General features: G+C 45.7%; 3 protein-coding genes and 1 long non-coding RNA gene across 7 annotated transcripts; 3 read left to right on the forward strand and 1 right to left on the reverse strand.

Annotated features, from left to right (window-relative positions):
* The first annotated feature begins 14345 nt into the window (after positions 1-14345).
* LOC142925582 (uncharacterized) lies at positions 14346-22165 on the forward strand. The gene is made up of 2 exons (XR_012942551.1): positions 14346-14516; positions 19839-22165. It is a non-coding gene; the product is annotated as an uncharacterized LOC142925582 (long non-coding RNA).
* Positions 22166-27019: 4854 nt separating this feature from the next.
* RBM33 (RNA binding motif protein 33) lies at positions 27020-83138 on the forward strand. 3 transcript variants are annotated; one of them, XM_076071091.1, is made up of 19 exons: positions 27020-27166; positions 29994-30075; positions 30320-30359; positions 30994-31079; positions 42062-42329; positions 43068-43277; positions 47421-47583; positions 48696-48922; positions 52889-53858; positions 55104-55168; positions 57186-57354; positions 58919-59505; positions 60068-60580; positions 61109-61489; positions 66423-67193; positions 69841-69984; positions 72069-72272; positions 73190-73278; positions 74059-83138. In XM_076071091.1, the coding sequence occupies exons 1-19, from the start codon at positions 27052-27054 to the stop codon at positions 74108-74110; spliced, it is 5136 nt and encodes a 1711-aa protein (XP_075927206.1). In that variant the 5' UTR covers positions 27020-27051; the 3' UTR covers positions 74111-83138. The 3 variants fall into 3 exon arrangements, with proteins under 3 accessions (XP_075927206.1, XP_075927207.1, XP_032816007.2); XM_076071092.1 differs by having other exon boundaries at positions 47424-47583; XM_032960116.2 differs by having other exon boundaries at positions 27073-27455.
* A 5318-nt stretch (positions 83139-88456) lies between these two features.
* SLC23A3 (solute carrier family 23 member 3) lies at positions 88457-106607 on the forward strand. 2 transcript variants are annotated; one of them, XM_032960103.2, is made up of 12 exons: positions 88460-89505; positions 91303-91505; positions 93632-93744; positions 94459-94526; positions 95864-96045; positions 96399-96516; positions 97329-97452; positions 100466-100719; positions 101762-101867; positions 102328-102495; positions 103161-103253; positions 104091-106607. In XM_032960103.2, the coding sequence occupies exons 1-12, from the start codon at positions 89359-89361 to the stop codon at positions 104342-104344; spliced, it is 1830 nt and encodes a 609-aa protein (XP_032815994.2). In that variant the 5' UTR covers positions 88460-89358; the 3' UTR covers positions 104345-106607. The 2 variants fall into 2 exon arrangements, with proteins under 2 accessions (XP_032815984.2, XP_032815994.2); XM_032960093.2 differs by lacking the exon at positions 104091-106607 and having other exon boundaries at positions 88457-89505; positions 103161-104084.
* Positions 106608-110739: 4132 nt separating this feature from the next.
* Positions 110740-127712, reverse strand: LOC116945605 (sonic hedgehog protein-like). Its single transcript, XM_032960080.2, has 3 exons — positions 127123-127712; positions 115451-115712; positions 110740-111492 (listed from the first exon to the last, which is right to left on the reverse strand). Exons 1-3 carry the CDS (start codon positions 127465-127467, stop codon positions 110747-110749), a joined length of 1353 nt encoding a protein of 450 aa, XP_032815971.2. The 5' UTR covers positions 127468-127712; the 3' UTR covers positions 110740-110746.
* Positions 127713-144179: the final 16467 nt, after the last annotated feature.

The raw sequence follows: 144179 nt of genomic DNA on the forward strand, positions 1-144179 counted from the left end.
GCTCTGTGTGAGCGCTGCTGTGTGCAAGCTCTGTGTGAGCGCTGTTGTGTGCAAGCTCTGTGTGAGCGCTGCTGTGTGCGAGTTCTGTGCGAGCGCTGCTGTGTGCAAGCTCTGTGTGAGTGCTGCTGTGTGCAAGCTCTGTGTGAGTGCTGCTGTGTGCAAGCTCTGTGTGAGCGCTGCTGTGTGCAAGCTCTGTGTGAGCTGCTGTCTGTGTTCAGAGCTGTGAGTGCGGAGCTGCTGAGAGGAAGAGCTGCCGCAGGCAGGTCAGCGAGGTGTAAAGTAGATAGGGGAAGTTGGTTGACAAAGTGACTATATAGACAGAGATAGGAGTGCCGACAACTGGGCAGGAGAGAGTAATAAAGTGTAAGCAGGTGACTTGGAACAACGTGCCCGACTGAGTAATTCTACACGACACTACACAAATATATATAAACACCCAGGTCTGTCATTCTGTCATTCTGTGACTGTCAGTGTGTGATTAACGCGGCACGGATTGGTTGAAATGTGTCACGTGACCGCGAGCAAGCAGCCAACCAGAGGTACGCCCCTCACAAACATGTACGCCCCCCAGGTGATGTTGCACCGTAATAAGGCGCTGTGGGCAGCTGATCTGCCACCTTGCTCACGGGCCGACGGGGGTGGGGGGCTGAGGGGGAGGGGGACCCCCCCCTCCATAAGATAAGAGCCTTCCACCCCCCCCCCTCGTGACCGGAGGTTGACACCCCAGAGCCCCCCCAGGAGTGGGGGGCTCAGGGGGAGGGGGACCCCCCCACCACTTCCTAAGACCCCTTAAGATAAGACCTTGCAAATAATCCTAACAGTTCTTTCAGTGATTAATAAGTCATAGCTCTTAGAAGTGAATGTAAATATCACAACTAAAGTTTAAATACATTTTCATTCATTCACATTAAAGTTACATCGCGGGATCTTCAAAAAAGGTATGTAAGAGTGAAAGTTTTAAGTGAAAGCCACGTAAAGCCGTTCTTATTCGACTTATTGAAAGTCCTCAAATACAGCAAAGCCGTTCGTGTTCTTTTTACAGTATTCTACAATAATACTGTTCAATAATACTTTTGACGGTAAAACACACGTGCACTAAACACACATCTATTACGTACGGACATATACACACGGTTCTCATTACATTAGTACTGTAGTTTTTTTGGTGCTTAAATCCACTGCTGGATGAAGGCCCAGCGCACGCTGTGCGAGTGGATCGTAAGGATTTACTTGACCAGTCTGTTGGGGGCCGCCGCAGGCTGTGGTTGTTGGGGTGCGCCGCAATATTTAGCTTAGGAGACGGGGTTATGCCTGTGCACGTGGCTATGTGCTTGTGATGTCATGGGCTTATCGGGAGCGGTAGGGGTAGAGTAACGATTAGCGCGCTGCCCTACGAACCGGGCGACCCGAATTTGATTGCTGCTCACGGTCAACACCAGTGACGATTGTCTGAACAGGTCCTGGCCACCCCCTAGGTCGACTCGGCCCCAAATGAGTACCCGGTGCGGTGTGTAAACATCGCCACTTGGGTGGTGCTGGCCACCAACCCCCCCCCCCCCCCCTCGTGTGCTGTGCCGACCTTCATGAGTGTTCGTTAACTGCACTTACCCCAGCAGTATATTAAGGCTATCTGGGGGATCTTTGTCTATGTGATGTCATCTGCGCTCCACGAAGAACCGCGAGTGGTCGCGAGCGAGGTCATTGCTGCAGTGGGAACCAGTGTAACTGTCTGAAATGGCTGTAGCGAGGCTATTGCTGGAATTGGAACCAGCGTAACTGTCTGAAATGGCTGTAGCGAGGTTATTGCTGCAATGAGAACCAGTGTAACTGTCTGAAATGGGTGTAGCGAGGTCATTGCTGGAATTGGAACCAGTGTAACTGTCTGAAATGGCTGTAGCGAGGTCATTGCTGCAATGGGAACCAGCGTAACTATCTGAAATGGATGTAGCGAGGCTATTGCTGCAGTGGGAACCAGCGTTAACTGTTTATTTTAGGTGCTACTGTTGTGATGGAGTTTAATTTTTTTTAAATAATTTTACTGTTATACGTTGGGTTTAAAATATTTCATTGTTCTGTATCCTCCTTTTACCCCCCCCCCCCCTACTCGGGGTCACCATTGTAAAATAAGTTTTTAGCTTAACCGACCCTACCCCGGGTGAATTGAACTAGCCAAGACATACTCGACGCAGATCCATTAACGGGGCGATCCATTTATAGATACCACAGTGAATTCTAACAGCCAATTGAAAATTGTCCAAGCGATGGCTTGTATCTCGACAGAGAGAGAGGGGGGGGGGAGTGAATCATTCAATACCTGTATTGAGATTTGCTCCGGAGGCGTGCAGTTGAGGCTTTGAAATGCAAAAGTAATTTTGCCGATAATGTAAAAAAAAATATACATGGTGGGGAATCATAAACGGATCACGCCGTTACAAATGTCAATTGTCCATTCGAAATACCAAATATATATCGCATGTTCGGGTATAAAGCGTGCGAAATTGCGTCAATAAAGTCGACGCGATATCGCAGCCGATCGTAATCGCCGCAGCATAAGAGACAGCAGGCCGCCAGGAACAGCTGTTTTCACCTTTTCAGAACACGTGGGCCGTTGTTGCTTGTGCACCGTTCTACGCAACGTCGGTGAGTGAGAGGCGTTCATCCAGCAGTGGATTGACCATGGCTGATGAGGATGATGATGATAGAGGCAAGCCCATATGTTTAACATTTTGGCAAACACAGGCGTCAGTCACCCAGATTTGCAAAGCACATCAGATGAACTCCACGCCCGTACGTTAACCTGAGTGCGGTATAACGATCGCTATTACCAATAATGAACAATACCTGTCACTCTATTTCTATTTAAAGTGTCTATGTGAGGCTATAATTTTAAATTCCACATAAAAAAAAACTCATTAATTTAGGACTTTTTGTGTGTGTTTGGTTTGTTGTCATCTCCCCGCACCTCCAATTAGTACAGTTATCTACGTACAGTGCAAAAGAAGTACAACACACATACAATCTCGCCACTTGCGCTTCAGCTCTGCGCTGCTTGCTAAACGAGACATCCCCGCTTTCACTGGCGCGTGTCTTCGGCGCACACTTTGTATTGATCTCGCCGCCACTGCGCATGCCCGTTCACACCTGCATGTAAGAGATAATGGCTTCCCGGCCAGCACGGCAGTAGAATTTACTCAGTCCATGCACTGGATGCTAGGGATTGTGCGTTGTGAATTGTTCATCGCGATACTGGAAACGATTCTTCATCTTTTTCTTCTTCTTCGAGATATTGAGCATTGACTCGACTTTCTCAAAAACTCCATTAATCCAACCACCGTTGACTTCCCACAAAATGCGACCCATTTTATCGCCCCAGGAATGGTGATCGGCTGAGATGGCACCTGACCAATATAACCCTAACCCTCTAACCACCACGGTTTCAGTACCACCATTGATAATGAGTACCATTCCATGTATTATAATTAATATTAATAACAATGATTCACTTAACCACGAAAGTTACACTTGGTCATAAGACCCTGGTGAGTCCTGCATTAAGTTTCTTTTATTTTAAGATGTCTTCAGCCAATGAACGATGAGGGGTTATTATATACGTTGGAGGAGGAAACTGGAACACCCAGAGGCAACGCTCTCAGTACAGATGGAAACGGATGGCGATTAGTCCACGTGTTGTACTGCTTACTCCCGACGAGTCTCGTTTGTTAGTTGTGCAAAATTCCTCTCGGATCCTGGACTCGTTCTTTGCTATATTGATGTAATTTTTTTGTTGCTGTTGTGTTTGATTTTCAGCCATGGCTAAGACCAGTGGTAAGAGGTCACTGAGCTAATCATGGCCCCCCTCACTGACCAGCGTGGTGAAGTATGTGCAGAGGAACCGTCATCACCAACGTGGCATGTGAAGGCCTTAATTCAGCAGTGGCTTTAAGAAAAGGGCAATATAATAACAATTCATCTTCTTGGTTCTTTCGGTAAAGTCACGTAGAATGAGAATAAAACAATAAAACAAAATAAGACAATACAATTCTCACGACGTTTCGGCCACAACACAAGTAGCCTTCTTCAGGTGAAGGAACAGAACTGTCGGGACGACAGCGCTTCAATGAACGCTGCTAAGATTTGCAGCGTCTTTTAAGCTAGGTGGGAGAAGTAAAGCGCCTTGACAAAGGAGTTTACATATCAAACAGGAGAATTTAGCATTAGAACCAAGAAGATGAATCCTTGCAGTCACGAAAGCTTTAAATCGAAATAATAACAATTGTTATTATAATTATGAAAAATTGGGTGAGTACGTGCTGTATGCACCAGAACGAATGAGAGACACAACGCACGGTCAATGCTGTTCATAAGCTGTGCACTTCACACTGCGTGTCATACAATTCTCGACGTGAATAAAACTTAACGGGCCAAAACGGCGTTGGCAGTCGTTAACATTTCCAGCGCGTTTTTCATTGGGAAGTTATTCTCGCGCTGTGGCTGGTGTAGTATGACGAATGACAAAAACAATGCCTTGCAGGGAACCTTTGACTCAATAACGCACTGCAGCTGTTGGTGTTATATACAGAGGGCAGCCTGTCACTCGCGCGCTGGTAGGGCAGCATCCGTGCACGAACGCCTTTTGGCTGAATGGGCTGAAGGGAGCGCGGGACTAGGAGAGAGTCGCTGGCTGCGCTGGGGCGGGGTGGGGTGGGACGGGAGTGCAGGGCTGAGGCTGTGTGAGCGAGCTGCGATGAGGTGACGCCGGCGTCTGGAGAGGGAGGGAGGGAGGAAGGGAGGGAGGGGGAGAGGTGTCTGTGTGCTACCCTCGACGAGAGCTGCACCAGCACCTTGTGATTGACAGCGCGCCCCGTCTGGCGGCGTGGCCTACGGAGACCCCAGCGTCGTCCCCCTGAACTCGTTCACGCGCCGTGCGCGCACGGGACCGGATGTGAACTGGGGCTGAACGATTTGGGGGAAATATCTAATTGTGATTTTTTTTTTCTGACAGATATTGCGATTGCGATTTGATTTACGATTAAATATTTTTTTTTTTAAAGTCAAGCTTTTCAGTTCAATATTCATTGTGTAATAGATTTAAAACATGTGATGCAGCATTACCACATGATACCATCAAAATATGAACTGCTCTATATATTCTAATGCAAGGATGTTAACTTAAAATATATTAATTGCTTCCAACATGTATTTATTAAAAATGTTAAAATTGAAATATAACAATCAAACATAGAACAATTGTCGATTTAAATAAATACAGTTATAATAAAACAAAATAAAACAATTCCAATGAGAAAGTAATAGAACTTTTAAATCACAAAAAATCGCAGCCATTGCGATTTGCTAATCGCATTGTTTCAAATTGCGATTTCGATTTGAAATCGATTAATCGTTCAGCCCGAATACAAACACGGTGCCATTCAATGGCAGCATTATGCAAAATGTTTACACTGTTTGAGATTTGCGTGTATTTTGTGTCTCGATTAGACCAAAACACAAAGCATATTTTGCAATGTACCTAACGTTTTCTCTGGCACCCGTTGTTCCCGCATTATATTTGCAATATTTATTTCATTCACGTGTGTTTTGTTTAAGCCTGTAAAAAAATACCTAGCTTTTAAGTTGTGCAATATCCCTTCTCCGCAATATTTATGTTTGTGTTTTTTTGTCGTTGTTGCTCCTGCTGTGTTCACGTACCACGGCTTTTCCATGTAAATTAGCCGGAAACTGGCTTTCAAATCAAATCAACTCGATCCTCATGGAGCATACGGTAGCACCACTACCCACTTCGATCCTTCGTTGCTTATGAATCAGAATCAGACAAGGTCTCATGACCTCTTCATCACAACCCCTTGAATTATTCACATCACTGCCATTCTCACCGCCTACCTCCGACTGGCACGGATGGCTATGTACGGTGTGAAAAAAGAGTTAAACATACATAGAGGTATGCAGAACCCGTCTCTAACAACTGCCATCAACTGCTTTGTAAGGGAGCGCACGTTTGGAACCCCCGTGCCCAGCTTCAGTGCCTATAAATGCCAAGAGGTGCTATGCCCTGGACAAGGTCCTGTTTGGAAACCCTGCTCGTGGCCCCTGTCTCTACCCTACAATAATTATAACTACACGGGATGCCGCAACGGGAAACACGAGTGCCAGAGCCGTCCTCAACGCACACACTAGACAATCGTATGCTTGCCAAAAGTCTCGACATCAAAATGCAACGATCCTCAACATATACCCAGGCTCTTTGGTTAATTCAGTAAAGTCACGTAGGTGGAAAAATAATAGATCACGACGTTTCGATCGCAACACAAGCAATCGTCATCAGGTGGGACAACCACGGCAAGAAAATACTTCTGAAGTAGGCGAGAGATCTGCCCCCTACTAGAGACCCGCCTACTTCAGAATTTTCTTCTTTCTGTGGTTGTCCCACCTGATGACGGTTGCTTGTGTTGCGATCGAAACGTTGTGATTTATTATTCTTCTACCTACGTGACTTTACCGAAAGAACCAAAGAGTATGGATTCCTGCAGTCACGAAAGCTTAAAATCAAGATATACCCAGGCATTTTCCGCTGCATTCCCACATGTGATTGCTGCACGCTGTCCCTCCTGTGAGCGACACAATGCCTTCTTGATCGTCAGTGCACAACCCATGTGTTTGTTCAGAAAAAGTCACAGTCCCCGAAATACCAAATCAATGTATTCGTTTTTAGTTAGCAAACGACAATGCTCCTGTTGGCCTCTCTATTATGAAACTGTGATAACAGCTTTTATTCAACCCTCTGAATAACGTTTACGAATGCGGGTCACTTTGTCTAACTGGCTATCAACAAAGATTCGTTCATGAAGCCATCCATATATACAGACACAGACACAATTTTAACCGGGAAGATGGGTACAAACTGAGCAATCATTGTAAGGATGTTATCGACCAGTTTAAGTCATAACTGGCTGTGATGTCCCCATCCTACCACCTTCCAATATTAGTTGTTCATTAACATGTTCACACTTACACAGCCACTTTGCGTGCCGGCCTAGAGATTGCTGCTTTGCAATCTGCCATTAACATGCTAATCTCTCACATTAACATAGCCACCTCAGCATGCTCGCTGTGGAGGCCGCTCACCGATCTTACATTAACATGCTAATTTTCACCTGGCAGCCCTTTGATTGGTGGTAAACCAACCACCGTCGTGGTTGCTGCCCACCACCAACATTAACATAAGCTGCCCCGCCCATCCTGCTGACATTTGGGCTACGCCCATTTCAAACCTTTATAAACAGTTTGCCTTTAGAAGCTAACCCCCTTTTCCTGATGACGACCGCTTGTGTTGTGATCAAAACATCGTAGTTTTTTGTTATTTTCTTTGAAACTATCTAGGTGACTTTACCGAAAGACCCAAAGAATATGAATGTTGGTACTCCATGTAATCTGAGGGTGGCTGTTAGGTTTTTGCAAGTGGATTTCATTATTTCTAAATATATTTTATTTAGGCTTCGATTTGTGGGAGCTCGGATTACTCCAACAGTTTCCACTGTGTGAAACGCCTTTTCAAAGTCTACTGCACTTGAAATTAATTGTCCTTTTCCCGAAGCTGATTTATAGTTTGTATGTGATTGATTGTAGAGAAACCTTTCTTAAACTCTGCTTACTCCTGGGGTTGATTGGCCTCTAAATCGTTACATATTCAGTTTACAGTGGTCTTTGTGAACAATTTTAAAACGTGTGATAACAGGTTCATTTATCCGTAATTCCTAATGTTTGGGTTTATTTGATTTGTTACACCGGCGACCCCGTTCAGAAAGTTTCCAGGCTATTTCACGAACGAGGTCCGTTGTGCTGCGTGAGCACACCAATAGCAAGAAAAAAAAAACAAAGAAAAACACATCGACATTGCAGAAAACTAGGACTTGGTCCTTAAGGAATACTGCACCACTAACAAACGAGATAACTAACGGCTACAAGCGAAATACACGAGAATATGAAAACAGTGCAAACATAATGTGAGAAAGAAAATGTTGGCCATCACTCTATTTAAATAGAAGAAGGATTGAGACACAATTGTGCACATTTCGTGAACAGGTCCACTAATTGTGTTACAGCCGTTGGTCCAACTTCTTTGACGATGTCCACAGTGATACCATCTGATCCAGGAGCTATCCCTGCACGGTTCAGACTGCGATGGGCAGAGTTGGTTGCTTCAGGTGTAACACCTGGAACTTCCTCCCCTTCATTGTGCAGTCGGTAGAGTCGGTCTCTCTTCATGGACTGTGTATTTCTTTGCAATAGAGATCTGCACAAACCTCTTCCACTGATTTTAAGATTCTATCTCTACCATGCATGCGTTGTGCATCCATCTTTCCCCCTAAAAGTTGCGATTTGTGAATTGCCAAATCATCAGCCTCCTCTTCTGCTGTTTCTCTGCTCCCCCCCCCCCTATTGCTTGCTTTGACGTTTGCAATCACTCTTGTGTTCTGTTTCGGATGTTTTTTTATCATTTATTTTCCTAACCATTGCAGAGGTTGGGGTGATTCGAGCTTCAAGTTGCGCATCTCTGTGTTCATTATATGAATCGCCATCGCGAACGTGTCTTTCGTGCTTTCAGGCAATTTGCTCTCTGTTTGATTTGTAACCTCGCCTCTCTTCCTGTCTGTTGTAAGCATTCTCCCATTTCCTCTGTCTGCTTACGGCGATAATCGGCGCTCCTTCGAAACCAATCTCGAATGCATTGCCCACTGATGGCCTTTCAAGTGAGCCTACACCCCCCCACCACCCTGCACGTCCTTAGAAGCCATTGTTTACTGAAGATCCTTTACCCTATCCATAGCTTCTTTGGGAACAAATCCCTTAATAGGACAACCACTGTGGACTTCCCGCAAAGTGGTAGAGCCTCAGCAGGTGGTGATCATTTAACTAGATCCAGAGGGATGCTGCTGATGCTACTGATGTTGCTATTGATACTAATTCTGCTGTTGATAATGCTACTGCTGTTGCTATTGATACTAATTCTGCTGCTGATGATGCTACTGCTGTTGCTATTGATACTAATTCTGCTGCTGATGATGCTACTGCTGTTGCTATTGATACTAATTCTGCTGCTGATGATGCTACTGCTGTTGCTATTGATACTAATTCTGCTGCTGATGATGCTACTGCTGCTGATACTGCTGCTACTACTACTGATGCTGCTGCTATACTGCTGTTGATACTACTACTAATGACGAAGTTGCCGTTATTGCTGCTGCTGATAATAGCGTTGCTGCTACTTCTGATGATTATGTTGATACTATTGCTGCTGCTCCGACTGATTGTGCTGCTTCTGATGATTATAATGGTACTGATGCTGCTGGTTATGATGATGCAACCTCACAATGGACCGAACATGCAGCCCGATCAGCTGAGTCGCAGTGCATCCACGGTGGGGCGACGTGCAGAGCCAAAGCGACGCAAATTTCTCTCTGTAATCTGAGCCCAGAGGTCAGCAACCAGAATAACAAGAAGAGACATTTTTTTTCGAATCGGGTTACAAAATTCAATATTTCGAGAGCCGCAACGCGATATGAATACACACACATACAGCACGCGTAACGTCACGAAGGGGCCCGTGAAAGAGCCACATTCGGCTCTTGAGCTGCAGGATTGCCCAACCGCTGCCCTTGCCGAACCAGTCGGTTGCTACCTGTACACCCATTATTGAATCCACTTCTGGTAGAAGGCCGATCGTTATTGGCGGGTGTTTGGCCTTAACATCACCACGCTGGGTTAATCTGCCGAGTTGGTATACGGAGGACCGATTTGAGGCGTCACTCACCGCTGATGTTCGCCGTGCCCGGGAATCGAACCTGGATTGCCGGGTTCGTTGCGCAGCGCGAACCGCCGTGCGAACCGCTCCATGAGCTCCGGTTTTAAAACGCGTTCGAGATCCGGTGGCCGGATTCGCAGCGCGGTGCTGTAACCACGGGCGCCACCGCTCCGCGCCGACTTTTAACTTTCATTTATTTTCTTTCTTGAAACTCGCGCTGCGGATTGGCGTCTCGAGATGCGGACTGCAATGCAGCGGGGGGGGGGGGGGGCATTGAGCTCAACTGTAGCCAGAGATGAGACATTGTGGGAATCATGACCCCCAAATCACGGCGCACATTGTGCGCGAAACAACGACCTGGGGTCTCGTTCCCCTGTGCCGTCCTCGGCGGGCCCATTGTGAGTTAGCGGCTCTCTCGGAGTGTCATTAATGGCATTACCACTCCACTTTAATTTAGGCGTCATTAAGCGCTCTATAGATTCATTAGCGCCACTTTCATATTGGCTGGCGCAGGGTGGTGGTGGTGGTGGGGTGCTGATGTGCGTGCGGTGTTGGTAGTGGTGGGGGGGGGGGGAGCAGTAAGGATCTTCAAAGCGCGTTAATTAGACCGCGGGCGCTGCGCGGGGGGAGACTGGGTATCACAATGGGGGCCGGGGAGGGCCCCCCGCTCACTCAATGGGGGCAGCCGAGAGAGAGAGAGGAAAGCGTGCGAGGGTCCTGGCTGATTAGTTTGCTCGGAGCTCTGCGTGCTCCGAGTGGAGGGGAAGCGGCGAGGCTTGAAAGCTTTAGCCTGGAAATGTAAATCTCCCCCTCATGCGCGGCCCGCACAATGGCACGTTTGACCCGATCTGTGCGGGTGCCTTGGCTACCGTGCCTCCTTTACCCTCCAATAGCCAGCCCCCACCCCTTAACACACCCTCCTACCCCTCCCCCCCCCCTCGAGTCAGAGACCCCCCCCCTACCACGACTTCCACATCCCCATTCACTTTGACTTCTTCTGTCAGTCTCCACAGCGTCCACGTTCCTCCTCCTCCTTCATTTGCCACTCCACGGGCCACCCGTCTCTCGCCTCCCCCCACCCACACAGCCCATCACAGACTACCCCCTCATCTCGGGTTCGAATTCCACCAATCGTAATTTCTGTATTGTGACTGTGCGTCTGTCTGTGTTTCGCAGTATTCCACTCTGGCGAAGTTACGCGTGAGATTCGCTTCCGCGGCCGCCTGGAACGCGCTTGCTTCCGATATGAGGAAGCCAGCGGAGCTACGCACTTTCGAATCAAGATTGCAAACTCGTTTCTTTAGACATTGTTTCTGTGTTTAGTTTGTTGTCCTTCCCCCGCACCTCCGATTAGCACGGTTGGATACGTGCGGTGCGAAAGAAGTTCAACGTACACACATTCAAAAAGATACTGTGCGGTGCACTGAGCACAGTCAGAATGCTTAGCAAGTCCAACAGATGAAAGTTACAACCTAGAAAAACAAGGCCATGATTTATGGGTTCTGACATTTTACTAACAGGGCACATTCTATTATATGCACATACTCTGTCGTTGAGATGTAATAGTAAAGCAATGCTGGTGAACTGACTGATGTCTACATGCCAGATATGGTTAGTTTAAGCGAGCTGATGTGAGACACTGATCGTATAAACTAGCTACAGAGTTTGGTTTGTACTTAACCAATGGTGCACACAATATATCTATATATATATCCGCTCACAGGAGGCCATGTGGCTGTTTGAATGCGTAAATACTTGATTTGTCTGCGTGTTGATTTTGGACGAAGAAATGCGCGCCAGTCAACGGTCAGACAGAGACGCACGCACGGACACGCACGCACAGACACGCACGCAGAGACACGCACGCACAGACACGCACGCACGGACACGCACGCAGAGACACGCACGCACGGACACGCACGCACGGACACGCACGCACGGACACGCACGCACGGACACGCACGCACGGACACGCACGCACGGACACGCACGCAGAGACACGCAAGCACAGACACGCACGCACGGACACGCACGCACGGACGAACGTCCCAAGCGAAGTCGTTTCAATGGATAACCGTGCTGGCATTGGTGCTGGTGAGCTTCATGGTGAGGTTAGCATTCGTGCTGGTGAGCTACGTGGTGAGTTTGTACTGGTGGTGTTGAGGAGATGTGTGCGGAGTTTAGCTGAAGTTTGTATTGGTGTTGCAAATCTGTGTGATGAGTTTAGTATCGTGTCGGTGAGCTGTGTGGTGAGTTTAGTATCGTGTCGGTGAGGTTGCTGGTGAGTTCAGTATCGTGTCGGTGAGCTGTGTGGTGAGTTTAGTATCGTGTCGGTGAGCTGTGTGGTGAGTTTAGTATCGTGTCGGTGAGCAGTGTGGTGAGTTCAGTATCGTGTCGGTGAGCTGTGTGCTGAGTTTAGTATCGTGTCGGTGAGCTGTGTGGTGAGTTTAGTATCGTGTCGGTGAGCAGTGTGGTGAGTTCAGTATCGTGTCGGTGAGCTGTGTGGTGAGTTCAGTATCGTGTCGGTGAGCTGTGTGGTGAGTTTAGTATTGTGTTGGTGAGCAGTGTGGTGAGTTCAGTATCGTGTCGGTGAGCTGTGTGGTGAGTTTAGTATCGTGTGAGTGAGCTGTGCTGTGAGTTCAGTATCGTGTCGGTGAGCAGTGTGGTGAGTTCAGTATCGTGTCAGTGAGCTGTGTGGTGAGTTCAGTATCGTGTCGATGAGCTGTGTGGTGAGTTTAGTATCGTGTCGGTGAGCTGTGTGGTAAGTTCAGTATCGTGTCGGTGAGCTGTGTGGTGAGTTTAGTATCGTGTCGGTGAGCTGTGTGGTGAGTTCAGTATCGTGTCGGTGAGCTGTGTGGTGAGTTTCATAGCGGTTGCTTTTGGGATTTTTGTCGTTTTCGTGAAAACGTGGGAAGTGTACTTGAGAACTGCAGCTTCACCTCGCTTAAAGCGGGGTTTGAGGGGGTGCATATAAAACTTCTAGGGGGGTGGTGGGTGACATGGAAAATAGTCATAAAACATGAATGAAGCACACGCATAATAGAGGTTTTTTGGGTTAGATCGCCTAAATATATAAATGTGTCGTTAAAACCCGCCACCGCCCGACACAGCCAATTAGCAAGGGTGGTCACATATATAGAACATGCCAATTCGTCACCAGTACAGCACACCGGTGTATTGGAGAGCCAAGCCACAACATTTACAATCTGAGTACGACGTTTCGCCAGTAATCACAAATAGTTGTCGCCTGATGAAGCTGGTTGCCTGAAACATTTGAAGTGCAACGTCCCCTTCGTTTTGTCCATGTAAGCCAATTCGCTTCAAGCAATGCGAGTCCATGGATACAATCACTTAGGGTGCTTTGTGCAGCCAACCGCTGGGCCCCGCATCGGACAGATGGGACGGGACGGAAATACGATTTCCCCGGTCACAATAAAGAGGATCCAATGGGTTCGCTTACAAACTCCTCCCGCCTTTCAACTCCACGCATGCAGGGTTTCCGAGCCGGGTAAGAGAAGGGTGGAATGTGAATTAACACCCTCTGGAGTAAAACCTACCAACATTCCCCCCCCCCCCCAATCGTACCATTCCTCCCAACACATCCCCTCGTGATCACCTCCCATCATCACCCCCCATCACCTCCCATCATCACTCCCCATCACCTCCCATCATCACCCCCATCACCTCCCATCATCACCCCCCATCACCTCCCATCATCACCCCCATCACCTCCCGTCATCACCCCCCATCACCTCCCATCATCACCCCCCATCACCTCCCATCATCACCCCCCATCACCTCCCATCATCACCCCCCATCACCTCCCATCATCACCCCCCATCACCTCCCATCATCACCCCCCATCACCTCCCATCATCACCCCCCATCACCTCCCATCATCACCCCCCATCACCTCCCATCATCACCCCCCATCACCTCCCATCATCACCCGCCATCACCTCCCATCATCACGCCCCATCACCTCCCATCATCACCCTCCATCACCTCCCATCATCACCCCCCATCACCCCTCTGGTCGCGTGAACGGCCTCCGCAGAGGCCGCACGGGAGCGCCGCCTTCACTACAATTTCACAGGCGGTCAGCTGACGGACAGCCTCAAACAAGAGCGCTCGCCATAGCTGGCCGATCACAGAGATCACGCAAAAGGGGGCCACCCCGCACCCATCTCCCATCCCACCGCCGCCAGCCCCCCAATCCCCAACCCCCCCCCTCCCCACCATCTCCTCCCCCTGGACTCCCCCGATGCCCGCCCTTTGCTCCTCTGTTCCACACCCATCTGCCCACTAAAGTGAAATATTCCGGGTTTTCATTCCGAGTGTCACTTAATCCTATTAACATCATACAAGTTAAGGCGAGAGTGGCTGAGTTAATTGCGAGGCGCCTGATACGCGGTCTTCGTCGATGATAATCAGCGCTAGATACAGAGAGTATGGCGAAATGAGTCTATTCATTCGAACTCAAATTTGCCGTCGATTATCTTTGTTCCGTGGTGATTTGTGCGTGCGATAGGAGGAGCAGCGGCGGCTACGAACCCGTCGATCCGAGTTCGATTCGCTGCCGCAAGCTGACATCAGGTGCCAATCGCCAGCGTGGCGAGGTATGGTCAAACGGGCCCCATGAACAACACGGCTTGGGGAAGCGTTCGTCCAGCAGTGGATTTCGTCAAAGCCACTTCTGGTGGGTTTTAGTCCTGGGCAGGTTGTTTCATCATCCTACAGCACGGTGATCAGTGCAGCAAGTGAGGGGGGTTTGTGCAACGGTCGCACCTCCGATTAGCACGGTTGGCCACTACGTATGGTGCGAAAGAAGTTCAACATAAGCCGTTGTCAGGAATCTATACGAGGTCACGGAGTTCATCGCTAACCACTGCCCCAACGCTCCTCTCAGGGTGCTTCGTACGCAAAGACATGTACATTTGCATAACTGGACTGATATCTGAACTTGATAGCTATTATATTCTTGGTTCTTTCGGTAAAGTCACGTAGAAGGGAAACAATAAATAATACAAATATAAAACGATAAAATTATCACGACGTTTCGACTGCAACACAGGCAATCATCATCAGAGAAAATGTTCTTGCTGTGGTTTTCACACCTGATGATGATTGCTTGTGTTGCAGTCGAAACGTCGTGAGAATTTTATTGTTTTATAATGTTTATTATTTTATTGTTTCCCTTCTACGTGGTGACTTTACCGAAAGAACCAAGAATATGAATCCCTGCATTCACGAAAGCTTTAAATCAAAATTTGATAGCTATTGTATAGTAACATGCCAACACAAAGCAACGTGCCAACAACAACATGCCGCAGATGATTTTTTTCTTTCTTTCTCATGAAAAACACGGGACACTGGTCACAGTACGGGGTTGGTGAAGGAGGGGCGGAGGGGGGCTCGCCGCTGATGTTAAACCTTGGTCGGGAGTCGAACTCAGACGAAGAGGCTCGGTGGCACAGTGCTCTATCACCTTTTCTGAATTGTTAAAGTGTACCTATTTGGAGGGCTGTATTAAGGGTGTAACGATGCAGCATCGATTTAATATAGATTGACATTTCTCACGATGTATGCGTATAACCGCATGTGTAGTGCGTATGAATAGACTTATTTCTATTCGTATACGTTGCGTTGGGATTCGTGTTTCTAGGTGGAACGGTGGCGCAGTGGTTAGTACACTGCGCGAGCCCACAATAACGGTTTCTACAAATGCAACATTGCTTTCTAAAGAACATCCCAGCTGCATTTGCATAGCGCCCCCATATACAAAGCGGCGCAATTGACTCTCCAGTTGCCTTCTCTTTGGCTGGACAAAACGCACCCGCTCCCGATATGGGATTGCATTTCGCCCCGTAATTTCAATGGAGGACTCTGGCCAATAACAGCTGGTAATCTAACAGCATTTGGTTAACAAGCCTGACTCTGCTGATGATACCCCGACGGTCGAAACCGGTCCAGAGTTTGCTTTGCGTAAACATATGCTGATTGAAATATATTGGTCTGGGAAGGCAATAATAATAATAACCTCAACACATTCGTTTATATCACTTTGGCCTCAAAAGGAAAATATATAATAGGCGACGTTTCGGGCAATGGCCCTTCTTCATTGCACGTACATCGAGAGCCCAGAGAGGTGGACTGGATTCAATTTGGAGACTGCACTTTGCACCACGGGGCCTGCTAGGAATGGAATAAAACAGCTTTCTCACGAAGTTTTGACATTTCCATATGAATATTTGCGCATTTGTAGCTAATGCGTAACAGACAATCCCTTCGATCAATAATAATGCAATGTATTTCTAAATAAACTCCTCTGTATAAAAAAATAAAATGATAAAATATTGCTGGCACGTTCCTTAATAGGCCAATGGACTAAAACCAATATTTTAACTGAAATGAGCAGACCTTCACGTCCTATGCATTTAACAGGTCCGTCGGTCTCTCTGGACGTGACGACCTGCCAGTCAGCCAGCCAGCAAAACTTGTTTTTCTCATATAGTAGTACGATATGATGATGGAGAGACAGAATAGAATGAATTCTGCGTAAACACTACTGTATTTGATTTATATACACACATAATATGCGCGCGCGCGTGTGTAAATGTGTGTTGTGTGTGTGTATATATAGGCGCACTCAAATCTCCATGTGCCTCCTTCACCGCCTCCCTCCCCCTCGGGCCGGACAAAGCGGCTCGTTTCCCACAGCTCTTGCCGGGAAGCGTCGCTGTCACCCGTAATGAGATGGGGGCGGCGCGCCGCGCGGCTTCCCCTTATCTCGCGGACGCGCGGACCCCGCTCGGCGCCGATTAAACGCACCCCGGCCCCGACCGACCGACCGACACAGTCGTTTCCTGACCGCGTTGTTGTTATTATTATCATCACCCAGGGCTCCCAATCCCCTCCATTCACCCCGAGAGCTCTAATCTCTTGACCCGGGAGGGGTGGTTGGTGGTGGTGGGGTGGGGGAAGGAGGAGGTTGGGTCTCGCCCCACAGAAGAGTCAGGTCAGCCGCTAGACCCACCCCACTTTTCCACATTGATTAGCCCGCCGCTGCCAAGTCTAACTTGGCAGCGGCGAGCTATCCGCGTCTACCTTTCCTGCGCGGCCCTCCGAAGGGGACGGCTGATGACAATCGATAATTGCCTTTCGGAGATTACCGACGCGGCGCGAGCTCTACCTATGGCTCTTTAAGCAAGTGCGTTGTGCGTGGTGATACAGCCCCAGTGGCTACTTATGCGCCAGGAATTGCAAATTAGGTGTGTATGCACGCGCGCGCGCGTGTGTGTTTATTGCACGTTGTCCATGTGCGGGGGAGTGGTGGTGCAGTGGTTAGGGCATTGAGTTACGAACCAGGCGACCCCCGCCAAGCTCGATCGGCGAATGTTATCTGAGCCGGTCGTGTGCTTCCCCTAGGTCGACTCGGGCTTTAATGAACAGTGCTTTTTGTAGACATCGGCACTGGGGAGACAAAGACGGCCGGGCATGGGTTTTGACTAAATCCCTCCCTCGGGCTCCGTAGCCAGCCTTCATAGTTGCTTGCTAACAGCCCCTGCCTCAATAGCCAATGTGAGCTACGCAGGCGATCTTTATCTCTACATGTGTACGTGTGTTTGTTTTTTGTAGACTGAGTGTCTTTGTGGTCGATGTCTGTATCAGTATGATTGTGTTTCTTCTGTGCGTCTGTGTATGTGTGCTGTAGTGTGTGTGGGGAGCGGTGGTGGAGCGGTTAGCGCGCCACGCTACGAACCTGGCGACGCGAGTTCGATTCCCATTGACGGCCAACACCAAGTGACGATTATCTGCACCGGTCCTGAGCCTCCCCTAGGCCGACTAAGCCTCAAATGGTGGTGCTGGCCACTCACCCCCTCGTGTGCCGTGTCGGCCTTCATAGATACTCGCTAACAGCACTTTCCTCAGCAGTCTGTTAAGGCTATACGGGGGATCTTTATATTCGTTTCAGTATGTGTCTGGAAGTAAGCAATGGTCATCCTATTGAGAGACTGGTCACCACAATGGGCATTTGGATTTTCTTCCGCTGGCTCAGGATCATCGTCAATGGACTTGATCTCCGCCTCTGCATTTCTCATTTGCACAGGGAGATATTTTTCCACGAGGATTCGACCAGAAGCAGAATTGAGCCTGGATAATTTATTGGACAGATGACCTCCCAAGTACAAAGAGGCTTGTTCTAGGACTACAGAGCTAGATGATTGGCAGCAGGTGACAGATGCAGCAAAATGCATTACTCTACTGTGCGTTTATGCCTCCACATCCATGTTACAAACCTTTCCCAACCCACATTTACGGGCGTGGTGAAGTATGGTCAACCCCCCCCCCACCCCACTATCCGCACAGCGTGGGGAGGCCCTCATCCAGCAATGAGTTGACAAAAGGGCCGTTCACGTACATGACTACTTTATAATACGTATGTAAGTTCGCGCGTGAGGATACGTGGGCCTTGTCATCTCTTACAAGTGACAGGCGTTTGTCGGGCGCACAAGGAGAACACAATACACGCACGGTGATCGCAGGCTTCAATAGTCTGGCCCGTCTGTATGCGCGCGGGCGAGACCCATTTTTATTATAATGACCTCATGATAAGCCGACATCTACGTATGTCTAATGACTCAAAGGTTTTCGACAGCTGTGATGCCGCATTATAATCTTGCCGCTATTTTGTGTACAGATATGCGGGTGTATGTTTATAGGTACAACTGCAGATAGTTCATGTCATGTGCATGAAGTAAAAGTACAGAAATGCGGTTAACGCTGTGTGAGTTCGTTTTAAATGTCAAACCCTTTTTGGTAATTTTGCCTTTTGCCAAATAAATTCCTGCCACGTTTTAATAGAATCAAAAGGAAAACTCACCACGTTCATCATATATATTGGCTTTCAACAGAAAACATATCCAGCAGGCCAACGTTTAGCGAAATGGTCCTCCCTCAGAGTAGAAACATTATGTAGTCTGTTTCTGTTATTATGCGATAGTGGTAATGATGAATGTGGTGAATTGTTATTAAAAAAATGATGTGCTTGTGCACGACTGCCAATGCAGTCCCTGAGTTAATTTACAGTATGCAGTGTGGGAAAATAAAACCACATAGCAATGTTTAACCATGGCTTACTGATGAGTGGTAACAGCACAAATACTGCCCGAGTCTGCTGTAGCTCAATTCTCAGCCAGCTGATACAATTTTGTAAAATGCCCCAGTGACGATAGCAAATGCAGTGATGACGACATGTGATGTCATATGACCCAGACTGGCCGGAGCAAGGTTATAGGACAATTCATTTTTATTGGTTAATTAACCCTTAGAGGAATAAACATGTTTGGATGGGAACGCAACAGTGTTAACAAACTTCAAAGCTCACAACAAAGCCCTTTATGGCTCCTTGCGTCACAGTTCTAAGTCAATCGGCAGATTAACGTTGCCCTCCTCGTTTCCTACTTGGTTCCCATTATAGCTGAATTACTGTTAAGGAATGCGAATTTTTTACAAGATAATATACTTCATCGCTGATAACAGTTTTAAAAAATATATCCTGAAAAGTTTTGCATTTCCGTATTGATGTACGGTATGTGGAACGTTACACAACAATGACTGAACTCTGCACATTTTTACACGACCACGTTTTTTTCTTGAAGATTTAGATGAACGAAAAATGGATCTTGTGTAGATGGTTACTGCTCGTAAACTTTACTTAGCAAAGTTTATTGAGATAATATTTTCATTTGCAGGGGAGATCTAAAAGAAAATTATTCCATTGTTAAACCACAAAGGATACATTTTAATTTTCGATTGAAAGCTTTCGTGACTGCAAGGATTCATCTTCTTGGTTCTTTCCGTAAAGTCACGTAGAATGAGAATAAAACAAGAAAACAAAATAAGACAATAAAATTCTCTCATGGTAGTTTGTGCGGTCGGGGTCTGGCGTGTTGGACGGGCCGGGCCGGTTGGCCAAAGTAATCGGACAACCGAGGAGATGGTGTTGTTCTGCCCGCAGTTTTCGAGCCCTTGACGGCGGGGAAATCCCGAGGACCCTCCACACGCAAGGGACCACCGCCGAGGGACCTGTCGGCCTCGCCCGCGCCATCCGCCGAGAACATCGACCCCTCCGTTCCCGGAGCCGAGCGATCGTTGGCCGTCGACGGCCATATTCCCACCCAGGGTGCCGGCCCGGCATCGAGGACTAGGTCAAGGGGGTTGGCATTCCGTTGACGGGTCGCCCTAACTTGTTGCGTTGTGGGTCGTGGAAGCTATGTTGTCTCAGAAGAAGAGAGTTGTATCAATACCCAAGTGTACATAGTCACTCGCAGTTACGTGTTGATTTGTTCTTGGACTTTATTCATAATAAATATATAGAAGACAAGACGGCGTCGCTGAGAGCTACATTACATATGTATCAAAAGGGATGATAGGGGAATTGTAATTGTAACCTTCTAATTGTGAGCCGAGTGCCTCTAACCTCAGTGCCAAATAAGTAGATGACATCTAACAATAGTCCAATGAGTTACATCTTGGTTAAAGCAGTGTTAAAACGATAAATCAAATTTCCATATGTATATGCGTCTAACACAAAATGGCCGATGTGATTTAGCAAACATATTTTTTGTTTCATTTCGAGAAACATGTTACATTATTTACTTTTACACTTCTTTTTTTATCATGTGCTGCCACATCAATGTGCATTGCTCATTAGATCCACAGGCAACGGGTTGTTTGCAGTATCTTGGCCTAAGAAGGACGTGACAATTGTATTGGACATGGGGTCTGTTCACTGCAAGTTACTGGAAAGTTGTTCCATTGCAATCTATGCGATTCTCGCAATACGGTCACAGACACCAACACATCCTGCGTGTTGAAGCATATGGACGATATGTACGCATGTATGTTGAATTTCTTTCATACTGTACATCGCCAACCGAGCTAATCGGAGGTTCGATATTCATGCTGCATTTGTCTTTCACCGAGCAAGTTATATCAACGATCCTACACGAAGCTTACATAAAGAGTCAAATCAAGGCTCCATAAATTCCAGTATTTTAAAACGTTTCCTGATCGACGAACACATTGTGGGTTCGGATCCCAGTTTATGGCCAACTTGGCCCATCATTCCTCCAAGGTCGATACAATAAGTACCTATTGGTAGGAATGGTTTTCCTACAGGGAGATTGATCATCGCTATGAGATTGTTAATAAATAAAACGTTGTTTGGGCAGGACACATTACTCGTGGTCAAGACTGCTGTCAGAGTGGAAGCCAAGGGGAGGAATGCACCTGAGGGGACGCTCTCCGCAGAGATTTCGTGATGAAAGGCAGTGCGTGTACATGCAGCTCCCATCGATGGATTTAAACTTTGCAGGACTGTGAGAGATTGTCACAGTTTGGGAATATCTTCATTCAGCAGTGGAGTGATCATGGATGATGATAGGAACGTGACAATTTCATGACTGGCTTTGTGGCTGCAAGTGGAGATGCTTGCTACGAGATTGCTTGTTTGAGCAGGGGGACACTTTGGGCCATGGGCCACCACCGCCTCCACCACCACCATCATCGCCACCACCACTACCACCGCCACCACCACCCAACAAGTACAACATGTTGCGCACATGTTTGTGTGATGGACATTGGTTGGGTCCCACGAGAACAATCTACATACGTCCATAATTCAATTAGGTGGCTAAACCTTCTACGATTTCATGCAAAAATTCCACGAGCTAAAATGTACTCAATAGAATTCATCTGTCTGCAGCACCCGGCGTTTTTCTATTGCCGTTTTATTCCCCAGACCGATCCTTTCGGGGCTCAGGTCGCCAATCTAAATAGGGACATAATGCCCTGGGCCCCCGCTGTTCACACCACCATTATGGACGGCTGTCGCGAGGCCATTCTGCCCAAGCTCAGGGTCAGTGCGGCCGCCCAGGGCTCGTTCCGCTCTGATGCCGCCCCATTCTCCTCCGCCTGGGATGACGCTGGGAAGGCTGAATGCTCATGAAACTGGCTGTCTGTGCCTCACCATTATGGGGCTGTATCCTGTGCTAAGGGTTTTTTTTTTCTGGCCGCTGATGCTGCATCGGCATATTTTTGAGTTAACGTACACAAAATAATGGACTCCAAGTGAAAAAGGTATACAGCTCCCAGGAATATAAAATATACTTTGCCACGTATACCATGTTCTGCTTATTATAGATCAGCCAATCATCATCGGTGCTTGATAAAATCAGTATTTGTAAGACATTATGGACAGATTGGTCTCTGAAATGTAAATGTGGAAATTCTGCTTTTTCTATAAATGTGTGCATCATTGTGCCAACTAAATTAGTAACGATCGTCTGGCTTGTACTATATCAGAACATCACACGGTAGATGTGGCCGTCTCCTATGTCGGGTCAAAGTTCATTTCTCAATGTGACTCCGGTCTCCGATCTCAAGCCACGGACAACCTATAGTCAGTCCATTGCTGGCTTCAATCATTCGCCGGCAGGATTTCAGGCATTTACCAGGCTACTGTTTCACTCACCAAGCTCGACTTGAATCGAGAAACGTTGCTGATCAGCTTCTCACCAAGCGACAATGAAGAAGATAATCGAATTGTGTTGCAGTTCAGAAGCAGTGGTGTTCAACACACTGCCCCCCGCCAGTCCCCGACAATCCGGTTTGATTCCTGACCATGCACAACACCATGAGCACGTGGTATCTGAACCTGTACTCAACCTGCTCTCGGTCAATTCAACCTAAACATTTATAACAGGAGTGGGGAGACAAAGCAGAATAGTGTACATTGTAAAGTGGCTTCCATGTGTGCTGTGCTGGCCATAATAGATGTTCACGAACAGCACTTTGCCCCAAGCCTCTAGTAGTCTATGGGCCAAAGCATAAATCGTTACATATGTATGTATGTTGAACTTGTTTCGCACGGTACGTAGCCAACCGTGGTAACTTTAATCATACCGATTTATTTATGTGGCTGATAAGAGTTAATTATTGAATAACCCACTCATGTGAAACGGCTATCACGTTATTCACCGTTCTTTGTCATATAAATAAATGTGAGTATCTAACGTTATGCCAACTAGGTGGTACCAACACATAAAATATCTGGTCCTGGTTCATGTACTATCGGGTTAAAATGGGGTTTTACTATTACTGGATGAACGAATTAAGACAAAATATTTTGACATAAACCCATATTTCGATTTAAAGCTTTCATGACTGCAATGATTCATCTTCTTTGGTTCTTTCGGTAAAGTCACGTAGAATGAGAATAAAATAATAAATTGATAAAATAAAATAACACAATAATATTCTCACCAGAATATTATTGTGTTATTTTATTCTCACCAGAATATTATTGTGTTATTTTATTTTATCAATTTATTATTTTATTCTCATTCTACGTGACTTTACCGAAAGAACCAAAGAAGATAAACCCATATTGTTAAAATGCTTAGAATACTTGCTGTCCAAAATATGCGTTTAAAAAAAATATTTGCCTAAAATGTTAAACCCATGTCTTTTTTTTACTATCAGCATAAATGCAAAATGTATGAGCCGCCGAATGATGATCATTCATAATACAGTTATCACTTTATAATTGCAATTAATTTTCATTGCAAAGGAATATTACCATACTAATATGAATTCGTGTTTAAATAACATAATTTGTAAATATCTCCTTCATGTCACCACACCTGCTAACGCAACAAATTACTGGCAATGACCCAAAGCAAACAATGGAACCAATTCAGTGTGCGTTGTCCAAAAACCGAACGCATTTTGCAAAACAAATTTACGCAATTTATATGAAAATTTCCGACCTCGTCCAAATAATGCCAATTTTGGTGGCCAATTCTCATTTAAAATTCTGGTATGAATGAGATTATATGGGTTGTTTTTATAAACGTAAATACGCTCTGGTGTTTTAATATATTTTATTGCACGTGTTGTGATGGTTTATCCACTGCTGGATAAAGGCCTCCCCAAGAAACCGTCACTACCTCCCATGATACTCTTTGGGTCTTTACCGAAAGACCCAAAGAGTATGAATTCCTGCAGTCACACAAACTTTAAGTCAACACCTCCCATGATCTAACAATGTAATAATCCATTTAAAAACAATGCAATAATCCACCTTGCACCGCTCAATGAACTGATGTAATTGTTCAGTCTCCTCGGAGGACATCAGCTGGGATGCATTCTATTTTCTTGGCTCAAAAAAGTCAAAGTGATCTCATCAAAATTAACATTTAGGCAGTGCTCATCTCCTGTTTAAATGCATGAACCAGGAGTGGAAATGCCACATTACTATGGCAAGGGGAAAGTGTCTCCATAGGCCAACCACTTTTGATTCCCTGCAAAGTGGTGCTGATTTTGACCCCAGAGAGATGATGGGCTGAGCCAACCACCAACCAAGATTTGAATTCACAACCTTCGGTCATGATCCCTCCTAGCGACGTGTGATGCCCAAACCCACTTTGCTTCAAACATTGGATGATGAATTCACTTGCGCGTGTTCTCTAATCCGTGAGCTCTTTATGCCTCTCAGTGTAATTCTAAGCTGGCATCTCTCTATGCACCTTTGTGCACTATTCAGCTTTTGTCGTAGATTTTCGTTCGTCACCGACAATAGCAAATAGTACATGTTGAGTAAAGTGTTTTAGGTGCGTCGGTATGTTCATTTTAAAGCCATTTAACCTGCTCCCTTAGCGTAAAGAAACAAGTTATATCCATCCATATTTGCCTTTGGGTTAGGCCAAGCAGTGTTGTGCCAACTTTCTTGTCAATAACCCTCCACCATCCGACTAGATTTGTCAAGTTTACAAATATATCGCTGCATAAAAAATAAACACAATTTATAACGCGCGCATATTTCGCGCATCAGGTGCAACGTTCAAACGAAAAAACGGACGCGCGGAGTCAAGAGCTCAAAGTCCCTCGCGTGCCAACACGAACGAGCGAGACAGCCTTGAGTTGCTGTTTGACGGTGGATGACAATTGGGATTCTGCCGCCTGTGTGCAAGTACATGGGAGAGAGTGCAACGATGGAGCAACGCCGCTCAGCCAGGATAGTCGGTCCGGGTTCTGGTTTTTTAGACGTTCTCCGCAGGGGTTTTGCGGCAGTTTGCTGCGGTCAGTCGAGTGAACATGATTGAGGAGGTATAGCGCAGGGCCTTGTGATTACGGCTCGATGACACAGGATGGCGATTTTACACTGGATCATGAAATTGATGGAGAGGCAGTGCAAATATTTTTTTTTAGCTCAGCCTTGGAAGCTAGAAGGTCACATTTAATGTATCAATGTTGAACTTCTTTCGCACTGTACGTAGCCAACCGTGCTAATCGGAGGTGCGGGGGGAAGGACAACAAACGAAGCACAAATATAATTTAATGGCAAAGCGGGTTGTTTTGGAACCGCTTAAATTTGTTGAGGTGTTTTTTTTCTGATGTCTCAGCAAGCATGATGCCGCAAGCCAGAGTACACTTGCTGTGGCTGCAGTCAACGTTGGGCGGGATGTGCTACAAGGAAAAGCTTTGAGATGGTGTTGAGGACGAGATGATGCCAAGGATTGTCAGATGATCTCGGAGACCGATGATGGAGCCAGCGCTCAGTATTTTGTGAGCGAGTGACACCCTGGTGATCCGCTGCGTGCTGCCTAAGCACCTCCGATTTCCCCGCACCGCCGAATACCACGGTTGGCTACGGTGCGAAAGAAGTTCAACATACATAGTTTAACATGTAGGCTTTCGCGACCAATGCATACATAGGACATGGGCTACGGGTGTATCTGGGTTGAACAGGAGGTGATTTTACCAATAATTTGAGGTGCAATTTACGAGGTTGGATGGGCCGTGAGTGGAGGTTATAGTGGAATATGCGTTGGAAGGGGAGGGTAAATTACAAGGCATGACTACTATGGGGCCGTCCATAAATGACGTCACGCGATTTTGGCCGATTTTTGATCCCCCCCTCCCCCCCTCGTCACACGGCGTCACAAAAAGTCAGAACCCCTCAAATATGACGTCACAAAGCTCTGCCCCCCCAAAAAATATTTCCATTTTGAAAATAAAACATGCTTCAAGTCACTTGAAACTATTGTCATTGTAGTGCATAGTCTTGGTTCTTTCGGTAAAGTCACGTAGAAGGGAAACAATAAAATAATAAAAATATAAAACAATTATTGTAGTGCGTATTTAATGTGGCGCTGCACTCTGATGTTGTAGAAGAAAACACGTATTAAAAAGGAGGCGTTGGAAAGCTGAAATTTAGCATAAAATTCACTTGAAAATATTCAACGTCTAACTAAAACTGCAGATGTTCAGAATATTAGATGGAAATTCTCCTATAACTATAAAATATTTAAAGTAATTATAACTATGAAAGAAAAGACTTGAAACTTTGTAGTAGAACGAAGCAAATTGGAGAGTACAATTATAACAATCACATATTCATTCCACAGAATGAAAAGCCCTGGTAGAATTATTAAAATCTAAATGTTTAACAACAATAATTACATTTTTTTTACAAAATGTATCCTCCTCCATTCTCCCATGGAGAAGCAAAATGCTCCTTCATGGAGTAAATAAAAGGTGACCTTAGTAAATTTAAACAATCAAATAGTTAATAATGAAAATTAATCAAAATTAGTGTTGTTATAACAATTGTATTGTTTTTATATATTTAAAGTTGCGCATTTTAATGTGACGTCACATTTCTCACCCCATCCCCCTTTCCCCCTCGTCACACATCGTCACAAATGTCTGACCCCCCTCCCCCCACCAAAACCCACGGGGACCTGGTTACACCAAAATAAACCTACACCCTCCACCCAAAAAACAAAAGACCTTCCGTATTAATTGAACCGACTTGTAATCTGCTGGCGTTGATTCCCACATGGTCGATTCGATGCACGCATGGTGAGCATAATGAATCGATTTGTTTACATGTTGAATCGAATCGATTGGGATAGAGGCGGAGCATTGTGGGGCCGGGGTAAGGGGAGGGGGGTTTGGAGATAAAGGGCGTGGTCTAGACTAAGGGGCGGGGTGATGGTGCGGAGGTGGAGGTAGAGGGTGGGAACAACCCTTTGATGGGCGTGGGGCGACAATTGCCCCGTACCAAGCGGCGGGGTGGGGCGATGAAAGGAGTAGGAGGGACTAATGCAAGAGGCAGGGCTTGAGAATAGTTGGGGCGGGGTTAGATGATGGGGCGGGGTTAGATGAAGGGGCGGGGCTCCTGCTCCGGCTACCGCCGGCTCTACCCACAATGCTCTGCACACCCCCCCCCTTCGCTCGTAGCTTCGCCGCCATCTTCTCCACAACCGTCGTGTACAAGTAAATTTTACTTACCAGAGATACCTAAGCGACAGTATTCGCTTCGGCTGCACGTGTTTTTCTTTTTTTTACTTAGAATGCCATGCGACACAATTTGTCGTCGAACACAGCCCGCGGCCCATTAGGTTGGGCCTACCCCATTGGGCCGCACCCCTTCACTCCTGGCCGTTCCTGCCGGCTCGGGCTCCGTAATCCCCGCGGTGCTTCTAGGCGAAAACGAGGGCTCGGCCTAGCTCTGTGGCGTGCGTGGACAGCGGCCGCGCGGCGTCTTAGAGCGAAACTGGGCGAGGTAATTGAACTTGTTTTAAAAATTAAACACTTGGCTTCGCAAAAAGGGGCTTTTACGGTATTCATTTCAGATAGCACGTTTTATATGAACAGCTGGGAGGTGCTTGGAAGAAGTGTTGCCATTGTCTCGCGAGACTGGCCCTGCCAAATGTTGCAATAATAACGTGCTATTGTTTTGGCAGGTTGCAGTGTTATATTTCGATATATTCTTAAATTATAAACCTGCACGTGTATTTTCCTTAAATTCCCTGCTGGATTTTGGTTGTGGGATTTCACGCCGACATCGGTGCGATGGATAAACGCGGAAGCATTGAAGTACAGCACAACATTGTATTTTTGTGCACTTCCCTCCGGGCCCACCACGTAACCATGCGAGCCCTTTGACATTTGTTTGCGCGTCCTAGTCTCCTTGGTTCAATTCTGCTTGGCTTACGAAAAGCGACGAGGCCGGGCACATCTCCGTTGATTTGGCCAAAGGGCCAACATTAAGGCGTTACAAAAAGGTGTTAAATGATGCAATGCATACTATTTAAAAGTGTTGAGGCGTTACTATTATCAGTGTTACATCGTTGGATTGGCGTTCCATTGTTAAAATTGACACCAGACGTGATCATGTGCTTGCTGTTTAAGCACCAAATACTGTATGCACATTTTTATGTTTCCGCCAACCACCCCTTGCCATGGGAACGTAGAATTATTCGCCAACAGCTCATGGCCTTCCAAGAGGTCAGATAGGTGACACCCCCATTTATTGCCTTTTTGAGTAGGGAGACACATTGGCAGAGTGGCTATGAAGACGCACTTGTGGTTAACCGGTAGTCCCATACCGTAGGCATTTTGAATGAAATGCCTTGCCCTCAATGCATCTGCACTGTATTCACGTGAAACGGCTTGAAATACAGTAATATCGTAAAATAACACGTCAGCATCGCTATTTTCTACACCTCGCGGTGAGGCGATGGACCCAGGCGTTATCACCCGCTATAGGACAGCTACTGGCGTCCGTCTCTTGGCCCACCCCTTCACTCATTTCTGCCATTCTGTCACGGGGCTTCTTCATTGGTTTTTCTCTCCAGCACTCTATAGTATAGAGTGGATTTTTTAAATTAATTTTCTGTTTCTAGCTCTAGCAATAGCAATTATAAAACATCACATTCTACATGTAGCCTTACTTAAATCGTGATGTTTTCACCTGCTTATTCAGCTCGCCAATTGCTGCCTAGATTATTAACGCAGCCACATCGCCTTTTGAAACTTAGTTTCAGGAGATCGGCATTATGCCTGGTGTGGGGTGCCTTGTGGTCCTGTTCCAATCAGAAACCAATATGCCAGACTCCTACAACTAAGTTTCAAGTCACTGGACCAGAAAATGTGAACATAAATGTTCCCAGTGCCTTCAGGGCTTTTGAATACATGCGCAAACGTCTATATTTTCACCGTTTTGTTTAAAAGCAGTCATGTCATGTTTCCATGGTTTTAATGCAGTGTAGATTATTTATAAACAGATTAGTGTGATTAAGCGTACGATTCTTTGGTCATTATTTCCTATTTACAGTTCTCCATTACTGTATGATTCCAAAGTAACTTGGTTGTTGTGTTGCATGCTTATAATCCACACTTTCAAGGTAGGGTAGGCTAATTATCCAAATAGCCACATATAACAACATTATTCCCCTAGGGCTATAACGTGGTTAGTGAATGGTATTAGATTTTTCTGCACGTTTTTGGTTGTATGGGTTTTTTTGTGACCTCCAGCTTTCTCCATAAATGAAAGTAACCACGAAGAATTGTGCAAACTCGCCAAGTAGAACTAGCCAGAAAATAATATTAATACTCAGTGAGGCGTTTCTCTCCCGATAAAGGACATTTTTATTTTCACCCTAAATTCATACTTGAAAGTCTACCTGCTCATGAGTAATGGGCCATTGCTCACTTACGATGGCAATCCTGAGCCAGTCATCTCAATTCTAGTTCTGGGCAGAGATCAATATATTCCTAGGACATAATCAATTTGCCAAACCAAGTACTAGTACTCATTTGCCTAGGACCAAATCAACCTGAATAAAAACCGATTTTCAGATTTCATACTTGGAATAGTACTTGAAAGCGAAGACTGCCTTGGAATACCAGGTGGTGTATGCTTGAGCTGCGAGGAGTTGAAAGTACAATGGATTTTGATTCTATCTTCCTGAACTTGGAATGTTAAATATCTCAATGCAGAACCATCATGAAAGTCTGCAGACTCACTTATGATCTCTGGTTTTTTTTTATCAGTTTGCTGCGATAAGGCCTCAACACGCTTTGTCGGTTATGGGGTTTTTTGTTATTATACTCTGCACTTGTTTGCGCATGTTGTTCAGTGGCAAAATGCAGGGCATTTGTTTTCTAATTAGATCAATTACAAAGGGGTGATGGATTAAATCGACCATATAGTTTGCAACTTTGCAATTGAGTCAAAATTTCTACCTTACAAGTTGGCATGACTGAAGTACCACACGTGTCAGTTGTTTGAAATGATTTCTTAACACCCGTGTTTCAGGGATGTCGGCTGAAGACTTTGAATTGGAGAAGCCCGGTTCGCAGCGCCTGCGTAGGAGGCGGGCAACCGATGACTGGGATAGGTGAGTGTCTTTGAGGACTGCCAATGGGTTCGAGCTCCAGCTACTGTGAGTTTATTATGCTGGGTGCATGGTGACAATTGGCAAGTGTTGGTTATTGCGCTGAACTGTAGACACAGCAGTTTGGGTTGGAAATAAAACAATGATTTTTTTCACTTTGGTTTGTTTTAGCATGTCTACGTTTGACTATTATAATATATGTGGCATGCAATGTTTTGAAGGCTAATGGTCTGCGTTTTGTTTTCAGTGATGAACTATTGAGCGATGAAGAGACATTTAATACTAATGTGAGTATCCGCTAATCGAATAAACAACCCAAAAAGAGCACACCTTCTGTCTTGCAGACATTTTCCTTGGCTATGTATTCTACTTTGTCAGACACCAGATTGCAGCTTTGTTCAAGAGAAAAAATAGCATTACAGGCAGTCCCTGCTTTTACGACAATCTGTTCCTGGAAACCCCGTCGTAAATCGGTTTGTCATAAATCAGACTCTATTTTCCCATAGACAGTAGAAATGGTTAAAACATCACTTTCCGGTGTGTTTTTCCTTTTTTCAGCCATATTTAACAGGGTTTAATTGGTAAAAATCCAAGTCGCATCGGAAAAATGTGTTTGGAATCATGTCGAAAGATGCATTGTATATCAAGTTTCTACGCTGTGAGCGGATTCACAGTGTCAATTAAATGTCGTATATGTGGATTGTTATAACCTGAAGACCTGAAATAAGACTTGATTTCTTAAAAATATACATAGAGATGCAATACTTTTTATGTTTCTCTCATAGAAACCGCATTACATGTGGTACATGGAATGTTTGCCCACATAATTTCGAGTGCATTCTGTACGAACGCAAAGTCACATCCTATCTCCGCATTGAATGAAGAATAATACATAAATGCCATCTCGTATGTTTTTTTAAGGGCCCGGCAGGATTACTGGGAAGTAATGATGAGGAGCTCAATGAAGATCTGCTCCTGGAGAGTGATGAAGATGCTGAGTTCAAGGGGTGAGTCGTTTTCACCACCTTAAAATCATTTAATGCTGTGTTGTTCATTCATGTACTCTGGGTATTTCTGTGGTGTTAATTTTTACTGCACTTTAATTATTGTGCTGGTCTTGGTCACTTTCACGTAAAGAGTAATTTTCTGATGAATTGAGCATGGAACGGTGTTCTTCTCTGTGGGTGCTGTTAAATTGGCGGACATTACACTTCACTATGGCAGTGGCATTCTCTCTTTTGAATAATGACTTAATCAGAATTAAGAGTTACATTATAATGTTAGGCCGAATGGTAATGGTTTTTGTTGGGTAGAAGATTCACGTCTTGCAGACACTCGACAGAATGTAGAGTAGCAGACATTGAGAGCACTTGTGCACCATTTGAACAGGCCGTTGATCTTTTCATGGAAATAACTAGGGCTCAATTTAAAAAAACACATTTGATTTGTCAGTTCAGATTATGAGTTACAAACAGCATTGAATGTGATCGGAAGTTAATTTAAATTACACCAAAGATATTATTTTGGTTATATCTTAACAAGTGTTAATTAACTCCTATAAAGTTCCTTTAAATAAATTGACACTGGTCAATTATGCTTCATGCCAATAGAAGGCAGCACGGAAAGCTAGGTGTTGTATATTTGTATGGACATTTAAGTGTCATTGAGGGTTTGTGTATTTACACCAGGTGCTCCAGATTACTATCACATATAAAACACATTGTTTACTCATGTTAAACATTATATTATGATTTCATTTGTTTAGGGTGTGTTAAAAAAAGTGAGTTACATTAACAGGCTAAATATCTCACTAACACAGCCACCGTGCTCGTTTTCCTCGATGTGGCGGTGGCTTTCGTTTTTCTTACATTGAGATGCTAATCTCCCGCAATACAATGGCCACCTCCACAGCTTCGTCGTCGTGGAGGTAGCTCAGCTCACCGATCTAACATTTACATAAACATTTCATCTCTAACCCTGCCCACTTCGCTTATGACCCTTGAGCTACACCCATCTCAAACCTTTTATAACATCCTGCCTCAGCAGCTCTCCTGCTATATTTGTTCACCTGATGATTGCTTGTGTTGCGATTGAAACGTCGTGATATTTTTATTCTTTTTCTATCTACGTGGTTTTACCGAAAGACCCAAAGAATATGAATATAAAAAAGTATCAATCAGATCCCAAACAATGCAGATTTATTGGTTGAGGATAATTTTTTATTTAAACCTAGCCACAATATTGTATAAATATAGCTGAACCTTGTTTTTTAGTAGATGAACCAGACACCCAGAGAAAACCTTTGCTATGAGGGGATAAAGCTAAAAAGCTCTGGATAAGTCGGCAACATACCGCTCTTGCCTTCTGTAGGCCATCTGAAATCCTCTATGCATGATTATGTAAGCATAGTCCCTCCCAACCCTGCTTCCTTAGTGGTGCATTACAGTGAAATATGACATTTAACTATCTTAAATGTATCCTTGGAGGTCATGGGTGCATTACAAAATCCTGAGATTAACATTTACAGACTTTGTTTCTCATCGGGCTGTCACTCTCAATACAATACTGTAATCCTGTATTGCTTATCACAAGATGACTTCTTTCAATGAGGATTTCCACATAATGTTCAATTTGTTCTGCATAATCTCATTATAAAGATTGCATTGGGGGATTATATCACTCAATTTTTTTATATATGTAATGTGCCTCCTTTTCATAGCGGAAAATCCTCGTACTACAGAAAACATTAAATGACATCACATGCAGTTCTGCCATGTTTGTTGTAGGAGCTGTGAATGTCCCTTTACTGGGCAATATTTCTTTAAAAAATATATTTTTTCCCGTATTTAAATTAATTAGATGCAAATGATATTGGAGATTAACTTTGTACAATGTGTGGCCTTTCACCTCGGTAAGAACGTGCCTTTTGGTGGTGCATGGCACAGGAGGTAAGGGTTTGGCAAACTTGGAGGATGCAATGGATAAGGGAGATGAGTTATGCATGGCCTGTAACCTTTTACCTCGGTCAAAACATGGTAGTGAATGATGATAACTGGTGTGCTGCCGAGCAGGTTCAGTATGGCCTTGTGCATGTCGCTCATGCAGTTGCTTAATTAGGCGCTATAGTTTAGACAAACAGTAAAAGGCATGATGGGTGTGGAGGCTGACATGAATGTTTGGATAAGGAGGTTGCTGTGTTGGGTGGGAAGGTGAATATGGTGAGTCTTTTGAGTGGTCTTTATGAAAGGGATGCTGGTGATGATCATGTAAGTGTCTCTTGCTTAACCAACTATCAATGTCTCTAAATTGAAATTGTTCTTACATCATGTGTTTTGCTTTTTATCTAATTCCAGATTTTTGATGTATATGTCAATGCAGGCAATATGCATTGATGATACTTATTTAACATTGCTGTATTGCTTTTCATTATCAAATAAACATTTACACAACCACTCTTTCCTGATCTCACTTGCCTCTTTAAGTTTGTCATTTTAATCTATCTGCTCAATAATTGCTCAGGGTTTATATACTCTGTGAGTTTTTCCAATTGTATCCCTCCAACAATATTTCCATTTGCCCACTGAACTGGCACGTAACTTAACATTTCTAATTTATATTTAGCCCAACTGGGCAACCTTAAGTGTAATTCACTTATTTAATATAACAAATTTCTATTGTTTTTTATAAGACTGTCAACAGGTGGTTAATACTTTCTCCATTCATATTTATTTGTCTGCTATACAATTTTTGATGCACTGGATGAATCTGACCACTTTCCCCATCCATCTTGTGGAGTAGATGCTTTAACACGTGCAGCAGTCTTGACAGCAATGGCCTCACTGAAGCTCAGCTTTGTGTTGAACACCCACAGAGAGAGACACTTACCTTAGAGACTTGTGTAAAATAAAAGCTATTTGTTTTTTTGTTTGTATAGAAAAGCCTCTGGAAGTTATTGATTGGGATGAGAGCCTTTGCTGTTATGGGGAATGTTCAGCAGACTGCATATAGTTCAATCTTGATGTGAAGTTTTCGTGACTGCAGGAATCCATACTCTTCGGTTCTTTCGGTAAAGTCACGTAGGTAGAAAAATAAATGATTATTCACGACATTTCGATCGCAACACAAGCAATCGTCGTCAGGTGGAAAGTTACAGCAGTAGAACTGTTGAACAGGAAAGGACTGCTGCAACAAGAGGTTATATATAGGTTTGAGGTGGGTGTCACCCAAGGGTAAGTAGGCGGGGTCAGAGATGGAAAGGAGTCCCGTCGCCGCACGCACAACAGCTGCGTTAAAGGGAGAGATTGGCATGTCAATGTAAACGAGTTTAATGGGAAGATAGCATGTCTGTGCCAGAGGACCGGGCATAGCGCCACCTCGTGGGCAACACAAGCAGCGGCTTTGGCTGCTGCACAGAGACCAAGCGTATCAACGCAAGAGAACTACCGTAACGGTGGCCGTGCCAGTGAGACATATAGCCTATTAAACAGCAAGAGCGACCGTTATATCGAGTCAAAAGGGAGCAGCCATCGCTATGTTAGTGCGACCTTAGTCTGTTAATGTAAAGACATTTAACAAGGTGATGTAATTTAGAGAGTCGGAAATAACTGCTAAACAATGGCAGGAAGAATGGAAACATCACAGCAAGTCATAACTTTACCTGGTGAATAACATCCTTCCAATGATTGCTCAGTTTGTACCCATCTTCTCGGTTAAAATTGTCTGTGTTTATATATCTGGAAGCTTCATGGACTAATATTTGATGGTAGCCCGAAGGTTTGCAGAGTACCTTGGTCTCGGAAAAAAACAATATCGCGTGAACCCACCGCTTTAAAACAGTGATCAGCCACGGCAGAGGTATTGGTTCTGCCGTGTTTCAGTATTGGTGAGGCAGTGCCTTACCAAACTTGGTACTCCGGATTCAGTCCCTGTTGGACTAAGTCTTCAATGATTGCAATGGTGTCAGGTGAACAGAGAAACTACATCGAAACTGACAAGCAAATCATCTGGAGACAGTGAGATGTCCTTGATTAGAGCAACCAAGTGAGCTGAGTTAAGTACAGCTGAGGTGGTCAGCCCAGTGAATGGAAGCAGGGTCTCAGAAATCGGGCCAGTTTGTAGGTGGGTGAGTTAATGGTGGAGCTGATAGGACGGAGTGGAGTACCTTCTTTATGGATTTTTGGAAGGCCATAAAATCTGGCTGGTCTATCAGCCGAAGGTTTTAGAGAGAGCTTTTTGGTCGGATCGATTCGGGAAGTCGAATTGGTGATGATATTGTTGTTTTTTGTGGCCAGGCGGTTGGTAGGATGTCTGTTGATTTTGGTATAACTTCCATCACTAAGAAGGTCCTGAATTTTGTTGTCATATGTGGTTTTTTCCATGATGACAGTGGCATTGCCCTTGTTGGCTGAGAGGATGACAATATCATCTCTCTTTTTTAATTGAGCGAGTTCAAACCGCTCGTCCTTGCTGATGTTACTGATGGGTTTTTTGAGCGGTTGAGGGATACGTCAACCTGGGCAATGATGATATCATCCACTGGGATATGTTTAGGTGTGACGTGTTTAGGGGTGACAGCAAAATTCAACACCTAGCCAGTGAGTTGTAGCACGTACACCAAGCCCTCAAGATGAATGGATATTCAAATCGCACAATCTGCAAAGCTGTAATAACCCCAACCATGGGGAGAGAACCATCTGAGGATCCAATCAAAAGCATCACCTTGCCATACATAGCAGGTGTTACCAAAAATATTTCCAAAATCCTGAACAAACACAAGATCCAGGTTCGATTCAACACAGTACACAAAATCCGTGATTTGATCCCATCTGTGCAGGATGTGATTTCTGACATGCAATACCCTGGTGTCTTCAGACTCAGTTGTGTCTGTGGTAGCAGTGACATCGGGGAAACAAAACGACGTCTCGGACCGTGTTCGCGAACACAAGGCAGATTTGAAATACGGCAAAACCAATAACTCTGCCGTGGCTGATCACTGTTTTATCGCGGTGGGTTCACACGATATTGTTTTTTCCGAGACCAAGGTACTATGCAATCTTTCGGGCCACCATCAAATATTAGTCCATGAAGCCATCCAGATATTTCAACATATACACAATTTCAACCGAGAAGATGGATACAAACTGAGCAATAATTGGAAGAATGTTATTAACCAGGTAACTTGCTGTGATGTTTCCATCCTTCCTGCCGTTGTTTAGCAGTAATTTCCGAACTCTGAATTACATCACCTTGTTAAATGTCTTTTATATTAACAGACTAAGGTCTCACTAACATATCCACCGCTGCTCCTTTTCGCCTCGATGTAACGGTAGCTCTCGCTGTTTAATAGGCTGTATGTCTCACTGGCACGGCCACCGTTAACGGTGGTTCTCTTGCGTTGATACGCTGGCCTCTCACTGTGCAGCAGCCAACGCCGCAGCTTGTGTTGCCCACGAGGTGGCGCTATGCTCGGTCCTCTGACGCAGACATGCTATCTTCCCATTAAACTCGTTGACATGCCAATCTCTCCCTTCAACGCTGCTGCTGTGCGTGCGGCGACGGGACTCCGTTCCATCTCTGACTCTGCCTGCTTACCCTTGGGTGACACCCACCTCAAAGCTATATATAACTTTTTGTTGCAGCAGCCCTCTCCTGTTCATCAGTTCTACTGCTGTATCTTTCCACCTGATGACGCCTGCTTGTGTTGTGATCGAAACGCCGTGATTCATTATTTATTTTTATATCTACGTGACTTTACAGAAAGAACCAAAGAGTATGCAAATAGTTACATAATTTTACCATTACACTTAAATCACAGTTACAAGCAATTAAGACGGTGCTCACATCCTCACCAGCAAACCATGTGATTCATGCATGCAGAAGGACAGCAGAATGCCATATGTGAACACGCAGAGCTTAATTAAGTGTAAAAAGTGTTCCATGCAGAATTTTTGGGTGTCTTAAAAATGTGTGTTTTCATAAAAAATTTTTTAAAATCTTATTTGTCTTTGTTTTATTCATTTTTTGTGTCACCTTTCTGGCTTAGCCTGAATTCTGGCTTACCCGAGTCCAGCTTTGTTGTTGCACACCAAACCCCTTCTTGGCCACTTTACAAACTTGATTTGCACATTAAGATAAATAGCCTTTGGTACTGAGGTTAGTCTTTCATTAAATAAGCAATACGGTTGCGACTTTCTGATGAAGTTTCCAAGTACAGGCAGCCCAAGGCGCAGGTCCGACCGCACGTTTCTGCTCATTACTATCAGCGGTTTAAAGCGTTTGTTCTGCCCATGTGTGGTGAAGTAAGTGACAAGGTTAGGAGTTAGTGTGAATAAACTTTTAGTTGCAAGCATGAACATGCATTCATACAATGATACCAATTTATCCCCTTGTATGCCTGCGACATACCATGGGTTGTCAAAGATATGAAAACATAGCTTTCTTATGGTTGTCTCTTGGTGGGTCTTTTTAACCTGGTTTGGATAACTTTTGTGTCTGAACTGCTAGCTTGTTGTAAAAAAACTACAATTAAATGTGGTAAATCTCCACTTATGGTCGATGTTGGTTGAGAAGTTATAGGTAATAGCTTTCGCAGGTAAGATAAGTTTTTAATTATCTATTGGCTTTGGCATGAATGTAAATTTAGTATTTTACATTAAAAAAAATAATTAGTGATTACTTATAGTACTATACTGCTTTTTGCCTAAATAGTTTTGCTCACAATGGGAAATTTGAAAATTCAAACCTTGAATGGGAATTGATTTGGCCTAATTTCTCTGGGGTTGATAAAGGGATTAACATATCGCTTTGCACACTTTAAAAATTGCAGTTAATTCTGATTAAAGTCCTGATCCAGAACAGGAAGCCACCAATTTATTTTGGTTCATCCAATCAATGATTTTTTCATTACAGTATGTAAGTCAGTTTTGGTCAACAGTCAGCTCTGATGCAAGAGAGATGTATAGGAATACAATACTAGAAACCCACCCAGGCTTATAAGAGTGGATCCAAATTAAAAGTGATTTTCTAAAACTTGTTTTAAACTAGAGAAGTAGGTAGGTTATACATATGGAAGGGATTTTAAGGTACAAGAGGGGGACATCCTTTTGAGGTATGGGATCATTACACATAGCCATAATTGACCAATTGTGTAATAATGGTCACAAAAATGAAGCCTAACTAAATGTGATCAACTTAAGAGTAATTGCCCATGCGTTTATGCTGAGGGCATAAAGACAACGTATCAGTGAAAAACATTTACCCCAGTGTGGACTGCATACAAATAAGCTTTCCACAAACGAAGGTATCTTGGGTGTCAAGACATATTTACAACACCCATCGTTTTGTATCTGTAGGCATTTAACACCCCGATGTCTTTGAAAGGATTGGCAGGATAAATAATACGGACGCTTTATTGTGGTACGCATTTTCATAGAAGTGTGTGCCAGAGCAGTACTGGCATGTAAATTGTGCCAGAACATGCAGAACCAGGTCCATCTTTTAGATAACGTGAAACATAAACATTTTAAGTCATGGAAGGTCAAAGTTATGTTTTGCAATGTTTTTACTTTTTACCATGTACAGTGGCATATTCCTCCAAAATGTATGTCTGGGGACTACCGTTTATTTTCGTACTGAGTGAAAACATGTTTATCTGAAATAAGAAAAATTCCAAGAGGATATAACAACTCTTTGGACCTGTTACACTAGTTGTCACCTTTGTTAAACTTATGAACCCTTTCACCAACTTGCTATTAGAATAAAAATTTGTCCAGAGTTAGGCAGGTTGTCTGGGTGGCCGCCATTTTAAACATTTGTTTGAAAGAAGGTATAAAATTTGTTTTCACTTAATTGTACATATTAAATGTCTGAGTGTTGTATAATGTTAATGTGTGGCCCAAGCATTTATGAAGAGGCCAAATGAAAGAACTTCATAAGTAGTTCATAAGTACTTGTGTGATTTTTTTTTTATCTTCATGCCATTCTCTTCGAAAGGGTGATACAATGCTCATTGCAAGAGTTTAGAAGGGGAACTTAATCTCATGTGAAGCACAAAACATTCTCTCCCAATTTTATTGGAATATTATTGTGATAAAAAAATGCCTCTGCCCAAATGGGCTCGAAATGTTATATTGTATTCCCATTATGTGGACCTGTCGCATGCAGCACTACCAATATATGTTTGGCACTGTAACATTGTTTAATTCTCAGCTGAGTTGCAATGATCCTATTGAGATCTTGCTAACAAAAGTTTAGGGAAATTAAGCACTGCCGATGACCTTCCCCTCCACCCCATGAAAAAAGTGGATATGCCTGGAAAAGATGTGCTGCAAATTTTTATAAAATGTGTATTCAATTATTAGGATCTTCAACAATTGTTGAAAGGATGATTGATTTATGTGAGTGGATAATCAAGATTTTTGGGTGCTTTCAGAAGTGTGATGCTTTGGGCAATCCTCTTGAACTCTCAACCGCGAACGTGTAAGATTTGGACATATTTCTAACTCATAAAGTTTGAATGAGATATATAGGAATGTCAGATTGAGCCACGGGGCTTTTTCTTTAGAAGTACATCAAAGGTAAATGCATGGACAGATTAACTTATTTCTTTCACATTCAATTTGATGTCCTTACTCCACTTAAATATGTTGGTCTTCCACAATTGCTGGTCGAGTAATAATGTTAATAAAAATATTGTTGAATATTTTGGGCTTTTTTGTAGCTATATAGGGATGTAAAAATAATGGAGATCATTATTATGAGTGCGTGTGGCACGGTTACTGCCTGCTGCCACTCATCTGCCAATGATTCCTGCGGTGGTGATTTATGTTCAAACCTTGATTTAAAGCTTTCGTGACTGCAGGGATTCATATTCTTGGTTCTTTCGGTAAAGTCACGTAGAAGGGAAACAATAAAATAATACAAATATAAAACGACAAGAACATTTGAAAAAAGTGGCGGTTTTTTTACGTAAAAAAAACCGCCACGTTTTTCAAATTTTCTTGTGGTTTTCACACCTGATGATGATTGCTTGTGTTGCAGTCGAATCGTCGTGAGAATTTTAGTGTTTTATATTTTATTATTTTATTGTTCCCTTCTACATGACTTTACCGAAAGAACCAAGAATATGTTCAAACCGTTTAATAATTGAGATATAAAGTAGGATTATTAATTATTTAAAGGTTTATATTGGCAGTATTCCATGATATAAAGCAGATAAAGTAAGTTTGTTGTATTTTAATGCAATGCTTTTGCAAGGCATCTTGGAGAATATTTGGATTTAATGGTATTACCCATCTTTATTGTGGCTATGGCGAAATTTACAAAATTATTAAAGAAATATCCGTTCTGTAAATTTAGCATACTTGAAGTTGGAGTATACACATGCAATGTTTTAACTTGAATGGTCAAACATGTGGTATAAAATGAGTGTCCGCAAAGCTTGCACATGAATATGGAGGGGGCTGTTTGGGGACCAACTGGGTTTACAGCCTTGGTCCCTTCTGGCTGTTGATGAATATAGCAAGTCAGCAGTGGTGATGAATGGGGTGCGCCCACCATTGTCGCATTGATGCATGCCAATGAATGGCTTTCTAATTACAATTTTATCATGTAGTCCAGGAAGCGGAGAGACCATTGTTTTGGTAATGGGCCTGAACAAGTGCATGTAAATTGAGGAAGGGATTGGCCATAATTAAAATAGGCGGGGTGTCCACGCCACTGGGAGACTCAGGGGATGGCACCACACAAAGGAAGAGGCGAGGAACTGGGAAGAAATTGTTCTCACATTCGTCTTGCGACCGCGCCAATTAGTCCTACCCATGATGGCTGCGTGGAGACAGCTGTGCTACGGGACCCTGTCTCTCGTTAAGCCGGTATTTCATGGAGACTAATAGAATACCATTTACCTAGTTTTGCTTTCCTGAACTTTGAAATGAGTAGAGTGAGCATTGAACAAGAGTGATCCCTACTCGCCACCGTGGCACCCAAATTTGCCAGTTCTTGCATTCTACACTTGTGTAGCTCGGTTGTAAACCACATTGCTTTGTAGCCCTAGAGCTTGGCACAGCCTAATTGAGCCATACGTTTTTATAAAGTTCAGTTTTAACCGATTAATCGTGTTACATGCCAGTTGTGTATTATAGTTGCCTCGTATTTTAGATGCCAATCGCAGTAAAGATTACTACCCTACTACAGAAAAAAAATCCCTTATTTACGAGGAACACCTTCCACATTATTGCTTAAAGATATATATGATTATGCATTTATACTGATGATTATTCAGCAATACTCAAAACTGCAAACGCACCATTGGAGAAATTACATGTAACTTATGTTGGTATCAGTATACATTTTGATTAGTGGCCAAACAGGGCTGTGAGTAGTATGTGGGCACATGACCAATGTTTTATAAAGGGTTGCCACAGTGCCATTAGTTTTTAGATTTGGCTTGGAAATGTTATTATTTGTTTAATTGGTTGAGTATGTGGTTTTAGTTTCGTTTTTAGCAAAAAATGTCATATGATTGGTTTGGGAATTATTGTTTCCAAAATATAATGATATAAGGTAAACGTGCAGCCTTACAAATGTTTGCTCAGCAACTGCTGGCAAAGTGTACTTGCGCATTTTGCTCGGTGAAATTCTTAATTGATTTTCTCATCGAGTAAGATTAGCATGGTTGTCTACGTACGGTGCAAAATCAGTTCAACATGCATACATCTGAAGTAAATTGTGAAAGAAAAAAAACCTAAAGATACTGTATTGGGCAATAGGGTTTTGAAATGTCCTAGCCTGTGTTGCAGTAGTAATGAATGTGTGTTACGATTGACTACAATGGCTCAATGTGCTGCTGTATTACAAAACAGGAATGAGAAAATTGAAGTGTGTGGTATGCTGTCTTGCACAATATTTTAATACCGCAACAGATTTACATGTAGAATTCATGCACTGTACCACATGGTCTAAATGAAACCCAAATCCACGTGCATTGCAGCGGAGGCTTCTCACTGGCCCCGAGCTCGTCGGCACAGCCTCCTCGGCAAAGCGGGGCTGGAGACGGAGGCGGTGCGCGGGAGGCCCATCAGAGCAATTTTCAGCAGCCGGAGGGGGGGAGCAGCTTCGGGGACTCCGGTCATGAGCAGCAGGGGAGCTGGGATGCGGGAGATTCCAAGGCTGCGCAGCACGATGACGAGCTGAACACGTACGGGGACGACGCAGTGCTCGACCTGGAGATTGACGAACCCCTCGATGACGACTTTCAGGTGCAGTTTAATCTTAAGGAAGACGCCACCTGTAACACAAGCAATTTTTTTCGTGAAATTTTGCGGCGAACGACTGTGGGCATTACAGTACTTTGTATCTCTCAGATTCACTGGGCTGCGAGGTAGTTTGATGGTGGCGGTGCAGCAAGTGGATTCACAAACGTATCCGGGTGGACCATTACTATTTCCTTGTATGCATAAGTTCTCTGGGCAGTTTAGTTTCATCCCACATGCACATCAGTCCTGAAAAGTAATTGGCTAGCCAAGCCAATGCAGAATCTGAATGATGGATTAACTGATAGCACAGCTCCACTTTTGTTCACCTCGTGTTTTTGCCGTCTGAATTTCTTGTTATCTTTGATACTTTGTCTGCCATCTTAAATTGGTGGTAAAGTTGGGATTCAGTCACTTTTCTTGAATGTAAGAGACACTTAACACGTATGATACACATGTGTTTATTTCATATGGCATTATATGCTTTAGGAGTTGGCAGTACATAAATTATGGTTGCTAATAATATGATGTGAATTTGAAGCCTCATCAGGGTCCTCCAGTAAATGATTTTTACCCCTGTAGTCCAGTTTCCTTGCATTTGCTAAAACAAAACAGTGTGCAAATATCCCAAGCAGGACCCTCCTGAAAAGAAGTCTTGACAGTTAGCAATGGTTTCCTCCATACGCTAAGGACATCATTATTATCTGCATGTTCAAGCTCCTTACAGCATGATGTGTGTTGCAGGATGATTCATTGTTGCTGTCAGATTATTCCCGGGGTGCTGCTTCCCATGGCAAACAAACCGAGCCTCAACAGCCACCCAGGGAAGAGCAAAGCTGGCAGGGGACGGCATGTGAAGCTCAAGGGGCGACCTCGCAAGGGGAACCACAAGCAGTCAAAGAGCCCGATGTTCCAGAGGCTGCTGAGGAAACAGAAGAGCAAGTTGAGGACGAGGTGGGTGTTCGTTTTTTTCCTCTTAAGTTATGATGCAATTCTAATGCAGTTGCGCTATTGATGAAGCACAGTTGTCACTGCTAGTAGTGTAGCATCCAATGACGAAGCCAGGATTTTCAGGTAGTGGGGCAACCCCTCCAGCAATGAAAAATGATAGGAGTTGTTAGTAAGTAAGGACTTGTCCCTTACTTTTTATTTGACGCGTGTGCGGCGATGGCACAGCCATCGATTGAGGGTCGAATTCGAACCGCGTGCGATCGGCCTCGCGCTCGCTGAAGGAGAATGCCTTCAGGGAAGTCGTGTACTGTATACGCAATTGCGCACAATTTTGAGAGTCAGTTATAACTGCTTTGCCATTACTTATTGCCAATTATGGACTTAGACTATTATCCTATTATTTCATAGAGTCCCTGGCACGTAATAATATGCTACACAGTGGCAGTGGGGGTCGCAAAATGCCGATTTATTACTAATAATGCAGTTGCGCTATTTAGCAATCTTTGGAAGGACGTTGATCAACCAGGTGTAGTGTTAACTGTTGTGGTGGCCGACTCTCTGAGTTGCATTACATTTCTCAGTTTGATATCTTTTTTTTCTCTCTATCACCTTCCCTCTGTAAATTTCATTAGCTGACGTTTACTAGCCTTACGTTTGCCAGCCTTACATTTACTTGCAAATTCCATCCCTAGCCCAGCCCAGCCCACTTTTTGGGTTGTACCCACCACAAACGTCTATAACCTCTGGCTGGAGTAGCTCTCTCGCTACATTTCCTCCTGCCTCAGCAGTCCGCCTGCTGTATTGTTTCACCTGAAGACGATGGCTTGTGTTGCTATCGAAACGTCGTAATCTATATCAGCTATTTTTATATCTACGTGACTTTACCGAAAGAACCAAAGAGTAGTAGTAAACCCCAATGATCCGATCGAAATTATGGATTTTGATCAGATCTTTGGGGGGGGCACGTGCCACCCCCCCCTCCCCCCACTGGCTCTCCCAGTGGCAGCATCACATTGTTTAAAAATTGTCCTGGAAAAAAAATGTCCCTTGAAGATAATGCTACTTGTGATATCATTTCAGTCAGTGTCTTTGTCCATACCTGGGAAATATAATGTATAAGCCCTGAAAAATGTGCCAATTGTATGTTTTAAAAATCAGCCCTTTGATAGATCCTACCTTGGGTGAAGGTGCCCCCCACACCAAGTCATGCATGGGGGCTGTTAAACCATATATTACGCTGGTCAGTACCGGTTGGTTAAAGGGTAGGGACTGGGACCAAGATCCGTACGGAAGTTCCTGCCCATTGATGGTAGCCGTGGTGAGGAATTGAACCGAGGTCACAGAGTCCATAGTGCAGTGGCCCAAGCATGTTGACAAGGAGACTTCATGTAATAGTGAGGTGAGTAAAATAAACTGCATTATTTGTTCTAAGCTCTTGATAATTATGCTGTGCAATGTACAGCACTAAAGTTCCATTCACTCCTGGGTTTCTTCGGGCAGCTAATATCATTCCAGTGCATTGCGCTGACAAAAGGAGGTTCTCAAGTGTAACAAGTTGATGTCAGCCCAGTCAGCAATGACAGTCCAAAACAATAATAAATTTCTGTGTTTGCACTTAATTTTCTTATTTTCAGCTCTGATGATGCAAAAACTTGTTGTGATTTGTGTCTTTATTGGAAACTTGGGAACTGCTGTATGGAAAATATACATATAGCTAAAGAAATAAGAGAACCAGGAGATAACCATATTTAGACCCAGCTTCCATTCAATTTCGCATGCTTGAGAATCACTTGCAAGAAAAATAACATTCGGGTGAAAATTAAGGAAAGTTCTGTCAATTTGTGGTTTTACGGAGCAAAGAAAAATATCTTCAAAGCAGGGATTACAGCTTTTAAATATTGATACACTAAGTGTTTTACACTTTAAGGGACCATGTAAAGAATGATTTTTTTCTGCTCACATTTATTCCCAAATAGGGGAGGCTCCTATATAAAATACGTATAGTTTTGTAGGACTTGGACAGTGATCATCCGATGCAGTGACTGACTCCACCCCATGGGAATGCCATATTTCCACCACTAGCTTAGGGGCTGCAAATCTACACGAGCTGCCACCTCATTGCACATTTTTTCACGAAGACACTAACTTCATGCATATAGTTTACAAACATGTTTTAGCATTCCAAAACTATTATAAAAATATTGGATAGAGTAAGTTTGAACTCGACTGTATAAAAATTTTGTGCCACCTAAGAGCTACACGAGCAGGCCCCTTCCTGCCTGAAATGCAATTCTCTCCTGTGTTCTGCACATGGCTAGGCAAGCATCAGCCCTTTGGGAGCTGAAAGGCTTAGGCTCATGGCTAACAGCAGTACATGCTCTTTGCCATCTAATAATAACACTTTAAAAAGCTGCGTTGGAGCATGCCTCTGGTGAAATTAATAGCATTCACAAGATAATGAAATACATTTATTTTGACAAAATCTTACAAAGCTTGGAAAAGTTGCTGAAAATACGTACAAAATATATCTTGTCTACTGGAGCACTATACTGAATTTTCCGTAATCATACCTGGATATGTATTGCTCTTTGCCTGGCCTGCTCAATGCATAAAAAGAGAGCTACGATAGTAGGCTGGCCAGGTACACCTGGGGCATTTCCCCCACTGATATTGTACTATATGGCACTTAGTTGGTCAGCTTGACTCTTAGCATCATCATGGAAAGTGCTTTTCCTCTCCATCACCATCAGCCTCACCTCTTATACAATAAAAGTTCCCACATGTGTACACTACCACCCAGATGTTGTGATGCTGGTGGAACAAAAATAATCTATCTGTTTCTGTGAATATGGTGTAGCATTATGCTAGACAAGTAGACATAACTCGCACGACCAGTCTGAACGCGGTGTGCATGATGACATGGTTGGTGTAGTTCACTGCCCTGAGAATACACCAGCATTCCGAGGAGGGTTGCACCGTTCAAAACAGAATTCCTACATCTGCTGGAACTGGATCAGTCTTGTCGAGATCTTGGTATTGTAGTGTCGTAGATCTGCTTCTGCAACTCAAGGTCATTGAAACATATCAAATAGCTGTCGACTACTCTGAAGATTGTGTTGACGCCATAGGGCGGCCCTAGCAGAGAGAGACCAATGCGAATTGTGCTTTCGACATTGGTGAGGGTGGTGGTGGTGACTTGTGGGGAATGAGTATATACAACCTTTAGTGATAGAAAAAACTACTATATCGAAATGTAGACTCGGGTAAATGTGTACTCGTGAAATATACAGCAAATTCAATATTAAAATATATAATACTCATACTTCAGTAGCACACGCTTCTCTGTGGTCTGTTTTTTTGTGTGTAAGGTACAAAGGACGATATACAAATCCTGTCATTTGACAGAGCAATACTATACCTTGGTTATTAATGTCCCAATACTAATCCTCGTCAGGAAGAACTCCTATTGTCATCTCAACAAACCACTCAATCTTATCATGCACCGCAGAGATGTGCTTACCTGGAAAGTGATTCTTAAACTATGGAAACACATAGATCTAACAAGTATGGGTTTCCCAACTTAGAAATGATTTATCTCTAGATTCTTCTGGTTTTATAAATGAGTTAAAAATTTCTCAATTTATCTTAGCTGTTACACAATTTTTTTAAACACCTTCAAAAACTGAGTTATTGCAATTAAATTTGATTATTGTTTTATGTAATAAGGTTTTTGAATTTAATTCATGCTTAGATTCCAAGTCCCCACAATGGCATGTCACACATCCCACACTGTTTCCTCCTACCACCCCACCTCTCTTGCCTTCCCATGGTTATAACTTATTTTTTTCAAATAGCTTAACTTGTGACCTTTTTTCTGCACTTGAGATATATAAATACAAACTCCTGTAATTGTCCACGACTATCTGTTTGATCTTACAAAAAATTTTGAACACTTTTTTATGAACTTTTAACTGGACTTTCCCCGTTTCCTTTGCTGCAAATCTTATTTGTCAGTGCATCAACTTTGTCACCCATCTTAATATTGTTAATTGAAATAGCTCACATGCAACAAATCTGATCATTCCTGACTACAAATGAATTCAAATGTGTTTGTCACCCTTTACTGCTGGATCACATGTGGTCTAGCAGACACCAGATTTCACGAAAGAAGATGGGCTCTTGGAGGATGATGAGGAAGATGAGGATGACTCAGGCCGTCTGCGATTCAAGACGGAGCGCAAGGAAGGCTCGGTCATTCGTTCTTTGATCAGCACCTCGCGTACCAACAGAGAGATTCCTGACACACTGGGTGAGTCAGACCCTGACCAAAAGAGCTCTCGTCAAAAGCTGGTAGATTATTGTAAAATGCTACCCACAAAACTGAGTATTATTTTACATGATTATCAGAGCAATGTTGTTCCATGGCAATGCATCCGTGTAAAAAACTTGGTTTCTGTAAATGAAAACCTGCCGATTCGCCTCAGAAAATCCAGCTTCCATCTTAAGGATTGTAGGGTTTTCAATAAAGGGAATTCAAATTCCTCCTCATGCTCACAAACATGCACATCATCTTCCTCCATGGACCAATTAGCGATGTAGCAGGGGTGATAGGGTGGCACCCACCTAATATTGCGGGTAAAATAATTCCCTCTGGCTTTGACTTCAATGGAAGACCGAAGGGTGATTGTCCTGAAAAGCATGTGGCTGACACTTTACAAATATTCCCTCCAAAACTTCACATTTGTGTGGGGACAGCCTGCGCTAGTCAACCTATGTATGTACATAAAGCAACCATTTTATTTTTGAGCTGCATCTTTAACTATTCAGTCCCAACAATTCACTGTTTATGTTCCAGTATTAAATGTCAGAATAATTTGGAGCACTATGAATGTAATGATTTAATTAAGAGCGTAGTGGGTACAGAGCTTCCCGCTGATCTGCAAGGCGTGTTCTTGAAGTCTAAACGGTCATTCAGGTGTTGGTGAATGCTGATTTTCGTCCACTGTTTGGCAAAAGCATACCAGTGTCAACGTTACCACAATTGGGAAAATTATCCATGATGTGTTTTGGCTTTATCATCAAGAATTGAATTGGCCCAAAACATTTTCTATTTGCTCAAGTGATTATTGGGTGTTGCTTGGTAGCTCTGACTGATCCAGTGATATAAAGTCCACATTCGTACAATGGAGGCAAATATAGTTGGACAACCACGGTTGACTTCTCACAAGCTCGGAAAGGCTGATGAGCTTAGTAGACTTCCAACCAGATTTTTTTACTTGGAATCTTTTGATTGTGATTTGAATTCTATAACCATAGTTTTCTGGCTGGAGATCATCAGTTCTCTGGTTGGAGATAATTTTGTAGAATGTATAAAACCAGATTGTATTGTATCATATGCACAACATCTCCCACCTTCTGCAGAACTCTCCGACGAAATGAAGCAGCAGCTGCAAGAATTTGAGGATAAGGAGATGCAGCGCAAGCAGCAGCACTGGCGAGGCAGGGGCCGGGCCCGGGGCCAGCAGGCGGTGGGCATGGGCTGGGGTCCACAGGGCAGAGGCATGGACCACCCTATGTTCCAGCACCACCAGCACAACCACATGCAGCACTTCATGATGGGATCAAGAGGTCCACAATTCAGATTCCAGGTAAATGTACACATGCCGTTTCTAATTAACTGATTGAAATATTCACAACGTGTTCATTTTATGTGTTGAGTTTTGTTAAACATAACAATCATTATGTTTTGCAATTTTTTATTTACATATATAGATGAACCTTATGGCGGGACCCCGGGGTCCCGAATAAACGGAAGTCAAAATCGTAATTAATTTATTTTTGGCGTCTCCGTCCCACCGCGCACATTAACGCAGCGACCCACCTGGCGCAGATCATTCTATTGTCATGTAGCCCAAACGCAGCGAGGACGAATGCGCAGAAGAGCTGAACAAGCGAATGCACTCCACACTCGGGTATGGGCAGGATCATAAGTCTTATCCAAATCTGCTCAAACTGCCTACATGACTTAAGTCCTTTATTTGTCATAATGGTATGCATAATACAGTGAAACTGCTCTCTTATCTTCATTATTATTTGTGACTTACCAATGTCTGCAGCCAGGATCAATCTATGACAATCCTATTAGTTGCAGATATTTAACAGATGAGATGCGTTGCACCGTTAATTCCACCTGTTTGATAATGTCTCCTGTCCGTATGCATCTGTGCAGATAGTTTTTTTTGCAGTTAAAGCCATAGTCCCCACATACCGCTCGTATCAATGTGGATAAGAGGAGCGGCGACCCACTACTCTGTAGAGTAACATTGGTATAAACGCTTGTTACAATATGAACAGCGCATTGAAAACGCGTACAATTTTACGTACTGTCTACAAAGTGTGCTCACAAATCCACACTTAGAAACACGATGATTGACAGAGGGGTGTAAATATTTTTTTCGATAGTATAATTAAATAGAGGTACTGCAGGTAAGTAGTTTTCAGTTTTTAAAGGTATAGTTTAACAAGACAACACCTGCCACCATCCTTCAAACCCATTGGTTGAAAAAGAGCAAAGTTTCTTGTTTACATACTCTTTGGTTCTTTCGGTAAAGTCACATGGGTAGAACACACAATAGATCACGACGTTTAGATCGCAACACAAGCAATCGTCATCAGGTGGGACAACCACAGCAAGAAAACACTGCTGAAGTAGGCGAGCGATCTGCCATGGCACGAGGTTATATAGTAGGCCTCGGCAGTAGGGGGGGAGAGAGAAGGGGCGGAGGAAGGAGGCGGGGCAGAAAGTGGACCCCGCAGTACCACCCAGGTCACTGGAGTAAAGTGGACCGGCCACTGCAGCAGCACTGGCAAGGTTGACTGCAGGGGGGAGAGAGAAGGGGGGGGGGAGCAGGGCAGCACAGAGAGAGACACACACACAGAGTCGGAAATAATAGCTGACATGGGCAGGTAGGATGGAGACCTCACAGTCAGTGAAGACTTTACCTGGTTAATAACGTCCTTCCAATGATTGCTCAGTTTGTACCCGTCTTCTCGGTTGAAGTTGTGCCTGTGTTTCTATATCTGGATGGCTTCATGAACAAATCTCTGATAATAGCCGGTGTTTACATTATAATATATAAGGTTCAGATGTAAACTGGGGTGCACAATTAATTAGAATCGGTTCTTTTTTGCACAAAATTAGACAGTTTCGCTTGATTCTGGCTTTTAAAATGTAAGTTTGGTCATACTTTTCAATGACACTACATTAATATATAAGCTACATCACTTGCATATGAACTTGATATGAACTTTATACCAGCGACTGTAATGGGGGAATAGGAGGTAATTCAGATGCACCCACATGTTTGGGGCAGGAGGTTCCTGCAGGGGCAGTACATTAAGTAGGCTTTTGACCTATCATTGGTGAGTATGAATGGGTTTCTTCTGCTCACCTGGTTATTCTACCAAAATTATTATATTCAAACGTAATTGACCAAACATCCTCAGCATTACTCTACTGTGTTTTGAGATCCAGCGAAGCAGTTTTCGGTAAAATATTATCTATTAATGATATTACGTTGCAAAATAACGCTGAATATATTTGTTTTTGTATTTGCAAAGTAGTTTACGTGCTTTTATGTTACCTAAATCATCCTTGTCTTCAAATTTACACAAATATTCTGTTATACTCTGTGGCACCAGTGATGATGACAAAAAGGGTCATCAGCCATTATCTTTCCACTGCTGAATGAACCCTTCCTTGCACAATATATTTCACTCCTGTGCATGAGCTGGTCTCATGGCTCTGCCTTGGTTTTTATCTTCTTGGGCGTGTTCCCTCCATTGACTTGCCATTCTGTCTCCAATTGTGTCCATTGCAAACACCCCGCTTCTCATGATGGCGACCTGCCCAAGCCCACTGACTTGAGCCACCAAAGCATCTCATGAATTAGCATTTCTTCTCTGATCCATGTGTTCCTTTTTCTGTTTCCTTAAAGTAAAGGTTAAAGGTGGACAAATGTGTTGGTGTTCCAACTGATTCCAGTGTCCATTGCTGATCATAACATATTGTGGTTATTAGCACTTTCCTGACAGGCTTTTAAGCCTTGAAGGAGGACCTTTGTCTCTTCTCTATATGAGAGCGACCTTCATAGTGTCCCACTAGATTGAGTATCCTGTAGTTCTTAACAATATGTCATGTTGCTATTACAAAGACTCATTGACGGAGAATCTGGACTTGACCTCGGCTCGCTAGAATGTTGCGGCAATGTATAGAATTATTTTTGCTTTCTAATTTGTATTAAAATATGTCCAATTTATACATTTAGGAATGAGTTTTGCAACTGAATTTTTATACATAATTGTGCACATTGCACTGAAAGACATTTTCGGTAGGTAGATCACAGTCAATTTCCTACACTGATGCTGATTACTCAACGTAGCCAATCTATATAAATAAAGACCTTAATCTGTATGTCTCAAAAACCTCTAAGGTACTTTCCACAAGGTAGAAAGCTGACATTTGGTACATGGGTAGCTTTTAGGACACAACAGGAAAAAAAACCACAGGAAAATCCGACATTTGTAATTTTGAGACCCCCCCCCAAATCTCGATTTTAAGTGCCCCATTCAGATACTGTTCAAAATATAAGATTGCGGTATTTTCCTTTGATAGAGCAAATACAATTTAAGCGAGAACCATTCTATATTTTATTGTTTTTGACATTTTGGATTAAAGTGGTTTTCAAATCTCAATTCGAAAATGGTAAAAGATAGGAGCTTCCCCTCAGAGTATTAAGTTCATACATTTTTGTTCTTTCTAATAAAACATTTACGGAATCTTTAAATTGAGCGTTTTCCTATGGGGGTACGTCTTCAAATTTAAGAAGTTGAATCAAGTAATCAACAATTTAGTTTTTTTTTTCAGAAAATTGTTTGGAGAAGTTAATTTCTGATCATAGAAAAAATTTGTCAGAAATCATCAGGTAAATTATATTTATTGAAAACTTTTGCCTGGCGAAGACAGGCTTCATGAACTGGTACATTATAATTCGAAAGAACATGGATCATTTTTGAGCATTCCATGCACCTCGTGGTATTTATAGTTGCCCTATGTTTTGTGAGACTTCAAACTCTCTTCTATAATTTTCAAGTGGACGACCTTTTCAAATTATTGGAAATCACAGGTAAAAGTTTAGTTCCATTTGTACGTTTGCAGCATCTATGCGGCCTTAAAATTACTATTTAGTGGCATACTGTAAATAATGATGCATAATGGTACAATGATACATTTCATTCAATTTAAATTAATATTTCTCACCTTGTGGAGCCTACAACACAATGTTGTAAATTATATAAACAACATGCACAATCTCGAACACATGCAAAATGGAGAAGCTGTGGTGGCTTAGTGTTGACATTAATTATTTACATATGGCTACATTGGACACAAATCAGAGCAATATGCGTGCATGCAGGTAGACAGATTACATCACTGCATAGTGATGTGTATGAGGATGTCCAGTATTGGTCATCACCAATGCACTGCTCCCAATGTTATTTTTATGCACTAAATTACCTTTCTGTGTGCTACGATATTCCCTCCTGCCCCATAGGGGGGTGGACTGATGAACCACCCAATGCCATTTTTCGGGAGAGGTGGCGGCATGGGATTCATGTTTGGAGGCGGCCGCGCAGACATGGGCATGGGCGGCCCTCACTTCCACCAGCAGCAACAGCAGGGCCTCCGCTCACAGGTCCCTCACTTTCATGAGCCCCGTGGAGGGGGCCCCATTCATCCTCGCCAAGAGGGGCCTCGCCAGGGAGGCCCACACCACGAGGGTCCCCGTGCCGAACCCTATGGGCAAGCGCCTCCCCGGCAGGAGCCTCCACGGCAAGAGGCTCCACGCCAAGCAACCCACCGGCAGGAACCGCCCAGGCAAGAGGCTCCCAGACAAGAAACCCCCAAACAAGGGACCCCCAAACAAGATTCTCTCCGGCAACCCATCCGTCCAGAGCTGCCCCGCATGGAGGTCCCACGCAAGGAGACCCCTCGGCCAGCGGCTCCACAGCCAGCAGGTCCCCGGCCAGCGGCTCCACAGCCGGTAGGGCCCCGGCCTGCCGCTCCACAGCAGGCAGGTCCCCGGCCTGCGACTCCACAGCAGGCAGGTCCCTGGCCTGCCGGTCCACGCGCTGCGGCTCCACAAGCTGTGGCGCCTCGCACTGTGGTTCCTCGTCCGGTGTCTTCCCAGCAAGCCGCTCCATGCCAAACGGCTCCACGCCAAGCGCCACCGCACCAGGAGGCTGCCTGTCAGATGGCTCCGCACTCGGTGGTCGCTTGCCAGGAATCCCCCTGCAAGGAACCACCCCGCAGCGAAGTGCCCCGTCCAGCTGTGCCCAGTGTGGTGGCGGTGCCCAGGCACGAGCCACCTCGGCACGAGCTGCCTCCCAGGCAGGAGGCTCCTCGGCTGGAGGTGCGTCAGCCTCACTCCCCAACACCCATCCAGCAACAGCAGCAGCACTCGAAGAAGATCCACATCAATCCACACTTCCGTGGCCCCACATCCACTGCGTCGCCTCCAATAGGTAACGCATCCAACTGGTGGCCTGGGCACCTCATCATTGGGCATGTAATGAGTCACCCGTTACTCTTTGATGCGATATATTGTCATGATCCTGGGTCATGGTTTGATTCAAGAAGGAATACTTTTTTGCTTTATTTGTGCTGTGTTTTTGATGCTGGCTTGCGTGCCTGTGTGCTCTGTCTTGTGTAAACAGTATCGTTCGTTCTCCTTATTTTTACCATCTTGTCTGTCCTATCTTTCTCTTACGCTGTCGTTTTTGTGCTTTCTCATGCATTTTATATAATTTGTAGTATCTCCTTTAAACTCAATGGACATTGCCGATTTACTACTATTTTGTACAAATCATACAAACGGGGATTTTCAACTCGTTCCTGTCCATTTGCTAGTCACGCGCTCCATCCACTATGATACTTGAAGAAACCTACTCAAATTGCATACGAGTAATTATCTCTTGCATGTGTATGAATATTTGCTTTGCTTATAAGTTTGTTTCTACGACTAAATCTTGGTGTTTTGTGAAGAGCAAAATATATATTTAGACCAATTACTGACTGGTCACCTTGTATAATAAATGTGACCAGTTTGTGAAATGCAGTTGGTTTAAAATTGTGACCTTTGTAAATTACATACATTTATTGGAAATGTATTGCTTAGCTCTGGATAGTAAGACGTGAGTTACTTTATTGTACTGCTTATTTGATATATAATTTTATACCTCAGAAGTAACCATTTAAAAATACAAATTACAAAGGAGATGGATGAGTGGAAGTATTGGGCACACAATTACCTTGTAAAGAACAAATGCATATTTGGTAATTGAAATCAAGTCTTGGGCAAATTAAATGTTCCCTATCCCATGAAGGTGAATCACCCATCTGTGAAGTGGGAGGTCTGGTATGCAGGGCGGCTGAGGCCCCATTCTACCGCTCATGATGGATAGGGGCACAGGGGACAGATGTTAGTGACCCAGCAAGGGGTCTGCCTTTGTGCCAGATAGTGAGAGCTGGCCCAATTGTCATCAAATTTGGGACACTGTGTGAGGTCCTAAATTTAATTTTGAGGACGCATGTGAAAATAAATGCTGCAATGACTGTTGCTCATTCAGGAAGGATGGCTAAATAGTGCCTGCTGTCCTGACGTTGGTTTCTAATCTTTGCGTATAGCTGCTCTTGTGAATTGTATATGAACAATTGATGAACATGTCTACCTGCATTGTTTTATATTTTGTCTTTGTGTTTTACCGCAGTGCCATTACCAGTGATGTCAACGCCAAACCAACCTGGAATCAGTCCGGCTCCTCAACACTTTCCAGTAAGATATCCAGTACAACACGAATTTACTACAGTCTCACTGGGTTTCCAATTAATTTGGAGAATGTTATACAATTATGCCAACACTACACTTTTATCCTCTTTATATTATTCGATGTATCCTATATGCATTTATAAAACAAAAATTAAGTATATGTGCTTATGTCCTGGTTGTGAGTGGGTTAACATTTTTAAAGGTGATGTATTTTTGCGAACTGTAATAGCTCTTATTTGACCTGAAAAGCCCTTTGTAAACAGTTGTTTGTATACATTTTGCTGTTTAGTCGTATACAATACTTATAACGTTTTATATCATAGAAAAGTGTGTAATTTTTTCTGCTGACTCATTTCAATTAACACACATTGTATGTGTGTATGTTGAACTTCTTTCGCACCGCATGCAGCCGACCGTGCTAATCATCTTAGTTGATGGTATCAATGCCACATTCTTATGGTGGGAGCCAGTCTGTAGGACAGCCACTGTGGACATGTGTATATACTCGTACAAATTTTTTCGCTGTGCATGTGCGGTCATTTTTTTTATATTCTCCTGTGAAGCACAGAGGCTAATTATTTAGAGAAAAAAATTCACTGGAAATCGACGTATGCTAAAGTGGAACGATGTACAGATTCTGCATTTGCTCAACTGTGGTTGTGGACACGATGGCTAATTTTAGCTCTGCCCCTAGCCTCATGTCACCTTTGCACAAAGGACACAACTCCGGGCTAATTAAAATTCATACGGCAAGGAGGACACAGGTTTATTTGCGTTCAGGTTAAGCTGGGATGAGCAAAAATGTACCAAGTTTACTGTAATGCCTCGAATATGGGGGTCATGGTTTTCCCTGAAAAGGTAGAGTAGGTATTCCCGTTCTTTTAGCCATTTTTAATGCATTGAAGAAAATGTATGTTCTGCTAAACCCGGACCATAAAACCCATTACACATGTCATGCTATACATCAGTTAAGATTGGCTGGCTTTGATTCACTTTTGCATAATGGTGTCCTTCGACAGCAGCGCTGAGCCTCACAATGTGGCGTGCGCAAGATGAATGGCTCTGGTGAGCGCTATCGGAGTGGTCATTATGAGCACTCATTTGTCAGTGTCTGTGTGCGGAGGGCCCAGCTAGCGCTCGCAGCCCCACCAAGTGATTTGTGTCTGGTAGTTAGGCAAGTCGCCTCTACATTATGGCGCGTGTGGACGGGAGTGGGCCCACTTCATCAATCTGTATAATCAGGGCTCCATTACCCTGGCCCCACAAGCACGGAAGCGCATCGCCTAATCAGAATTGAGCGGCGTTATTATGAGCTTGTCTGCGCCGCTGTATGTGGATAAATTGTTTGATTAGGCTGATTTGTATGGGTAAATGAACAGTCATATCATAGCAAACCGCAATTACTTTCCCCTTTTTACTTTACCCGCAAGATGACGGCACGCTCGCCAGATCTGCCTGGGTTCGGCTATTTCTCCCTAGCTGCCCAGGATTTGCATTTTAATGGAGGTGTCGAAAAGCACTCGGCTGCAGCCCTCTCCGTCATTCCACCGTTCAAGCTGGATTAATAGCGATAACATCAAAACAATTAGCCTGGCTCTGTACGTTATGAGGCAATTTGTAGTATGGTGGGTCAGCTGAATGGCAGCTACGGCTCTGTAGCCAGTGGGCTAAGAGGATTAAGGGTAATGAGAAGGATAAGACTGGGATTTTGAAAGATGGGTCCACCATTGAGTTGAAGAGGTATTGGATTTGGATTTCTAAACACCTCATTCCTTGCTGGCAGTGCTGTGTTGAGGAAAGAATTTATCTCTAGCTGCCTGAGATGTGCAAGACAATATCTTTCATCCTCACCATTTATGAGCTCAACCTTTTGACTGTTCCACTTTAAAACCCATCTTAAAACTAAGCTAGTTACAAATGAAGGACAGATAGCAGATAAAGAAGGGAGGAGGGGGTGGTGTTTGGGTGACTGGGGATTTTGGCCAACAGACTTCGCTCCGGTTTCCGCTGTTTGTAATTCCAGCCTCCGCAGCAACCACCACCACCACCCCAAGGCCAGCAGCAGCAGCAGCAGCAGCCTCCGCCACCCATGCCACAGAGACCCCCAGTATTTGATGGGAGGCCTGGACCCACTGGCCCTGAGCAGTGGGGCCCCCCCAGGACTGTGGGCCATGATGACTTCTTCAATAGAGGTACAATAAGCTGCTGTCAGTGTGCACAACTTGTGTATATTTTTTTCTTTATAAAGTCTTAAGCGAATTGTCTCACGGTTCAAATAGGTATTTGAGGGTACTGTTCCCCATGGTGAAATTGTAGCGCTATGGATGGGCTGCACTTGCAGGCAATGACAGGGCAGCCCTGAAGCAGTTGGGGGGCTGCGAGGGATTCTATGATCCCTCACAAACACTCCCAAAGGCTGGGGGGCTGCGACTGCACTGACCTGCAACGGCAGACATGCGGACCTCAGTGGGGTCACCCACGTCCCTCACTGTGGTCCGCACCTCGGCTGAGAAACGGATTTAAGGCGAACCTCTGGAGAGGTCCAGGGAGTTTAAAAACCGAAGCAGTTGGAGACGGAAACAGTTGGAAACCGGAGCAGTTGAAGATAACCAGTTGAAGAAGGAAGACCTGCTAGAGTAGGACTCTGAACCCCTAGCTTCGCTGTCCTTTTAAGGGCCGAGGCTCTGTGAGGTCAGTGTTGGACCTGTACCTTGGCTGGGTCAGGTCAGGTAGTCTCACACAGTATATTATAGCCGGAGGACCTGGAGCGTAGTCGTGTTAGGCACGCTACACAGGAGGCATATAATATACCAAGTGGAAGAGCTCCTCAAGATCAACTGTATGAAGAATTGATGTATAGTGGTTAGGGTATGTGTGGATAATAAAGACGTTGCCCCCCTTACGAAGTGTCTCCGGAGCAACACTACATTGGTGTCAGAATTGTCTACGAATTCTCAAGGATAGCTACTGTTAACCTACCGCAACATTTTGATTTAAAGCTTTCGTGACTGCAGGGATTCATATTCTTGGTTCTTTCGGTAAAGTCACGTAGAAGGGAAACAATACAATAATAAAAATATAAAACAATAAAATTCTCACGACGTTTTGACTGCAACACAAGCAATCATCATCAGTTGTGAAAACCACAGCAAGAAAAAATTGAAAAACCGCCACTTTTTTCAATTTTTTCTTGCTGTGGTTTTCACACCTGATGATGATTGCTTGTGTTGCAGTCGAAACGTCGTGAGAATTTTATTTTTTTATATTTTTATTATTTTATTGTTTCCCTTCTACGTGACTTTACCGAAAGAACCAAGAATACCACAACATTGTTGACTGAAGTCAAAGTTTACCATGCTCTTTTGAGCATTGCTATTTAGTGTTCATGACAATGGTTCATGGGTAAGCGAAAAAAATTCGTCGTTCCTGGGAAGGGTACTGCTGACTTCTCCCAAAGTGGCTATCACCAGGAGGTGTTCGTTTTACCCACTGGAGGGATTATGGCATTTGAACTTAAGACCTGATTATGAGGACATTGCTTTATGACTTGGCTATTTCAAGCATTTTAACAGTAAAACTATCAAGCTTGAAGTTTATTTGGCTTAATTTGCAAATTTAAAAAAGTATTTCACCAATGCCCTATTTGGCATTCAATAGCCTTTTGTAAATTTTTTTTAACTGAAGTGAGCATAATAATATTTCACGAATTAAAACGTTGTCGTACACATCCCATGTCACTCCCTCCCCCACTCTCAGAGCACCGTTTCCCAGGGGAAGGAGGGTTCGAGCACTATGACCCTGGTCATCATCAACAGTTCCCCGGACAGCCGCCTGCTCCTCCGGCCCCAATGGGCTTCAACCCCAACCCACAGCAGCCATTGGCTTTTAGTAATAATGGCCCACGACCAGGCCTTTCTGCTCAGTCCATGTTCATGAGGGATGGGCCAAGTGGCCTGGGTGGGCCCAGTGCACCAGGTGGTCCAGGTGCAGGGCTGGCAGGGCCCATTGGAGGTCCTGTTGGCCTCGGTGGGGGACCGGGTGGGCCTGGTGGACCTAATGTTGGGCCCAATCATCCCGGTATTGGGCCTGGTGGACCAGGTATTGGACCAGGCGGTCCTGGTATTGGGCCTGGTATTGGGCCTGGTATTGGGCCTGGTATTGGACCTGGCATTGGGCATGGTGGGCCTGGTATTGGCCCTGGTGGGCCAGGAGGTGGGCCATGTGGACCAGGTGGTCCTGGGATGTATCAACAGCAGCAACCAGACATGCATGGGCCCCGTCACTTTCCAGGACAGCAAGCCCCCTTTAACCCGCTGTCAAACCAGCCGTTCATTCCCATGCAGGTGTGTTCACTGCACTAATGTCATTATTTTAGCAATATTTTCCTTTGCCTGGGAAAGTCTTTCCAAATAACACTTTCAGGAGGGCTCTGCATTTAAATATTTAATCAGTTTCTTATCTAGTAATTCTGAGTGTGGGAGGAAACTGGAGAGTGCCTTGAAAAAACGCACACCTTGTACAAGAAAATATCAGCCAGACATTTGTACCGATGTCACTAATGTATTTGCTGTAACGTTACCCTTTGGCTACGTCTTAGTTTTGCAGCTTGTGTATCTGATGCACATTTTCTATGTGAACCACAAAGTTCACTGCCAATGCAGAGGATTACTAGCATGTACCACAACACCGAGATAGCGTGCTTTCACGAAGCATATTTTGTTTGGTTAAATTTACATTTTTTGTAAAATTTATTCCTGTGAAAATTGTTACTCTTTAAGCTAAATTTGAATGTGAAGCCTGGCATGTTTGTAAATGCATGTAGAGTTGTGATGATGGTAATGGTGGCTTGGTGTGTAGTGTATTCCACGTTTTTGAATGTATAATTCTTCACGTGCTTGTGTGCAGGCCAACCAGCAGCCAATGAGCTTGCGTTCCATGAATATCAATCTTCAAGGCTTTCAGATGCAGGTGCAGCAGCAGCTGCAACAGCAACTTCAACTGCATCAGAATCAACATCAGCATCAAAACCAACATCAGCAGGCCCCGTTTCGGCCAATCATGCAGTCAAACATGGCACAGCAGCAGCAACAGCAGCAACAACAACAACAGCAGCAACAACAACAGCAGCAGCAGCAGCAGCCTCTTTTCCAGCCAAGGAACCAGCACCCACACTCAGTGAGAAATGAAGTCATTCAACATCCTGGGCTGCAAGGCCAGCCAAGATCACAGGGCCAGTTTGGACAACAGGGCCAGTTTGGACAACACAGCCCACATCAACAGCACATGGACCAGAGGCCACCGGACCAGATTTCCATGCAGGGTTTGCACCCTTCTCAGGCAGGGGGGAGACAACAGCCAACACAGGCACCAAACAGGGCCCAGAGACTGCAAGCTCCTGGACAAGCTAAAGTCAGAGCAGTAAGATATATTCTTGTATTTTTTGTCACAAAAAACAAAAACATATGCTTTCAGTATTTGGTAATTTCATAAACGTGGAAACACATTATTTTATACCTACGTGACTTCACCGAAAGAACCAGAGAGTATGGATTCCTGCAGTCACGAAAGCTTCAAATCTAGATTGTACATATTTAGTTGATTTCGACAAACTTAGTAAAGGTATACTTCATGTTTGTGTTTTTTAAATGGTTCAAATAAAACCTGCTTTTATATTTTGTCAACACTGCTGAGAAAGTGTTTGCTCGCTTCACAGGCATTTTCCAAATTGGATCACTTGTAATACAATATGCTGATACATTGCATAATTGTCCTGTCTTTGAATGGAATCACACACCTACTCGGACAAGTACATTTTCCAGTGTGCCTTCACTAAAAATAATTCTGGTAAAAACATTACTTCAAAAGAAACCCCCTTGGTTGATATAATATATTATTTCACATTACCTGTTTTTTTTAAATTAACCTCTCTTGTTGACCCTTGCACAGAACCTGCCGAATCAGCAGCAACTGCCCAAGCCACCCCCACCAGCTCCCCGAAACCTGCGTGAGCTGCCCAAGGTCGAGCTGCCCCCAACCCCTACTGCTACCGCCAACACCACCCCCGCCGCCGCTGCCGCCGCCGCCGCTGCTGCTGCAAACGCCGCCAACAGGCAGCAGAGGCTGCTGGGGGCAAGCGGTGTTCGGCACGCAAACCAGCCCATACCAACACAGGGCTTGACTGGACGTCTGAAACCTGCTCCAGCCTCCATGCAGCGGGAGCCACAGATGGGCAGGGCGGGCATAGGTGGAACAGTGCACGCTAAAGTACAGGCGAGCGGGGCACCGATAAACCCTGAACCAGTGACAGAGAAGGGTCAAGGGGCCCAGGTGAGTGTCTTTGCTGGAGCAGTCTGAAGAGAAAGTGTCTACCCATGCAGATGAGCAGTGGGGAGGGGGGGGATTGCTCTTGTCTCCTGTGGCGAACCAGAGCTAGTGGTGGAAATTTCACATTTCTGTGGCAGGGGTAAGCCTCTTAATAGGATAGCAACTCATTGTTTTTTTTTTTTCGGTAAAGTCACGTATGTAGAAATACAATAAAATGACATTAAAACAAAACAATCACGACGTTTCGATCACAACACAAGCGATCTTCATCAGGTGTCAAGAACAAATCATGGAGGTAAATACAACAAAAAAGATGAGAGACGAGAATTTAACAAACCTAAAAAACATGTGAAGCACAACCAGTCAGGCCAACAACACAGACACTTCCTGGCAGACCACGAATTTCAGAAGAGTGTTAAATTTCGTGTTCAACCTCTGGATTGCACATACCAGTATAGACAGAAGGATATACTTAACACAAATTTGGTAGTAATTTTATCTGCCTTGGAAGGACTATGGGCTGGATTGACTACAAATATTTGGGCTTGCAACCTTATAATTGTGGGTTAAGTGCTCTGAGCACAGTGCCACATCTCTAGATATGTTCTAATCTTATAAATATTAAACTATCAAGATGTGTGTCTTTGGATGTGATGTTAGTCATCTTTAATGAGCACTGTCTAATTTGGCATGAATGGTAATCCGATCATTGAATTTGTTAAAACTAGGTTTATTTATTATTTTAATTTGCTTCGCTCCGAGCATTATTTGAAAGACATGTTTGCTTTTGTTATGTGATGTAACTGCTTTCTAAAGTAGCTTATGCAAGCACACAACCACACAAACATACACATTTAGTGTGCAAACATACGCATTTGTACTCATGTTCTAAAAAGGCGCTCATCACCGTGCTACAGAGCATACATACAAAGCATATCATTGATGTAATTAAACCCCTTGAGGTATTTTGTAAACAATTTTCCCCAAAACTATACAGATGTGGCCATTGGCATTCATAAGGTGTGGTAAGTTTTGTAGTGATTGATTTCGGGATTTTATAGTTTTACTGGAAACATGTTCCCTCCGATGGATGGACAGTCATAATGCATCCCAAGCATAGCAGTAAGTATCCTATCGGCTTCCTTAAAACGTCAAGCCACATGCCGCCATGCAGCTTGATGTTTCCGGTATTTATGAGAAAATCATTATACTTTGATGGACATTTTATCATGTCAGGAATTGGCAAGATATAAAATATTCACCTGAATACCATGGGCAGCGACCATGAGTGACTGAGGGGAGCATATTTTGTCTCACTTAGACAAATCTCGTGTAGTAGATTGCCCTTCTGTCAATGGATACTCATTTAGACACGGTCAGTTGTTGCACACTGTTTATAGATTATGCATTTTTATGCCACACATTTGTGTTCCTGATAAACAAACTGAAGCACGGCAAATATCGGTGACGGACCCTGATTTTGCACACACTGACACCCTCCTTTTAAGCTGGTTTAATTACAGATCAAAGGTGACTAATGAAATTTGATTACAAACTATTGGTTTATTCCTTACACTGGCAAAAAAGCAATAATGGGGAGCTAATGTTCCCGTAGGCTGCCCAGGGCACCGGGCTCATGGAGAACAAATGTAAACCTTAGGAGTCCCTGGGGAAAGAGCTCAGTCTATCCTCCCACTGCTCACAGAACCTGTTTGTGACGGCCGATCGATCCTTTCGTCCGGCGCTAATTGAATTCACAGTTGGTTGGCTCGGTTATAGATTTCTCGATGTTGCCACGTGTTAAGAATGAAGAACGGTGCAAGGCAGCGACATAGTTATTAATCCTGCGTGTGTGTGTGTGGTGAGAGTGTGCGAGAGAGAGTGTGAGAGGTTTTGTTTGCTGTTCTAAGTACATTTGAGTGGAGGCCGCTACACAAAATATCTAATTCAGCATTGCCGTACATAGCCATTGAGCCCCAGCATGTATGCTTGCTCGCGTGGGTGTTTTAAGTGCAGTTTGTGTTCCCGGAAATGTGCACCGTGATGCCTCGTGTGCTGGCGGCCAGTGAGCGGGAAGCGGTAGTGACAGCCCTAATGGATATTTATGGTCCTGCACTAACACACAGTGACCCCCTTGGGGGCACCTCCGCGTGCATTCTCACTATCCATTGGTCATCGTGGAACAAAGTCCCTGAGCCACTGAGCATATTTGTGGGGGAAGAGGAGGGATTGATATGAAGACGGATGATCCCGCTGATATGATATTCTGTTTAACAAGGAGGTGGCAGTGCGCCTGCCAGCTGATTAAAGGCCATTATTAAATGACTAATGGCTTTGGTCTGCATGGGAGGTCCTTGTGAAGAGAAAATCGATTGCCTCCCCTCTGGGCCTGTCTAAGGCTTTACACTGCAGTTCTAATGCACTTCAGGGGCAGAGCAGTACGTATTATGCAGGGCAAACTGCTGTTCACATTCAAACAACAAAACTCTACTTATGTACTGTGGTGTGCGTTTAATTGGCCAATAATTGATTTATGAGAAGATAAATATCATTACTTGGAGCAGGTGGTCTTTTTAAATAACTGATTTTAACACTTTTTCATTTGATACATTAAAAGAAAATGTATTGCATGGGTTTATCGTGGTAGGAAAATATACGGAGATGCGGCAATGTTTTTTAGCATCGCCATATATTTGGCTGGTGCTCTGGTCAGGGAGCTCTGTTTGTAATTAGAAGCCCACACGTAAAAAAAATTGTCGGGGTTGGTCGATTTTCACGCACGGAGTGGTTGTCCTATGGAGATACTGGCCCCTGCCATAGAAATCTCCATAATTTGCGGTGATGGGCACACCACGCCATGCTTATTTAAGCAGTGAGTCGCTTATTTGTGCAGTGAGTCGCTGATTTTTGTTGTAGATTGTAAAATAAAGACACATCTTAAAGCCCTTTATTCAGACTTCAACAAGTCGTTTAGGAGTGTCATGCATTGGGATTTATTTTCTATTTGAGGGAGAATCTTGAGTTGCCAGAGAAGTCACATCCAAGGGTCACCTGTCAGCCTTTCCTGCAAAGAGCTGGTTTACATGTGCGCAACACCATACCCAGCATTTAAGTGATTTCTCGTTGTTTTATGCACATTTTATAACTCTATTCAATATTGGTGGAGAGTGGGTAGTTCAAAAGTTAATGCATAGCTGGGTAAGGTGTTGTCTCAGCCAGGCCATGAGTCACTGCACACACACAAAAAAAATCACATTCAATTAAATTTTGTAATTTGTGTGCTAAATTCCAGCTCTGAGAATAAAAACATTGCTTTGACCATTGAGCGACAATCTGTGAGAAAGGGCACCTGGAAAAAGTGCACCCGTTACGGGAGAGTCCTGTAACAAAAATATGCTTGTGGGTTCTCTAATGTGCTGGGGCTGCTCTTGAGATTTACGAATGGATTTTTCATCGCATGAAATGACACTGACAGCACAATTGGAATGAATTGTGGGGGGTGGGGGGGGGGGAGACCAAAATGCAATATAATTTAATACCCAGTGAGATAGAATGGAACTAATTGATAAGTTTGCCATCAATGTATTGGATTGTCCTAAGTGCCCCCTGCCGCCTGTGTTTCCAAGTGCCGTAATTACGTGCTCCCTGGGGCTGTATTGTAAGTTAGCGAGTTGGCCATCCATTCCATTAAGTGAGCTTGTTGTATGCCACCAGAACACATTGCACTGCATGATGTGGTGACAGCCACCTGGAATCCACACTTTAGAGGTGGAATCGGTGGTTCATGCAGATTTGCCTACACATGTGCGCAGTACAGAACCTAAAGGGCTACAAATTGGCCAGAATATCAGTTCATTAGGTAGGTTGCTGGTTTCACTGAGAATTGTTTGAGTGTTATTTCCTTACAGCTTTGGTTTTTACCACTTATTCATTACAAATATGGAATTGGTAGGCTAATTCATTATCTCTGCACTTTTCTCCATTGGCTGCCCTGATCCAGTATTGTAAATGTCATGTTTTCATGGCAGGGATCAGTCCTCCAAGAGGGTGAAAACTGATGACTGACCACAAGTGGCAGTCATGTTATCAATCCTGGAAGGATAATAGGCCAATATATTTCTTAACCGGGATTTGAACACCAAATTCTAAACCTTCTGATCATGAGATGGATGCGTTGCTGTAGCACCACCTCGTCGAATTTCCACAGAAAATACTCGCAAATATGTTTTTGACTTGATGTTTTTGACAAGTTATTTGTACAGATCCATGAAGGCTAACCCACCTAACTGTATTTGATGTTAACACTAGTGAGGAATGCAGTTATGCACATGTCAAAATATTATCTATTGGTGTGTTCCTGCTTTCGTATGGGGGACTGTTGCCTTAAAATGATGAACACAGTGGATTCTAATTAGGTTTAATTCCTGGCCATGCCCATGGTCAGTGGCACTGGCTAATGCTGTGGTCCACCCCTAGGTTAACCCAGCCTGAAATTAGTACCTGCTGTGATATGTTAACATCAGCACTGGGGAGACATAGCTCCGAATGTGGTACTGGCCTTAATTGCCCCCTCGTGTAATGTCTCAGGTGGTGCTCACTAACAACACCGCATGTAACAATGTAGCATTTCGTCAATTAAAATGTATTTGTATGCCGACTATACTTGTTTCGAATCGTGCATGTGACAATTGATTATATTCTTATATGTTTTACGTTATTGGTTCACGTCACCCCCCCCCCCCAATCAGGCCACTGGAGGCATTACATTTACATTGTTTAAAAAAAGAATGCACTCTAATTAAATCGTGACCCAACATTACAATAATCCGTCGATTTGTGACTGCGGTAAATTGTTACATGTCAACTATCAGCACGTGCGATTGCTGTTTGTAAGACCAAATGAGGTTATTTTTATCACGTCTGCTTCTATGCCCAGGATGAGGATGAGGAGATGCGATTGTACCACCTCAAGCTGGAGCAGCAGAAGCGTCTCCGTGAGGAGTTGCTGCGTCGCAAGGAGGCTCGGCGCCACCAGCAGGCGGGCCAGCGCAAGAAAGAGCTCTTGCAGCGCATCAACCAGCAAACTCCCGCACAGCAGTTTCAGCAGCCGCCGCATAACCAGCAACAGCCACCAAATCAACAACTACAGCAGCAGAACCACCCACTAAATCAACAAATGCAACAGCAGCAACACCAACCGCCAAATCAACAACTGCCGCCGCAGCACCAGCAGAACCATCCACAAAACCAACAACTGCAGCAGCAGCAGCAGCAGCAGCTGAACAATCAGCTTCGCACACAGCCTGCAGTAGCGCAGCAGAGAAACTCGCAGCCGTTCGCACAGCAGGGGACAGCATCCACTGCCTCGGTCCATCCACAGCAGATGAGCATCAAAAACCGCCTCAACACAGTCAAGCCTAAAGTCCCCGTGGTGGGACAGCTAGGTTACAATCAGGCGGCGGCCACCGCCGAAGCCACCCGCAGGAACGTGTCCATCATGCAGCAGCGTAGTCAGGCGGTTGGTGAGGTGGTGCAGCAGTTGCCACCGGGGGGCAGCCCCGTGCCAGGAGGTGGCCTGAGCAGCACTGTGCCGGTGCTGGAGAGGGTCGGAATGAAGCGCACTGTGGTGCAGCGGCAGGACAGCGAGGCCGAGAGGCAGCACATGGGAATGGCCAAGGTGCGCGTGGTGACAGAGGACCCTACTATGGTAAGGATACCTTGAGAGTTGGCAATTGTAAGTCGGTCCTTTTATGGCACGTGTTTCAAATGCTCGTGTTTGAACGTATACGGAGCTAAATGACCTTAACCATATCATTGGCATATCCTTCCAAAATGTTTGTGGGTTGTGCGCGCCTGTTCATTCGTGGCCCAGATGATTCTTGTTGAAAGCTCATTTATATGGAGGTGACAAGTCTCCATAAAATATTACTGCCATCTTTCCACATGGTGATACTCGTCTTATACATGCTGGACGTATGGGTGAGCTGACCCACAACTTATATTTTAACTCTCAGTGTTCCAGTTGTAAGTTGTGCACTCTGCCACAGTGCCTTCTGGCAATACAGAATAGAGGGAAGCCAGAATAGATTCACTGCCCTGTAATCGTGTTAAAAAAGTAATAAAATACGGTTTCTTACAAACACTGAGAAATGTGTAGATATTTGACTTTAAAACATTACCATTAGCAGATATTGCGAGTAAATAACCCTTCGAAGAAGAGCCATTACCCATAGTGTTACTACATGTTTTCTGTTGGAAAGCACTGTTGGTGACAACGATGGTGATATATTGAATTTTATCAGACACTTGCATTTGTAAATTTTACACCAGTTCTCATTCTCATCCATTGCTATCACTCCACATTATTCTCCCTTTTAGCCATCCATCTTGAATCTCATTGTTTATCCACTGTTATATATTTTACACTGCAGTAGATATCATTACTCACATCCTTACACTCAGGCCTTCATCTCAATGGGTTTTCCCTTCCCTCATTCATTGCCCTTATCTTATTGCTGTGGTTCAAAAGATACTCACTGTGTTTGCACCTTATTTTATCCCCATCTCCTGTGTAACTTTTATCCTATATTTCATACGCTCGGTAGCTGTTTGCTATCAAACGTGTTCCTTCATTCAACCAGGTGAGGCCCTGCTGACTAAGTTTTCCTTTTGCAAGGGTAATCTTGTAGGCCTGATAAGAAATGGATGTTTTTGTTCAGTAATTCACTTGTGGCTATTTTTTCTTGTCTTAAAATACTTGCTAGACCATCACAATTGTCACTGATTTTTCACTTGACTGATCTGCAGAAAATAACTGTCCTTACTCTGGCTGTAGCAGATCATTCTTAATAATATATTAAATATACTTTGATGTAATTTGAGTACTGTACTTAGATGTGTGAGTTTTTCTTATGGTCCTTGTAGATTTTTTTCCCCCCGTTTGGAAATTTACTTTCATGTCATTGGCTTTATATCCTAAGCAGAACTCAATTGAAAAACAAAATTATACTTCGTGTGGCTTTTATGGATAAAGGTGTCTTCATATTTCCCCCCCCCCCCCCCCCATTCTTTCCCTATTTAAACTGAATCAGGCAATGTCTTGTTTTATATTTTTATTATTTTATTGTTTCCCTTCTACGTGACTTTACTGAAAGAACCAAGAATATGAATCCCTGCAGTCACGAAAGCTTTAAATCAAAATTGAATTAGGCAATGTTCGTAACATCGGCATTCATCTCCCTTTATTGCGCCAAATCATTTGTGGAAATCCACTGTTTGGGTAGAAATGAAATCATTACATAGGCTAGCCACTGTGGGTGCTCCACAAAGTCAAATTAAGGTGAACTAATTTTTCCCAACCCCCAGGGAGAATTACGGATTTGACCACCTGGAGATTTGAACTTACGGCTTTCAATTGGAAGTTGAGCACTAAAACCAATGTGCCACCTGACCAGATAGATTGACAGTAATAATACAGTTACACTCCTCTTACCCCCCTATTATTGATCATGCTACATATTCCACCCTCCCACCAAATCGATTAGTACATGTTCCTGTTATCTACACTTAACCATGGATAAGAGGACTAACCCAGACATGGTGGGACGTTCATTTGAAATTCCACATTTTTGAAGGTGCTGATCAGGTGCACATGCACAACTTCCAGATCCCAATGATTTTTCCGGTGGGGCCCAATTGTCGCTCATCGTGGTTCTGTGGTGTTCTGGTCATCTCTGTAGCTTTGGTGGTCCTGGTGTTCCCCCTCATTTTCCCATTACTATTTGTGGTCTTTTTAATCCCAGTGAAGGCCCCATTGGTCGCGATGGTGTCCCCATGGTGGTCCCCATTGTCCCGGTTTTCTAAGTGATGGTGTTGGTTGTTCTATTGCATCTGGTGGGCCCTGTAGTGGTCTCAGTATTGGTCCAGGTGATAGCCCTATGAGTGGTCCTGGGAGTTCAGATTCTTGTCTCCGATGGTCTCATTGGTGGTCCAGGTAGTTGCATTAGAGGTCCCGGTAGTCCCGACCAGCCAACGGTGGCAACAACGATGACACTCTTTCTACGGTGACATCTCCACCGAGAAGTAGGTGCTATGCAATTTGAAGTTACCTTCAAATGAATCATCTTATCCAAGCTCATGTGCTTAATTACACTAAGAGAAGGGAAATGCGCTATTCAGTGTGGACAATAGGATTGTATCAGCACAGGCATGAGCGGCTTCACTCACTTGCCTATAACATTTAATTAAGTTAATCTACGTTGTATTCAGTACAGCGATTGCGTCATTGGTTTTAGAAATGAGCCCTACATTCCTAATGTTACGTTGAAATGTTTTTCTCTTTTCATGTGCGGCAGCTCATGGAAAACATTTTGTCGGCTGGGTTGCAGCCCACAGCGCAACATCAATACAAGCAGGCACGGGGAATGGCACACGGGACACCCATGCAGCAACGGCGGAACCTCCCGGGCATTGGGCCCATGGGACAGCCCGGCAACAGGGTGAGTTTAGAGTCTCCGCTGTTTCATTGAACATCTAATGACCAACATTGTGCTCGGGGAGGGTTTGTGTACAAATCTTAGTGGTGGTGTCAAAAGTACACTCATGGCTGTCAGTTGTTGCGCAAGACTACCTTTTTCTTGTTTCGCAACATAGTCTGTTGACACATGACCATGTGTGCAACACAGAAAACAAGTATGAGGCCTGATTCACATCATCATTTAGCATTTGAAAGGTGCACTGATTTCTGGCTCTCCCAGTAGAAGGCATTAAGATTGAATGATCCCTTAATCTAATAACATACAATGACTCTAAAATTATTCACTTTCTTATTAAAACTATTTAAGCAAATCATAAAATTATTGTTGGTATTTATTTAAAAAAAAATCTAATTTCATAAAGTTGTGTTTGTTTAACCAAGGCAAATCGTGGACTGTTTTAGAGGTGAATTTTAAGATGGTTTCTCCAGTTCATCATGTAATTATTTTCATGCTGATGCTTATTGTTACCAAATCCTACATTGTCTAATTGTAATCTATACCCCAAAGACTTAGTGATTGATACACACCAAAGCCATTTTGCACAATTAATGTTATGTTGCACAAATGGCAATCTGGTTGTGGTATTGGACCTCTGATTACACGGTTGGCTACTTATGGTGTGAAAGAAGTTCACCATGCATACATATGTGTAGATGCATTTATATCAGGCTGGGTAGCAGTGTGTTTAGATCACTCGACTCACAATCTAATTGATATTCCGGTTGTGTGTCTAATCAGCCTATCATTTCTCTGGTATCTGTGGTGATTGCCACTTTGTGAAGTTATTAGTGGTAATTAAGTTATACAGACCTCTGCCATGGATGGGATTGTTGAATTTTACCTCTGGACTAAAGTGGCCAAATGAGATGAGAACTGCCCCATACTCATTTGATCGGTGAGACACTGATTATTTAGATCCCACCCTGTTAGATGCTGCTGCTTCACTGCCATACAGTGTCCCTGGCTAAATTCCTCAGTTGATTGATGGTCCATCCCACCCTGCAGGGTGTTCTGTCACGGACAGGGGGCTTAATGTGAGAACATGACTCTTCACGGTCCACAGCGTTTTGCATTTCTCAGTGTAATCTTGAAGAGCTGATGCTGATTGTGGTACCAGATACCAACAAGGTTGCTTTGTTGTCATGCCTGCTATCGTGGCAAGCTTTGTGGCATTTTATCTCCGAATTATTACACAATTTATTTCCAAAATCATTTTAAATTTGATGCTCTTTTTTGCCCTTTATGGCGTTGCAGATGGCATTTGTGATTTTATCTGCAACGAGTGCAGCGCTGCTTAGATGTGAGGATATATTTAGTTATTTGTAGCGCTACCTTACACTGCAGTGCTTTTAGTGGTCTTGAGTTAATGGTAGACAGCACAAAATGGCAATTGTTTTACTGACCCGAGGTGGATGGATGATGGGTTGATTCAATTACCAATCGGGATTTGATGGCTCTGCCACAGGGCCCACCAATCCAGATTGTAATCTTGCAAGTAGCATGAATGAAACTGGCTGGGTTCATAAGTGTAGAGTTGGTGGTCTTAGCCTGATTTAAAATGATTGCATAAGAAATCATCATATATTAATTCACATTTAATCAGAAATATTCGAGGTTTGAGGACTAAAGGAATACATCTTGCACTGCATATTCAATTGACTAGAGAAGTTATGCGACATGTCATGGGGTTACTGACACGATGTGGTACCTTGCTTACAGTGAGTTCTGAATGGACATTTCATCACCTTGAGACATGATGCCGATGGCACACTTGGTTTATCATTTTATTATTAAATTAAGTAATTAAATTAAGTAATTAAAGTGGCATAAAAACTTCAAGCAATCATCTGCTGCTATATCAAACAAGTGATTTGGCACTCTACCTCTGGCCTCTGATTTGAAAAAGGTCCATTGTCCGAAATGTCACCTGTTGTATATTTTTAGCTTTTTACAGAAATATTTTTGACTAATGTATTGAGCTTTTTTTAATGTTATTTGCTTGGTAAGCTTTGTTTAAGAGTATCTGGCGTGTCTCATCTTCACAGATGCCCATGGCGATGCGAGGCAAGGGGGGATTTCCCCCTCACATGGCTGGAGGCAGGGGGCAGGCACGAGGAGTTCCGCACCCCCAGAACCTGCGTGTTGTGGAGTGCAGGCCGCAGCCCAGTCGCGTTTCTATCGATGGCCTCTCCATCAACACCTCTGAGGGCCAGCTGAGGGCCATCTTAGGCTCAGTGGGACCCATAGAGGTACGTAGAGGTCCAAGGGTAATGATGACGACACTGGTGAGGATGGGGAGCGCATCATTAATTTCAGTGGGTGATAAGGGTGGTACTTGAAATTAATGTATGTTTTTATTTTTCATTAAGTGATACTTTTCATACTCACAGGTATTACCATGCTGTATTGTGACCTAGTAAGGATGACCTTTATTGCCCATTACTAGATTACATCTCAGTTTTTGAGTGCTGTGATGAAAATGTTTTTTCAGTGCCTCACCAGAAGGTGGTGCCCCACTACCATGGAGTCTCTGAAACTTGTAATCATGCAAACAATTGGGTGCTATTTTATTCCAGTATTGATGCACAGCAATGCAACGGTTGAAATAGTTTTTTGTGAATTAAAACTTGCCGATTCCCCCGATCACGGTTTTCAGATTTCCCTCTTGTGTGCATTGTGGTGGCACTCATGTTTGTTGGTGTCCCTATGTTTTGGAAATTCTATATTGTCTGGGAAGCAGCATATGAATAACGCTACCCTAAATGGAAAATATATATAAATAGGTGATGGTTTGGGCAATGCCCCTTCATGGCACATAGTTGACCTGAAATGACAAATTTGACATGTTTTCCAGGGCAATGTTATTAACAAATGTGTTGAGATTTGTGTGCTTATGCACCACTGCCAATGCAGTATCACAAAAAAATGCATGAATATTTTCAAGAGATTTTCAGTATATCTCCATAGGATGAAAAATGTTGACTTCTCACAAGTCGAACTCATATTTAATGACCCTGAGGGATGATGGTCCGAGCTTACTCATAGCCAGTATTTGAACTCTCAACTGTGTGATTGTGAGTCCAGCGAAACCATCCAATCGCAAAGCAGAGTTCTATATATAGGATGGAAGATGCAATTATGATGCTGATTTTCTCTTTTCTCCTAGACTTTGGAGATGATGCCACATCACCGACGAGCTGTCGCCACCTTTATTGACCCAGCCCATGCTGTCGACTTCCAGCAGCAATACCACAGGTAAACTATGTGACAAGGATAGAATATTGTATGGATGTATGTGGAACTTATTTTGCACCATATGTATCAAACCGTGCTAATCGGAGGTGTGGAGGAAGGACAACAAACTTAAAAAAAACATATTAGCCAGCCCCACATCTAACTTAAACATCTCTATACATTTTCATCCACTGCATATTTTAACTTGTGTGGCGCTAGATTGTTGTATGTTGAGCTCTACTCAAAATGAATTGGCGCATAGTGCTTTTGGCTACTTTAAAAGTAAGAGGTGAGTTACTTTGAAGAGCTGATGATGCTCCTGTCAGTTGGCCTAATCCTGAACTTCTAAGATTCTGGTTTTGATTCCAGGATGCCACTTGTGCTAAAAAACAGTTTCTCAAGTATAGTGAGTTTATGGTCTCAGCCTTGTCACCAATGATTACAGAAACAACTACACATATTTTTACATAATTTATCCTGACCCAACTAATGCAGATAAAAGTAATAAGAAATACTGTGGAGTTAACACGAGATGAACTTTACAGAGAAAAAAGGAGTACCATATATTCTTGGGTAACAGAGGCTTATCAAAATTTCATATTTTTATGTAGTTGTATTATTTTCCAAAAGGTCCTTGCCTGTTGGTATTGAGAAATCCTGAAAGGATGTGTTGCTGTTTCATAACATCACTGTGTTATCACAATCATGATATTCCACCAAAATAGTGAACACAAGGGTTTGTGAAATGTGAGGTGGAGTCTAAAATATTAACACATTGCTCCATTCCTTGTGGATTCACAGGCACATGGTAGACCTCTCGCACATTAACGTCACGGTGCTGATGGAAGGGTGAACTTTGCCCGCGACTCTTCGCCTCCCTCCAGCGCTCCCGTTGCCCCCACAGCATGCAGCGCTCGTTGGACCGAGACGGAGAACGCCTCCCTCCTCAAGAGAGCCTCCTCCATTCTCCTCCCCGCGTGCACGGCAAAGCACGCTACTCGATGGTAACATGGGTAAAGCCATGTGTCGGCCACAGCGTTCAGATGAACTGACAGCAATGGAGCATGGGCTGTGATTTGTAACGGACTCGGGATGAGTGACAATTCTCCGTGGCACGACAGATGAGAAGAACGGACAATGTGCCCACCACTGCGGTTACGGCAACTGCATATGTTGTAATTATTTTTGTCGCGGAAGTTATACATTTTATTGCCTTGTGTCGTAAATAAAATCGGGCAACGATTTAGCTTGCAGAGTTGTTATTAGTAGAGTTGTGTTCACGCCTCTGTGCTTATCTTTGTTGTCATTTATTGTAAAATATAGTAGGAAGCAGGTTAGTGGTCTCTTGAGTCACCGTAGAATAATAGGGAGGAACCCAGTTAGATATTTTTACATAGAAAATAAGTGTACTCCTTCCATAGAATTTCAGATCAATCACCAATATAGACATTGGTCTTCATTATATTTTTTAAAGTGAGATGATCACTTAAATCTAAAATAAGACTTGCATTGCAATCCCAGGGCTAACGTTTTGTTTGAATTACCAGGTAGCCTAAATCAGGACAGTTCTTACGATGTTGCCCAAAACACATTTTTGTTATTGTAACATAGCTATTGATTATTTTGGCCCAGAAAGTAAAACGTTGCTTTTAATTCCTCAAAGCCTGAATTTTCAGTATACAATGAGTTGAAAGCTGTAGTGCAACAAATGGCACAGAACCATGTGAAATGCACATGTATCGGCCTGATGCATTTGTGTGGCAAAACCTCTTAGCAGGATTTTGTTTAATTAACTGAAGCTTTATGCCTTCTTGTTAAACAATATACTTAATACTAATTTGCAGCCTTTGTATTAGTTAATGTAACTATACAATTCAGAGTTCTGCTTTGCGAAATCTTCATGCCATTAGGGAAGCGATTCTTGGCCTGCCTTTAGAAGTCCAGTTGTTGCACTCTGACAATAGCTTGACCGCCACGGATTAAGTCTGCAATTGAAAATTCAAGACTAGTTAGCGAGTGGCCAGACAGATCCTTTTCATTCTTGTCAAGTCTTCTTGAATGTTGTGTTGGTTCTGCTGGTGGCACCTGGCCCTTGTCGACAGGTTCATTCTCACAGGCAGGTGCGTTGGCATTGCCTTTGCAGTAAGGTAAGGCTGATGTGCTGTATTAAATTGAGCAGCAATGTTAGGTTGTCTACATCAGTTGCAGTTTTGTCTTGATGTATCGTTATTAATGATTTTTGCTATTGAGCTGGTCCTGAATGTTTAGTTGAATGGGCACTTTCTTAAGCGGAGGCAATTTTAGCGATTGCGGCTTGAATTATTATATTTTTTATCGCAAGGTGCATATGACGGCGTGCAAACTTATTGTCATGAAGGAAATATTTCCCTTTGGACAAGAATGCAGCTCCTTCACCGAGGGTTCAGTTATTTGCTCCAGCAAACACTGCATTGTTAGCGGCTTGAGACTGATATGGAAGTGTTTCCACTGCGTGGAGGTGCAAGGGCACGTCAAGTGTCTCCCTGCCCAAATGAGCAATGGCACGGTGCTCAGTCCTACTGGTGGCCCATAGCCAGTGGTGGAAATTCCACATTCCCATAGTGGAAGCCAAGTCTCTCCATAGGATGATTGTGAGTCTTGCACTGTAGCCATAGCAACCACCTGGCCTGGTAAGGAGTACCTTTAGCCTGGAAAGAAAAAAAGTTTACCCAGAGGAGCCAAAGTTGGTGTTTCAAAGTAATTCCTACCTCTGTACACATTTACCTTCTTCACAGGTGGATTATATGATGGAGCACATTGGGAAAAATCACAGTTTTGTCAAATGTATACATTTATGGTAGCTGGGCCTCATTGCACAGGCCAGAGGGTCAGAGTACCACGTTTCGGTAAACTTTAACACAAGACGACATAACATTAAGTTCACATGATTATCAAGGAAGAGGTGGTTCAAGAGGAGCCTTAGCATTGTTAGGATCTTCCCTTCAAGTGCTTTTGAAGTATTATATCACACCATTAATACGGCCAATGAAAAACACACGCTGGCAGGAAATTCCAGTTAAATAACTTCTGTAGATAAACTTACATGACGTCTGAATGTGTCCTGATTAGTTCCTGTTCTTAAAAATAGATATAATTTAATCACTACTTTAACGCCAGCCTTTGTATTTAGAATCTAGATGGACGCAGTCCCATGTATGCATGGGAATGATTCAAAAGTATCTGTTTCAGGCTCTCCTTTGCATTTTTCCCAGGAGGAAATTATTACCTATGCCTAGCTCAGATACCGGAGTGCATCTTATGTTTTGCTACAGCTGATCGACAGGACTTCGTAGACGCAGAGTGTTGTAACTTGGGCATATCTTAGAAGGCAGCTGAAATACCATGTCCATGCGGATGCTGGAAAGACTCGAGTATAATTTTGGCTTAAAGATATTTAATCTGTTGCATTACTTCACTGGAAGATAATGTTCATACACAAACTGCCAACACCCATGGCTTGACTTGAGTTCGCATGAGACCAGTGTCACCTTGTTAGGTCGATGTATCTTTATTAGAGATATTTATGCAGTGGCACTTGCCTTATACATGTAAAGGATATTTACATTGCAGAACACGTACCTAGATAGACGTTAGCATAGGCTTTTTTTCTGTTTGTCCTCTTTATAATCTTGTTATTTTCAATAGGTGCGCATAGCTATCCGAGTTGCGTGCGTATAAGTTAGTGTTATAAAAAAAGATGTGACCTTGTTGGATTCCTTTAAGTTGTTAATCATAGAATTTTAAAGATTACTTCGATGTTAAGTACTGTTTTCACTAGGATAACCATTTGAGATCTAATGATTTATATGGGAATCATCTTGGTATCACAGCCTACTCAAGAGGCTCCTAAAGCTCTAAAATAGGTATTGACACTTTGCTCATTAAGTTTTGACTTCAGGAAACCCTTTTTGCGTGCAACGGGCAGCTGAATGTGGTTTTAGTTTAACTTTTGGAATTGCACATTGTGTCAGCGTATCTCTATAAAAAGAGGCTAATCATGAACATTGTCACGGATAGAGCAGAAGTATGGCAGAGTAACTGTGGATGTGAGTAGCAGCTGAGGTGGGGGCAGGAGCTTGTTTTATTGGTGCGTCACCTGAGTTCAGTGTGCCCTTACAGCAGTACACCGGAGAGCCATGGACAGCACGTTAACTTGCTTTTACAAGATGCTCACAGGAGCCATAGGGACAGGTACTGTTGATTTATTTTGGGATCTTTTCATAGTATACTCAAGAGGCCACTAGTCTGCTTTCCTTGTAGATGCAGGTCGTTCATAGTTTGTCATTCCCCTAATCAAATTTCTTCACAAACCAAGGCTTGGGAGAGAATTTTTTTTATGTGTACTTGCTGTGGAAAACATTAAAACATTAAACGCTGTCATGAGTGACACAGTTAAGGGTGATTTTACGTGTATGTTTTATTTATATGTGATGCTGCACGTAGATATATTTTTTTACATACTTTACCGCAACTTGGAGTGCATTATACAGTATAAGATGTCAACATACCTTGGCATTTACTGCAGGTAATGCCTGATTCGTAAACATGATTTAAAATGACAGTAAGTATACGTGGGACAATCTGAATATCAAACAGCACGAGTGCTCCTTAAAAAAGAGGGTTTGCTTTCAAGACTTGAATATTTTAATTGGCCACATGCTTTCACGAACTTCAGGTTACGTGAAGTTAGCGACACGTCATATTTGCATATGATGCGAAAATAACACTGTCAAAGTGCAGAGTTAACAATGGCTGTGCAGTTTATATTAATACAAAATCCACTTTAGATTGTAGCACTCCATTTGCATAGATACAAGTTTGGCATTTGGCATGTTTCTAAATTCTTAATAACTTTGTATTGTTTTTCATAATATACTCGGATATCACAGGAGAATGGGTATTTCTTCTGCCATGTTGCCATGACCGCATTTGACACAGCTTTTTTAAGTGCGTTCACCGAAACGGTGTGCCATGAAAACAATGGGATTTGTTTGCAACTATTTTTTTGGGTTATATAACACTGAAGTTAATGAGTGATGTTTGTTCCTTCACTGGATTTTTGGACAAGGGGCATCATTTGAACAGATGGAACAGTACCAATGCCACGCATTCCTGGGCCATGATATTTAGGGACCTGCTTTTTGCTGCATCAGCTGTTTTGAGTAGTTGGCATGCATACAGAGGACTTAAATTATGCTGAGAATGGAAGTGTCATTTGCCTAACTGTGCATTGCTATGTTTTACTACTTATAATGTCTTGTAATATTCTGGTGATTTTCTGCACTGCTGGACATTTTGGCACAGGACCTGAAGAATTGTTAATACAATGTATTGTTATTGTTGTAATTCGTTAGGGCTGGGATTTAATGTGTCATTTTTGCAATCAATATCATGAACCTACAGTAGTGTCTCCTTGACATGTACTGCTTACCGACGATCGATTTTGCATCTTCAATAATCCGATTATGCATGTTACATTCGTCAAATTACTTTACGGTCCAAAAATATGCACCCTTTTCATTCTTGATTGCGTCTTGTGCACGTCATTGTCAACTTTTGTGAATTATGGAGCAGGTGGGATGCTCCATAGCCCTATTCTTGCTTACCCCTCTCCATATCAGAGCGAGACTTTCTGTAAATCCATCAGTATACTGTAACGCTATAGGTTGAACATAATCTACATTCCAGGGCATCCGTTTTGTTTTATTTGACCTCTCTTCTGTCAATACCTGCCCCATATTTTTTTTGTAGAAATATTAATGCAAATTGAAGCCTGATCGATTGTTTTGGGACAATAATCGGAGCATGCCCCTTGTCTGGTTTTTTTCACTGTTTGAAACTGGTTATATGTCACATTTTAAATAGCGACAGTGTTTTAAAAACCTTTCAATAGACACATTTTAAAACAATTTAAGAAGTACATTTGTTGTATGTAAAGTTAAAGTATTAGTTAAAGTGTTAGTGTACTGGATGACTGTCATGTAGTTAATAATTTAATTTTGTCCATATCCAAAAGTTTAATCACTCGGCCTCGTAAGATAGAGCGCAATGCATTTTTGCATGCCGTGGCCCTATCATAAATATGTTCTCTCTCGCTTATTAAGGCTGTCCCGTTCGATATTTAATTAGGAAGTACATTTATGCTTAATTTGCGATTTGATGTGCAGACTACATATTAAACACGCTGGTGTAGTAATCAGTGTGGAGCAACATTACATGGAAACGAATTATTTTCTTACGAAGCAACGTAGTCTTATCTAAAGTGTAAATTGAACGTGCTCACTATGACAGAACTTGAATTCTCGTATGAGCAGAACGAACGTACTCCTGTGCACAAGCACTAAATGAAACCTAATCAGGTGACATCAGACTACTGTATTCACTGGTTTCGTTCGTCAACCTGAGCATTGAATCCCAGCCCTAATTAGTCCTTAGCACTTCAAAGGGATGACTGCAAGGCTGTGTAGATGAGATGCACATCCAATGAACTTGCACGTGTCTAACTACATCGGAATTATAAACTAATTACTCTTAGACTGGAGGATAAGATGCCTCAATTCCTTTATAAATCACATGTATGTGTTGTTGGCTGTGCACCCCTTGATAGAATCCTTTGGTCTCCTTAGACTATTCCTAATCAACAGGCGGTTGTGCTGTACTTTCACTGCTGTTCAGTCTTTATTGGAGAATTACATGTTATCTCTTCAGTTGGTATTTCTCTACACAACTCTTGTCAATTCCCAGTGAAACTTAATACGTGGTCAATTAACTGGAAGGTTTTTTTTTACAATTTCCATTGGAGTCCGTGTCGCTCTGTGTGCAACCTTGGCTATGCTTGCTTGCTTGCAAAGCCACTTAAGACTTGCGGCCTGCCTGTATCCAGTAGGATTCCAATATCCAACACTCGTTAAAACAGTAATATGAATGGGAATTTTGACACGTTGCAATGCTGTTGTTCATAGTTCTAAACAACTGGCTGTTAAGGAGTGGCCTACAACACATACATGCCTTTTGTTGTGACATGTATGTTCATTGTGGTGCCTTGCAGTGCGTTATTACGTTTGGATCTGTACATGTTTATTCCCAATTATTCAGCGTTGTACTTTTAGGATTAAACAGGACCCTTATGCATTTGCAAGGGAAGGATGCACTTTGTTGTTGTATACAAAAACAATGCTATGGAGAATGAGGAACGATTGCATAAGAAATCAAATGTACCAGCAATTTTAATAAGCATTTTTTCGCATGCACAATGGTAACACGGCCAAAACATTGACAGCCCTGTGCTTGCATTCCCAAGCATGGTTTGAATTTCCTCTTATTTGTGCAAACTATAAATGCTGATGCAGCTCAGCAGTCAATCAGAATAGGAATGGGTGGAATGGCCTTGGTGCACATCGGCTGGGACTCGGTGCATAAATTCCAGAAGTACAGATGCCACTTGTAGAGATGGGTTGGTGCAGGAAATCTTGGGTATGTGGTGGTGTGAGGTACTCATGTGTGTGCAGGTGATGTTTACAACATCCCAGAGCAGGATTTTCACATTGTGTTGCCTGTTTATCATAAGTTTGCATGAGTATATTTATTTGGATTATACATTTAGCCTTGCAGTATTCTGGTATTGCACAAGGATTAAAAATAGTGTGTGTGTGTGCGTGCGTGCCATACTGCACAATGTATACAATTTGATCAACACATTATCGCATTCATATCAATGTTCATTTTAGAAGAAAACGAGCGGGATTTGTTTTCTAAGCACCAATGGAATTCTGAAATCACAAGCGAATGTGTAATAATATAGGTTTAAAACAAATAACGTGGCACATCAAGTACTGGTTTGGTATCAGTCGTCTGTTTTGGCAATTTGATGGTTGTGTGCATTTTATGTACGTGTGTAATACTGTTTGTTAAAAGCCATACATGCACTTTGTGCACTTTATTTAAACATTCTGATCAAAATGCTCGATGGCACAAGGTGTCCTTGAAAGGTGCAGATATACCTGTTATACCTGCAAAAATAAGTTTTGTCCTTTATATACGTGTGATATATGTTTATGCAAGTTGAAATGTTGCATTTTTAGTATTGGGTAGGTTTTTAATGGTCATAATTAGCACAATTTGGAAAAAATGACCAAATTTGTATGTTGAACTCCTTTCGCACCGTACGTAGCTAATCGCGTAGGTGCGTAATGTCATTTGGATTACACTTCACAGTCATCGCCCCCCTATTGCTCAACCAATGTCCACTCGCAGGTCGGTACCAATTCCCCTTGTGCCACACAGGGGACAGCTGCCACTGGAGGGGGGGGGGGGGGGATCCCCTTTGAATGTTTGATGTGTAGCAAGGCACAGCGTTTCCGAGGTATTATAGCACCACGTAAATACAAAGATTATGAGTGTATATTTTTTCAAATGTGTGCAACTGCCTACATTATTACCGGCATCCATTTCCATTTGTGTTCCGTTTGTGTTTTTTAAACTGTGTTTTAACATTGTTTATTGCTTACTAAAGGTGTTTTAGTGTGTTAAGCAAGGTAACTTTTATGTGGTTCATAATACCGTTTTTTGGGTTCGATTGCATTTCATGTGCTTTCATGTGGTTGTTGGTCAATTGCTTTTTATTACAGGCTGGAGGCACAGCGTTTTTTTGGTGTGGTTTTGAGTGATTAACGGTCATCGTAAAACCTTTTCCCAGGTATAGGTTACGACATGGACCAGGAACAAGGCTCGCTCAACCTTCTGGATGTGCAGATTCCCCTTGGGGAAATAACGTGTTTGTACTCGTCATGCCTCGTCTCAGTAGTAACCGAGAGTTCTCAGGGAACGTGCCACACACACGGGGGGACCAAGCTGTTTTTTTTGTAATGATCACTTACCGACAGATTTGATTCTCTTGCAGATTTCTTATCATCACTCTTCAATGGAGACTGCAGGACGCAACTTTCCATTTCCTTCAGACCACCCCACTTAACATTTTGTTCATTGCAGCGTTTTGAGTGTTTTCTTCATCAGGTGTGACTGTATGGTGGAAGACGGTTTCCCTTCATCTCCAATGTTGTGTGTTTGTGGGCTCCTCATCTACACTGTCGGATTGGTAAATAAAAACAAGCGTGGATTCATTTAAAACTCAATTCATAACGTCTCGCGTGTGTGTGTGTTTTCAGGTGAAGCAGCATTAACCCTTGCTGCAGCATGTTTTGTTAATTGTATGTAAAAAGCCATTAATTTTTTTTAAAGTGAAGTGTTTGGCTTTAGCTTTGTGAATCGCGGTTGATCAATGTGTAGAACTTGCCAACTGTTGGAGATGCCCTGCTGGCCTGTGCAGGGTCTTGTATGTGTACTCAATTTACTTGCAGGAACAAGTGAAGTCATCCTACCTGGGCCTCCAGTGATTTTCCTATCGAAGTGGATTTGGGATTTTAACACCACTGGTTTCATTACACATTGCATTTTTTGGAAACCAACTGAACTTTGTAATCTTATATTAAGATCTTAAAAAGTGTGACATGTCGAGTTTTAAGAACTGAAATTCCATTGTTCATCAATACATGGATACTGGAACACGTATTGCACTGTGTGTATTACATCTGCCTTATCTGATATTCTGATATTTGTATTAAAGAAACATTCTACTTCTATAAGACTTTTTAAACCTGAATATGATCAATAATTGGCTACTTTGTTTATTTTAGCACCTGGATGCTGGATCTTGTATTGTACTATGTGCATGACATTTAAATCTTCTGATATTCAGGATTTTGTATTAAAGCAACGTTCTATTTTTATACTATGAAGACTTTGTAAAGCTGAATGTTTTTAAATAAACACATTTCAAAAGGCAACTTAATTTCTTGCTCATTTTCTTACATGTGTAATGAAGCTCCTTTGAGACGCCCATTCTTAAAAAAGGTGAAGTCTTTATGTCTAAGAATAACGTATTTACAACTCCGCGATCGGTCAGCCCTGATGGTTTCCACTCGTCGCCCGCGATCAGTCAGCCCCGATGCCTTCCACCTCGTTTGTTGGTTCCCGGGCAAGCGCCCAGACTGCGGGCCTCGCTCGACCTTATATCCCCACTCGGCCCGCCCCTGTTGGGCAATGCCGTCCACCCCACTATGGCACGTGTCTTTAATTATCTCAACGTGTATTTATTGAATAGCACTGGTCTACAATTTTTTTGACGTCTGCTTCAGAGCTTCAGAGATTAAATGTGCTGTTTATTATTGGACTAGCTTGTTTGCTCGTCCTAGGACGGAAGCTGTAATATTTACGAAAAAATTGAGCAGAGTATAATTATACTCTTTGGTTCTTTCGGTAAAGTCACGTAGGTATAAAATAAATCACGACGTTTCGGGCGCAACACAAGCGTCCGTCATCAGGTGGGAAAGCGCGGTCTGCTGCTGAGGCAGACTGTTTTAAAAGGTTTGAAATGGGTGTAGCCCAAGGGTCATAAAGAAGTGGGTGGGGCTGGTGATGTTAATGTGGAAATTAGCATAATGTTAATGTGATAAATTTGCATAATGTTTATGTGAGAAATTAGCATGTACCTGTAATATAGAAGGAGAGCGGCCTCCTCGACGAGGGCATGGAAGTGGCTATGTGAGAGATTAGCATGTCAATGTAAGAACGAAGAGTGGTTGCAATCCAAAGGCATGAGTGCCCAATCCAATGTTAATGTGATTTATTTTATTTTATACCTACGTGACTTTACCGAAAGAACCAAAGAGTATGGATTCCTGCAGTCACGAAAGCTTCAAATCAAGACAGTATAATTGTATCTTTTTGAAATTTAATGGCAGTGAATCTTGCACGAAAATATCGTCAAACACTGCACTGCATTTCACTGTAGCACTGTGTATAACTGACCTTCAATTTGTACAAATAAACTGCTCTGATACTTTATTCTCTTCTGCTTTCGGTCGCTGAGGTTGAAATAAATTGGAATTCGATACAATATCTGGAAAATCACCAAGAAATGTCTATTTTACCATGATGTAGAAGCATAAATTAGACTTACCTTTTGTCTCAAGTGCTGAAGATATAAATAAAGACACCAAATCCACTTTGTTGCTACATATAAGTATTTATTAGATTCACTTTCAATAAAGAAACGCCCGACTTAAAGCGAATTTGCAAAAGAAAAAAAGTATTTCCGCTCGACCTGCGTGAGTGTAAAAATCCACTTACTCATGAATATTAATGACGGGGGGGGAGGCGGCGGCACGTGGAGTGACGTCACGCGCGTTAAACAAACAGACATTCTGTGCTGATTGGCTACTGTTCCCAAGATATTTTAGTTTTTACATTTTACTTCTATGTATAATGTGTAGATAGAGTTTTACTCATAAATTGTAAACCTAGGTATTTTCATGTGTTTATGGTTGCTTGACATGGCAACATGTCACCTGTCCTGTTCATGTAACGCTTTAAACATCAGTTAAAGGGTTATATAGATAACATTCATTATGAAACAAAAGGCTAAAAACTATGATGTATATATATAAGTACGTAATTTAGTCCTTATTCAGTGTCTACTCTGTGCTTCTTTGCTTGTCTCTTGTGTTCATTAAATGGAGCATCTCTTGTCACTGTCCAGCAATGGTCTGCAAGCATTGATGGGCTCCATTTGCCCTGATAGTGTTTCTCCATTGTTACAATGTCCCGGTGAAATCGCTCGCCATGCTCGTCGCTCACTGCTCTGCAGTTCAGTGGGAAAAAAATCTAGATGAGAGTGCACAAAATGTATCTTTCGTGACATGTAACCAATGCCTTTGTATGGCTTGAAAAGGTTTTCCACCAACTCCCTGTAGTTGTCTGCCTTGTTTCCGAGGAAATGTATTGCCACGAACAGGAAGGCTTTCCATGCCGTCTTTTCCTTGCCGCGCAGTGCACTGTCAAATGCATCATCTTGAAGAAGTTCACGAATCTGAGGATCAACAAGACACCATCCTTTATGTTAGCTTCACTTAACCTTGGGAATTTTCCACAGAGGTACTTGAAAGCTGCTTGTGTTGTGTCCGTGACTTTGACAAAGTTTTTCATCAGACCCAGCTTGATGTGGAAGGGTGGTAACAATCTTCCTTGATTGAGCAAGTGGTGGATGCTGACAACGTTTCCTCCCAGGCTCCAATGACTGTCGGAGTGACAAATATATCTTGATGTAGTGGGAATATCTCGCACGACTATCCCATTCACAGAGAAAACAGCAGTACTTTGTGTATCCAGTCTGCAGACCAAGCAAAAGAGCAACAACTTTCAAATCGCCACAAAGCTGTCACGAATGTTGGTCATAGTTTATGCACCTCACAAGCTGTTTCATGTTGTCATATGTTTCCTTCATATGGCCTGCATGGCCAACTGGAATTGATGGAAAAACATTGTCATTCTGCAGCAAAACAGCTTTAAGACTCATCTTCGATTAATCAATTAACAGTTTCCACTGGATCATGAACGATGTTAAGGGCTGCCATCACACCATCGATGTTGTTGCAGGCTACAAGATCACCTTCCATGAAGAAGAATGGGACAAGATCCTTTTGACGGTCACGGAACATGGAAACCTAACATCACCTACCAGGAGATTCCACTGCTGCAGTCTGGAGCCCAACAGCTCTGCCTTACTCTTGGGTAGTTCCAAATCCCTGACAAGGTCTTTCAGTTCACCTTGTGTTATGAGGTGTGGTTCAGAGGAGGAGGAAGGGAAAAAATCTGGGTCATGTGGCCTTGATGATTCAGGACCAGAAGTTTCATCCTCTTCCTCGTCTGACTCAAGTGAGTGATCCTGGTGCATCAGAACCCGGCAGTCCTTCTCCGTGGGGTACTGGGCGTATAGCCGATGGAATGTTTGGATAATTCACAGTCCACTTTTTCTTCTTTGACACACCTTTCCCAACTGGAGGCGCCATGCAGAAGTAACAATTGCTGATATGATCTGTTGGCTTTCTCCAAATAATTGGCACTGCAAAAGGCATGTATTTCCTCTTTTTGTTCAACTCCTGGTGAAGATTTGTTGCACAAGTGTTGCAGCATATGTGTGGGGCCCATATCTTGTCCTGATCTCCAATTTTGCAGCCAAAATAAAGGTGATAGGCTTTCTTAACCATAGTGATTATACTGGCGCTATTGAGATGCAAAAGCCACTTCAACACAAACATAGCAGAAGTTATCTGCTTTGTTCACACAAGTACGAGGCATCTCTGCTCACTTTGGCTCAACATAAATGTGTCCTTTTGCAAAATCAAACACTGACAAGTAAGAGAGCAGAAAACTATTATTTGTCTAGAGCCGATATCGGGCAATTTGTTCAGCAGATGGATGTAAGCCTAGTTATTGTTGCATCATCCATGACTTCTAAGAATAACATGATGCAATTCATGTAATGTATGATGCAAAACCAGGTTCAGATTGCATCATTCATTGTTTTGCTCAAAAAGCAAGTACTGTCCAAACCCAGTCATAGATGTATTCATAGATCCAGTAAAATATGTATTTGAGTCATTTCTGGTTTAAATTGAGATTCCTTCCCTTTATAACTCACTTATCCTCCGCCATTCCCAAGTCAAGGGTCGTATATACTGACGAAGTAGCATATCATTAAAACTAGAGCCAATCAAAAATTGTAAGCATTATTTTCATTCTCAGTGACACAGAATTAGTAAAGTTGGACTACATTTATTTTGGAAGCATTATGGCTTAGACCAGTGTTATCTATACAGGACCTTACGGCCACCTAATTATCTCAACGTGTACACTCGCACTTTCTCCTTACAGTCCCCTACACATGTTCTGCCCGCTTGTACTGTGGCTTAGGCTCCACACACATACATAGCTGCCCTACTGGAATCGGCTGCCAGTTGGTGGCGCTTTCACGATGCCTCATCATTCAATATAAACTATTATGCTATTTTACCAGGTAAGGCCCACTGAGCTATATAGCTCGTTTTCAGAAGCGACCTGGCCACAATTGATAGCTCAACGAAGTGGCTTATGTGGAAATCTATAGCAGCCAAATACTCTTAAATGCAAATTGGTTCTAAATGTGAAAGGAAAAACCAGAGGTCGGGGAGAAAAAGCCACGTGACCACGGGAAGAGAACATGCAAACTCCAAAATATCAACATGCGTCAGAGTCGGGATCGGGATCGAACCCACACCCTCCTGTTGACCAGGCACGAGGTATTTAACATCTCGCCACTGTGGCGCCTTTGAGTTCCAGTCAGTTTTCCTACCACAAGCAGGACCCCTGCAAGGGAAGCGAAATGATATAGACTTCCAGGGTACAAAAAAACCACCCCAATGCTGATTACATGTTCAGGTACAATCTTGATTTGAAGTTTTCGTGACTGCAGGAATCTATACTCTTTGGTTCTTTCGGTAAAGTCACGTAGGTAGAAAAAATAATAATAGATCACGACGTTTCCATTGCAACACAAACAATCGTCATCAGGTGGGACAACCACAGCAAGAAAAACTGTTGGCGAGAGATCTGCCGTGGTGTTCAGGTACACCTAATATTTTACACTTATGCCCAGAGGACATTGAAAATTTGGAAACATTTCTACTTGTAGTTACCTAAAATGGAATCCATGACATTATGAGACCTCCTTTGCCAGTAACAAGATATAGGAATAGGTTTTACCCTTTTAACTGGCACAAAAACTGACACCTTTATTCAAGGCATCATGTTTGAATAACCACAACACAAGCAGTCAAAATACAAACAAAAAGACAACTCTGATAATAACAGTGCATATTATTATCAGAGTTGTCTTTTTGTTTGCATTTTGACTGCTTGTGTTGTGGTTATTGCAAACATAATGCCTTGAATAAAGGTGTCAGTTTTTGTCCCAGTTAAAAGGGTAAAACCTATTCCTATACCCTGGAATCCATGAGTTTGGTAACAATCTCACTTTCCGATGGCTAGAGCTGAACGTTTATAGTACAAGTATATCGGTGCAAAATTCATTGGAATGAACATAGAGCACACATCAAGGCTGTAACGGATAAAAAAATATATATGCACAACACTAAACACATGTTGCACTATTAATAGAAGAATAGCCAGATTAAAAAAGGAAGACACGACCTCGTGGCTCCTGTTGATTAGGTCTGAACCAGCTGTTGCTCTGAGCCTTCTGAACCAAATCAGAGTTTACCAATGTCTTTGTTGGATACGCAACCGTGCCACACACACACACAGGACACGGGGCCTGGAGGAGGTCTAAATTAATTATTACCGAGCACGGAAAGGCCGTCAGCGATTATATGCTCCAGAGGATACACCTTTAGCAAAGCTGGGGCAATGGTGCAGGTTAATTATTGAGCTTGCAGATCAATTACCTCTCAAATGACCAACGCAGGCAAACAAAATTAGACAGCGGAGGCATCATCTAGCCATAGCTGTGAACAAAAGAGCTTAACATGTACAGTGCAATGTCTTAGTAACATGATCTAGCTGGTATTTCTGACGGTCGTATTAGCTTATATAACTAACTGCCTGCCTGGCTGTCATATCTCTGGAGGTTATGTTGGGTACTCTTTGGTTCTTTCGGTAAAGTCACGTAGGTATAAAATAAATTAAATTAAATGGTCAATTGTTGATTAAATCCGAAAGACGCAGGGAGCTTACTCAGTGTTCAGGAGTAACACGTTACAAGCCAGCACATTACTGCCACCAGATTAGCCAAGGTAGGTAGTGGTAAACTTGTTAGTGTATAATTTGGTTACGGCTTCTTAGCGCGATTACTTTTTTATGATTACTTTCTCAAAGTTTTAAAATGATTACAAAAATAATTAAATGGGGGAAATGATGGTGTCAGCGGCTTTGGTGAACGTGAAGGGAGCAGCACCCGACGCACCAAGCCCACGGTCACAGGAATGTGCTCTTATTTCTGACGCGAAAACAATACGCGTTCATTTGAAGAACGCGCGACCTTTGCTTTTGAAAAATACCAAATATTAGGCTACATTGCGTCATTTGCAAAAACGCCGAGCAATCATTAATCGGACGGTACCCGATTACTTTTCAAAGAGTAACCTCTCGGCGCTTAGCCCCATCGCAAAGATGTCACCGTGGTGCCACAAAGGCACGGCCCTGTGCGTTGGTGGCACGGGCGACACGAGGGACCGGGGCAGTGCAAGCGTTGCCAAGGGGTGGCCGCAAGGCACGGGCGAGCCCGCCTGGATGGTGGCCATCCTCTACGCCGTGCAGGTGAGCCGTACGCTCTGCTCCGTTCTGCGCGCGCTGACATTGGGCTATGCGGGTCGTCGTCGTAGTCGCGGTGCTAAACGAGCCAGAAGGAACGCAGCTGTAACGCGCCTGCCCCTCTGTGGGCTAAGGGCTGCCACAGGGACGATGCCTCTATCTTGTGGATGCATGTGTGTGTGTACTGGATGTTGAGCTTCTTTCGCGCCGTACTTTTGCCAAGCGCGCTAACCGGAGGTGTCGGGGAAGGACGGCGAACTGGACACAAATAGCAGTTCTAAAGAAATTAGTTTTCAATCTAGATTTAAGAGTGCATCGCTCGCTCAAGCGGCTTCCTAATATCGTTACATCGCGGTAGCCATCTGTGCTCGATGTTGTCTGGTCCCGTCGCTTTCACAGCTTTGGTGGTCAATGAGATGGCCTCAAATTCAACTCTCGCGTAAGTGGACGAGAGCTGGGATGCGGCTGAGCACTTGGTTGCCTTAATATGCCTCTCAGTGCAACCGTTGGTGTTCTTGAGAGGCCCGCTGTCCACTGCATTGGCCATGCCGTTTCAGTGGTCGGTGCCGGGAAGGCTTAGCCATCCCAAGGGTCCACAGCAGATTCCAAGCTTCATGGCAGGAACGTGCAAACATGAGATTCTCAGCTGTTTCTCGCCGGGCCGAGTCGAGATATCTTTGCATTGCCTTGTCCGCTTTGTGTTGCCCCCAGCAGTGCCTCCGTTGTATTGAGCCAACACGGCTTATAGGCTTTTCGATGGCCGTGGGGATGTTATATCGGGCAGGGAGTTTGATGATTTGACAGGAACTCTGTGGGTCAGTTTCGAGGCTCTTGATCCTGTCCTCAATTTTTGGCTGTGGATCTTGATCGCATTGCTCTCCAGACATTCCATCGAGGTCTTGGTTTAGACGATACCAAGGGAACTCGGACCTCAGTGTGAATCACGGATGGGTGATGCTGGCGGTGCATGTAAATAAATCGGGCAGGATTGTTTTTGGTCACTATTTTAAAACAACGTTTTATTTTACCAGGTAAGGCCCACTGAGCTATGTAGCTCTTTTTCAGAAGCGACCAGGCCACGAATGATAGCTCAAGAAAGTGGCTTATCACGTGCAACTTTATAGCAGCAAAATGCTCTAGACGCGTGTTTTATTCTTTGGGTCTTTCGGTAAAGTCGCGTAGATAGGTTCAAAAATTATAAAATAAACAAAAAACCACGACGTTTCGATCGCAACACAAGCAAGCTGTTTATATATTTATTCTAAATGTGTAGGGAAAAAGCGGAGGACCCGGATAAAATCCACGCGACCACGGGGAGAACATGCAAACTCCAAATACACAATATGTGTCAGGGTCGGGATCAAACCCACGACTACCTCCTGTATACCAGGCAAGGTAGTTAACATCTCGTCACCGTGGGTCGCGTTCTTGCGTGCAGAGGGGCTGTCCGTTCTTATCCGCGGGTATGAAACAGAGATCGGAGTTGTAATCTCTCGGCCACCTGCTGGACTGCAAGGCATACCTTGTACGTACTGTGTGTATGTTCAACTTCTTTTGCACCGTACGTAGACAACCGTGCTAATCGGCGGTGCTTCGGGTAGAACAAGAGGTACGGCACTGGGTCTGCGGCGGACGGTCCCGATCGGCGAGTTTGTTCGCCTGCCTTGTTGTTGTTTTTTTCGGCGTAACCCCACACACCGGCTGTGGCGGCTGACCAAAAGTCGGTGTCGGAATTGGGCCCCTCCACAACTGCCCAGAGGGGCCCCCTTCCGACTCGTCTCGCCCCCACTCGTCTCCCGGCAGCACGTGCTGCTGCTCGCCGCCACCCTGCAGGCGAGCTACCTGCTGCTCCTGCTCTCCCCGGCGGCCGGCGTCGGTGGCGGTGGCCCCGGCTCGCGTCGCTCGCCTCTGCACGCGGACGGCCCGTGGCCCAGTCCCCAGCTGCTGGCCACGGGTTTCTTCTGCTCGGGTCTCTCCACGCTCGTGCAGCTCACGCTGGGCTCCAGGTAAACCAGGGCGCCGCCGTGGTGAGATGTTAACTACCTCGCCTGGTATAACAAGGAGGTTAGTCGTGGGTTCGATCCCGAGCCTCACGCCTGCCGCTGTATATTTGGAGTTTGTGGTGTCTCTCTCCTCCGTGGACGTGCGGATTTTTCTCCGGGCCTCCCGGTTGTTCCTCCACATTTAGAAACACGCGTTTAGAGTATGTGGCTGTGATTCCACGTGATAAGCCACGTCGATTAGCTATTCTGTGTGGCCAGATCGCTTCTGAAAAAAAAATAACTGTATAGCTCAGTGCGCCTTACCTCGTTAAATAAATAACTTAGGTAAAGACGCTCACCCTTGCAGATCAACCAAAGTCTCGACCACGTCCGCTAGATACGAGATAACTACTTCCTCTATGCTGCTCACCAAGGCTGAAACTGTTCCCCCACTGGTTGTCTTCACTGCTGAGGTTTTATTTCTAATGGAGAATTTGCCAGGCGCACAGTTTTCGTTCATCCCAAGAGATAATGATCAGAGGCGCGATAAACCACAGAGAAGCGGGAACGCAGCCAGAGCTGGTGCCTACAATTTCCAAAGCTACGTAAAGTATATCTATGTATGTTGATCTGTCTTGCGCTAATCGGAGGTACACGAGTACGGTTTGGTTGTCGGTGTTAACCGAGTGCCTGTCGCCCTCCAACAACAACGGAGAGCAAGTGGAGCGATGCTCACAACAACGCAGCGGAGCGCCGGTGCGGCTAAAACGCAGCAAGTTTGCATAATTGGTTAGGGCACAACTAGTGCATCTACCCAGTGTCGGATATCCCAGTAGCAAAAGTAGCTACACATGCTTCGGGGCCGGCACTTTCAAAGGGCCCCCGCGCTAAATGCTTTCAAGCTATCAATTCCGGTTCAGTGATTCTGCACTTGCTCTTTTCCTATAGTACTATACCGCCTTCAACTTTTATGAACGACTGGGTGGTTAAGATTAGCGATTTGTCGTATTATCCGGCTGTATAGCAAATAAAAAAGTACAATTGCTTTACTATTCGAGTGCAGTGATTGTGATTGTCACTGCGTGGTTGCCGGGCTTACGAAGCCACGGCGGATAATGTGCTGACATTATGTGTAGCCCACTTACGGGGTGTAGTACCAGCCCTAGCCGGGCTTGGGTGAGCGCTGGTCAGCGTGGAGGCACCACGAGCAGTGTGCGGTGTGGGCTCCCGGTGAGGGAGCGAGAGGGAGCGTCAGCCAGCCAGGGTTACGCGGGTTAACCCGCTGACAGCTGCCCAGGGGACAGGACAACTTCACCTCATCAAAGGGACGATGGACGGGGCCATGTACCGTCAAATCTTGGGTGAGAACCTCCTTCCCTCAGCCAGGGCATTGAAAATGGGTCGTGGATGGGTATTCCAGCATGACAATGACCCAAAAGACACGGCCATGGCAACAAAGAAGTGGCTCAAGCAGAAGCACATTAAGGTCCTGGAGTGTCCTAGCCTTACTCCAGACCTCAATCCCATAGAAAATCTGTGGAGGGAGCTGAAGGTTCGAGTTGCCAAACGTCAGCCTCGAAACCTTAATGACTTGGAGAAGATCTGCAAAGAGGAGTGGAACAAAATCCCTCCTGAGATGTGTGCAAACCTGGTGGCCAACTATAAGAAACGTCTGACCTCTGTAATTGCCAACAAGGGGTTTGCCACCAAGTACTAAGTCATGTTTTGCAGAGGGGTCAAATACTTATTTCCCTCATTAAAATGCTAATCAATTCATAACATTTTTGACATGCATTTTTCTGGATTTTCTTGTTGTTATTCTGTCTCTCACTGTTCATATAAACCTACCTTTAAAATTATAGACTGATCATTTCTTTGTCAGTGGGCAAACGTACAAAATCAGCAGGGGATCAAATACTACTTTTTCTCTCTCGGTCAGTCAATCCATGACACCTGGGTCTGTCCCGTGACCCCCTGCGAGCAACGAGCCTTCGACACTTCACGTGACCTCGGAGTGCACCTAGCCTGGCACATGCGCCGTGGCGACGTCACAGCCACTTAGTGGCGAATATCGGCTGTTGTTATTGTTGTCCGCCCTGTCCCCGAGTTCAACTTACACCGTCTAAGGGGAAGGGTCGCGCTGTGTGCAGGTTGCCCGTGCTGCAAGGGGCCTCCACAGGGGCCTCGGCTCCGCTGCTGCTGCTGCTGCTGGGCCGCTACTCATCCTGCCCCAGCGACGCGGCGTGTTCCGCGCAAGCCACGGGTACGTGCCTTGCGTGATCAAGGGTGGAAGGGGCAACGGCGGGGAGCGAGTTGGGGGGGGGGGTTGGGGCAGTCTCAGCGTTGACACGCGGGAGACGCACGCGGAGACAGCGAGACGCGGAGAGAGAGAGAGAGGGGGAGACAGACACGGCCGCAAAGAGAGACACGGATAGTGGACACGGTTGCAAACAGATGGGCTGACGTGGAGACTAACGCAGAGCTACCAAGAGACAGATAAAGATACGAAGAGAGGCACGGATACAGATCGAGGCACGGATACATGCAGAGACATACTGGGGGACAAAAGACGATACGTCGATATTAATTATTGATTACAGTTTATTGCAATGGGTGGGGGTAAGTGCCCTGTTCCCACATTCGTCAATGTTGAATAACACAAAAATGTGTCTGCTCATGTGAGCATGGGGCAATGCTCATCTCTATCGGAGGTCTCAATTGAGTGGTGGAAATTCCACATTTCTGTGGCACCCATCAGTTTCTCCATAGGACAACCACTGTTGACTATCCACTGTGGCAATCATACATCGACATAGAACAGATGATGGGCTTAGGCTACTCCTGGCTGGGAATTGAATTTCTAACCTTCTGGTTGTGAATCCGGCACCATAAACACGGCACTTACCTCCTGGGATATCATTACCAATAGAAGTTACGTGGCAATTAGTAATGAATCTGTCTCTGTGTGTTACATTAGGTACCAATAACAGCAACTCCAGCATCAATGCCACGGCCAACTACGAGTGGCCAGAGCGTACCGGAGAGGTGAATGAAATGCACTCAATACCATAACTCCACAGCAGAAACTTAAGTCGTCGCGAGAGAGACACACAAACTTCAAATATACAGCAGCAGGTGTCAGGGTCGGGATCGAACCCACGACCTCCTGTATACCAGGCGAGGTAGTAAACATCTCGCCACCGTGATGATGATGGGAGAGAGAGACACGCACACTCCAAATATATAGCAGGCGTCAGGGTTGGGATCGAACCCACGACCTCCTGTATATCAGGCGAGGTAGTTAACATCTCCTATCCACCGTGTTGATGATGGGAGAGAGAGACACGCAAACTCCAAATATACAGCAGCAGGCGTCAGGGTCGGGATCGAACCCACGACCTCCTGTATACCAGGCGAGGTAGTTAACATCTCGCCACCGAGGTGTTATATCTTTAGTACTGTATATTATTACAGGCGGTGCCGGATTATCATAGTAGCTACGGGCCCTGCACTTTCAAGGGCCCCGTGCTAAATGATTTCAAGCTGTCAATTCCGGTTCAGTGATTCTTGCACTTGCTCTGTTACTATAGTACTTTACTGCCTTCAACTTTGATTAACGACTGGGTGTTTAAGGTTAGCGATTTGTCGTATTATCTGGCTGTATAGCAAATAAAGAATACAATTACTTTACTATGCACGTTACCAATTTGTGTTTTAATATTTATGTTTTTATTTAAGGCCACTTTATAACAGATGCTACAGGCCCTGCACTAGATTACTCCGGCACTGATTACAGGGTTAAATCCATTCCGGTTAATCGTTGGGCAAAGCTTTCCTGGTGATTCACGGAGCCCGTTGAGATTCACCAAAGTGGATCGCAGTGCTCGTTGTGAAGCTTACAAATTGTTCTCAATGGGGTAGCTTATTCAAAAGTGGAAGCATAATGAAATCACTAGATGGAGCACAATTCAGTGACATACATATGGGGTGGTGTCCAGATTGGCCAATGGAAGACAAGCTTCTTCACTTCTGACCAACTGGTGTGAGACAATAATAGTTTAGTTACAATCAGTGCTTGGTTAGGCTTCTCGCCATTCGTCGAAAAGTAAATGTATAAGTCCCTCTCATGAAACCTCTTCACCCTGCAGCCCGTGTTCACTGACATTTCCCCTCTGCGGAAACATCATAGCACCGTAGAGGAATGGGACATTGTTCTGAGAAGTGCCAGTATGGCATGTAATAATTGCTCGAAGGGATTGTGGCCGATAGCCAGCACGACTGAGTGGCAGCCAAAGGAGGCGGTTCGTGTCGGAGCACATCCGCCGCGGAGATGGAGCAACGGAGCAGCAATGAGATCAGCTCGTGTGTGCAATGTCGTGCAGCTGGGCGGGGCGCTGCTGCTGTCCGGCCTGGTGCAGGTGCTGCTTGGGGCCGTGGGGGCTCCGGCACGGCTGGCCGTGCTGTGTGGGCCCATGGTGCTGGCGCCCGTACTCTGCCTCCTCGGTTTGGCCGGATACCAGCACACGGGCGAACTTGGCGGCAGCCACTGGGGTCTTACTGCCGGGTAGCTACAGCCACATCCCATTCCATCCGTCCGTCCGTCCGTCCATCTGTCCTCTTGGGTTAAAGCAAACGTCCCGGTGGTCTGTCCTGGTTTCCTAAAGCGTTTGTGAAAATGGGGATGATATATTCTGGTCTCATGCTATGACACCGAGTCGATAAAACGAGTACCGCGTTGCGGCAAGACATCAGCGGTTGATTCCGGTCGAGAGCGACCCCTTAAATGGTGATGTGGAATTTCCAGCGCTTGCTCAGCACCCTCCCGGAGAGGGTGAACGCCGCCGCCCATTGTTTGTCTGCGCGCAGGTGCGCTTTGACTCTCTGGACTCTGTGCCTTGACGGTGGTGTCGTCCGCAGGGGGACGCTGCTGCTGGTGCTCCTGTCCCAGCACATGGAGAGGCATCGCCCTGCACAAGGGAAGGCGGGACCTCGCCGTCTGCTGTGGGCAGTGCCGGCTGCTTGTCGGAAGCTCTCGGTATGGCACGAAACGCACCGCCACTCCGCGTCCTCGGTGGCCTCGCCCCCGACACCCTTCGAGTACGCGCAACGGTGGGGCACCGTGCTTGGCACGCTGCGATGTGAACCCGCCAACCTGCTCACGGCTAGCAGCAGCGTTGGCGAGTGAAATCTAAAACTGATCCTGGGCCTTCATTCACCAGCCTGCACGCACCAGCGTGATGAAGCATGGTCAAACAATCCCCATGACTGACACGGCATGGGGAGGCCTTCATGCAGCATCTTTTTAAAAATGTTAATTCGATTAAACTCATATGGTAGTGTTACATTTAAGATAATATGATGGAAAATGTGACGTAATTTTCATATTCTTGGTTCTTTCGGGAAAAGTCACGTAGAAGGGAAACAATAAAATAAAAAAAATATAAAACAATTCAATTCTCACGACGTTTCGACTGCAACACAAGAATAACTGCCAAATCGCTCTCCGTGGTGCTAATGTAAAAAAACGCCACTTTTTCACATTTTCTTGCTGTGGTTTGCACACCTGATGATGATTGCTTGTGTTGCAGTCGAAACGTCGTGAGAATTGTATTGTTTTATATTTTTATTATTTTATTGTTTCCCTTCTACGTGACTTTACCGAAATAACCAAGAATATGAATCCCTGCAGTCACAAAAGCTTTAAGTCAAAATATAATTTTCATAGTTCAAGCATTACACACAACAGATAAATGTCCGTGTTGCTGTGTGAATTGCGCTGTCCACTTGTCCAGGTTGTTATGTGTGCATTGTCCTGCTCACTGTGTGGGTCACTGTGCTCGCTGGCAGGTGCTGCTCACTGTTGCTCTGAGCTGGGCCCTCTGCTCTGCTCTGCCCTCACTCTCCTTGCCGCCCGGCCGCTCGCAAGATGACGGAGCGGCCGCTGTGGCCTGGCTCAGCCTGCCCTACCCAGGTAAACTCCGCTAAAATATATATATTTTTAACCAGGTCAGGCCCAGAAGCGACCTGGCCACAAATAATAGCCTAACAAAGTAGCTAATAACTTGGAAATTAATAGCAGCCAATGCTCTAAACGCACATTTCTACACATGGAGGGAAGAACCGGAGGATCTGGAGAAAATACACGTGACCACGGGGAGAACATGCAAACTCCAAATATACAGCAGGAGTCAGGGTCGGGATCGAACCCACGTCCTCCTGCATACCAGTCGAGGTAGTTAACATCTCCTAGCCACTGTGGCACCCCAGTGCACGGCCACCCACCGCCTCCGCCTCTGGAGCATGTGGCCTAGGGTTGCCACGTGTTCCACAAACCAAACTCGGACACGTGTCTCTGTGGGCCGAGGTCTATCAACACGATGCAGTGTATGGTAATTAAGTCGACTCCTGACACCCGCACATGGATGCCAATACCCGGACTCTTCTGGTAATATCTGGACCAGTGGCAACACTAATGCAGCTTCATGTTACGTACTTATAATAAATTGAAGTATGGTAAAGCAACCCCCATGACGGACACGACATGGCAAAGGAACTTAACTTTGTTTTTTTAATTAAGATTCATGGCGGGGCCGTATTATAATCGTAAAACACTACCCCATCCAAGTTGACCCAACTTTGATTATTGTTTCGTTACATTTTTTCATTTAGACACTAAAGGACTTAATGCTTTTATGGGATGTAAGAAAAAAAAAACCCTGTATAATAATGATGATGAAATGGTGGTCACGGTGGTCGTTAAGTATTTCCAGAGTTCATTCACAGTGGGGTGCCGAGTGGACTCGATACTCGTGCTAGGTGAAATGGCCGTGACTATGAATACAGCCACGTCAAACATGGCCCATTACCTGCTGCACTGTTGCGAAGTCAAAAGAACATTCCCTCACCCACTCTGCTTGGTAAATCAGTCACTTCTGCGTGGTCAGAATTGATCTCAATGAATAGGACAATCATTACACCACTCTCCTATCTAATTGTAAAAAAAAAAACTTTACTGTCAAATCTAGATATCTGTAAGCCTATTAAGCATTTCCATTATCGACATCAGAAACGATCTGTCCACTGCTGGATGTAATCATTATTTTCTCGTACGCTAGAGCTGATCTAATCTCTCCCTCTCCTTGGTAGTTGCCGACTTTGGGCGAGTTCCATCATTTGGCTGCCATTCTCTCACCAGCCTCATCCCTCAGCCATTTTCCTAATGTAGCCATAATGCGTCCTGGCCCAAATCCACTTTCTTAACAGTCAACAAGATATCTCTGAATTTGAATTTGTTCTGTGATCGATGTGTTAGTTTTTCTGCCTTTCGGTGTAATTCCCAGCATGTGTCTCCAAGTTTTTATTGTACACTTTAAACAACAACGAAAAATTTCCATGGCTCAGCGCTGTGAACAGGTGATGAGCATTGTCTCAATGCTTTGTTGAGCAGGGAATAACTTTGGACAGTTTGTATTTTGGTAATATTTTTTTACATTGTTTTTACTCCCTACGCCGTTTGGGCTTTCGTTGTTGTGTCAGTCATGACGCCATGAACATTATATTCATAACCCTTTCAGCAAGCACTACATCACCTTGTGTCAGAGGACATACTACTTCTAAAATCGCTTATATGGACATTCAATTCAGTGAAAACCCAAGTTTTACTTGATGGGTGTGTTGTGCAGTCCTTGGTAACTTGGCTGAGACCATCAACTCACTGCACTTGAGAAGCTGATTTAATCACAGATGGCTGAAACCCAGAGGGGAATCCAGGATTTAAGTGGTGTTGTCTCAGTGCACTGCCTTGGTATTTATTACCTGAGACACCTTGACCATTTTCACGCTGTGGTTGGAGCCTGCAGTTACAGAGCCATAAAGAGAGAGAGACGGTGGAGCCCCCTTTCACGCGCCCGTGATGTTGCACGTGACACGGTGGTGTTGTACGTGACACGGTGATGGCGCACGTGGTGTTGCACGTGACGCAGTGATGTTGCACATGACACGGTGGTGTTGCACGTGACACGGTGATGGCGCACGTGGTGTTGCACGTGACACGGTGATGTTGCACGTGACACGGTGGTGTTGCATGTGACATGGTGGTCATCAACGCGAGGCATCGTGACGCGATCGCCACCTGGTGGCTCTGTCTGCCATTGCTACTCGCGATTGCACGGCACTTGCATAGCCATGTTGGAAATTCACTGCTGAACGAAGGCCTCTCAACTCGGATCGTGGGACCATTTGACCATACTTCATCATGAATATGGGTGGGCGGCTAGACACGGTTCAGATACCACTAGCCATTGATGTTTAGCCGTGGCCATAAATTGCACCGATGTTTTTTGGCGCAGTGCACAAACTACGGTAGTGGTCATTTCTTAATGGCAGTCATGAGCCAATAGTGTAAAATTTCAATTTAGTTGACAGAGACCAGTAGGATTCATAGGACAACACATTGTTGACTTCTAACCATGTGATAGCACCTCATCAGATGGGTGCTTATTTTTCTGAACTCGGAGGGATGATGTTAATAATGTTGACGATAATGCCATTGATGATGGGGTGAAGTCAACCCCCGCCGGGATTTGAACTTGGGAAACCCCACGATTTGGAGCACGACTGCTTGACTAACTGAGATTTCCCTTACGAAGGTTGGGAATCAAATCCTGGCCAGGGATTGCCTAGGTCTCTCATTCCTCTGGGGTAAATAGCATAATTAGCGTTTAGTGAGAAGTCTACAGTTTTGCTCTTATAAATAAACGCATCTTTACTGTGGTAATGTGGAATTTCCACCGACGTTCCAGGACTGCCAAACAAACCAAACACCACCCAGTGCTCGTTTTTGAACGAGGCACCACACTTCGGCTTCGAGACAAACAAGAAAACGATGATAACGGTGACTGTGACGACAACGATTACTGGGGCAGCGGGCGTTGCTGACGGTCACGGTGATCACCGGCGCCCGCACTTGCGGCCATCGCTTGCAGGCCGCATGGGCTGGCCGGTGCTGAGCGCCGACGCGACGCTGGCGGGGCTGGTGCTGGCCGCGGCGAGCACGGCGGAGACGCTGGGCTGCTACGTGCTCGCGACGCGACTGCTCCGCTCGCCGGCTCCGGGAGCAAGCGCCGCCTCGCGCGGCCTCGCCGCGCAGGGGCTCGGCTGCGCCGTCTCGGGGCTGCTGGGGTCACCGGCCGCGGCCGCCGTGAGCCTGCCCAACGCCTGTGCCCTGGGGCTCACCGCCGTGAGTGTGTGGACGCCCCCGACGAGGTTAAACGAAACCGCTAAACTATATATGTATTATTATTTTTTTACTTCGCCCAGTAAGGCCCGCCGAGCGGTGCAGCTGGGTTTATTTTCTCTCTTTCCCAGAAGCCACCTGGCTATCACAAATGATAGCTTATCGTCACGTGGAAATTTATAGCAGCAGCCAAATACTCTAAACGCACGTGTGGAGGGAGAAACTGGAGGACCCGGAGAGAAATTCACGCTACCACGGGGAGGACATGCACACTCCAAATGTACAGGCGTCAGGGTCGCGATCGAATCCACGACCTCCTGCATACCAGGCGAGGGAGTTAACATCTCCTAGCCACCATGGCGAGGCCAGCGCCTGTTCCCCAGCTGTCTTTGGACTGCCTGAATGCGTGGGATTGGCCAAAAAGCCATGCCGCATGGATTTTTTGTTTATTTAAAATGTCGTGGGTTTACTCTCCAACACGCCGGTGTGCTGAAATAGTATCTAATTGGGACGTTTTGTTTACATGACAAACCTTACTAATTGGCTGTGTTGGGTGGTGCTCGATTAAGGACGCAGTTATATTTACACGGTATAACCTATACATCCTTTATTATGAATGATGTTTCTGCACCGATTCGTTATTTTCATATAATTACACCGAATCAACATTTGTCAACCGGCGGAAGTCCTCCTCCAACAAGCCACCACAACGCCAGATCAAACGCTAGCCGAAGGACATCCGATGCCCTTGAGGATCACTTTCTAGGAAACCAGCAGATGTTGTGCTATGGACAGTCTGGCCCCCACTATATGAATGTGGGGGCCAGACACCACTGGATCGGCAACACTGAGATGGGCACCGGACCAATGTGTTTGAACCTGGCGACACGTACACTTGTTTTTCTCGTAATGACCTTGTTTATATTCTCTCAACCTCCCCGCCATAACCCTCGCACCCCCACGAAACCCTTTCCCCGCACCCCCACCACCGCCGCACTCCAACTCATCCCTCCATTGGACTGGGGCGGGGGGGGGGGTTCGGCAGGAGGGCAGCCGTCGGAGCGTTCTGCTGGCAGCCGTGCTCTGCCTGCTGCTGGGATTGAGTCCTCGTTTCTCAGCGTTGCTCGCCTCTCTCCCCCTGCCCGTGCTGGGTGCGTGCGCACTGCCTCCAAACGCCCAACACCACTCGGCGGCAAAACCAGCGCCCCCCCCGGCATGTAACGCTCGGCTAACGATTCCAACCCCCGGTTCGATGAATTCTCACGAATCACGGTTGGCGTTCCATTCAAGAAATCATTTTTCGTTTTTTCTCGTTCGTACTGCCTCGTTCATATTGTTTCTCTACAGTGCCCGTCGACGTTTTTAAACGATGTTTTTTGTTTGTTGTTGCGCGCTAATTGCCCCAGGGTGCAGACAGAGGGCACTCACCGATAACGTCTTGTAAACCCACAGCAGCCGATAATTATCAAGGGGCTGACGCTGCCCGGAAGGGCAACACCGGTCCAGTCTGTGGGATTTCGACAAGTGCCGCTGGATGACGTGTGTGCAGTAACAGACTCCTGCTGAGCTCGGCGCTCCACACAGACTCGCGCGCGTGCGCGGCGCTTGCAGGCACGGTGCTCGGAGTGACGCACGGCGTGGCGGTCGGTGCTGGGATCTCCTACTTCCAGTACTTGGACATGGACTCGGGACGGTGCATCTTCATCGTGGGCTTCTCCCTCTTCATGGCGCTGCTACTGCCTCGCTGGATGCAGGATCACGCGCAGAGCATTGCCAGCGGTAGGGTCGTGTCCCGGGCGGTGTCCGCGTTGGCGCTCACCTGTGATCTCGGTCCGGAGTGTGGATGTGGTTGGTCAAATAGAAATTGAACGTGATGGGGTTTTTTTTCTTTCCCGCGTGGTCATTGTTGACCGGGCTGAGACCATCAGCTCGCTTGGCTTGAGAACCCACTTTAATCACGGGTGAGTGAGGCTCAAATTCAAACCCACGACCTTGGTCGTGTTATCTCAGTGCATTATTTAAAACTACTTTTATTTTATTTTTTACCAGTTAAGGTACACTTAGCTATGTAGCCCTTTTTCAGAAGCTACCTAGCCACAAATGATAGCGCAACCAAGTAGCTTATCATATGGAAATGTATAGCAGTCAAATACTCTAAACGCATGTTTTTAAATGTGGGGGGGGGGGGGAAGCCGGAGCAACCCGGAGAAAAATCCACGTGACCACCGGGAGAACACGCAAACACGTGTTCGTGTTGGCGTGCCTGTCTCAGCGGGCATATGTTCGCGCCTGCATTTTCATGTGTGTGTGTGTGTGAATACAGTATGCGTTTGTGCCTGCGTGTTCACGTGTATGTGGGCCCTTGGCCGCGCACGGGAACGCGGTTGTTGTCTCCCTGTGCTCATATCTGCGTGTCCGCGGGCGCGTGGTGCACTGCTGTGCAGGGCGCGCCTGGTACAGCCCCCTCCAGTCGCTGCTGCGCACGCCCGTGCTCCTGGGAGGCGCCATGTCCCTGCTGCTGGACTCTACCGTGTCAGGTACACTGGGATCAGTCGACGGGAGGAAAGGATTCGAACCCCGAAGTGAAACGATCGACCACAGTTACACACGCGCGATAACTTCCCATGTAGGAAACTCACGCGAAAGGTGCAACCCGACGGAGGTAACGCGTCGAGTGTGGATGTGCACACACATTGAGACGTGTGTGTGTGTGTGCGTGTGTGCGTGTGTGTGTATGTCGAACTTCTTTCACACCGTACGTAGCCAACCGTGCGAATCAGAGGTGCGGGAGACACCGGCAGGTGCAGAACGAGAGCAAGGAGCTATGGCGAAGGTTGTCAGGAAAATCAGGGGGAAGCTTCTCAAGTGAGGGGAATTAAAGACAATAACGATAAAATGCAGATCAGGAGGAAGTATCAGGGACATGGCTGGAGCACTTTCCAAGGTTGATATGATCCCTGTATTACCACGGACCTGACGGTGTTCAGCACAATACTGGCTCAAGCTGTCGTCAATGACCGCAGCCCGGACTTACTAAGAGAGGATTTGGTCACAGCAGGTGACGGCGTCCTCATGGAGGAGAGCTACTCCGCAGAGCAGGATGAATAGCTTCGCCATGATATCAGTTTCGCATTCAGCGTTGGTAAACCTTGTTTCATGGGCTACCTTCCCCGTTTTAAAACTGAAATCGGGGTCTACGTGATTGGCCACCAATGCCTTCGGAGCCTGATACGGCACAAGGAACAATGCCACTGACGAAGGCTGCATAGCTGCAGCATGGAGCAGCCCGACGCCGACGCCGGGCCTAGAAGCTTGCCACACGTGCGCATGGACCTGTCGTGGAAGCTGTTCCCCCCGCGCTGTGTGACCACCAGGCACGCCCGAGGAGCGTGGTCTCTTCGCGATGCGCCTGGCCCAGGATCTTCAGGGCGGACCGGGGAGGCCGGCTACTCGCAGTACCGCGCGCAGTCGCTGGGCGGCGCTGCGCCGTTCGCCTCTCTGTGCCTTTGTGACGTCACGAGCCGCCTCCGGGGCTGCCCGAGCCAACGGGCATCGCCCGGCGCGTGGAGACGCGGCCCCCGTTCACGAGATGCTGCCGCTGGCTCGGGGCGCGAGCTCCAACTGCTGACGCGCGGAGCCCCAACGCAAGTTGCCCTGTTGATCTTCGTCTCGTTATGTAATAGTACAGGCGACTTTGGGGGATGTTTTTTTTTTTTGGGGGGTTCGGAGCTCCGGCCTCGATGTGAATGTAAACGATCAATCAAATTATAGTGAATTCAAACTAGATTCCGAAGCTTTCGTGACTGCAGGAATGATTCTTTGGTTCTTTCGGTGAAGTCACGTAGAAAGAAATTAAATTAATTTCTAATAGCATACGACGTTTCGATTGCAACACAAGCAACCATCATCAGGTACAAATGAATGAGAGAAACAAACATAGTTGACTTGGAAATATAATGCAATACAACACAGAAAGTGGGCCAACACAAAAGTCAACACCCCACCTGGTTGATTACGTTCCTCCAAACATTGCTAAATTTGAGAGAGAGACAGAACATAGACACGGAGACACACAGACAGACAGACACAGCAGAGAGAGACACACAGAGACACACACATGGGCACACAGAAAGACAACGTCTCTGTGTCGAGGCCTTAAATAGAGAGAGAGTGTGGGGGGGAGGGCAGAGGGGGGAGTTGTGTGGAATTCCTGCCCAAAGCGGACGGACGAGCTGGGCACGGGACATCTAAATCAACAAGCACGGAGCGTTGTGTGGAATTACTGATTTCCACCGCGTTTGTTACGTGCTTATTTATGGGTCCATTCTCTCCTCCGGCCGCTATGGGCAGGAATTCCACACAACTCCCCCTCTGCCCCCCCTCTCTCTATTTAAGGCCTCGACACAGAGACGTTGTCTTTCTGTGTGCCCATGTGTGTGTGTCTCTCTCTGTTTGTCTCTGTGCGAGTCTCTCTGTGCTCGTGTGTCTGTCTGTGTGTCTCCGTGTCTATGTGTCTGTCTGTGTGTCTCCGTGTCTATGTTTTGTCTCTCTCTCTCAAATTTAGCAATGTTTGGAGGAACGTAATCAACCAGGTGGGGTGTTAACTTTTGTGTTGGCCGACTCTCTGTGTTGTATTGCATTATATTTCCAAGTTTACTAGGTTTGTTTTTCATTCATTTGTACCTGATGATGGTTGGTTGTGTTGCAAACGAAACGTCGTATTCTATTATTTCATTTAATTTCTTTCTACGTGACTTTACCGAAAGAACCAAAGAATTATAATGAATTGTTATGCTTGTGTCAAGTCGCGTGCATACGCATTTGTTATTTATGAGAACTGCAAATTTTACGCAAATACAACCTTCACGGGGGATGGAGTGGTATCACAGTGGTTAGCGTACTGCGCTACGAACCCGGTCAGCTAAGTAAAGTTCCCGGCTGCAGGTAATATTACTGCCAAGTGAGATCTGAATCACTTCTGCCCCTGCCCCCCCCCCACCCCTGATCCCTCCTCTCTTGACCAACAACCCACACTGACCAGCGTGGTGAGGTATGGTCAATTCATCCCAATCACCAACATGGTATATAACACCTTCATCCACCAGTAGACGGATAAAGGGTTGTGTCTTTAATTAATTGTTATTTTAAATGTTGATTTAAAGCTTTCGTGACTGCAGGAATTCATATTCTTGGGTCTTTCGGTAAAGTCACGTCGATAGGTTCAAAGAAAGTAACAAAAATAACAAACAAAAAACTGCGACGTTTCGATCGCAACACAAGCAATCGTCATCAGGAGAAACAAGAGCTTGAAAATCTTCTGAGGCAATGCTACGAGTGAGACAGGACAAAAGGGAGAGACAAATAACATTTGACGCATTGGCAAATAAGACAAAAACTTCGTGATTTTTTAATGGCATTTTCGAATGGCGATTTACGAAAAGGGGAGTTTTGGGAGCCTTCCCATACCGAGTATATTATGGCGTTTAAACATACAACGTTGGGGCAACGTTGTATGTTTACTGGATTGCCAGTCGACATGTTGCTCGCCGACGTTGAATGTCATGACTGTCTATGGTAAACGTATTTATTATGATTTAGAGATCACGGTGATTTTATGGTAAAGCAGTTAGACACGTGTAGGTTGGTGTGCGTGTGTATGGTAACGTTTTCTCAGTATTTTAAAAACCTTTTTAACGTTTAAGGGGATGTAAACCAGTGTATTTGTAGCGTCAGTCAGATACTCTGCATGACAATAGTAAAATTGTGCATGCTATAGTCAATGATGTAGTAAGTACAGCACCATCAACTACAATTCGTCTGTAGCTTAACGATAGAGCGATGTTTTGCATGTGTCATGTGTGGTTATTTCATTAAATATTGTTTTGACATGTCCTGTGTGTATGCGGTCTATGGATAACCCTAATTATAATCTGTGTTGGGACATGGAGATGTTGGATGTGTATCACGCTGTGGTTGAATGAAAGCCCAATGGCTGCTGTCCAAGGTGCTGAATAAGCTGCAATGACCATCAATGCGTTCACAACTCGGCTCTTATTCCTCAAGGGCTTGTCTTTCAAACACTGTATAGCAACCATGTGCTTATGTAATCGCTGTATGAAGCTGCTGGTCCTGTATTCGACTAGCACGGTTGGCTACGTATGAAGTTCAACATACATGCATTCATAACTCACAGTTAACGTCTGTAATATCACCAAACAGCTTGTGGTATTGCACACCTGTAATACAATGCTTTGATGGTAATGTTGGTGGATTATACTTGGATGTGAAACGAAGCTACGAGGTAGCCAGAATGAGGTAACACAGCAAGTGGGTTGAAGCCCTATCTGTATGTATTATTGAGCGTTCTCAGTTTGTGTGTGAGAGAGTTTTCTTCCTACACTCTGGCTTTCTTCCACAAGTGTACCCAATAAAAAAAAATAGGTCAAATGTTCCACGCAGACCCCCTCCTCGACATAGGTGTTAGAACTGAGTGAAGCTCTGCTGGATGAATAAATTACGCGATTATTGGACAGGAATTGAAACGTGACATTTCACGGTTCAGCTCCACCGAGACTCCACATGCCTCTTCCTTGCATTCCTTTAACAAACATGTTACGTGTTTCAACCCGCCACCACCCCCCCCCCCGGCCTCCACACACAGGACTTCTGAGAAATCCTTGAGCTGATTTTTTGTTATTATTTTTCTACCAGGTGTCACACTCACGCAACGAGATTGTGACGTGACAGTTAAAAACACATTTTTTTTTTAAATTCTCAGAGCAGACATTTTAGCAACACTTTTAAGTGTTACATCAAATGTACTGTTGGTGGAGATGTTTTTGTGTTGTTGCTGTGCAGTCAGTGACCAGGGATGAAACCGTCGCCTCGCTGCATTCGAGATCCAGGTAGCTGAAAGCCTGGATTCGAACCTGAAACTCTTGAGGCCGCCCGACCGCTTGACTCTGCCGCTCTTCTCGCCCCGGCCCTTGTAAACGAACATCATCACGACAGTAGCATGGGGATTTTTTTTCTCGTCTCGTGGCCCAAACGGACACCCCCACTTCATTTCAAATAACCCATGTCTGCCGAGGATTTCCCGCAGATTATTTAAAAGAGCAACGTTATCTACGTATATTTCTATAAAATCTTGATTAAGATCAAATATGTTTTCAGTATTATTTAACCGCCATATCTTGTGTGCATTCCCTTTGGCATCGTATTGATAATGGTAACCTCATTTCAGATCATCAGAGGCAATTACGCAATATATACATACACGCACACAACGATGTGACATTTAGTAACAGACTGTAGGGGGTAAGTGCTGTTCACAAGCACCTATTAAGGCTGGCAAAGCACAAGAGGGGGGGGGGGTTGTGCTCAGAACTCAGTGCTAATGCTTACACATTGCACCATAAATACACAAACACGACTGCCATCGCTCTACACTCCCAAGATCTTGTCCAATCTTAAAAGCAAATCAATGTGGAGCCTGGTTTGCACTTTGACCAGCCACTGGTAGTTTTAGTTATTTCTTTATAAATGTATATAACAGTCCACAGCTCCCAAGTCCTCCTTTAGCACATCAGCCAATCTATTCTCGAGACCGTGCCATGCCCATTTAGCTCCCCAGCAAGTATCCTACAGGTGGTCATCCATAGCGATTGTTTTCTGTTTATCGAAACTCTCGGGGAACCACGAGTGTCATTGGTCATGACTGAGAGGCCGATATTTGTAATTATTCTATCAGACCAAAGTGTCAAAAAATACTAGAATAGCCTTGCACTTGCTTGTTGAACCAACTACATGAATGTGCATTCCATTATTCTCAAGTCAATATGTAACATGACAATGTCTATAATTTTTTTCTCTCCAACCTTACAGTACAATTGTGCTTGTTTATTTTGACAGTGATATTTCACTTCGTATCAGGATTTACTTCTGGCTCCGAGCTCATGACCTGTTGATGTCCTGGGAACACGCACCAAAATGGAACAAAATCTGCAAAGTTAAATGATTACAGATAAGATGAGTTAGAAGACACGGACGGCTGTGGTCCATGCCTCCTGGCCATGCTCTATGGTATAGCTCTTCCTGGAATTCATACGACACTCAAACCGTGAAAAGGGCCTTCTTTAATAGCACATGTTCTATGAAGAAGGGCCGTTGCCTGAAACGTTGCCGATGACATTTGTTTTTATTTTAAAACAGTGTTGTTGATGAATGCGTTGAGTTTTAACTGTGCGTGTGCACCACTGCCAACGCTGCAGCATCACAAAAATAATTTATGTAAATGATGCAACAATCTAGTATATAAGGACATGCTAGAAATAGTCCTGTGCGTTTACTGTCCTTCTGGTGATGTTTATAGGTTTACAGCTTGTGCATACCCTTACACGCATTAGCCAACCAGGTGACGCTGAAGTTAGAATGCCCAGCTCACGTGAATTTTAAAATACAGTACCAAATGTCAATCTGGGGTGAATTCAGCTCATCCTCATCATTGTATTTTATCAAAATGAGTGCCATTTTCTGGTGGGTCATCAGATATTGTATACTGATGTCGATCTCAGTAATAGGAATGTGGAATTTCCAGCACTGGCCCAGGAACATCGGTGGAAGTGAGCACCGCCCAATGCTCTCGAGCCACGGAGACGTTGTGACTTGGCTCGATCAGGAATTCGCTGAACACTGTGCACATCCATCCCGATATCACAATGCCACGTGTGCACTCACTCCGAATACATTGTGTTTGGGAAGTTTGGATTGTGGTCTGGGATGTGACCTAATGGACTATTTTCTATGCTGTAGTAACCTTTTTGTTATTTGTGCTGTTTGTTTTGGTGCCATTTCTTCATTTGTTTATTTATTTAGGATTTTGCTTGACAGTAGGGTTTTCATTTGCTTGGTAGTAGCTGTATATGGGATTTGGTCCTTACATATAAATAAAGTACAGCGTTATGGGATGTTAGTAGCATGAATGACGCTATATAAAAGGATAGTTGTCGTATTATTTTTATAGCTCTCTTGTCCGTTCCATTTCGGGATGGGGGCCTTTTCATGCCTAGCATGTTATGGGGTTTAATTGACCATACTTCACCACAATGGATTTAGGCTGCACTGCCCTCTTATGCCTGCCACGAAGCCCCGTGGCAGCTTATAAAACGTATTTTAATGCATCAGTTGTACACCCATTCAAGTACTATCCGGGCTCAGCTTGGCTTAGCTTCGGCGATGTGATGAGATCGCGCATGCTGCGAGTGATTTGTTCGCGGGCGAATAGCACAAGCTGTAATACAATTTACTTGGCACATCTCGCAGATTAAATGTCCACACTCGTGTTGCAATGTTTATAGGAATTAGTTTATGCGTAATTTCCACATATAAAAATAGACATCTCCGCATGCCATCACAGACCTGCCTGGCTGCTAAAAATGGAGCAGGGGGGATTTTCTGCCCCAGCGTCGAATAAATATACCAGCAGACCAGTTCTCGTGACGACGGCAATCCGTGTTAACTTGTAAATACGCTACACAAATAAATACCACCTAGCAAACAAACGGACAAACAAAATCACTCGACGCGTCTCCGCACATAAACTCTGGCCCACGTGTGGTGTTGTTACCTATGGAAGTTGTTATTAGAATCCGGTCAAGTGGCTCTTGTGGTTAGAGCGCCAAGACGCGCAATTGGACATTTGCGAGTTCAAATCCTGGTCGGGGGGGTCGACTTGGCCCATTATCATCACCATCATCCCTCCGGAGTCGATACAATGACTACCACTTTGTGGAAATTCAACAGTGGTTGTCCTATGGGAATGCAGAATTTCCACTACCGGCTCAGGGCAGCCAGCAGATTTGAGTGCTGCCCCACACTCGCAGGGAGATGATGCTCTGACTTGACTTTGACTATTATTATTATTATTATCACAAAGCGAGTCCGTTGCTGCGATGCTCACCGTTCCTTCACAGCCCCCCAGCCCCCCACATCTTCTTCCTCCCCCCCAACCCGCCCCCCACCCACCCGAGTCTCAGTCCGGCATCCCCAGCGGATGGAACATGGCTTTGTCCAGTACGAGTGAGCCGATGCGGTACAGCAGACGCGAGTACCAATGGACGCCCTCCTCCTCCTCCTCCGACGACGAGCGCTCGTCTGCCGGCTCGCCGCTGCTGCACGTGCCGTTGGCGGGCCGGCCTGGGCCCAGCCCCGCCGCCAGGCCATGCAGGAGACGCACGGGCCCCAGGGCCGCGTGGGCCAGCTCGTGCGAGCTGACGGCGGCGTAGCAGGATGCGAGCACGCCGTCCACGAGCACCGTGCCGCTCGACACGAGCGGAGCGTATGCCCCGAGCGCCTCCTCCGTGTAGACGGCAGCGACGCGCTCCGGCCGCACGCGCCCCGGGTGGCCCGGCGTCGCCGCCGTTTCCCGCACGAACACGAAGTGGCCCGGGCGCACGCTGCTCGCGAAAATAGCGCCGGCTCCGTCGCCGCGGGAAAAGTCCGTGCCGTTGGGCGCGACGAACAAGAGGTGCGCCGGCGTGAGCTTGAGGCGGCGGCGAGGGTTTTCCCCGGTCTCGATGACGTAGTAGAGCTGGCGGACGCGTGGCTGGCGGTCGAGGAAGAGCAGTACGGGGCTGTAGAGCAGCGCGCCGGTGCCGTCGGCGCTGAGCACACGCTGGCCGGGCTGCACGTCTCGCAGCGGAGCGGCGACGCCGCCCTCCAGCCAGACGCTCGCCTCGCCCGGGAAGCAGCCGCCTGACTTGGCGGCCACAGAGTTCTCTGATGGGGGGGGGGGGGGGGGAGCGGTGGGGCGGCGGGGGGGGGTTGGGAGGAGACGGGGCAGTGAGTGAGCGGACGTTAGACGTGCTTTGTACATACGCGTGTTGAACTTCTTTTGCACCGTGCATAGTCAATCATGCTAATCGTGGGTGTGCGTCGCACCATGGAAAGTGCGTCGAGTCGTGAGCCGGACGAGCGGTTGATGAACAAAGTTTGTGCCATTGTTACTTTTAGTCTTCGTGGGGCTGATGTAGATGTGGTACGACAACTAGAATGTCACATTCAGGTGGTCAAGCCAGGTAACCGTCTCAGGAGCAGACACCACGAGTCTAACATTTAGACTTGTGGAGATGAATAGAACTGTACAAAAAATATAAAATAAAATAAAACTATTTGAAACAATGGCAATGATGCGGTAAGAATTCGACAAAAAATATTTAATCAAGACTCCCTGAATCATGGACAATTTGTCGAACGCCGTTTGTGTCAAGTCCAAGTCAAGATCATTAATAACCACTGCTGTGCCCTTGCAAAACAATGGGAGCACGAACAAAGGTGTAGATTACGTTGGCTCTTCTCTAATGATACCCATAAAGCATCTCTCTTTAAGAGACAGCTCTGAGGACATTGATTAAAGCAATGTTTATAAGTTCAACTTTCTATTCTCTTTCATTGAATCGGATGTGCAGATTTTTTTTTACGATTGGCATCACAAGAAGATGGAGCATCAAAGTTAGCTCGTCTTCAGGAGCTCGATGGACTCTTACATTGTGAGACTATGAGAGAAGGTAATGGCTTGGGAAGGTCGTCATCCAGAAGTGGCTGACGATGATGTTAGTTGAATAAAGAAAGGATACATTCTCCCTGCTCCCGCAAAGCATTGGGGTAGCCTCATCTCCACTTGTGCCTCTGACCCAGTGTTGGAAATAACTAATTTCCATGCTATTTACAAGTATATCCATAGGATGATCACAGTAGATATTTTCTACAAAGTAGTACTTGGTTTAATTACCCCCAGAAGGGTAGTGTACTTTTTGTTGTTGTTGTAAAAGCATCTGAACACAATTATATCCCTAGACACTGCGTCATTCAGAAGTGAGACAACACAGCATGTAGATGCAGCAGTGATCAATCATGAGACATCTCTATCTGAGATGTTACAATTTGATGTAAGCAACGATGTTGTCACTAATTTTACAACGTGGACAAATTAATGGCAATGCACCCAGAGCGTCACAAAACAGTATGGGCCACTAAATATAACAATGCTTTCAGGAAGTTCAGGAAAGTAATTCACACACAGAGGAAAAGAAGAAAATGCTCAGCCTGGACTTGAATTCGTGGAAGGGAGTCAGCAGTGGACAGCCATGAGGATGGAGCTCCAGACTGTGGGAGCAGCAGAAGGGAAGGAGTGACCTCCATCTCAGTGGAGGTTGACTCAGGCAGTGATTTCTGGAGCAGAGGCCATGTGGATGAGAGAATGGGTAACCGGCACAGATAGAGAGATGAGGGAGGGTAGAGAGATATTGCATTGTTGAGTTGAAAAGGCAAATGTGGGGCCACTATGGGCTGCCTGCTCAGGTCTACAAATTAGACGGCATTGTGTAATGATTACAGCCTCCCTCTCCAAGCGATAGTTTCCGCATGTGTCTAGAATCCGGCAGGGCAGCACTGTGGTGAGAACAACACTCGACTCAAGAGTCAAACACACACGAGTTCTAATCCCAGTACCATGATGTGTAAAGTCTAATGTTGTCTTGCTATGGAGAGACTGGTCACTGTCATATAAATGTGGAGTTTCCTCCACTGGTGCAGGGTCACCAATTGAGAGAAGCACCTCCTAATACCCCATTGAGCAGGGAGATACTATTTGACTTTGAGATGCACACCTTACCACCATCACTACGATTAATATTATTCACAGCTAAAATTAATTCAGCAGCAACTTCTGGAAGACCAGCGCTTCTTACCTCTATGGAAATGTTTGGCTCGAAGTGAAGCATATTTGGACCAATTTGATCGCTGACAATCCGTGTTTTTCCATCACGCGATTCAAACCATGTATCCACGCTCAAACAATTACTCGGCAATGCATATCCCTACTGGTGATCCTGAGCCTGACGAAAATTCTACATTATCATGGCAAGGACCAGTCGTTTCATACTTCAACTGCTGTCGACGTTCCACAGAGTGATACAGTAATATTCCGGTTTATGTCGGGGATGCGTTCCTGAAAAGGTGCGACGACGAATATAAAAACGACGCAAATCAAAGCAATTTACAGGGCAGGTGGAGGCAGAGGCTGAGAGGCGAGAGATGCGAAAAAGGACGGATTTTGTTAGCGCCGTAAGTGGGTTGAGGCAATGCAAATCAGGTATTGGTATTAATAAAGTGACGACGTATTTGCGAAACGACGTAAAAGGGGGTGACGTAAGCAGGGGTATTACTGTACGTATATTTTTATTGGCTGCAGAAGCACGATAGTCAACCCCTTAACCAAGATTTGAACTCTTGAACTTCTCTGATCGTGAAATGAGCATTCTACCCACAGCGCCATGCGTCCTGAATGCTGTCCTTATTACATCCTGACTCCAGCATTTGAATACAAGACAGGTCAACACTTTCACTCAATTACGCATTAACAAGGGCACGCCAATGGCTATTGCGCAACCCTTACAAAACAAAGATCGCATCAACTGGATTTACATAAACAAAGCCAAATATTACTATTGTGATTACTATCTCAGCAAGAGGCAGTTCTCTCGGCAAGCTTTTGTTTAAAAGATTGTACAGTACGTCGTTTTAATTAACCTTGAGCAGACGTTTAGAAACTTGGTAATAATTAGGTAACTCTGGTCCACTATTCTTAGTGCTACCTATTATTGGCATGTAATGGAAGCTTTAAAAGGTAAAACATGTTTCTATACTCAAACGACCATTAAAATAGTTATCCCACCCATTGATGGCCACGAGCTAGTGCTGGGAATTCCAAATTCCCATGGTGGGGACTTTCAAATTCGTGCTTTTCAATTTAGAAACCACAGAGCGATGTATGTTTAACTTTTTTCGCACTGCACGTAGCCAACCGTGCTAATCGGAGGTGTGGGGGAAGGACAACAATCTAAATACGAAAAGCACTTCGAAAGAAATGAGTAGATTTAAAACTAGATTTAAAACTGTGTAGCTCCAGTGCTTCCTAATATTGGAAGGATGAGCGTTCCAGACGGCCGCAGAAGCACATCTGTTCGATGTCGAGACAAAAGCCGCCGCGAGGATGACCGGCATTCACATGATGGTTTATGCTCCTTGACGAGATCAGCAAGGCTGAATCTCGCGATCCGAGTCACTCGCTCTCGCCAGTCAACCTTACTAGTTCGCAAACAGAGTGAAAAATTGAGTATCGAGAAAGTGTAGAAGGATAAGCAGCTTGGGCGATGGAGGGATGTGATCGGGCGTGGTGGCACACACCTGCAATCATGGAAGCGAGGGTTAGATTGACAAATGGCTGTAAACAAATGTTATCATGTCATCATGATCAGTAGCATAGTGCAGTTGGCATGGGCCCTGGTGCAAGGCCCCCTGTCTTATCCCTCCTCCTCCTCTCTTTGTAGTCTGGTGCCTGGGTCCCTCCAGCTAGGGTTGCCACCTTTTGTCCACTGTCGACCAAGCCCAGACACGTTTCTCAGTCAGCAATTGGTCACCTCTGGTTTGCACGGTTGGCCACGTACGGTGCGAAAGAAGTTCAACATACACACACATACGTACCATGCAGTAAACGCTAATACACATCAACACAATACCGGTAGCACATCTCGGTGCAAACAAATTCCTCGCTACCCAAAACGCAGTTGGCAAAAACCCATACAGGGGGCAACCCCTATCCCCACACGGCGCAAAATGGGGCCCCGGTGCAGCTCAACCACCGGCACACTACTCGATCCCAGTCCAGCATTTGTACCGGCTTTGACGGAGCAGTGCACGTGCGCCTTGGACTCGTAGTAGACCCAGTCGAAGCCCGCCTCGGCCGCCAGGCGCGCCAGCATGCCGTACTTGGCGCGGTCGCGGTCCGACGTGGTGATGTCGAGCGCGCGCCCCTCGAAGTGCAGCGACTCCTCCGAGTGGTGGCCGTCCTCGTCCCAGCCCTCGGTGACGCGCAGCTTCACACCGGGCCACTGGTTCATCACGGAGATGGCGAGCGCGTTCAGCCGGTCCTTGCAGCGCTGCGGAGCGAAAAGGAGGCAAGGGCGGGCAGGGGAGGGGGAAGCGTGGTACGTGGATCAGATTGGGCCAGGGGAGGGGGAATCCAACTCGTACGACACGGGGGGCCGCACCTGTCCCCCGCGACTTCGTATGTATGTTGAACTTCTTTCGTACCGTGCGTAGCCAACCGTGCTAATTGAAGGTGCATATTATGTCCCGTATGTTTAACTTCTTTCGCACCGTGCATAGCCAACCGTGCTAATCGAAGGTGCGCCTTCATTCACGTCACACGGCTCACACAGCCACATTATGGCCTCCCTTCAAAACGGCCCGCAGACGATGTCCATCCCTTGCGGTGGGTGAGCACAGTAGCCACACTCACCGGGTACTGTCGGGGACTTTGTTTCACCAGGCAACGTTGTGTTTCTAATTGCAGCACAGTCAGTTACTTCTGTCACTGGCAACGGCCTCGTGCGATTATATATAACACGTACATTTGTTGTCCTTCCTGCCGCCCACCTCCGATTAGCACGGTTGGCTACATACGGTGCAAAAGAAGTTCAGCATACGTACGGTACATACTTGCGGTGACAAGATCATTGAAAGTCCTCTTCGACCCGAGTGCTATAAATAAGGGCTGCTTTGCGGAAAACGTAGCATATTAAGTGTTTAACTTATCGTTTAAGGCCCCATTGTTATATGACAAAATGTGTTGAGAAGAGTTCCCCACCCCTAGGCCTGGACTATCGACGCATGTGTAGTGTTAGCGGAGCGGGAGAAAAGGTTTTTTTTTTTTCCCACGTGGCACCTTCTTTATTAACACCTTCACAGGTTCCCCCTCGCACTCTCCCTAGTCGTCTAGCCTAGCCGAAACTCAACCCTGGTCGTGTAAAACTGATGACGCTGACCAAGACAGCCAACAACGATACGGTCACGCAACATCTAGCGAAGCCGGCAGCGACGAAGGCGGCGAAGACGACAGCGACGACGAGACGAGTCCACTCCCAGAAACGTCAGCCCTGAGCTCCCGCTCTCAGCTGCTTTTATGCTACCCGGCGCGGCTTGGCTCAGCGCTGGTCACGGCTCCCTTCTCGAACCCACTAGCGGGTTCCAGGGGCTTCCCGATGGGGTCTTCCATGACCCTTGCCCCAGTTCCTCCGCCCTGCCGACACACACAGCCCTGTACATGCTCACCGGCGTGTGTGCCGTTTGTCCACCGTAGTTGCCGCTGCTGGACAGCAGTCGGCGCTATTACACTACACGTGTATAACACGTACCACGTTGTGTTTGTGTGAGGAGTGGTGGTGCAGCGGTTAGCACCACCCGGCTAGCTCAGTTAAGATTCTTGGTCACGACCAACATCGGTGTCGAATCGTATCGGAACCGGTTCTGGGACTCCCTGAGGACGACATGGCCTTACGTGGCAAGTGCCTGGCGCGGTGTGTAAACCTCAGCCCTGGAGAAACAGATGTGGCTGGGTGTGATACTGGCCACACTAGCCCTCTCGTGCGCCACGCCGGCATGAATATGTGCTCCCTAACAGCAACAACACTTTCCCCAGCACTCTACGTCAGTCACAAGGGGGATCTATGTTTTTGTTTGATGTGTGGTAGCAAAAGATGGCGCTACGGGGAGGTGAGCGACAGATTTGGGGGCGAAACTAAACTTGGAGCCAATTGGCTTAGCTTAAACAACAGAACAAGAATGCTGGATTTTTCTCACACGTATTACTGTTTAAATAAAGCTATTTATAAAAACACTAGCTTTACTACCCGGCTTCGCCCGAGACTTGGATTCTTGTCTTGGATTAATACACGGCCTACGTGGAGGGTGGGGGGGGGGGAAGCGTGACGTCAGCAGGCACACTGCGTGACGCTGCCGCATGCGGGTGACATCACAGATGTGACGTCACAGCTCACTTGCCGTGCAAAATATATCCATTATTGCGCGCCCCCCCCCCCCCCCCCCCAATACAAAAGTCTATCTTTATACTTTTTGCATGGTGTACAGTCTGGAAACTACCCACATGCCAAATTTAAAGTTTGTTGCATGTCGGGAAGTATGCTAAACATTTAGAACAGACACACATATTCATACATTTCCCTTTTACATATATACAGATTACAAATGTGATGTATATACAGTGCTGTACACTAATTAAGTTGAGATACGCTGTAGCCGAGGAGGCATGTATACTGGCCACTCCACTGAAACGGGGAGTCGAACCTGCATCCAAGAAGGACGCCAGCTGCCCAGCCACTATCGACGACAACGTAGCTGCTGTTCTTCGATGACAATCGTCGCCTGCACGGCAGACGGGCTGCAAAAACACGAGCGTCAACTTCGCATCGCAACCCTAAACCCCGTAGTTGTTCAGATGCCGACATTGCCCACAAATTGAAGGCAAAATTGGCGTCGGCGAGGTGTGTGGCGAGTTTCCGAGCGACGGGCTGGAGTGAGCGCTTAGGAGTTCCCGTGAAGGCACGAACAACGGGAGGAGTCCACGAAACCTACAGAGACGGCGGCCACCGCATCGCGCGGCGCTTTCAGACGCGCTTCCGCGGCCGTCTGGAACGCTCTTCCTTCCGATATTCGGAAGCCACTGGGAGCTACGAACGTTTGAATCGAGATTGAAAACTAAATTTCTTTAGAACTGCTTTTTGTGCATAATTTGTCGTCGCTTCCGCGCACCTCCAATTAGCACGATTGCCTCCGTACGGTGCGAAAGAAGCGATTGTGTTCTTGAGGCATGACAATAATGACGCGACGAATATCGGCTCCCTTTAAAAAGTATATCGTGTAAGTTAACGGAACATTTTACTTGAGAATGTTTTAAAAATATATTTTATATAAATCTGCTTTGCTGAAGGGCCTTCCCAAGCCTTGTCAGTTGTGAAGGTTTTTTAACCATACCTCGCCACGCTGGTCAATGCAGGTTTGTGATTAGTGCCTAGGACCGGTTCGTTCAGATCCCACTCGCCACTGATGTTGGCCGTGCCGGATGCATGTTGCACATCCATGTGCGCTTATGTGTACACATATACTGTATACACACCCATCGATATTCATCGCAATCGCTCTCAACATGAACGACTATCGCTCTCTCAAATAATGTGCACACACAAATACAACTGCATATTTAAATGTACACATACGCAACATTCGTTGGCAGCCTTTCGTTGATTAATGCAAGTTGGATGAACCCACTGCTGGACGATGATTCATAGCGGAGTGCGCTAACCACTGCGCCACCGCTACTCCATGAATATTATAAATGTATGTACTGTATGTTGAACTTCTGTCGCACCTTACGTTGTAAACCGTGCTCATCAGAGGTGCGGGGGAAGGACGACAAAACAAACACAAAACTCAGTCCGAAGGAAATGTGCACGGCTCCGGTAGCTTAGTGATATCGGAAGGAAGAGCGTTCCAAACGGCCGCGGGAGCGCATTTGAAAGCGTGCGATGCGGTGGCCACCGTCTTTGTTCGATGGTTCGTCAAAAGCCGCTGCGGCGAGGATGACCAGGAGTTCGCGTGATGGTTTATGCTCCCTGACGAGATCATCGAGGTATTGTGATTCGTTCATAAATTAGGAATAGCGTGAATGGTAACATCGCGGTTACGCTGGGCGATGCACTGTGCAGTTCTACGAGTTACTTATCTCGCTCCACTCTGGTGGGGGTGGGGGGGTATGTTTCATCATCAGTTGGAGAAGATAATGCCGTGGTTAATGGAATCGCGGCGGCAGCATCGGCATTGTTTGGTTTGGCTGCAGAGCTCATATTGTTTCCGTTTGTGTTTGCGCTCCAGTTAATGGGTAGCGAGGCTGGCGACTCGCGACTGGTTCGGCGAGAGGAGCCCTCCGATCGAACTCACACCCCCTGCCATTCTCTATCCACCAGTGGATGATGGCCTTCCTACCCCACGCCATGAAACAACGTGTCTCAAAACATTCAGTCAATAAGACTGTGGCCGTCAAAGGACAAATATATGAAAGCTGACGTTTCGGGCAATGGCCCTTCTTCATTGCATATAAACAGGCCAGAGAGATTGAGTGGATAGTGTGCATTGCACACTGAACTTTACACACACCAGTGGGTCTGATCATTACATTTCAAAATATTTTCCTGATGAACAGTTTGTTTTTTAATTAGCCATATGGATATTAGTAGCTTTTGAGTAACAGACAAACCCTTCAATAATAAAAATGTGCATTGTTAAATAAACTCAGTTGTGTTAAAGGTAAATATGATGATGAAATATAGCTGGCGCATTCTGCACCACATTCTGCACGGTAGTTTATTTTTTTTTCATATTTTACCACGTTTGCAAGTGCAGGTTGGTGAAGCAAGGGTGGAAGGATAGCACCCTGTTCTAATAACGCCACCTGCCATGCGGCTGATGTTGACCGTGAACGGGAATCGAATTCGGGTCGCCGGGTTCATAGCGCAGCGCGCTAACCACTTCACCCCCAACCATTAACTTACACCGGTGGTATCCTACCGTGGTCGATAAAGGCAGTTTACACTTTGTTGACGCTCCAAAGTTTGAAACAAATAAATAATCCATTATGTGCTATTGCATTTGAATAAAACTACGGGCCGGTTTCGCTAATCTGAAAGCTCATCAGGAGTGTCAGGCTTGTTAAACAATCATTGCCGGTTTCACAGATGCTATTCTAAGACCCCCCCCCCCCAAGCGTTAGTCATATTGCAGTTCTGTCCATTGTATATTCTACAAAGACAATTATCTCCTTGTATAGCATTAACAGACTATTGGGGCAAGTGCTGTTGGAGAGCACCTATGAAGGCCGGCACGGCACACGATGGGTTGGGTGGCCAGCACCACGCCCGGCCACCTTTGTCTCCCGAGTGGCGATGTTTACTACACACCGTACCAGATTCTCATTTGATACTGAGTCAACCTAAGGGAGGCCCAGGACCGGTTCATACATTCGCCACTGTTATTGGTCGCGTGCGGGAATGGAACTCGGGTCGCCGGGTTCGTAGCGCTAACCGCTGCACTACCGCTATGTTGTACGGTACATATGGGTGCTCAGCCAGTCAAGCCATACAGAGTAAGGTCACTGTTGTCCTTCAGGGCACTGAACTGACTTTATACGATGGTGTGCTGAGTCAACGACTGATCGGCTGGGATTTGAACTCTTTAAGGTCGCGAGTCCAGCTCATGCCAACGTGCATGTATATTTGCATGAGGACTCGCAAGTCTGCGCAGATTAATACAACCTACTTGCTGTACTGCCACCGATAGCACTGTGTTAAAACGTTGCCTGTTTATACAGTTTATACATTCACTGAAACAGCAACTTGTACGCCTCCACTCTTGTAAAGCAAAATTAACAATGTTCCGCCCTTTGTCAATCCACTGCTTGATGAGCGTTGATTGACCATACTTCACCACGCTGGTCAGCACAGGTTGGCAACCAGTTCGGATATCACTCGCCACTAACGTTAGTAAGCCGTGGCTGGGAGTCGAATTTATGTGGATGTGTATAGTGCATTGCGTTAACCATTGCACCACCGCTCGCTCCATCACCCTTAAACACAGCAATCCAACATTGCAACCATGGCCGCTCCATCATCATTACATATATACATGCATAGCTATATATACGCGCAGTGTATCTACATATGTAGCTCTGTGTTTCATTCACGCAGCGGGCTATGAACCGGGTAACCCGACCGCGTTCACGGCTCGCGTGACATGGACCTCTCCTAGGTCGACTCGACTTTAAATGAGTACCTGGCGCTCTGTAAAAATTCCAACACCAGCGGCGACACAAGCATTGCCAACAACGTCTCTCGTTCAAGCCACAATAGGTGCTCGCTTACAGCATTTGCCCTACAGTATGTGTGGATGGATGTTCGGGGAATAGTTTATGTTCGTTTGCGCTCTGAAGAATGTATCGGTAAACGTGGTCTCATTCGTGCTCCGGACTTATTTGAACTTTTTTTTGTTATAGTCGCAGGGACAACGTAGGCGGTCGCTCGATATTCATATGACAATTCGGATTAATAAACAATTCGTGCGGTTAACCAACATTAAAATGTCCCACTTTGCCAATGATCGTCCGTGCAGCAAGCACGTGTTCGTCAGCTGCTTGATTTCGTTCGCAGCCAACGATTGCCGCCTTGGTACAAGTACAACGTGTCTAGTCGGTAAAGTCGCAGCCCTGCAATGAGTTGCTCACGCCGCTGCTGGCGGATGAAGCGCCGTCCCGCTAGACGAAGTTCAAGAGAGGACCTCCCTGGAGGAAATTTGTCCCGCTCTTCCACTGCGGCGAGATGCGAGATGACCCACACTTGACCCCACCACGCGAACCTGCCGATCGGTTGATTAACCGTGGTTGTACCCCATGTACGTACACTTCTGGGTGGGCAAAAGTTGGTGTGTGGGTGGGTGGGGGAGGGATTAAGATAAAATAAAACTTCCGCGTCGGGAGATCGAATGGAACCGACGACCATTGAGCTAACCACCTCACCACGGCAGCAGCTCTTTTTCTTAGATCGCGAGGCCGTCTCTCTCGAAGGCCCAATTCTCAGAATTAAAATCGCACCTTGGCAAGAGTGGCCGAAACGCGGCGGCCACGGTGGTGAGCGAGACATCATCCACCGCTCGCCGCGTTTTTTTCTTTCTTTCTTATATATATGTTAGGAGAAAGAAAAATAAAATCGCCCGAACCAAAAGTAACATTCGCCGACACGTGAGCTCGGGCACGACACCCACCCCGTGTACACTGACATCGCGGCATTTAAACCGCGGGGCGCCGGTTGGATTTACAAAGCGCACGCGAATGCAACAACACCTGTACTAACCACAGGTAACACACAGACGGCGGGTGGGGGTTCCGCAACGGCAAAGTTCTCTGAAAAAAGTTGAGCAAAGTTCAATCGCAGCTTTAAGAACACGTCCCTGCACCCACCTCGCCTGCACGTTCGCGCCCGTTCACCACCCACCTGACCCACCTGGCCACCCATCATTACATCCACATGCAGCCACTAACCCACCAATAAAGAAATCAAATATAGCCTTATGAGACTGTCGGGGCACGTGTTGTGAGCGAGGCACCTATGAAGGCCGGCACGGCACACGACGGGGTAGGTGGCCGACAACCACGCCCGGCCGCCTTTGTCTCTTTCGTGGTGATGGTTGTTACACACCGAGGTTCTCGTCTTCCTGACTGAGTCGACCTAGGGGAGACCCAGGACCACCTATGCCCACTTATTCACCTTGTCACCTGCCCACACCTACACGCCTGTCCACTGACCCAATTGCCCACCTGGTCCACCTGCCCATCCACACGACCCGGCGACCTCCGGATCGCCTGCGAGTCGAGGCAGCGGGCGAGTTTCGTAAGACCGAGCCAGCCAATACACAGAGCCGCGAAGGCCCTATATAAATACCGATGTCGTTACAGGCACGCTTTTTTTTGTTTGGTACCATTAACCTCGCATTTACGTTCAAAGTGCAGGTTTGGTGGACACACTGCGTTTCTCACTCCCCCACCCCACACACACACACACGTGCATACGTATAAAGAAAAAGATCCCCCCGTATAGCATTGCACAGACTGCTGGGGCAAGGTGCTGCTCGCGAACACCTCTCAAAGTACGGCACAGGCGCACGGGGGAGGCGAGGTGGCCTACGCCACGCCCGAGACCGCCTTTGTCTCCCCAGTGGCGGTGTTTACGCAGCGCACCGGGTACTCGTTGCTAGGCCGAGTTGACCTCGGGTGGAGGCCCAGAACCGGTTGAGGTAGCACTCGTCACTGGCAAACCCCGGCCCGTCCGCGACCGTGGTACTGTGCGCTCACCACCACGCCGCATATCCCCGCGAATACAAAAACAAAAGACGAAATTCTCCCACGGTGTGGGAGCAAGTCAAGTTCGTGAGCTCTTCTTGAGGCCGACACGGCGCTCCGCGTACCTACACACGAGACAATGGCAGAGATGACTCGCGACAAGGCACCGATGGAGTGAGTGCTGTTTGCGAGCACATTAAAGTGAGCGCTGCGGACGTGGTATGGCCGACAACCACGCCCGAGACCGCCTTGGTCTCCCCACGGGTGATGTTTACACACCGCATCAGGTACTAGGGGAGATTTGGGACGAGTGTTGAAACCACTGTCGATAAATATATCCGTGACGAGGTTTCGTAGCGTAGTGCGCAAAACCACTGCACCACCACTCCCTGTTATACACACATGTATACAGCAATATCATCCACCTTCGCCACTGATGGTCGGCGGCGTCGCAACAGCGTTTGTGCCAGGCTAGGTGCGCTTAGAAACCACGCGATGTGTCTACGGTTATTCGGCAGGTCACAGAATAGACCCACGTGTTGTGGGTTAAGTGGCAGATACCACCACCTGTGCTCCCCACTGCGGCGCCTCACTCGCCCTCTCTGCTTGTTGTTGTTTAGCGGCGCTCCTCCGCATTTCGTTGTTGCTTGAGGACAGCCGCCTTGCAAATTCCCGAGCACTGGGACAGTCTACGGCAAGTCCATTCAGCCCCGGGTCCTCCTGTGCCACATCAAACGGTCTCATCGCTAACCTGTGCCGGAGCCCGTTTCTCCGTCTCCACCCGGACAAAACAAAGCTAATTGGGCACGAAGGCTACGTGGCTGGGCATCCGGGCTGCATGGGGCAGCCAAAAAACACATCATCGCCGACTGGAGGGACCCGCTGATGGGTTTGTGTCCAGAACGCTCAAGGATCGATAATCTCTCAACACACAAATCAAGTCTGGTTAACCACAAGATGGACCGTATATGCAGGCCAGCCTGAATGCCCCAAGCCGGCGCCGGTGTTCCCATAAACGGTCCAAGTTACGCAATCGTAGATAACAGAGGGCATGCTTGCGAGCGAGAAATCCCGCGGGTTGCAAGATACGCAAACACGAACATACACATACAATCTATCGCTGCAATGAAGTGGCCAGTCATGCTTACGTGATTTACTACGAACACTATTTGGTGCCTTATAGTACGAGGTATTTTCTGACCGGATTATTGGCGTTACATTACGCGAGATGGCAGCTTAAACGTGGCATCACTTGCTGCTGACTCGCCCACCGTTGCTTGTCTAACGTTGGTGAACAGTTCACACGACCTCGCTGCCCTGCTCTGCCCCTTATCATTACATTACCATTTAAGGACTGTACTTATCTAAACTATATATTTTTTTATTTTACCAGGTAAGGCCCACTGAGCTATACAGCTCTTTTTCAGAAGCGACCTAGCCACAACAAATTATAGCTCAACGAAGTTATTTACCAGATGGAAATATAAAGCAGCCAAATCATTGAAACGCATGCTTCTTAATTACGGAGCGAAAAATCGGAGGACGCGGAGAAAAATCCACGCGACCACGGGGCCAAAAAAAGACACGCAAGCTCCAAATATACAGGTCTCAGGGTCGGGATCGAAACCCACGACACCTGCAGACCATGCGACGTCGTTAACATTTCGCCACCGTGGCACGGACCATCGCAGGTCGAAAATGTGTAGAATTGAATAATTGGCGAACGTTATCGCCGAACAATGCACGTCAACTCAACTATTCGTGCTATTTACGAATGCGTCGCATCCGCACCCAGCATCAATGCTCATTTTTCAGGAGGTTCCTGCATTTGGGCATGTTTAGACCAATTCCGTTCCAAGGGATGTTTTACCTCGTGTGGGAGGAAGCTGCAGGGAGTGCCCCGCAGAAGACCCACCTCGAAGGCGAGGAATAAAACTAAACAAAAAGGTCCGCACAACGGCCGTCGTTCGTCATCAAGTGGCGGTGACGCCACCACGGACCTTGTGGCCATGCTGGGCGCACTTTGAGGCCACGTGAAGTACCGAAGGCTCCCTGCGAGCAGGTCGCGGGACAGACCCCAGGCCCCACGGTTTGACAGAATGCACCAACTGTGCTCCCCGTCGTGCCAACTGCCTTGCGTTTTAGCCGCCCGGCGCTCCGCTGTTGCCGGAGGGCGACTGCTTCTAAAGGTCCTCACGGACGGCTTCACGGACTCGTTTTCTGCACTGCCATCGCTCGGTGACCTCGCAGCCCGGCAGGTTTAGGAGTTTCCCAAATCTGAAGTGTGATCCACCAACCCTTGCCTCCACAAGCGCTGCATTACAGGGGCCTGCGCCACCGACTCAAGCAAGCTCACGTGCTGTGTAGTTCGTATGTTCTGCTATAAGAGGAATTGTCCGAAACGTCTGCTTCTTAATTTTTGTTTCACAGCGACAACGCGGTGTCATGCTAACAAGAAGAGTTTCAGTCTTAAACAAAAAAACAAAACAATCTCATCTCATAATAATATAAAATCAGCCGTCAGCTGTAACAGAAACCAAGTGTAGATAATGAATTAATTGGACCACGTTAATCATCTGATTGACGTGAAGCTGCGACGCTAGGGGGCGGATAGAACCACCCCGGTGAAGTTGGTGAACCCCATGCAAGCTCGTACAAGTACTATATATATCCTCGGAGGTCGACCGACCAATGTCCTTGTCCTACAAACTACTGACGTTCATGCTGGCACCAATCAGACCACATTTGTCAATATTGTCATTTACATCGGAGTAAGGCTTGTACACACAGAGGCTAAGACAGACAAAGATCCCCCGTGTAGCCTTCACAGGCTATTGGGGCAAGTGCTGTGAACGAGCTCCTATGAAAGCCGGGACGGCACACGAGGGGGTGGGTGCCCAGTACCACCCCCGGCCGCCTTTATCTCCCTCGTGACAATGTTTACACAACGCACCAAGTACTCATTTGAGGCCGAGTCGATCTAGGGGAGGCTTAGAACCGGCTCAGATATAATCTTCACCGGTGTTTGGCCTTGAGCGGGATAGCAACTCAAGTCGCCGGTTTCGTCGCACACCGCACTCACTGCTACACTGCCGTGAATTTACACAGTGCGTCATCGTGAATCGAATCGGGAATGTTGCTAATTCTACTCCCACTCATAGTTGTTTTGAGCCCATCATCCATACGTGGTGAATTAAAATGAATACCAGTTTGTGAAATATCACTCGCGGTCATCCTATGCTCCAACATGCCTAATGTGGAATTCCTACCGCAGACTCTGAGCCCCCAAACCAACACGAGCGGGTTACTCCAGCACTCATAGAATCAGAGAGGGGGCTTCGTTCGGAAATTACCCTCGACTGTATTTCAAGTGCGCTTTAAAGACGTGTCACCTTCGTCTGATTGCACCTATTAAACTACTTTAACCCACGGGATCCGCTAGGCGCGTACAAGCACCCAGTGTGAGGGACGCACTCGGCTCATGTGGTCACACTCCACGGCGGGCACCAATGGGCCAAACCACGGGGCCACGGCGATCAGTCGCGACGTGAACGTCTCGCAAAGAGAGCCGCGCAGTCCACACAGAGTGAACTCGCGGTCTCCCTCACCTGCGTCATGAGGCGGTCCGCGCCCGTGTTCTCCTCGTCCTTGAAGATGATGTCGGGGTTGTAGTTGGGCGTCAGGTCCTTGAACCTCTCGGAGCCGCGCGCGATCTTCCCCTCGTAGCGACCGCTGGCTCCCAGGGTCTTCTCGGCCACGTTGGGCACAAACTGCTTGTAGGCGAGCGGGGTCAGCTTGCGCGGCAGCCTCCGCCGGCTGCCGTAGCCCCGGCCCGGGCCGCAGCCGCGCGCCGGCGCCGGGCAGCTCACGAGCACCAGCAGCGCCACGAGCAGCACGAGCAGGGCGAGCACCGTGACGCGCTGCCTCGCTCGCCGCATCCACCCCACGGCCATGGCAGGGGCGTCCTCCCCACGTCCCGCGGGAGGGAGATCTCAAGGTGTGTGCGCGCGCACGCGCGCGCGCCTCTCTCTCCGATTTCGTCCGCACGCGTCTCGGTGGTGGACGGCCGCTATTCCGTCACTCTCCTCTCTCGAGCTCCTCTCTCCCGCGTAGGCGAATGTGCGCGTGTCCGTGTCGCGCGTGTCCGTGTCGCACCTGCCCGCCCGCCCGCCCGCCTGCTCGCTCGCCCGCCCGACCGCCCGCCCGCCGCGGAAGAACTGCGCCGCGCTTGACTATCTGTGTTTGAGTTGTGCACGTTTATAAAGTACCTCGGACCCAAACCCACTCAATCACCTCCCACCGCCACCCTCCCCGGCCCGTTCCTCCCACCCCCTTATAAAGGAACTAGGTGGCTGGGTGTTGGAGTTGCAACACAATGGGATGGGCGGGCAGCGCCGCCTCAATTTGCGTGCGGGCGTTTATGAGCTGGATGATGCCCGCCAATGCCAAAACGCGCGGCGGCGGCGGCGGCGGCGTCGGCGGCAGCCCGCGGCTTCTATCGAGGCAGCGTGTGCGCACGGGACCACCACGCATGCACTCAGCATCGCAATCAATAGCTGAGATCAGAATCTCATCAGCTGCATTCACATCAGCGGCATCAATAGCTGAAAACATCGTCAATAGCAGCAGCAGCAGCAATAGCTGAGCAGCTCGCAATCGAACTCTGATCGCCGGGTTCATAGCGCAATGCGCCAATCACTACCTGCACGGCAAACACTAACACAAAGACTTTTTCTCGTCAGTGGCGATGTTTACACATCGCACTGGGTACTTATTTGTGGCCGAGTCAACCTAGTGGAGGCCCGTAACCCATTCGGACAATCGTCACTGGTGTTGCTCGTGAGGAGGAATCGAACTCGGGTCGCTGGGTTCGTAGCGCAGCGCGCTAACCACTACACTACCGTACATCATCATTATCACCACAACCAGTACGAGCAGCATCAGTCACTGTTGATCTACTTCTAGAAGTGGTCATCCCTTATGGTCCTGCGATGCCAAATCAAGCGGCGTTTACTCACCGCGTCCTCTGCGCCAGTGGTCGTCCTTCTCTGCTGACATCGTTAAGCATTATAAACCATCATCGCGCGAACTCCGATCATCATCACGGCGGCTTTTGTGTCTACATCGAACAAAAATTGTCATTGCATCGCGCGCTTTAAAATGCGCTTCTGCGGCCGTCTAGAGCGCTCTTCCTTCTGATATTTAGGACGCCACTGGAGCCATGCACTTTCAAAGCTAGATTGAAAACTCACGATTGGCTACGTACGGTGCAAAAGAAGTTCAACATGCATACACGCAGCCGCGATCGTCAACAATCATTCATTCTGGAAATGCGTCCTCTTACCCACGTGGACTTAGAGTCAGTGCTTGTGTGCATGATGTCTCCGATTTACGCTTACACGTTTGTGATCAAGCACGAAAAATAACACGGCATATCCATCATTACTCCTACTTTGTATGTATGTTGAACTTCTTTCGCCACCCTACGTAGCCAACCGTGCTAATCGTGGGTGCGGAAACATGCATCCAAACAGCAGGCCAACGTTACGGGCAATTGCCCTCTTTCAGAGGAGAATGTTTGGCTAACCTCTAACTCGTTTCGTAATCACGGTAGAATATGAATAAAGGTGATGCAGGAGAGGCTGTACGCAAAGAGAGAAAATGGACATTGCTCTGCTACTTAAGAGTCTATGTTTGTTTGTGATGTTTACCTCCCATGATGCAATTCCGCAATCTCAAATTGATCATTTAAAACACGTAAACTCGTTTGTGTATGCCGTGCGCTCAGTTTAAATGTGTCCGCGACTCAAACGTCACACGGAAAAAAAAAACCCTTCATACGCCCATGAAAAATGGTTCGTGTCAACTCATTTGAGATTTCGATTTAAAGCTTTCGTCACTGCAAGGCCGCTTGTGTTGTGGCCGAAACGTCGTGAGAATATTATTGTGTTATTTTATTTTATCAATTTATTATTTTATTCTCATTCTACGTGACTCATTTGAGATGTTGGACATTTCGCAAAAGAGCGCACACTTGAAATTGAGACCTCCATTCCGCACAAGCCTTCTCTCCGCGCAAAAGAAGTATCACTTACCTCGAAACGTTTCCCGGTCTATGTGTAATATGGAACCTTTATCGATCCACTGCTGGATGAAAGCCTCAACAAGCCGCCACCGTCTCTCGCGAATCCTGGTGTGAACCAACCAACCGCTAGCACCTTCACGCACTCTGATGCAATTGCTCCATCTAAACGAAACTTTATTATTTTTTATTTTTTTACCAGGTAAGGTCCACTTAACTATATAGCTCTTTTTTCGGAAGCGACCTGGCCACAATTATAGCTCAACGAAGTGGCTCATCACGTGGAAATTTAGAGCAGCCATTACTCTCAAAGGACGTTGATTCTGAATGTGGACGAAAAAAAAACAAAGGACACGGAGAGAAAATCCACGCGACCACGGGAAGAGAGACACGCAAACTCCAAAAACACAGCAGCAGGCGTCAGGGTCGGGTTCGAACCCACGAACCTCCTGTACACCAGGCGAGGTAGTTAACATCTCCTAGCCACCGTGATGATGATGAGAGAGAGAGAGACACGCAAACTCCAAAAACACAGCAGCAGGCGTCAGGGTCGGGTTCGAACCCACGACCTCCTGCACACGAGGCGAGGCAGTTGACATATTCTAGTTTACGTGATGATGAGAGAGAGAGAGACACGCAAACTCCAAATATACAGCAGCAGGCGTCAGGGTCGGGTTCCAACCCACGAACCTCCTGTACACCAGGCGAGGTAGTTAACATCTCCTAGCCACCGTGATGATGATGAGAGAGAGAGAGACACGCAAACTCCAAAAACACAGCAGCAGGCGTCAGGGTCGGGTTCGAACCCACGACCTCCTGCACACGAGGCGAGGCAGTTGACATATTCTAGTTTACGTGATGATGAGAGAGAGAGAGACACGCAAACTCCAAATATACAGCAGCAGGCGTCAGGGTCGGGTTCCAACCCACGAACCTCCTGTACCCTAGGCGAGGTAGTTAACATCTCCTAGCCACGTGATGATGATGAGAGAGAGAGAGACACGCAAACTCCAAATATACAGCAGCAGGCGTCAGGGTCGGGTTCCAACCCACGAACCTCCTGTACACCAGGCGAGGTAGTTAACATATCCTAGCCACCGTGATGATGATGAGAGAGAGACACGCAAACTCCAAATATACAGCAGCAGGCGTCAGAGTCGGGTTCCAACCCACAAACCTCCTGTACGCTAGGCGAGGTAGTTCACATCTAGCCACCGTGGCGCTCGTTACAGATTTCCTCAGTATAAATAAAACACATTTTTCCGAATATTCTGAAAGTAGTTCCTGGAGGACACGTTTAATTCCTTGGGTGCCACTCTGTTATTATTCTTGACGACCGATCACCATCCCCTATTAACAGTTCGTGGGTTGTTTGACCATACTTCACTCCGCTGGGGGTGGATGGGGGAGGCAGGACCGGTTCGTATAGAACTGACCACTGATGTTAGCCGTGGTCGCGAATCGAAGTCAGTTGTCCGGGTTTCGCAAGCGCGGTGCACTGACTTTTGACATTAATCCAGAGCCGATTATGAAAGTGGAGAGTGAGGTTTTTATACATCTAAAAAAAAAATTGTGGGTGTGTCTGAACCATCATCAACAAGACGCTGCCTTGATATTTGTTTTTCATCCGTGATGCCGAATATCCATTACCCCACGCGAGAAGGCCACGTGCATCCCACTCCAAATCCAGCAGAGCTGGACTCTGCCCAACTTCATATCCGACCATTATAATTAGTACGACCAGAGTGGCGGTTGTGTTGCACTTGGCAGAGAAGCGCATTGGTTGGGTGTGTGATGAGCCAAACCTGCTACACAGCTCTGAGCATGTAGGAGTAGGCGAACTCACACAAACACGCATACACCCCCCCACCCCCGCCGCTATAGTCGTAACAGACTGATGGCGCAAGTGCTGTAAGAAAGCGCCTCTTTAAGATTGGTACGGTCACGGTGGGGTGGGTTGTGGAGCCCTAGAAGCACGCCAGACCGCCTTTGTATCTTCTGTGTTGATGTTCACACACCGCGACGGGCACTCTCACTCAATTAATGCTGAGTCGGCCTCGGAGATCCCCAACCGGACGCAGGATAACACGGCCGCGCGTCAAATCGGACACCGCGCGTTGCTCCGACTCTCCACAGATGGTCTCCGCGTTCGGAAAGCATCCCAAGGCATCTAAAACCCAGGAGATTCAGCACGCAACGATTGCGTCCGCAGAGTCGCAAGTCCCAACTCAAATATTGCATCGATCGTTTTTTTTTTAAACAATGTGGCGAATGCAGCGGCCTCTCGCGGCTGCAGTTCACGTGCACCCTGGAGGAGCAGACGAGTCAAAGCGTCGCCGTTCGCTCGTCACGCGCGTGATTTGACGCACGCAGCGTGAGACTTAAAAATTGATTACAACGGATGAATCGATGCATCGTTACCGATTCCTCGGTTGAAATCGAATACGAGGCTTTGGGAAGTGACCTCTAACACCGGGTGATGCACTGCTTTCTGCGAGCGTTTTCAATGAAAACGTGTTCACCTCGTGCGCGACATGATGCCGATAACACGAATATATTTGTAAGGCTCGGCAAAGGCTTTCCTGGAGGAAATAGTTACAGTGATCAGTATGACATGAAGCGAAACAAAAGATGTAGATTATGAAATGTATTCAAAATTATTTTTAAAATAACAATTAAAGATGATCAAAATAGTGGTTTAAACGATTAAAAAATACTTCAAAATATTCACGTTGAGTAATTTTAAAAGTCGATTTAAATTAAAACGATTTAATTAAGATGAGTTTGAAATATCACCATATTTTATTACACTTTTAAACACGTAAACTAGTTACTGTAGCATTATTTAAATGAAAATTTAAACGTTTACACGTAATTTTACTCCGAAATTCCGAAAATCCAGCACCGAATTTGGAAAACGGAAAGCAGAAATATACTGTAGGCATCCACGTGTCCCCCACACCTCAGGCACACAACACGGACATCACAGACAAGTGCTCTTCTCCGGCCTAGTTACATAGATGCACGCGCAGCTCAGGGCAGCACGCGCGGTGCGGGTTCACGTACCAAAGACAAAGATCCCCTGGGGCAATGTTAGCGAGTGTCCCCGATGAAGGCCCGGTCCGGGCGCACGAGGGGATTTGGTGTCCAGCACCACGTCCGACCGCCTGTGTCTCCCGAGTGACGATTTTCACATATCGCACCAGGTACTCATTTGGAGCTGAGTCGACCTAGGGGAGGCCCACGATCGGTTCAGATAACACTGTGTAACAAAAAAAATGTGTTTTGTTCCTGGGTTAGTAAGTGTTATTTTCCAATTGCTTTTGCATCAAAAGTACATGAAACGGATATTATTCCCCATAAACTTTGCTTTTGTGACCAGGACAGTGATATTTTGAAATGTACCTATTTTCAATGAGAAAACGTGGTGTGCATTTGTGTCATTCCTTCACGTAAAGTCCTGCTCACAAAAGCAAAGTTTGTGGGGAATAATAGCCATTATCTATACTTTCGAGGCATAAACAATAAAAAAACACAACCCAGGAACAAAAGTCGTGTTACATTAGTGTAATCGTCACTGGCGTTGGCTGGCCGGGTTCGTTGCGCAGCGAATACGAGGCTTTGGGAAGTGACCTCTAACACCGGGTGATGCACTGCTTTCTGCGAGCGTTCCGAATGAAAACGTTGTTCACCTCGTGCGCGACATGATGCCGATAGCACGAATATATTTGTAGGCTCGGCAAAGGCTTTCCTGGAGGAAATAGTTACAGTGATCAGTATGACATGATGCGAAACAAAGGATGTAGATAGCCACAACGCTTTCCTCTCCGTGAACACCGCGTACCCGAGTCCTGTGCTAGCAGTCCTTACGACGCACGTCCATGCGTCCGCGCGCGTGCTTGGTACCTGGCGCGCGCGGTGCGTGTCAACACGAGCACCGCTGAGACTCAGGCGTCCGGCCGTCGCGCGCTTCTTCACACCACCCCCCCCAGGGCTCAATAGGCGCTCGCTAACACTGCGACATTACGATCCGTGGGCGATCTCACGACGGTGGTATTTGCACACTGCGCTACGATCCCAACCGCGCGTAAGAGGATCGATGCGAACCTGCATCGATCCTCCAGTAGGTCGACGCAGACTTACTCGAGTACCTGTGTGTACACGTCAGTTCGGGAGAGACAAAGACGGCCGGGCGTGGTGCTGACCACCCACTTCCTTCGTGTGGTGTGCTGGTCTTCATCGGAGCTCGCTAACAGCACTTGTCACAATAGTCTGTTAAGGCTATCGGGGGAATCTCTGCATGTGTACACGTGCGTGTACACGTGCGTGTGCGTGTACACGTGCGTGTGCGTGTACACGTGCGTGTGCGTGTACACGTGCGCGCGCGTGCACGCGTGTACACGTGCGTCTGTTAAGGCTATCGGGGGAATCTCTGCATGTGTACACGTGCGTGTACACGTGCGTGTACACGTGCGTGTACACGTGCGTGTGCGTGTACACGTGCGTGTGCGTGTACACGTGCGTGTGCGTGTACACGTGCGTGTGCGTGTACACGTGCGCGTGTGATCAGATGATGAAGGGGCTCCGGCCGATCCCCATCCCGACCGCACGCGGAGCTGCGCTGCCTCACGTTTATCTGCCCCGGACCCACGTCAATTACCCCATCGGCTCTGCTTCCCCCCCCCCCCCCCCCCGTATGGAAATGAAGACGGTGTTTATTTTATAGCAGCTGTCCCCGCAAAAATTAGTCCTCTTCGCCCGACTGCATTCCACAGAGACAAGTCATGTGCATAAGAGGCACCGGGGAAATGTGTAGCCAGGCGCCCGGGTTACTCCTCCGCATCCGCCGAACGCGGCGGCGGGAGGGGGGGGTGTTTGCGTCAGTCCGCGTGCACTTCACAGCACGCACGCACGTGGAGTGCTTTGTTTAATCGTGTCTGTGAGCAACACGTGCGCGCATCAACACGGTCAGAAGCAGGGCCGGATTAAGATCGTGTAGGCAACCGGGGCTCCAAGTACTGTGAGACCCCCAGTAATATTTTCAAAAGGAAAACAAAGTTAAAGAAAAAATACAATTATTTTTTTTACCAGGCTAACAACAAATAAAAATTGAGCATTCACAAATGAGATAACTTTTCACTTAAATCTCTGGAAGCGCTCCAGCTGGCGGAGGCCCCTGGGCTGCAGCCTCTAAAGCCCCCCCCGTGCCTTAATCCGGCCCTGGTCAGAAGTAGCTCTATGAAATCCTCTTCTGAAATATGCCCCCCGCAGCAGCAGCAGCAACAGCAGCAGTATTCAATTTCTCATGCATTCTCACGCTAGCCCATGCAGCTCGGGAAATACTGCAGATGATCTGTGTGGGCACGCAGGCAATTCGAAGTGCTCATCAGTGCACACAAACACACGCAACTTCTGGAACGACACTACACACCTACTTCAGAAGCATCGATGACTGTGTGCATTCACATCCAATGTTTGGCGAGTGTATTTTTTAATGGTTGTTGTTGTTGTTGTTTCGTCGATTTTTTTCCTCTCTCAATTCCTGCTGTGATATCGGTGTCATGCCATGAGATAAATGATGTTAAATGATAACTCTTGGATCTGAATGGAGCACAAAGAAATTACAATCCTTTGAGAACCTTTCACAGAGCATTGGATCACCCAATGATAGCAAACGAATCGTGGTAAATGTAAACTATGAGCAGTGTTGCAGAGTAGCACGCATTTGCAATCAGTGTGAAATCATATTGCTGTCACGCGGCTTGTACCAAGGTTTATAACTTTTTATGAATGATTTCATTAGATAAAAAATATATACAGACACACGTGAATTTACATATGTGCGTCCAGACCACACTCTAATGGCCCATGTGTTACATATAACATCTACAACACCTCATTCAATCCTGAGTAAAAAAAAAAAATCGGACATTATGAAGGTCACTGTTTTTGAAACGTGTTCCATATGAACCCATTGCCGATATTACATCATAAAAAAGTGTACTCTTTGGTTCTTTCGGTAAAGTCACGTAGGTAGAAAAAAGTCATGGATCACGACGTTTCGATCGCAACACAAGCAACCGTCATCAGGTGGGACAACCACAGCAAGAAAACACTGCTGAAGCGGGCAGAATTACGCGCTAAAAAAAAACCTATCCATTGTGTTGTATTTTACTGTACTCTGATTTGGAATTGGAATTGTTATTTGCCGAGGGGTTTATTGTTCACCCTGGATAGCCACTCAAAAAATAAAGAGACGTTTAATCTCAAAGATCTGATTATATAAATGACTGAAATTAGTCTGTGTTGCAGCCACATTGGCAGCGGTGCACAAACACAAATAACATAAATAATGAATAGGGGCTCAGTGAGGATTATATCTGGTAATATGTAGCCAGTGGCAACATTCAAGCACTGAAAACAATATTTCCTAGCTCCACACACACACACACTTGGCGTAGGTTTAGCAATGACAACTTTCATCTGCATCAAGGTGTCATTTACTAAGAGTATAATAAATCACATTTCCGTCGTCCAACAGAGTCCAACTGAGGATGCTCCGTGAAATCTATCTCGAGTTTATTTTTGTGACCATTCTGACGAGGAGAAATTCTAGTGATTTACGCTGATGAGTTCAGTAACCTATTTGCTGTACTGCCTGACGCTGGCCACTCGCAGCCCTGCAGGTGGGTATCTCTTACACACGATGAGCTTTTGCCGTCCTGCCGACTCCACGTATCGATGACAGCCGTGTGCCGCAGTGGCTGACAATAATAACCGAGTAAAGCTATTTTTTTTTTAACAATCAACTTGTGCTGGACACAGGGTTCACTGTGGCGAACTTTTGGCATCTCGGAATCGAGTGTCAGATGATATCACAGCGAGTTAGTTTCGAAGACGGCGATGAGGGAAATGCATGAACTGGCACATTATTGGGAAGGACAACTTTGTGACATTTCACACACGGGTGTAACGAGACGCACTCACGCGTTAATTACGAATACAATTTGGACCTTTTCAATCCATTGCTGGATGGAGGCCTCCCCACGCCGTGTCGGTCATTGGTTTTTGATCTTTACCGTACTTCACTACACTGCTTAGTGCGGGTTGGTGAACGGGGTGGGGGGGGGGGGGACTCAGAACCAGTTATGATTTCACTCGCCGTTGTTGATATTAGCCGCTGTCGGGTATCGAACCTAGAGGATCAGGTTCATCGTTGCGCTAACTGCTGCCGCCACTGCTGTACTCTCGGGCGTGGCAGTTCAAAGCAGCACTAAGCAATGGGATGTAATGAGTACTCGCTGGGGATTACAGGCGCGTGTTAATCATCCACTCATCTGGAATCCCGAGAGGTCTTCGCTGTGGAATGCAGTGCCCGTTTTATTGACTCTGGCAATGTCTGCGTTTGTAGCTCACAAACAATTTTTTTTAACTGATTACTTAGACGCATTCTGTTGGATTTTTTTTTTCTTTCTACAGATCTACTGTTTTACTCACTGCTGTTGAGACTCTCCTGGTCCTGAGTACTTACCTTCATCAACCTGCACTGACAAGTGGCGTTGAAGAATGTTCAATCAACCCTCATTACACTGCGTAACAAAATTAGTTTTGTTCCTGGGTAGTAAGTGTTATTTCCTAATTGCTTTTGCCTCAAAAGTACAGAAAATGCTTATTATTCCCCACAAACTTTGCTTTTGTAACAGTGATATTTTGAAATTTACCTATTTTCAATGAGAAAACGGGCGAATTTGTGTCTTTTCGTTCACATAAAGTCAGAAAAACAACATATTCATCGAAATTAACAAGTGTTTATACTAAAGTAATACAAAAATGACTACAAAACATGTAGACACCAAGGCGTACTACCACGGCGGACCGAGTTCTCTGTGGGGAGAAACAACGTCAAGTGGGAGCCACTGGTGGATCCTCGGAAGGTGCTGATGCCACCACTGCACATCAAATTGGACCTTATGAAACAATTTGTCAGAGCTGTTGATAAGGAGTCGGCAGCCTTCAAGTACTGTACCTTCAAGACTTCATCCCTAATCTGTCTGAGGAAAAGGTCAAAGCCGGTGTCTTCGTCGGACAACAGATGAAGAAGATCCTGGAGTGCAATAAATTCCCCAAGAAGCTCACTAGTAAGGAGAAAGCGGCTTGGAACAGCTTTGTCGCAGTGGTTTGTGGCTTCCTGGGCAACCACAACGTCTAAAACTATGTGGAGCTGGTTGAGACTCTGGTGAAGAACTACAGCACAATGGGCTGTAGGATGTCCCTCAAAGTCCATATCCTTGATGCTCATCTTGATAAATTCAAGGTGGACATGGGAGCGTACTCGGAGGAGCAAGGCGAGCGCTTCCACCAGGATATACTGGACTTTGAATGCCGCTACCAAGGACAGTATAACGAGAACATGATGGGAGACTACATTTGGGGGCTGATTCGTGAAAGTGATTTACAGTAAACTACTCACTTCTAAATCTTTTGTCGTAATGTTTGCATTACTTTAGTATAAATACATGTTAATTTTGGTTCATGTTTTTTTTCTTCTGACTTTATGTGAACGAAAAGACACAAATTCGTCCATTTTCTCATTGAAAATAGGTAAATTTCAAAATATCACTTTCCTGGTCACAAAAGCAAAGTTTATGGGGAATAATAGCCATTTTTTATACTTTTTAGGCATGAGCAATTACGAAATAACACTAACTACCCTGGATCAAAATTTTTGTTACATAGTGTTATCGATACAGCATGGGGAGGCCTTCAAACAGCGGTGGATTGACATAGGGCTGCAATTGATAATTGCTGAAGAGACTCAATCAAGTTTACACCAGAGAGAATGGGTTTTTTCCCCAGTATATCATAAAAATTGCTTCCCTACAATTATCTGGAAGTGCCATTGTTTCTTGAATACATTCTATTTTCCACTTCCAATAATACAAACTTTATTTCTGTGCATGAATATATTTTCCTACAATTTGTTCAGACAACATATTGTTTCGTACGAAAATAAATGTGTTATTAACCCTGCCCGAATACAGAACGTAATACTAGTCTGACGTTCCAGGCAATGGCCTTCTTGAGAGCAGAGAGAGACCACTTTACGTTGTTGGGCCCCGTCGAAACTTGGAAAGTTTACATATTAAAAGTTACAACTGGGTATAATTACTTGATTTTTTTTTATAGATAGATAGACAGTGTTGATTAATTACTTTTTCCAATAACATGAGGTTACTCGGTGGCAATGGATCAGCTGGCCACACCCTGCTGATGAGCCTCAGATGAATGAAAACCGGTGTGGGTTTGCGATGTTTAAACTTACGCTCTTGGGAAACGCCGATGACCAAATCACTCTATAATGTTCACGACGGACCTCGGAAGCGACGTCGTGTTTAAGCCTCGATAGTGATTGACTATCAAGCACAAAACATGGTTGTAGTAAGCATTGTGGACAGGAGAGGGCAGTGCAGAAAAATCCATTGTTCTGTGCTCCCTACTCTTGAACCCGCATTGACCGGCGTCGTGAAGTATGGTAAACTAACCCTCACTGCATGTACGGCGTGGGGAAGGCCTCGTTCAGCAGTGGAGGAACAAATGGGATTAACGTGTACATCAGGCAACATTGGTACAAGACGAGTGGACTAAATATGATGTATAATTTAGCCATTTTTCTATGTTACACCAAGTTAATACATTTCATAAAGGGAAACGTTTCGGCTATTTTAAATATCTACCGTCTAAACAGTAGTGGCAATTTAAAAAAAAGAAATGTCAAGGGTCATGATGCGTGAGTCATCAATAATTCAACAATTATCACGAGTCATCAATATTTAATTGAATAAGTGAGCATAAATATACCCCACGCAAATACTAGCCATACATTACCCTATTATGTGCAACACGAACGTACATCAAAAGCATTCGGCACACAGAGAACTGCAAAATACAGAAGTTGAAACGTGAACGTGTATGGTTTATTAATGGTGTAACACGATACCTGTATGAGGCAGGACAGCAACTAGTTTTTTTTGTTTCTGACAATTGTGCAGAATGTAAGTGCCCTCTCCTCTTATATGCGTGGATTCGATAGGCACTCTAATATATCCCAATGCAGAATACTCAACGCGAGTATTAAACTAAACAAAAATAAATAAACTGAAACTGAAACTAACGAGTGCATTCCCCTCCTTTGGCTGCTATTCTGTCACCCGATTTGTCCATCGACCATCGTCCCTTATTGCGATGTGTCCTACCCATGCGCACCTTTCTTCAAGTGGATATCAGGGGTGAGGTGGATCGCGTTATTGCAGGATATGTGGAGGAATGATGATGTTATCCAGCAGTGGATACACTGCCTCGAAATGTCGATGAGCAGTATGATCTCGTTATTCAAGGCTATGCAACAATTACAAATATGTATCGCCTAGTTTCTATCGGCCACGAACAACAAACATCACAATTATAAGGATGTCCAGCGTATTCTTCGAGTGTATGGCATTAGCGGATGAGTTTCCATCTGTACGGGGATTGAGTGATACCGCCCAACCTCGCGTGCGGGACTTTTCACCGGCTACTCCAGTTTCCTTCCACATGTGCGAAACACGCATTGATGGAGTTAGCCAGATATCCAGGTATAGGGCCATAGAGCTTGGGCAATTGTTTGCGCCGGTTCCGGTTTGCCTTTTCCCGCTTGCCTGTGGCTCCCCGCGCCTTTGAATCTCACGGCAATTGTGCCGTGCGCGAGTGATGTATTTACTAACAGTGAACTTAATCCTAAAAGGCCCTTCGTACAAGTTTCCTCCGTATAGACCTGTTCACTCAAAAGTACGTTGTGACTGCCTTGGCTTGAGCTCACAACTTCTTAGGGGCCGTCCATAAATGACGTCACGCACCTAGGGGGGGGGGGGTCAGACATTTGTGACGATGTTTGACGATGGGGGGGGGGGGGTTGAGAAATGTGACGTCACATCAAAATGCGCAACTTTAAATAAATATAGACAACACGTTCTACTTAATTAAATATACTTTTTAATAAATGTTTTCTCCTACAACATCAGAGTGCAGCACCACATTAAATACGTACTACAATTTTGATTTAAAGCTTTCGTGACTGCAGGGATTCATATTCTTGGTTCTTTCGGTAAAGTCACGTAGAAGGGAAACAATAAAATAATAAAAATATAAAACAATAAAATTATCACGACGTTTCAACTGCAACACAAGCAATCAATGATTGCTTGTGTTGTGTTGCAGTTGAAACGTCGTGAGAATTTTATTGTTTTATATTTTTATTATTTTATTGTTTCCCTTCTACGTGGTGACTTTACCGAAAGAACCAAGAATACACACTACAATGGCAATAGTTTAAAGCGATTTGAAGCATGTTTTATTTGGGGGTGGGGGTGGGGGGGGCAGAGCTTTGTGACGTCATATTTGAGGGGGGGTCTGACTTTTTGTGACGAAGGGAGGGGGTCAAAAATCGTCCAAAATCGCGTGACGTCCTTTATGGACGGCCCCTTACAAAAAAGTAACAGGACACTAAGTACGCACGTGTGCATTGTTTGTGGCGAGCCAATCTTGCATCAGTGTATCATTTGTTTCTTCATCGGGAGAGACGATGCTGAACTTCTTTCGCACCGTGCAACAATGCTAATGACATTACAAAGAGCGGACACTTTGACTCGAATAAAAGGGTGTGTGGAGTAAATCATGCCATGTTCAGCCCTTGGCCAGTCGGCTGCTGGTCTGTGTGGCTCGAAGGGTGGTGAGGTAGACGGGGGTCCGTCCAGGTGCGGTTCAGATATTGCTGCACGGAAGTGATACAAAAGTCCGAACAAGATCCGAAAGCGTCCTCAAAATGCGTCAATGTCCTCCCCGATATAACGCCAGCCGATTAAGGCGAACTTTGGCCTCACGTATATATGTACAAAGACAAAGCTCCCCCGTATAGCTTGTAACAGACTGCAGGGGCAAGCGCTGTTGGCGAGCACCTATGAAGGCCGGCACGGCATACGAGTGGGTGGGTGGCCAGCACCACGCCTGACCGCCTTTGTCTCCCCAGTGGAAATGTTTACACACCACACCAGGAACTCATTTGAGGCTGAGTCGACCTAGGGGAGGCCCAGGACCGGTTCAGATAATCGTCACCGGTGTTGGCCGTGAGCGGGAATCGAACTCGGGTCGTCGGGTTCGTAGCGCAGCGTAGCGCTAACCGCTACACCACCGCTCCCCACTTACATATGTACACATACACACATTGTTATACACAAGCACAACAACTAACACCACTGCCATTCACCACCAGGTGACGGTGACGTCGCCACGGCACGTGCCACGCTAGGTGCACTTTGAGGACGTGAGAAGTTTGGAAGGGCTCGCTTGCAGATCATGAAACGAATCCAGGTGCTATGGCTTTGACCGAGATCGCTGGTGGATGCTCCGCCTGTGCCAAACTGCGTTTGATCTGCCTGGCGGTCTGCTCGTTGTCCTGAGCTGTGCCCCTGGTCGTGCGCTGTAAGAGAGGGCGACCGCCTCCAACTACCCAGTAGCGTCCTGCGCAGAGGCTGATCATCTTGACAACTCTTCCGAGTGAGCAGTCATTGCCAGTAAATCAGCATACACAGCATGTTTGACGAGTAGAGAGAGCCATCCCTTGGCCACACGTGGATATCGATCAGGTGTGGTCAACAGTGGCGAGATGTTAACTAGCTCGCCTGGTATACAGGCGGGTCGTGGATTCGATCCCGACCCTGATACCTGTATATTTGGAGTTTGCGTGTTCTCTCACCCCCGTGGTCGACTGGATTTTTCTCCGGTATAGCTCAGTGGGCCTTACCTGGCCAGATAAAAAGAAGACATCCCTGCCGTGCCACGAGGTGGACATGAAATCGCTCTGACTCTCGGCTACGCAGCTTTTTGCCCACCACCCGAAAGGTCTTTCCGGGGTGAGAGGGTCAGAAACGGTACACGGAGATTCTCACAGTAAGCATCGTCCGCTTCCCCAGTGCTTCCCCACGCTTGCACCTTAGTATGTTAAACTTCTTTCGCACCGTACGTAGCCACCCGTGCTTATCGGCGGTGCGGGGAGAAGGACAACGGGCCCACACACACACACGCACTCACTCTCTCCCCTGTCCACGGTGAGCGTCGAGCCGGCCTTCACCGCAGAGCGACCCGTGCGGTAAACTGTGCTTAACCCCAGCCACTCGAGGAGTACACGGCCTGTCACCACGCTATCACGATCACACACACACACACATTGTCTCAGACAAAGACAAAGATCCCGGCCTCCCTCGAGTCTTAACACACCATTGGGGAAAGTGCTGTTAACTATGGGGCCATCCACAAAACGACGTCACGCGATTTTGGACGATTTTTGACCCCCCCCCCTCTCCCCCCATCGTCACACGGCGTCACAAAAAGTCAGACCCCCCCCCTCAAATATGACGTCACAAAGCTCTGTCTGCCCCCCCCCAAAAAAAAACACATGCTTCAAATCGCTTTAAACTATTGTCATCGAAGTGCGTATTTAATGTGGCGCTGCACTCTGATGTTGTAGGAGAAAATATTTATTTAAAGTTGCGCATTTTGATGTGACGTCACATTTCTCAACCCCCCCCCCTCGCCTCGTCACACATCGTCACAAATGTCTGACGCCTGACCGCCTTTGTCTCCCCAGTGGAAATGTTTACACACCGCACCAGGTACTCGTTTGAGGCTGAGTCCACCTAGGGGAGAAGCCCAGGACCCGGTTCAGATAATCGTCACCGGTGTTGGCCGTGAGCGGGAATCGAACTCGTGCTGCCGGGTTCGTAGTGCAGCTCGTGAACACACACAAACACATGATGAAGACACAATCTCTTTCTCGCATTCACACACACACACAACTAATAATACATATCCCCCGTCTAACCTACACAGACCAGAGGCAATTTCTGTTAGAAATCACCTATCAAGGCTGACTATTACACAAGCGTGGGTAATGTAGCTTATACCACACCCAGTCATCTTTGTCTCTCCGAGCGCTGATGTTATTCGAGTGCAATGCACCGGCTTTGAAAGAGGCACGGGACAGGTTCAGATATCGCTTGTCAGTGACGGTGATGATGCGCATGGCCAGGGAATCCAACGCACCTCAGTGGCCAAGATTTTAGACGATTCATCACTGTGAACATCGTTCACCAAGCATCTACACAATGGAACTCTTCGAGACGTACAGTAATTCACAAATACATTTAAAATACTACACCATATATATTTTTTATTTTACCAGGGAAGGCCCCGCTGAGCTATGTAGCTCTTTTTAAGAAGCGACCTGGCCACCAATGATAGCTCATAGAGGTGGCTTTGTCGTGTGGAAATGTTGAGCAGCCGAATACTCTAAACGCATTGTTGATTCTAAACGTGGAGGGCTATAAAACCGGAGGACCCGGAGAACAATCCACGCGACCACGGGGAGAGAGACATGCAAACTTCAAATATACAGCAGCAGGCGTCAGGGTACCCACAACCTCCTGTATACCAGACGAGAAAGTTAACTTCTCGCCACGTTCATATCATTAAAATGCGCATACTTTACGCATG

Source organism: Petromyzon marinus, chromosome 2 (genome assembly GCF_048934315.1).
Source record: "Petromyzon marinus isolate PM22_M1 ecotype Great Lakes invasive population chromosome 2, UKy_Petmar_22M1.pri1.0, whole genome shotgun sequence".
Taxonomy (NCBI): domain Eukaryota; kingdom Metazoa; phylum Chordata; class Hyperoartia; order Petromyzontiformes; family Petromyzontidae; genus Petromyzon; species Petromyzon marinus.

Bases quoted from the DNA above. Each gene is read 5' to 3' on its own strand.
- LOC116945605 (XM_032960080.2), bottom strand. From the start codon at position 127,467: ATGGCCGTGGGGTGGATGCGGCGAGCGAGGCAGCGCGTCACGGTGCTC. The intron at 115,713-127,122 runs GTGAGGGAGACC...TTCGCTCCGCAG, and splicing joins CGGACCGCCTCATGACGCAG to CGCTGCAAGGACCGGCTGAA. The intron at 111,493-115,450 runs GTACAAATGCTG...CCCCCCCATCAG, and splicing joins GCACTGCTCCGTCAAAGCCG to AGAACTCTGTGGCCGCCAAG.
- SLC23A3 (XM_032960093.2), top strand. From the start codon at position 89,359: ATGTCACCGTGGTGCCACAAAGGCACGGCCCTGTGCGTTGGTGGCACG. The intron at 94,527-95,863 runs GTGAATGAAATG...AATGTCGTGCAG, and splicing joins GGCCAGAGCGTACCGGAGAG to CTGGGCGGGGCGCTGCTGCT. The intron at 102,496-103,160 runs GTAGGGTCGTGT...ACTGCTGTGCAG, and splicing joins CGCGCAGAGCATTGCCAGCG to GGCGCGCCTGGTACAGCCCC.
- RBM33 (XM_076071091.1), top strand. From the start codon at position 27,052: ATGAAGGGGCGGGGCTCCTGCTCCGGCTACCGCCGGCTCTACCCACAA. The intron at 60,581-61,108 runs GTAAGATATATT...ACCCTTGCACAG, and splicing joins GACAAGCTAAAGTCAGAGCA to AACCTGCCGAATCAGCAGCA. The intron at 69,985-72,068 runs GTGAGTTTAGAG...TCATCTTCACAG, and splicing joins TGGGACAGCCCGGCAACAGG to ATGCCCATGGCGATGCGAGG.